At 35.8% G+C, this 144,179-nt stretch overlaps 1 protein-coding gene across 3 annotated transcripts; it reads right to left on the minus strand.

Annotated features, from left to right (window-relative positions):
• Positions 1–16,267: 16,267 nt before the first annotated feature.
• Tbc1d22 (TBC1 domain family member 22) lies at positions 16,268–116,634 on the minus strand. Of its 3 annotated transcripts, none has more exons than XM_089092933.1 (11): positions 116,604–116,634; positions 82,160–82,261; positions 79,148–79,281; positions 72,873–73,001; positions 71,148–71,249; positions 66,762–66,895; positions 53,446–53,574; positions 50,305–50,491; positions 41,814–41,996; positions 39,059–39,282; positions 16,268–18,915 (listed from the first exon to the last, which is right to left on the minus strand). In XM_089092933.1, exons 2-11 carry the CDS (start codon positions 82,204–82,206, stop codon positions 18,775–18,777), a joined length of 1,410 nt encoding a protein of 469 aa, XP_088949059.1. In that variant the 5' UTR covers positions 82,207–82,261; positions 116,604–116,634; the 3' UTR covers positions 16,268–18,774. The 3 variants fall into 3 exon arrangements, with proteins under 3 accessions (XP_088949059.1, XP_088949061.1, XP_088949060.1); XM_089092935.1 differs by lacking the exon at positions 116,604–116,634 and adding an exon at positions 116,507–116,525; XM_089092934.1 differs by lacking the exon at positions 116,604–116,634 and adding an exon at positions 103,693–103,803.
• Positions 116,635–144,179: the final 27,545 nt, after the last annotated feature.

Raw genomic sequence — 144,179 nt, forward strand, 5'->3', positions numbered from 1 at the left:
GTTAATTTGGATGATGTTTCTCCTAGCGCCTCCAAAGGAATTGGGGAACTGATTATTCCTAAGATCAGCATTGAAAAGAAGGAGGGCCTTCCCAAAGCACTGATGAAAATCATATTCCTGGGAAAGTTGGCAGAATACCAGGACTAGATCCAAGCTTACACAGATGGCTCAAAGACAGAAACAAAAGGCAGCTGTGCAGTAGTTATACCCTCCCAGGGCCTGTCTCTTTCCTACCGCTTACCCCCCTATCTAACAGTTTTCTCTGCAGAACTTATGGCAATTAAGTTTTCTCTTCAAGCCATAGCAAGCCAAACAGAGACCAAACATCAGAAATATATTGTCTGCACTGATTCACTGTCAGCTCTGGATTACCTTTCACACCAGCAACACCAAGCAAGAAATGTTGCCATGGAGATTGTAAATCTGAGTACACAACTTGCAAGAAAGGGTATATCAGTCCTATTTATATGGGTCCAGCACACTGTGGTATAAAAGGAAGTGAATTAGCAGACCAGGCTGCAAAACAAGCCTCCCATCTGGGTCTGATCACTCAAACCCCTAATACTGGTCCTGAATTCCTGTCTTTAGTCAGTTCAAAAATTTTGGAGGAAGAAGAGGCTTGGCTCCGTTCTTTCCATACCCAGCTACTGGATCTCTATAATTACAAGCAGCCGTCAAAAGAAATGTACCTCTCATCTCGCATCCTTTCAACTTGTCTCTTTCGGCTTAGATGTGGCCAGGCAAGGACTAAACCAACACTTTTCCATTGGAAAATAACCCCTTCCCCCAACTGCGACACATGTGGAGTGTACAAAGACATACGTCACATCATCTTCAACTGTGGAAAATATGAAAAGGAGAGGAAAATACTAAGGAAGTGCTGTGAGAGGGCATTTAAGGCATTCACAATGCGCTCTCTTCTGGGACATGACACGTCTCCTCCTTGGGCTAGACAACTAAGCACAAACCTTTTAGGTAGATTTGTTAAGACTCCTGGATTGGTTCATTCCCTTTAAGATTTTTTTTTTTTATACACCCTTATATTAGCTCATTTTAGAGTCATCACACTTGGCATATTTTTTCCTTTTTTATCTATGTTTTATCAGCTTTTTTTTTTTTTTTTTTTTTTTTTTTTTTTTTTTTTAATAGTTGGCGTATGTGACAGGAATGATGTATATTGGCATTATTTATTTAATTGTCTCGCAATTGTATTTTAATTGTTTTTTGACAAAGCAGTGCTGAATTACTCTGATTCTCGTTTTTCAACGGAGGCATTTGCTATAGGTGAATGACCCCCTACCAATAGCACAATAAGTGATACCTGATCTGGCTCAATGAATATTGACTAAAGTGACACCCAAGCAAGCTAGTGATTACAGAAGGCACAGAATAATCGAGTGATACGAACGCATATGACCAATTGGTCGAACGCGTCAAACCCCAAACAACAACAATAACAACAACTTTGTTTACAAACAGAGGGAGTGTTCCCGGTCCGACGAAAAGTTAATAATATTAAATAAAAATTTAATATTTCGTTCCAGGTGAGAACGAATAACAGCTTGAACGATCGAAAATTAAATTCATATTGAATTTTGTAGTATATTTTTGTACGGTTAACTAGCGTATTTACTGAATTAACTTCTGTACATTCATCATCAAAGTGGGAAAAATGTAGGCAAATGACTAATCTAATAGTAACTAATGAGTATTAAGGTATTAAAACTCATATTTTTCATATTTTACTCATTCCTCACTAAAATTACTCGTGTTTTAATAATAAATTACAATGTATATTAAGACATTAGTTAATAAACTGTTCCAGGTTGGCAGTTAATTCGAGTAGAATTTGAAGTAAATACGAATTAAATTGCAATTTCTACCTGGAACACACTCAGATACAGCTGTTTTTTATTTGTTTAAATTATATTTGAACACTAAGACTAATGTCCATGGGAATAGAAAATAAAATATCACCAGCTTCAAAGTCCAGGTAAGCCAAGTCCAACCAGCTTCAAGGATATATACGGTATATATGAGTAGAAAACGATATATATATATACAAGTAGAAAAAAATTTTTTGTCTCACAAAATTATCCAAAAATTCTGAATTGAAATTTTACACCACCAAGTTGCTGTTGTGGTAGCACTGATCCTTGATCCTTGTTGTGGTAGCACTTCCATCAAGGACAAGTCGTCAACATATTTCCATCTGTCCTCCAGCTCAGCAGCAATTTCATTTATCATGAGGAGAAAGCCCAGCGGTCCGGTCACAGTTCCTTGTGGAATTCCACAAAAAACTGGCAGAGAAGTGGAAAATTGGTCTTTATACTTTACAGTTTGCTCTCTATTTGTTAAAAAGCTCTTGATGATTTTAATAATAAAGCTGGGCATATTTTTTTCCGCCATTTTTTTCTAAAATGATTCTGTGATCAACAAGGTCAAATACTTTACTGAAATCAATTGCAATTAAATTTATTCATTTTCCAGGTTCATCCAGGTGTTTTAAAATAAAATCATTTAAATTAATGAGGTAATGAACTCTCGAATACTTGGGGATGTTACCAAATTGCTTTTGATTGGATACTTTCAAAAGATATTTTTTCAGCCATGCGGAAACAAAGCTTTCGTATATTCTGCTAAAAACTGGCGTAACTATGATCGGCCGGACACCAGAGAAATCATTAGCTGCTTCTTGTTTTGGCATGGGGTTAATAAACCCTTTCTTCCATTTCTTTGGAAAAAATTCTGTCTTTGTTATATTGTTGAAAAAGGGGAAATGATAGTTCTTTAGCAAATGCTGTAATGAGAGCAGCTAGAATGTTAAAAGGGGCAACGGAAGTTCTTTTTAACGAAGAGAGTTTACGGATTATTATTGCCGATTAAATATCAGCGAATAAATTATCATCTGAAAGACTAGTTAAATTTACTGGAGGATCCTCAGGTGGAAGAGGGGGGTAAGACTGCACAATTGAAGCAAAATGGGCATTTAAATCATTCACAGTTTTCTCTAGAGGCTCCTCCTTCATGAAGTCAACTGGTTGAGAACTTTTACTAGTCAGATTTTTTACTTTACTGAAGAACTGCGAAGGCTTGGACTCCAAAAGATGGTCAACTTCATTTTCATAGTAATTTGTTTGTGCCTCTTTGATTTTCCATTTTATTTGCCAGCTGTTTTGCTTGGTTCTCTTGACCTTTTTGTATTAGGTGCAGTTCGTGTTTTATCAATCGCTTTATTTTGCATTTACGCATGGTTTATCACTAGAACAGAATTTAGTCTTACGTTCGGGAAAGCACTCGAGAAATTTTGAATTTACCTTATCATGGAATTCATCTGCTTGAATATCCAAATCTTTAGCTGAAGAGACTGCGACCCAGTTTTCTCCCGTCATTCAGTCACCTAAGTGCAGCAGACCATGGTCAGTGATCGGCCTTGAATTAACTTTGGTTACTGAATATTTAATTTTTACTTTTTCCAAGGGGTTCCACTGTAACATATAATGATAACTTCCAGCAAGTGGTGCTAGTTTACTTGGATTTTGGTAATATTGGAAGTGTTTTAACTGAACTGGACTGAGTGTACTAAAATAAACTGAAAAGTACAATATTTGTGTCATAAAAAATCCAGGACACTAGAATTAGGTAGAACACAAGTGGAGAACCCATTTTTGAGAAGTTACTAAAATCTTAGTCTCTGCTTCAAGCCTTTACTTCTTATCAGGCAAATAATAATATCGGGTTAAAACAAGACTCATGTGGAGATGAGACAGGTGATAAAAATTATTGGCCTAAGCATAAAAATTATTAGCTTCATAACATCTGATGGCCAGTAGACTTTTACATGTCTACTTGTCATTTTTGTCACTATTGATTGTGACTCTTTTCATAAAAAAATTTTTCTCTTCTAAAGCTGAAAGGTTAATTAAGGCACTTTTAAACTTATTCCTTTAACCTTAAAAACAAGGTTTCAGGAGCAAAAAACTGTTAATTCAGATAAAAATGATCTTTGGGTCTTTTGAAGGGAGTTTGCAACAGAATCATTTTAGAAAACTCAGAATAACGCTTGGGTGCGCAAACTGCAAGGAGATTCAGGCTAAATCTTTTATTAAAAGTACTCCCAAATCCAGGTTCACAATTTTCAAGTTCAGACGTGTTGGCGCATGTAAGCCTGAAGAAGAAATTTTTGGACATCTACATTGCTGCCGCTAGACTAGTTTGCCTTGTGTTGTAAAAGAAAGGTCAAATGAAAAATTTAAATAGTTGACAAATAGCGATTGAAAAAGAAGTACAACGGTTGACATATGCTTTATTTCTGTCTAGATATCTTGAACAAAATAAAATAAATTGTTGCTAAACTCTGTGCCACATGTATCTTGCTCTGTTGAGATTGTTTCTTTTTTATTTTTTTATTTACTTACTTATTTTAACTAGTCAGTGATGAAACGTGGATTTGTATCCCGCAAAAAGAACATGTTTTTGATAAAGCCCAAACTTTGTTTTTACACCTGATTGAAAACATTTATAAAATAAACTGAACTGAAAATATTTGTTTACAATTTATTACTTTGTCAGGTTGGTGCAGGTGTCTGAAAATGTTTTATTTTCTAGCCTGTTCATCCATCACTGGCTTTTTTTTAAGTATAAGGATATCCAGGAGAGAAAAAAAAGAAAAAAAAGAAGAAAAAACGTATTTTCGCTGACACCCTTGGTTGTAATGAGTCAGAGCTGTCAGAGTCGAGAAAGGGTGTCGAGCCTCCGAGTCAACTTGTGGGTTGCAGCAGTTTGGATTCAAAAGCCATGACAGACCATCCTCCTAGAAAAACTCCGAGAAGAGATTTATTTGAGAAAAAGCCACGCAAACTTTCTCAGAGGGAAATTGCTGATCTCATAGTGGACCGCACAATTGAAGGAATGCGGCATCTTGTGACTATGGAAAGGAAAGCCTTCAAAAACTTTTTACAAGGCTTGGCTCCTTATAAGGCTTGGAAGAAGAAATTTTCTGATTTGGATTATCTTTTTAATACAGAAGATATATGGATAGCAAATCATAAAAGCTACGTTGGTGTTACGGCACACTGGCTAAAAGATGACCTTAGCCGAGGGTGAGCAGCAATCACTTGCCAAAGATTCAAAGGCACACGTGATTATTATTCTTGTGCCGATCATCTTAACAAGATTAATGAAACATGTGGTCTCCTGTATACAAAGATTTTGAAAAATTTGACAGAAATAATTGTAATTTTGAGAAAACTTTCAACGAATTTGCATACCTAGTCAGCCATGCCTGACAGTAATGATGATAATGGAGATTCTGAAAATGACCCCTCAGTCATCTTTTCTGTTAGTGATTTGCATGAATAGCAGACAGAAAAGTCAGATGAAACAGAAGAATCTTGAAGTGAATACTGCTTACCCCCTCACTTGCCTTGTGCGAATCACACCCTGAATCTTTTAGCTAGTAAAGATTGTAAAACAGCCATGTCAAATGTGTGTACAATTCTTCAATGGGGAAGTGTCAAGCATTGTGGAATGCCGCAAGGCAGAGCTCGAAAGCCTCTAATAAAGTCAAAGATTTAATGTTAAAGCAGCTGATTATATTCCAATGTAACCCGATGAAGTTCTTAACATGATCATGTGAAAAGGATTGTTGAAGGTCGGGACAAAATGTGACAGGTTTGCCCCGAAGTTGAAAGCAATTGAGCTTGAGTTTCTTGAGGAGTATGCCAAGGCGATTGAGCCTATCACCAGGGCATTTGACATACTATAGAGGGACATAAACTGTTTTCTGGGAACGCTATTGCCCACGTTGATCGTACTAAGAAAGAAAATGATTGATATTAAAGAAAAACATTCAATCAAGCACGCATAAACTCTCGTGGAAGGGATTTTGGATGGTTTAGAGAACCGGTTTGAACACACTTTTACAATATAGTCAAAAGTAAACCTAGTTTTAAGGAGCTAGCAATAGCAGATGAAAGCCACCCTGGTTTCAAGGGAAGATGGATACCAGGAGATATCCGCAATCCAAACATTTATGTGATTTTTGACGAAATGAAATATATTTTGCTATTCGATGCTGATGATCAGTTGACTGATTGTGATGCCGAGCACAGGAAAGTGTAATCAATCGATTCCAATGACCCATTTTTATTTTTGACAGCGATGGTGTTGAGACAAGTACGGATTCTTCTTTTGGCTGTAACATGAATGTTAAGTTATTGAGATTCACGGACGACAAAACCGTTTGATTGAGACTTTGAAAGAATATCCAGATGTTGTAAGAGTTTTCCGAAAGTCTAATACTGTCATAGCATCGTCTGCTCCAGTAGAACGCCTTCCTTTCTGTTTGGGGTTCCGTATTCACCGCAAAGTGGAATCAGCTGGGAGATAATAAGTTCGAGAAGCTTTTATTGTTAAAGCAAACACCCAACTATGATAATAAATTTTGTAAGAATTTTCATCATAAACTGTACGCTTTGAGAAAAAGGTGTTTTGTAGCAACAGTAATTTGTATTTTAAATACGTGTTTTGTAATTGAATACAAATTACTTCCCAGGCAATGTATTTGCAATTACTTCAATTACTTTATTGTATGAGTAATTTGTATTTGTAATTAACTACATTTTAAAAGTACCTCCCACACCACTTGGTGTTTGTTGGTTTTAACTAATAGATATTCCAAATCATTAATTTCTTTATACTAATTTGTTTCATATTCAATATATCAGTGTTCGATATTTGCTAGCTCAGTCATCACTTACAAAGATATAAACTTTTAAGGATGCATGGAGCTTTCATATCACGATCACTTTCATTGGTGGCGCTTCGCCAAACTAATGTTTAATCTGACGCCATCAGCTCAGCTCATTTAGCACTGAGGAAAAAAAAAAGAAGAACAAAACGAGATTTTGTTCCTTGAGGAAATAAAGACGGAAGAGAAATTGCTGCGGCCGAAAACCCTTAACTCATGGGTCACAGCACTACATCGAAAAAAACACTGAAAGCCCTATTTCAGCTTGGAATCACCCTTCCTGTCTTCACCTTGTTCTTCTTTTCTTTTTTTCACCATCGCTAGTGGGTTGCTGGATGATCATGAAGAGATGATTAAGGAAAAATTTAAAAGCTAATGTTTACATCTAGTCGCTTTATGTAAACTGGGACTTATAGCACAATCGAAAGCACCATGTGACACTTTTTTGTGCCATGTCCGGATGGGGAGGAGTTAAAAGACTGGTTAGACCCTCTTTAGAAAGGTCTTATTAAAAGGACTCTACGAAATGAGTAAATATGCGACTAAACAATTATAAGCACAATGCATTGGTGCCAGATGTCAGATGCATGATGTAAATGGTGCCATATGTAATGAAAAGTCGTTATGTTAAAATTTATAATATTAAACTTTTGTAGCAGTAAAAATATTTGATCCATTGTAGTTCAGTGCTAAAGTACTTGACTCTTTCCAAATAGTAACGAGATTCAAGCCCCAGTAAAATCTAGGGTTTTATTTTTTTCATTTTATCAAAGCTAAATTTTTTCGCATCCGTCCAAAATTTCGCATTCGTCTTTCCAAAGTTTCTCAAAATTTGGTTTGATGTCATAGGGGTTAGAGTAGGGCCAAATAGCAGAAAAAGAATGGCGAGGGAGGTTCATCACCCTCCAGTGTACTCTTCAGCCTTTAAAAAGGAAAAAGAAATTTTCAATTTTAAATCAAATGGTCCCCCTTCCAAGTTTTTAAAATCACATTTGAAGTGGGCGAGAAAAAAGTTTTTGGCACTTTTCTAGCCCTTTTTTGGAGCAGCATTTTCATGGAATATATATTTTTTTTAGGTTCTTTCTCCGTTGGGATGTCCTCAGCCCAAAGTTTTACATAAGTGTAGGGCTAATCAAAAAAATTTGCTGCTTTTTGAGCCCCCTTTGTTTGAGGAGGGATGAATTTCAAAGGGGCTACTCTTTTGAATAAATTTGTATATTAGTCCCCTTGGCCCAAGAAATTATCATTTACTGGCCCTTAACCCTCTTCCCAAAGCAAAACGTTGATGATCTTTTTGACCAAGAAAAAAAATTCCTGAAAGCTTCATGCCACTTGACTCCCATGATCAAACATACTACCCTTTTTTCCACTATAAAAAATTGGCAGTTCGCATATTTTACGGCCCTTTTCCCAAGGTCTCTGGGGGCTATGTCATTCTCGAAAGTAAATTCATTAATACTTTTTACTATTCTGACCAAACTATGACAGACTTTTGTTACTTTTAGATAGAGCTAGAGCGAACCCGATTAGTGTGTATCACAACCATCTATATCCGTGCTAAATTGACTGACTGAATGAGATGGGTTAAGGTTTGGTTCTCTGGAAAATTTCCCCATTGACAGATCCCCCCCCCCTCCCTAGAGAATCCCCCGGACAATTTTCCCCGGAAATATCTTCCCCAGAGGAAAATTGAGCAGCCAAAGAAACCAAGACAAATAAAAATAATGAAGAAAAGGGTATAATTGTACATTAGCTATGATGAGGAAAGGGTGGTGGCTCATTGTGTAGGGAGGGAGGGGATACCAAATGCCTAAGAAAGGGCATTTTGGTAAATTTATCTTAAACATTCGACTTGACCATAGTGCTATATTAGTCTTTTTTCTTTCTTTCTTGGTGTTTCAGTTCTAATGTTTTTTCCCTTTTAAGCCATTGATTGATTAAAAGCAGATCAAACACATTCGTTATATGATCGAGATTTTGTATAATATTTATTAAGAAAATATGAATAATTACAAAACAAGATTAATGACAAAATGCAATTAAAAAAAAAAGATAACCAGAAAACATGAAACAGATTGACAAAGAAATTTTAAATGTCACAAGAGGCCTTGGGGTTGATTAAGGCTAACTCTGCATTTTAAAAGCTTTTTGCTTTTTTACTTTCTTAGCTGGTTTTTATTCCGTCATATCTATATCTTTAAATTTCTTCTTCATTTTAGGATAATCCTATGACCTTCTTATTGACAACTCTTACATTTTAATCTATTAGGGAGAATTTTCTCGACATACCTTTTTACAAACAGAACAAGTGACAAACTTGAAAATTGTTCCTCTTGGGCACTGCATGTACTTGTCATCTCCTTTCCAATATTTGAAACGCGTTTCTTTATGTGTATTAGCACAGTAATCAATTAGTTTGTTTCCTTGCTTCCGACATTTCATACATGATCCTTTAACATCTTTAACATTCTTTCCAGCCTTTTTGTTTGCTGAGTTATTTCTGTTTCCCCATTTTACTAACACACTCCCTTTTTTTGGAGTTTTGCTTTCTAAGTTGGCTTAAAATCTTCCTTGAGACCGTTACGCTTGGCTTTAGTAGTTTTTGTTTGATTAATCGGAACAGCTTTGGGCATATTGCTCTAATCGGTAGGTGCTGGTTTCAAAATTAGCAATAGATTTTGGGATTTTAATTTCCTTTGCAGAGTTGATCTTAGGGCTTTTAGGCTGCTCAGTTGGGATCATGTCTATCCCTTCATTCTCATCAAAAGGTACCTTACAATATTTTGAAGGCATAAGCTTATGCGTCATACTTTTCAACGGGGGTGTAGTTTTGGGAGTTTTTACTCTTCAACAGGAGTTTCCGCCTTTCCAAGTTCCGATTTTGGAGGTTTACTTGCTTCATAAAAGTAGTTTTGGCATTTTAATCTGATCGGGAAATGTTAGTTTTGAAATCTCTACTTGCTCAACAACGGATTTTGGGGTTTTAAATTGCTTTGCCGTTTTTTTTCTTTTTTTTAAAGATTTTTTGGGCTGCTTAGTTGTTGTTACTTCCGCCTCTTCATCTTCCTCTGAAGAGATTTTAACTTGTTTTGAAGTGGTTGGCTTAGAATTTACGCCCTTGTTTACTGATGTAGGCCTGGGTGTTTTAAAATGTTTGGCAGAATTATCTGTTAGACTCAATTTTCAGAGTGTTTGCTTGCCTAGATAGAACTGTTCGGCAATAAATATAAATTTGCTGTTATAATTTTTATGGCCCTGTTACCAAAATGCATCTACTTCGACTAACACTACTTTACATAAATTAATGAAGCCTAGAATGAATCAATTGAGTCAAATGAATCTTGTAAAGATGTCTCTGTAATAAGTGTTTGATATTAAAACAAAAGCAGGCATTCGTAATTTTTTCTACATAACGTTGCACCTTAAAAGAACGTCCTTCCATGTGAATGATAGGTGTTATGATTTCAGCATAGTAAAATGAAGGTCATGTGTGAGTAGTAAGAGAGCAAATCTGTATATTTCATCAGCATCCTCGAATCATTAGCTCATTCTAATCATTAGGAAAGAAACAAAATATTAGAAAGGAGAATCCGTAAAGAACTTGATTTCTACACCCCTGCTGATAAAACAAAAAGCAAGCATTCATCATTTTGCTACATAACGTCGCACTTTAAAAGTAAGTTCTTCCTTGTGTACAGATAGATGTTGTGATTTCAGCATAGTAAAATGAAGGTTCTGTGTGAGTAGTAAGAGAGCAAATCCGTGTATTTCATCAGCATCCTCGAATCATTAGCCTCTTGGTATTAAAAAAAAAAAAAACTGGTTAAACAAAGACCAGTCTGTGTCGAAAGCAGGTTGAGTGTTTTCGAACTTGGTTAAATATGGAGGGTACAATTGTTCTTTTTATGCAGGAGCTGAAAAGTATGCTAAAATTGATGCAGCTAATTGGACTGACACCTGGTTGTGCCCTGACTGCTCCTCTAAGAAGACTTCCACCATACGCGTAATGTCATCCAGGAGCTTGAAATTAAATCACCATTGCCCCCCTCTCCGTCGCAGAAGATGACTCCAACCTCTACCCACCTCCGTAATGAAGAGACGTTCCCGCCTCTAGAAGTTGCTAGTCAGAATGACGGTAACGCCACTTTTTTTCGGTGACCCTTCTTCTACTCTTGGCACAACCAATGGAAAATTACACCTCTGCTCACGTGAAGTGCCCTTTAGACCGACCCGTACTCAAGTTTTACGAATGATAGCATAACGCATCCAGACCCCTTTGTAAAAGATTTTGCATGCCAGACAAAAATCTGCAGTAATCGAAAAATTGACTTTCCTAGTTTCCATTAGTGCACTAATGATGGTATTAAAGAACTGAAAAGCTGACTTATACGAACTGAATTCATCTCGCTGACAGTGGCGCCATCTATTTTGTAATTTGGAGTTTAATTGGAGATGGCGTTCCAGAGCGCTCAAATAGCAGCCTGAGCGTCGTACAAGTATAGCTTTATTTGTGAATTTTCTCATGGTTTCTTTTCTAATCGAAAATTTGACTGTCATAGTTTCCATTAGTGCAATAACGATGGCATTAAAGTACGGAAAAGCTGATTTATACGAACTGAATTCATCTCGTCTGACAGTGGCGCCATTTATTTTCATTAACTTAAGGCTCTTTCGACTGTTGAGAAAGCCGCCAGATGTCAATCCAAGTCAACAGCGATCCAAGCGTAGCCACAGAGGGAAAAGAGGAGGCCAAAGAAATAAAAATTGTGCTATCCCTGTTCTCGTTTCTAACAACAGAGCGAGGTCTCTCAGTACAGCAAGGGAACGTATTCTGACAGTAGTTAACTGCATCCCTCCTAGTGAAATCCCTCCTTCGCTTCGTCCGTGGTACGCTGACCCAGTATCGTCACTGTCAAGTACCCCACCCCCCCTAACTCCTGAGTATTTCTTGTCGAAGTGCAGACTTCCCAATCTCCTAGTATGTAATGCCCGATCACTAAACAATAAAACCGACGAACTTGAAGTAGTTCTCAAACAGACGAGTTCCCCCATTGCTGTTATCACAGAATGTTGGGATATTAACGATGAAACCGGGCATATCAAGGGGTACAAGTGTTTTTTTAATACGAGACGCGACCGAGGGATTAACCGACGAGGCGGTGGGGTCGGACTGTACTTTCGGGAAGACTTACCTTGTAAATTACTAAGTCAGCCCAGTGAATCATGCCATGAAGTAATTTGGGTCGAATGCAAACCAAAGCGCCTATCAAAGCGATATTCGTGCTTGGTTGTAGCTGCAGTTTACTACCCCGAAAGTGCAAAGAACAGAAAAGAACTGATCCAGTATATCCAAAACTGCACTGATGACCTACGCCGCAAACACGCAGCGCCTGCTTTTGTAATCGCTGGTGATTTCAATCAGACTAATAAGGCATGGGTCTCCAGCATGCTTGACCTCAAGCAAGTTGTCTCAATCCCTACTCACGTCAGTGGTAGTATATTAGATCTTATTTTCACGAACATTCCCGATTATTACGAAGTACCCTTCTCTCTCGGTCCGTTGCATAACTCTGACCATAACACACTTCTTTGGAAGGCCAAAGTTGGCCTTCCAGCACCACGTAAAGTAAAAATTACCACTCGACCTATGACTAAAGAGGCAATTCGTTCCTTTGGACAGTGGATTGGGACGTTTGACTTTGATGAGATTTGCTCTATGACAGATATCGACCAGAAAGTTGATACTTTCAACTCTTTGCTGTCATGTAAATATCACGAACATTTCCCTGAGAAAAAAATAACTGTTAGTGATACTGACAAACCTTGGGTAACACCCGATCTAAAGAAGCTTATCTTAACTCGCTGCCAGTTACATCGCAGTGGGGATATTGTTCAAGCAAACAAACTTCGTAACCGCATTGTTAAACTGTTACGAGCAGCGCAGAAAAGGTACGTTCATGACAAAGTCTCGCCTCTCCTTCAAGGTGAGCCCCGTAGGTGGCACTCTGAAGTCAAGCGTCTTACCGGTAAACGTACCACCAGTGAAATTAAGATACAGAAAGACGACAAAACGCTGATAAAATCAGCCGAAGTGAACGCCTTTTTCACTTCAATCTGTACTACTCACCCGTCCTTCACCGAAGCCGAAATTGAAGCCCTCATTGCTGACGTCTCTGAAGATACAATCGTTGAAGTATCCGAGTTCGCGGTGTATAAAGAACTTCAAAAGTTAAAAAGCAACTGTGCTTCTTACCCAGGAGAATTGCCAGTTAAACTTTTAAGAGAATATTCTATGTTTTTAGCAAAACCACTCTCATCAGTGATCAATCAGTCGTTCAAGGAGCACAAATTCCCGAGTGCTTGGAAAAAAGCCTACGTCCGCGTCTTACCTAAAGTTAAAGACCCGAAGTCCTGCAATCAGCTTCGTCCGATTTCTATTACGCCTAATATGGCTAAAGTGACTGAATCTTTTATTTATAGAGAGCTCCTAGCCCAAGTTCAGCCAGCCCTAGATCCGTTTCAGTACGGCTGCTTGAAAGGGAGTAGTACGACGCATTATCTAGTACGTCTCTACCACCTGATTACCGAGTGGTTGGACAAAGGCAGTAGCCTCGTTGACCTGCTTTTAGTCGACTATCGTAAGGCTTTTGACTTGATCCGCCACTATACAGCAGCAAATAACCTCAAAAAGATGGGCGCTAGGAAGCATATTTTGCTCTTAGTTGTTGACTTCCTGCGTAACCGCTGTCAGTGTGTCTATGCTCTCTTCCCTAGTGACTTAAACTCTGAGTGGGCTGAACTAACGTGTGGCGCACCACAAGGCACTAAGCTGGCAGCTCTTTTGTTTTTAGCGGTAATTAACTACATTATCCTCGAGTTTGAAGACAGATTCAAATACGTGGACGATCTCTCCCTACTTCTGAAATATCTTGCTGAAAAGTCAGACGTGTATCCCCAGTTCAGCAGTGAGATCAGGAACTCCTTTCTCGAGGCGTGTAGCATAAACGACCTCCAGCTTAATATGAATAAAACAAAAGCCATGAGGTTTAATCCGCTTAAGCGTGACCTCTCATGCCCGGTTCCTTGGTACCCTACTACCTCAACCTCAGTGATTCTCGGGGTTACTTTCAGTGACGACTGTTCATTTAGCGCGCACATCGCCGGTCTGGTAAAAAAAGGTAGTTGCGCATTACAGTCGCTAATTACCTTGCGCCGACTGGGTTTCTCAAAAAGTCAGCTGAAGACGGTTTACGTCACGTATGTGCGCCCAATCCTTGAATATTCGTGTCCTGTGTGGGGCCCTCAGGCTCATAATATTGAATACCTAAGTGAAGATCTGGAAGCCATTCAAAAACGGGCAGTGAAAGTGATACTAGGCCCGAAATACAACTCTTATGAGGCTGCCCTTAGTACCTTACGACTGCCAACGTTGCGTGATAGGCGCTTACAGTTAATGTGTAATTTTGGGCAGTCCCTTCTTTCGTCCGAGAAACACCGTTCGTTGCTTCCCCCACCTGCTCCTATCACCGCCAACACCCGCCATAAAAATCAACTAGTGCCGCCAAAGTGTCGAACTACCCGTCACAGCAATTCTTTCGTGCTTTTTTTGTCAGTTATTTAAACCGCCAGTGACCATTTTTATGCAATGTACTAAACAGCGCCATTTAGTCGGGGCTTCGGCCACGGCTACGATAGTTGTTTATAAATAAATGAGTCTATAGTCTATGAGTCTATATATGGAATTCAATATAAGCTAGCACTATGGAATTCAAGTATAAGCTAGAGGAGACTTTAAGCTACATCACAACTATTTTTATCCCCCCCCCCACCTATCTACAATAAAAAACAATGATATTCATCCCCAACTGGATATCCTTAATATTTCTGACATTCCCCCATCCTTTCAACTCAACAAAAAGAATCTAAGAAATAATGATGTCAATCAAGTGCAGGTAAAACAAAACCAGAAAATACTAATCTGGTTTTTCCAAATTCACTTAGGAGGTTCAATTAGTGTCAAATCAGTCAGCAGTGCATGTAGTAATGTAACTGCTTGGAACCGTAATATTAAAAATACTGAAGACAGATCAATTATTCAACCAACTAACCCTACAGTCCTAGCTTCAACTGTGCACAAGGAAGTCGTTATTAATTATAATGGTGATTTCCCCCTTACAGATACCCAAAACAGTATCGACCGTAGTGAGGTGAATAATCTGCCTGATGAGAATTACCCTTCTACTTATATATCTAAATGTGCTAATGCAATTTTGGTAGGTTTCTGAAAATTAGGAGAAAATTGTAATTTTAGTCACGATCGTGCTTTAAGTAAGCTTCAGCAAAAAAAGTATTCCTGACAGTAGTGTTAAGGATAATTACAAGTTTTCAAGCGTGGAAATTGCAAATTCTGTCCAGAGTTCCTTTATAATCACGCAATTATTACTCCTAACATTGGAAAATAAAATGAAGCAAGACATAAAGTTTGTTCTCATTTTCTTTATAACAAGTGTGATTAAAAAGAGTGTTCTTTATTGCATTTATGTCGTTTGCACCTTACAGTGTTTCAAAGCAAAGTGTAATTTTGACTATGTTCGTGTACGTAAGCTAGCACCAAGTGGCCGTTTTTTCGGGTGTGATAACCCCCATATCCGTCTTGCCTCATCCCTTTTGCCAAAACATTTAAGTTGCAAACACAAGCCAAATACCCAAACTTGGGCAGCCCCTGCTGTTACCGGTCACAAACCCCATGTTGGAAAGTCCCATTTTTGGGCAACATTACGGACCACATTACTCCTATATTAAATTCATTACCCCCTCCATCTAATCCTGAGCACCCTGTGTAAGGAATCTGCCCCTCGAAACGTCCCTCCACCCTAGGAATTTGCTGATGTCCAGTCAAATCACCCTTGCACATCACCTTACTTCACTCATACCCTCTCCCAGCCCTATAACTCATATTCCGTCTACACCCTAACCCTCTTATACATTCGATCCTCTCTATGCCTCCAAGAAGTTGCCTCCAGCTGGTTCGGGCCTCCATCCGTCATTTGCCAAAGTAAACCCGATCCCTGTCCTTTCAGACACTCTTTACCCGTCTTCGCTTTCCCAGCACCATCTTGCCTTCCCATCTTCTCTTTTCCCCCTATTAAGAACCCCCCCCCCCCCCAATTTCATTTATTTATCCCCCGTGGCTGCTCTATCAATGTGACTCGTTGCATGTAAAAAATGTCCTATAATAAATCCCAATTGTTCTTCCTTACTGTCGACAAGAAACCAGTTCCCCATCTCCAAATTCCTAGATAAGTTTGCCCCTTACCCTGATTTTCCGAGGTCCCATAGCTTTAAGTTAAAACCCAGCCCAGGAATCACTCAAACTCTTTGATTGTCGCTTTTCCCAATTCATTATAAATTTCCTAAATTTTTAGTTACTACTGCTGAAAGTCTTAATTTTGATAAGCTTACCGAGCTTGAGGTGCTATCAGAATCAAATCAAATTAATGTAATAGCTGTCACATAATGTAATAGCCATAGCCCGAGGGTCCTTCGTCTATCAAATTATGCAGAATTTATTTAAGCTTTATCAGAATACTAGCCCAATTCTCATAATTTGTAGCAGAACAGACCCATAAAAATAACTAGGCCGAGGCTCAGGCTTCAAAGGTCAATTGCCTCAAAATCCCTAAAATAATAGCAAATGAAGAAATAAGGAAAGAAACAGAATATTAGAAAGGAGAATCTGTAAAGAACTTGATTTCTACACCATTGCTGATAAAACAAAAAGCAAGCATTCATCATTTTGCTACATAACGTCGCACTTTAAAAGTAAGTTCTTCCTTGTGTATAGATAGATGTTGTGATTTCAGCATAGTAAAATGAAGTTCCTGAGTGAGCAGTATGAGAGCACATGCGTATATTCCATCAGCACACACAAATCATTAGCCTCCCAGAGCTGCTTTGAATTTCGGTCTTCATCTAGCATCCCGCCTGTGAACATCATGAAAACCATGAGATTTATCTTTTGGGCTGTCAGCCTCTTGGTATTAAAAAAATGATTAGACAAAGACCAGTCTGTACTGAATGCAGGTTGAGAATGTTTTCGAACTCGTTGATATATGGACGGTGCAATTGTTCGTTTCATACAGGAGCTGAAAAGTATGCTAAAATTGACGCAGCTAATTGGACTAACACCTGGGTGTGTCCTGACTGCTCCTCTAAGAAGACTTCAGCCATACGCGTAATGTCCCCGAGGAGCTTGATAGTAAAACAGCGTTAACCCTTCCGTTTGCAGAAGGTGATTCTAACTTCTGTCCACCTCCGTCATGAAGAGACGTTCCCGCCTCTGGAAGTTGCTTGTCAGAATACGGGTAGCTTCACTTTTTTTTGGCGACACTTCTTCAACTCTTGGCACCACCAATCACATGAGGTGTCGTTTAAACTGAACCTTACTCAAGGTTTACGAGTGGTAACATAACATATTCAAACCCCCTTGTAAAAGATTTTGCATGCCAGACAAAAATCTGCACTATGAAACTTGAAATCCTCAAACCAGAGTCGGCACTGACTCAGCTCACAGTATTGATGATCCTGATTGACGATTAAAAAAAAACGTTCAAAACAAAACACAGGTCTTAAAAACATCCGAAAGTATGTTTCCAGCTGGTAGCCGAGTTTCGGTTTTTCATATTTTCCTTCGTTTTTGACGTCTCCCTTGACTTTCTTATGCCAGACGAAGAGGCCCTTGGCAGTACTTGATTCTAAAACTGTACCATTACTTTTAATAAAATTTTGACTGGTGTTGCGTTCTCTCAGGCTAAGATTTTGGTAATATTCTGATTTGGCATTCAGGGATGCCCTTCCTTCTCGAAAAATAGCTCATTGGCACACCAACCACTCTCGCTACTCCTTACAGACCTTTCTAACATGTCTAGAAATGGCCATCCAATTCGTTTCGTTTTATGCTCTTTACAAGGAAAAAGTCTCTTTTATAACTGATGTATCGCCGTATAAAATCTGAGAAGGCTATGATTCTTGCCAAAGTCAAGGGTAAATACACAAAAATATTTAATTTATGCAGACTTAAAAAAAAAAAACAGAAAATATATCAACAACAGTTAACTACGAATTCGAGCAGGCTTTGATTCTTTCAAATAAAATCAATAAAACTGTTCAAATACAAAAAGAAACGAACATAATCAGCAAATTTCTTTTTTTAACAATAAAGAAACGAAAACAGAAAAAAATTAAAAGAAATTCAATTAAAAAATGACACTAGTTTCAAACAACTATATTATAAATGCATCAATATATACAAAACAGGACGGGCTTTAAAAAACACTAAAAAAAGAAAAAGAAAACTGCTTTAGACACCTTTTAGAATAGCCAGATATCCATCCTTACTGCTTCTTAGACTCCAAAGGAGCCTCATGTCGTTCTCTACTCCAATGTCGTTCTCATTACTCCAAAGGAGCCTCTCTAGCGCAGTAAAAGGCACCCTGAAGAGATATTTTTAAAAATCAGAACTCCTTTATATTTTTTTTGGGAGTGCTACTTGTCTGTATACTTTAATGTTGTTATGCCCAAAGAAAAAGGATGATCATTAGATTTTTCACAATTAGACAAGAGAGTGGAAAAATGCGTCTTAAGTTTGTTTTGCTTTACAGTTTTTGCTCAAAGATTTAAGTAAGAAGAACTCTATTGATTTTTAGCCAGGGCCTCTGATATATTTAGAAGCAAATAACGTACGTTTCAATGCATAACGGGAAGAACCGCTCCAAAAATCCTATTACAAAAAAAAGGTTGAGATGTTCCATCACAATGCAAAGGATCTGCTTTAATGGACGTATATCCTTCCAGGATTGTTAGTGGTTAGTGGCCATTATGGCCACTTATGGTTAATCAGCACATTGAACAAAAATGGCTAGATTCTGAAACAAGCTAAAACAGCTTGATTAGTAATAAAGGTAATACTGTTCACCTAGCACCAATTGAATTGAGGCACTAATAAATTTTCACTATATGTCTAGTCACGATGGCAAAAGGGGTCCCAAATGATTAGGTGCATCGGCAAACATGTATTTTAATTGATAAGCTTCCGCAACTAACAAGCTGATCTCTCTGTCATCCCAGAAATGTGTTGGGAGATTCTGCAGGAGCATCAAAAGACCCTAAAAAGTACATAAATTGATATATATATATATATATATATATATATATATATATATATATATATATATATATATATATATATATATATATATATACATAGCAATTGGTTTACTTATGATCGAACAAACTGAAATGTTCTCAACAGCAAAAACAAAATATATTACAACAAAACTATATTTCAAAGATTCGTGCCAAAACAATAGTAAGCTACTCTACAACTAAAATTCTACTAGGGTAAATTTCATATATACCCTAAAGCACGTTTAATCAAATAATACATTTCGTCCTTTTTTACGTTATATTCACGCTGATTCCAAATTTGGCCCACTATAACAATCACTAATATTATTATATTAGGGTCAAAACCTCCCCCCATCACAAAAAATCAGCCTTAAGTTATTTTTTGTCGAAAGTATGCGAGTCGCTTCATAGAAAAATCAAATAACACCATACTTTGTGACAACGAAGTGAATAAAGTCGTGGCTAACTACCAGGGTTGTCAAGGATCAATCCCGCAAATTGTAAGGAATTTCTTCTCTAAAATGTAAAATATTGGATTTTTTAAAATAATTTTCTTATATCTGTTTGTATCTAGCTCGAACCGATATTTTTTATGTAAATAGACAAAACAACATATATATCCACCAAAATTTTAAATTTCTATTTCATTTTCTTTACGCTTGGCCAAAGATGTAAGGCTTAAACGCACACGTGCCTTATTTTACGAAAACGGCAAGACAGGGATTTTCATGTATATTCCTAATTCATGATTTATGATTTATATGTATAATTTTCCACCAGCAACTACGAAGGAAGGCTGGTGGATTTTTGTGTAGGTGGGGGAATATGCCCAAGCCTCAAAAAGGTCAATTTTATGCCAAATTCTCTAACTCCGTATTTCTTAACAAACAAATATATAAGAAAGTTTTTTGCGGGGGGGGGGGGGTGAAAATTCCTCTCTAATGCCGTTTCATTCCCGTTTTTTTTTATATTATGCCTGTACTTCGGGTTCAGGGGGGTGATACCGCTTATTTTATTGCACACAATCTTTGTCTCTGTAACATAAACAATCCAATTGACATTTCGGCTGCCAAAAAATCTGGATTTGCTGGAGTTTGGTATTTTGAGCAACACAAGGAAATCTACCTGCGGGGGGGGGGATTGTGAATTCTCCTTGAAAACTGTAGAAATTTTGGTCTTGTCATTAATTGTTTTTTCAAACAGTTCGTGGTAACTATGTGTAAGTAAGGAGCGACACGGCTCAATAGTAACCAAAACTCTAAAAAACAAAATTTTGATACCAATAGATGCATCAAAAGAATCAGATTTTTATGCTAATTTAAAATATATAAGTTTCATCAAGTTTAGTACTACCCATCAAAAGTTACGCGCATGAGAACATTTGCCTTATTTTCGAAGAAGGGGGGAAACACCCCCTAAGTCATTGAACTTTAATGAAAATCACACCATCAGATTCAGCATACCAGAGAATCCTGCTATAGAAGTATCAAGCTCACATCTGCAAAAATGTGGAATTTTTCTATTTTTTTGCCAGAAGAAAGATCACGGATGAGTGTTTATTTGTTTATTTTTTTCCCAGGGGTGATCGTATCGAACCAGTGGTCCTAGAATATCGCGGGAGGGCTCATTCAAACGAAAATTAAAAGTTCTAGTACCCTTTTTAAGTGACCAAAAAAATGGAGGGCAACTAGGCCCCCTCCCATGCTCATTTTTTTCTTAAATTCAGTCGATCAAAATTTTTAGAAAGCCATTTTGTTCAGCATGGTCGAAAAATACAAAAACTATGTCTTTAAGGATGACTTAATCCCCCACAGTCCCGGGGGGAAGGTCTGCAAGTTATGAACTTTGCCCAATGTTTACATATAGTATTGGTTATTGGGAAGTATACAGAAGTTTTCAGGGGGGATTTTTTCTGGTAGCTGGAGGGGGGTTGGGGGGTTGGGGGTTACTTGGGAGGATCTTTCCATGGGGGAAGGGACATTGTTATGAAGGCGCCGGATTTCCCAGCATTATTTAAAAAAACGATCAGAAATTAAATGAAAAAAAGAAAAATTCAACTGAAAGTAAGGAGCAACATCAAAACTTAAAACGAACAGAAATTATTACGTATATGATTGAGTTCGCCCCCAAGTCATTACCTCACTCTTTACGCCAAAGTTTGACTTTGTCTCACAACTTGAGGAAGGGTCGAGGCGTTGAGGAGGGGACAGCCCCTTTTCTGTCAGCTGGATCTCAGACCAGTTCAGACGGATTGGGCTTATGTTGAAGGTTGATAAGTGCGAATATACTTCTTTTAATTCGAATGCGAGTCTCCCTCTTAACTGTGGTTTTTTATCTATTCCCAGTGTCTCTTCTTTTCGGTGGCTTGGTCTTCACATTACTAATAATCTTAAAACACTTCGGGCTCTGACAGTTTCTAATGCAAAAAAAAAACAAAAAATCAGATAGGATATTCAAAAATTGTTGCAAATATTCTTAATTTTTCTTCTTTATATTCTTCATTTTGCGACCATTCTATTCTTTTTTTATCTGGTTTTCTTCCAATTATGAAGCCTAAAGATCTGAATTCTATCCGGACTTATTATTTTAAATTTTCTCGGTACCTTTTGTGCCTCCCTCCGTGGTTCCGGAACCGGCATTTGATATCGCGATTCGACCTCCTTGATTTACGGGGAAAAGTGACTGTGCTTGCGGGAAAGCTGTCGCTATCTGCAGGTATTACTGCGCACCATAATTTACGTTGTTTTATGTAAATATTTGTTAAGTGTGCGTGTTTGCTTTTTTTTTTTTTTTTTTGTTCTTGACGTACTCCACTTCTTTTTTATAGTGGGTAATAAATACATTATTATTATTAATATATACGGAATATTTTCTGTTCGTTTTAAGTTTTAATATCGCTCCTTACTTTAAGTTAAGAAAACTAGTTTTTTTATATTTAATTATACAGAAGAATTGATTGTGTACTTGCATACTTTTTTGACAGAAAACTAATGATGGATTACATCGCTTTTTTTAACTGGCATTATAGTAGAAAGGGGTCAGGAGGTACAGAACGAACACATGTGCTGCCATCTATAATTTAGTCTAATTCTGACGGGACATAATTTATTCAAGGATTATCGATCGAGTCTAATGGAGGTCAAGGTCAATCGATCTGTTGTTGTTGTTTGGCCACGTGTAATGGCATGAGGGGTGATTTACATAATCGATGGGGGAATTATTGATTCACGTCTGGGTGGAATTATGAAACAATATGGTCATAGAGTCCCTAGGGAGAAAGATTACGTAATCGCTCAATGACCTCTTTTTCCAAGGTCGATTTATTTGATGTTTTTCTCGGATGTCAACATCAAATTATGGATGTTTAATGGTTTTTGTCAGTGAGAATTTGAAAAACAGGGACTTTGTCACATTTATGTATGTCAACAGCAATTCATGTCTGTTATATGGTTTTCTCAGTGAGAATGAAAAAACAGGAATTTTCTCACTTGGAAAACCATAAACCACGTGGTGCTGTCACGAGTAGCACCTGTGAACTTGATTTACATAATCGCTAGGGGACATTATTGATTCACGAAGGGGAGAATTAAGAAACAAACATGGCTTCATTAATCTTTAGGCCTGAGGGATTTACATAATCGGCGGGGAAATTGTTGATTCACGAAGAGGGAATTAAGAAACATTAAGGCTTCTTTAATCTTAGGTCTGAGGGATAAACGTTCTTTAGGACAGAGAGAAAAATTAATATTCTATTTTTAAATAGGGCTTCATTGATCTTTAGTGTCAGGAATCATAAATGACATCACTTGTTATCTTGGAATTATGCGGGAGTCTAAAGAGATAAAAATTCTATTTTTAAATACGGCTTCACGGAGCTTTAAGTCGGAGAGGTAAATTGATATTCTAACGAAACCATAATAGTTTAGCTAGGAACATTTATGAGATGAAGAGATTAACGTAGTAAAGGGTTTCCTAGAAATTTGAAATGTGAAAGCATAGAGATGCCAAAAAACAAAAGGAACACACAGAAATTACTTTTTGGGGATTATTTGGGCGAAACGGTTTTAGATAGGTTATGGAATTATTTCGGCGAAACCGTTAGAGACGTTTTAAAAGATGATTTTAGAAAGGGTTTTAGGAGAGGTTTTGAGTGTGGTCGTTATAGTAAACAAGTTCTATTTGAACAGTGTCGTGAGGTCCTCTACCCCAACCCCAAAGGGCCCCGAACGCCCTACCCCGATCCAAAGGGTTCCAATCCCCAAACCCCAATCCAGAAGGAACCCCCCGGTCCCCAAAGGTTCCCAGGGCTCCCACCGGCCCCCCCGCCCCACAAAGGCCCCCCCCCGGCCCCCCACAGGCACATCGAGCTCCCAAAAGACCACCGGGGTCCCAAAGGCCTTCACCCGGTCTCCAAATGTCCCCCAGGCTCTCAACCGGCCCCCAGGACCCCCAAAGGCCCTCCACCGGCACCCAAAGGTCCCCCAGGCTCCCAAAGGGCCCCCCACCCTCCCTCTCCCTCTCCTCACCGTCACCTCCCCCCAACCCCCCTCCCCCCAACCCCCTCCCATCCCCTCCCCTCCCCCTCCCCCTCCTCCCCTCCCCATTTTTTTAATATTTTTTGTGCATTGAGACACAGAAGGGACACCCTCCCCCAAGGGTCCCCCAAACACCCTCCCCGGGCCCCCCCAAGCGGCCCCGCTCCCTTTTTTTTAATACTTTTTTATGGCTTTATTTTATCTTATTAACAAGTTACCTTAATTATGTCATTCCTAAACCCATTTTCCAACCTCAAAGAGTCCCCTCCCCAATTTGTAAATACTTTCTTGAATTTTTTAACATGGTATTTTTTAACTTTTTACGTTCCGACCTTTCTCAAAGAGTCAAATTTAAAGTTCTATTCCAAATATTTTCCCGGAACAAGAAAAGTCCCAAGACATAAAAAATTTAGAGTTCACTTCTAAATTTTTCCGTAGAAGATAGGAAAAGTTATACTATGATTGTGATTATTTTCTATGAAGATAAAAAATTTCACTTTAATTCTAAATTTTCTTAAATTCAGTTCTGACCATTCTCAAAGAGATGAAAAAATTTAAAGTTCTGTCCCAAATATTTCCTCGGAAGAAGAAAAGTTCAACTTCGATTCTGAATTTTCTCAATGAAAATGAAATAAGTTATTGATCAATTCTATTTTCCCAAAATAATATAAAATTTTCCACTTCAATTCAGATTTTTCTCAAAGAGATGAAAAAATTTAAAATATTTTTTCAAATTTTTCTTAGAAGATAGAAAAGATCAAGTTCTAATCTGAATTTTACCAAAGAACACAATTCAATTCTAATTTCCCCAGAGAAAATAAAAAGCTTCCACTTCAGTTTTAAGTTTACCAAGACATATAAAATTTAAAGTTCAGCTCTAAATTTTTCATTAGAAGATAGGAAAAGTTATACTTTGATTTTGATTGTTTTCTATGAAGATAAAAAGTTTCACTTTAATTCTAAATTTTCTTAAATTCAGTTCCCACCTTTCTCAAAGATATGAAAAAATTTAAAGTTCTTTTCAATATATTTTCTCGGAAGAAGAAAAGTTCAACTTCGTTTCTGAATTTTCTCATTGAAAATTAAATATGTTATTGATCAATTCTATTTCTCCAAAATAATATAAAAATTTTCCACTTCAGTTCAGATTTTTCTCAAAGAGATGAAAAATTTAAAATACTATACCAAATTTTTCATAGAAGATAGAAAAATTCAAGTTCTCTTCTGAATTTTACCAACAAACACAATTCAATTCTAATTTCTCCAGAGAAAATAAAAAGCTTCCACTTCAGTTTTAAGTTCACCAAGACATAAAAATTTAAAGTTCTGTTCTAAATTTTTCTATAGAAGATAGTAAAAGTTATAGTATGTTAGTGATTATTTTCCATGAAGACAAAAAGTTTCACTTTAATTCTAAATTTTCTTAAATTCAGTTCCGACTTTTCACATAGAGATGAAAAAAATTTAAAGTTCTGTTCCAAATTTTTCATAGAATATTGGAAAAGTTATATTTTGATCGTGAATATTCAAGTTCTCTTCAGAATTTTATCAAAGAACACAATTCAATTCTAATTTCTCCAGAGAAAATGAAAAGCTGCCACTTCAGTTTTAAGTCCGCTATGACATAAAAAATTTAAAATTCAGTTCTAAATTTATACATAGAAAATAGGAAAAACTATACTATGATTGTGATTATTTTCTATGAATATTAAAAATTTTCATTTCAATTTTAAATTTTCACAAAAAAGTGAAGAAAAGTTCAAATTCAATTCTGAAGTTTCTCAATGAAAATGAAACAAGTTATTGATCATTTCTATTGTCCCAAAATAATATAAAAATTTTCCACTTCAGTTTAGATTTTTCTCAAATAGATGAAAAAATTTAAAATACTGTTCCAAAATTTTCATAGAAGATAGAAAATTTCTTGTTCTCTTCTGAATTTTACCAAAGAACATAATTCATTTCTAATTTCTCCAGAGAAAATAAAAAGTTTCCATATCACTTTTAAGTTTACCAAGACATACAAATTTAAAGTTCAATTCTAAATTTTTCCATAGAAGATAGGACAATTTATACTGTGATTGTGATTATTTTCCATGAAGATAAAAAGTTTCACTTTAATTCTAAATTTTCTTAAATTAAATTCATACCTTCCTCAAAGAGATGAAAAAAATTAAAGTTCTGTTCCAAATATTTTACCTGAAGAAGAAAAGTTCAACTTCGATTCTGAATTTTCTCAATGAAAATGAAAAATTTATCGATCAAATCTTTTTTCCCAAAAATAATATAAAAATTTCCACTTCAGTTCAGATTTTTTTCTCAAACAGATGAAGAAATTTAAAGTTCTGTTCCAAATTTTTCATAGAAGATAGGAAAAGTTATACTTTGATCGTGAATATTCGAGTTCTATTCTGAATTTTACCAAAGAACACAATTCAATTCTAATTTCCCCAATAAAAAATATAAAGTTCAATTCTAAATTTTTCGTTGGAAGATAGAAAAAGTAATACCATACGTGTGAATATTTTCCCGGGAGATAAAAAGTTCTAGTTCAATTTAAAATTTTCTCAATGAAGTGAAGAAGAATTCAAGTTCTCTTCTGAATTTTAACAAAGAACACAATTCATTTCTAATTTCACCATATAAAATAAAAATATTCCACTTCAGTTCTTTATTTCACAAAGACATAAAGAAATTTAAAGTTCAATTCTAAATTTTTCGGTGGAAGATAGAAAAAGTAATACCATACTTGTGAATATTTTCATGGAAGATAAAAAGTTCTAGTTCAATTTAAAATTTTCTCAACGAAGTGAAGGAAAATTCAAGTTCTCTTCTGAATTTTCTCAATGAAAAAGAAATTAGTCATTGATCATTTCTATTTTTCCAAATAATATAAAAATTTTTGACTTTAGTTCAGATCTGACTCGAAGAGATGAAAAATTTAAAATACTATTCCAAATTTTTCACTGAAGATAAAAACGTTAAATCTGGCTCGAGGAGATGAAAAATTTAAAATACTGTTCCAAATTTTTCACTGAAGATAAAAAAGTTCAAGTTCTCTTCGAAATTTTACCAAAGAAAACAATTCAATTCTAATTTCTCAAGAGAAAATAAAAATCTTCCACTTCAGTTCTTTATTTCACAAAGACAAAGAAATTTTTAGTTCTTTTCTAAATTTTTCTGTGGGAGATAGAAAAAGTAATACCATACTTGTGAATATTTTCATAGAGGATAACAAGTTGTAGTTCAATTTAAAATTTTCTCAACTAAGTAAAGAAAAGTTCAAGTTCGCTTCTGAACTTTACCAACGAACACACTTCAATTCTAATTTCTCCAGAGAAAACAAAAATCTTCCACTTCAGTTCTTTATTTCACAAAATCATAGAGAAATTTAAAGTTCAATTCTAATTTTTCGGTGGAAGATAGAAAAAGTAATACCATACTTGTGAATATTTTCACGGAAGATAAAAAGTTCTAGTTCAATTTAAAATTTTCTCAAAGATGTCAAGGACAGTTCAAGTTATCTTCAGAACTTTACCAAAGCACACACTTCAAATCTAATTTCTCCGGAGAAAACAAAAATCTTCCACTTCAGTTATTTATTTCACAAAGACATAAAGAAATTTAAAGTTCAATTCTAAATTTTTCGGTGGAAGATAGAAAAAGTAATACCATACTTGTAAATATTTTCATGGAAGATAAAAAGTTCTAGTTCAATTTAAAATTTTCTCAACGAAGTGAAGAAAAGTTCAAGTTCTCTTCTGAACTTTACCAAAGAACACACTTCAATTCTAATTTCTCCAGAGAAAACAAAAAGCTGCCACTTCAGTTCTTTATTTCACAAAGACATAAAGAAATTTAAAGTTCAATTCTAAATTTTTCGGTGGGAGATAGAAAAATTAATACCATACTTGTGAGACTAAAAATGAAGATATTTATGCAGAGTTTCAACTAGCAATGGCTAAGTTTACTAAAGACAAGCTATTTTCTAGTGAAAACCCAAACACTCAGAAAAAATGATCAATTTTGCATTATTACCAATATTTATAAGCAATACTGGAAGGAATTTATGCACAGTTTCAAAGCACGATGGCTATATTTGCTAAACACATACTATTTTCGTCAAAAAACACACAAAATCAGAAAAAATGTTCTATGGTCCTCTAGTACCGATACAATAAGGCTGAAATGAAGATATTTATGCAGAGTTTCAACTACCTATGGCTAAGTTTGCTAAAGACAAGCTATTTTCTTGCAAAAACACACAAAATCAGAAGTAAAATGTTCAGTGTTCCTCTAGTACCTACGTAATTAGGCTTAAATGAAGATATTTATGCATAGTTTCAACTATCTATGTCTAAGTTTGCTAAAGACAAGCTATTTTCGTGCGAAAACACACAAAATCAGAAAAAATATTCAATGTTCCTTTAGTACCTATGCAATAAGGCTTAAATGAAGATATTTATGCAGAGTTTAAACTAGCTATGGCTAAGTTTGCTAAAGACAATCTATTTTCTTACACAAACACACAAAATCAGAATTAAAATGTTCAATGTTCCTCTAGTACCTACGCAATTAGGCTTAAATTAAGATATTTATGCAGAGTTTCAACTATCTATGGCTAAGTTTGCTAAAGACAAGCTATTTTTTTGCTAAAACACACAAACTCAGAAAAAATGTTCAATGTTCCTTTAGTACCTACGCAATTAGGCTTAAATTAAGATATTTATGCAGAGTTTCAACTAGCTATGGCTAAGTTTGCTAAAGACAAGCTATTTTCTTGCGAAAACACAAACAAAATCAGAAAAAATGTTCAATGTTCCTTTAGTACCTACGCAATTAGACTAAAAATGAAGATATTTATGCAGAGTTTCAACTATCTATGGCTAAGTTTGCTAAAGACAAGCTATTTTCGTGCGAAAACACACAAAATCAGAAAAAATGTTCAGTGTTCCTTTAGTACATACACAATTAGGCTAAAAATGAAGATATTTATGCAGAGTTTCAACTAGCTATGGCTAAGTTTGCTAAAGACAAGCTATTTTCTTACAAAAACACACAAAATCAGAAGTAAAATGTTCAATGTTCCTCTAGTACCTACGCAATTAGGCTTAAATGAAGATATTTATGCAGAGTTTCAACTATCTATGGCTAAGTTTGCTAAAGACAAGCTATTTTCTTGCGAAAACACACAAAATCAGAAAAAATGTTCAATGTTCCTTTAGTACCTACTCAATTAGGCTTAAATGAAGATATTTATGCAGAGTTTCAACTAGCTATTGCTAAGTTTGCTAAAGACAAGCTATTTTCTTGCGAAAACACAAACAAAATCAGAGAAAATTTCCAATGTTCATTTAGTACCTACGCAATTAGACTAAAAATTAATATATTTATGCAGAGTTTCAACTAGCTATGGCTAAGTTTGCTAAAGACAAGCTATTTTCTTGCGAAAACAAACAAAATCAGAAAAAATGTTCAGTGTTCCTTTAGTACATTCACAATTAGGCTAAAAATGAAGATATTTATGCACAGTTTCAACTATCTATGGCTAAGTTTGCTAAAGACAAGCTATTTTCTTGCGAAAACACACAAACTCAGAAAAAATGTTCAATGTTCCTTTAGTACCTACGCAATTAGACTGAAATGAAGATATTTATGCAGAGTTTCAACTAAATATGGCTAAGTTTGCTAAAGACAAGCAATTTTCCTGCGAAAACACAAACAAAATCAGAAGTAAAATGTTCAATGTTCCTTTAGTACCTACGCAATTAGGCTGAAATGAAGATATTTATGCAGAGTTTCAACTATCTATGGCTAAGTTTGATAAAGACAAGCCATTTTCTTGAGAAAACACACAAAATCAGAAAAAATGTTCAATGTTCCTTTAGTACCTACACAATTAGGCTGAAATGAAGATATTTATGCAGAGTTTCAACTAGCTATGGCTAAGTTTGCTAAAGACAAGCTATTTTCTTGCGAAAACACAAACAAAATCAGAAAAACGTAGGTACTAAAGGAAAATTGAAAATTTTTTCTGATTTTATTTGTGTTTTCGCAATAAAATAGCTTGTCTTTAGCAAACTTAGCCATAGTTAGTTTAAACTCTGCATAAATATCTTCATTTCATAATAATTTAGTAGGTACTAGGGGACCATAGAAAATTTTTTCTGGTGTTGTGTGTTTTATCAAAAAAATATATTGTCTTTATAAAAATTAGACATAGTTAGATTTAAATCTTCATAAATATCTTAATTTTAGTCTAGTTGCGAAGGCACTAAAGGAGCATTGAACATTTTTTCTGAAGATTTGTGTTTTAGCAATAAAATAGATGTTATTAATAAAAATAATAAAAAGAAATTTTAAAATCTTAAAAAATAAATTAAATTTTAGTCTAATTGCTTATTTACTAAAGGACAATTTAACATTTTTTGTGATTTTTTGTGTGTTTTCGCAAGAAAATAGCTTGTCTTTAGCAAACTTAGCCATAACTAGTTGAAACTCTGCATAAATATCTTCATTTAAGCCTAATTGCGTAGGTACTAGAGGAACATTGAACATTTTACTTCTGATTTTGTGTGTTTTTGCAAGAAAATAGCTTGTCTTTAGCAAACTTAGCCATAGCTAGTTGAAACGCTGCATAAATATCTTCATTTAAGCCTAATTGCATAGGTACTATCGGAACATTGAACATTTTTTCTGATTTTGTGTGTTTTCGCACGAAAATAGCTTGTCTTTAGCAAACTTAGCCATAGCTAGTTGAAACTGTGCATAAATATCTTCATTTTTAGCCTAATTGTGTATGTACTAAAGGAACACTGAACATTTTTTCTGATTTTGTGTGTTTTCGCACTAAAATAGCTTGTCTTTATCAAACTTAGCCATAGATAGTTGAAACTCTGCATAAATATCTTCATTTTTAGTCTAATTGCGTAGGTACTAAAGGAACATTGAACATTTTTTCTGATTTTGTTTGTGTTTTCGCAAGAAAATAGCTTGTCTTTAGCAAACTTATCCATAGCTAGTTGAAACTCTGCATAAATATAATAATTTCAGACTACTTGCGTAGGTACTAAAGGAACATTGAACATTTTTTCTGATTTTGTGTGTTTTCGCAAGAAAATAGCTTGTCTTTAGCAAACTTAGCCATAGCTAGTTGAAACTCTGCATTAATATCTTCATTTAAGCCTAATTGCGTAGGTACTAGAGGAACATTGAACAATTTAATTCTGATTTTGTGTGTTTTTGTAAGAAAATAGCTTGTCCTTAGAATACTTAGTCATAGCTAATTGAAACTCTGCATAAATATCTTCATTTAAGCCTAATTGCATAGGTACTAAAGGAACATTGAACATTTTTTCTGATTTTGTGTGTTTTCGCACAAAAGTAGCTTGTCTTTAGCAAACTTAGCCTTAGATAGTTGAAACTCTTCATAAATATCTTCATTTAAGCCTAATTGGGTAGGTACTAGAGGAACATTGAACATTTTACTTCTGATTTTGTGTGTTTTTGCAAGAAAATAGCTTGTCTTTAGCAAACTTGGCCATAGCTAGTTGAAACTCTGCATAAATATCTTCATTTAAGCCTAATTGCGTTGGTACTAAAGGAACATTGAACATTTTACTTCTGATTTTGTGTGTTTTCGCAAGAAAATAGCTTGTCTTTAGCAAACTTAGCCATAGGTAGTTGAAACTCTGCATAAATATCTTCATTTTTAGTCTCACAAGTATGGTATTGATTTTTCTATCTCCCACCGAAAAATTTAGAATTGAACTTTAAATTTCTTTATGTCTTTGTGAAATAAAGAACTGAAGTGGCAGCTTTTTGTTTTCTCTGGAGAAATTAGAATTGAAGTGTGTTCTTTGGTAAAGTTCAGAAGAGAACTTGAACTCTCCTTGACATCGTTGAGAAAATTTTAAATTGAACTAGAAATTTTTATCTTCCGTGAAAATATTCACAAGTATGCTATTACTTTTTCTATCTTCCACCGAAAAATTTAGAATTGAACTTTAAATTTCTTTGTCTTTGTGAAATAAAGAATTGAAGTGGAAGATTTTTGTTTCCTCTGGAGAAATTAGGATTGAATTGTGTTCTTTGGTAAAATTCAGAAGAGAACTTGAACTTTACTTGACATCGTTGATAAAATTTTAAATTGAACTAGAACTTTTTATCTTCCGTGAAAATATTCACAAGTATGGTATTACTTTTTCTATCTTCCACCGAAAAATTAGAATTGAACTTTAAATTTCTCTATGTCTTTGTGAAATAAAGAGCTGAAGTGGAAGATTTTTGTTTTCTCTGGAGAAATTAGAATTGAAGTGTGTTCTTTGGTAAAGTTCAGAAGAGAACTTGAACTTTTCTTCACTTCGTTGATAAAATTTTAAATTGAACTAGAACTTTTTATCTTCCAAGAACATATTCACAAGTATGGTATTACTTTTTCTATCTCCCACCGAAAAACTTAGAAAAGAAATTTAAATTTCTTTGTCTTTGTGAAATAAAGAAATGAAGTGGAAGATTTTAATTTTTTATGGAGAAATTAGAATTGAATTGTGTTCTTTGGTAAAATTCCGAAGAGAACTTGAACTTTTTTATCTTCAGTGAAAAATTTGTAACAGTATTTTAAATTTTTCATCTCTTCGAGCCAGATTGAACTTTTTTATCTTCAGCGAAAAATTTGGAACAGTATTTTAAATTTTTCATCTGTTTGAGTCAGATCTGAACTAAAGTGAAAAATTTTTATATTATTTGGAAAAATAGAAATGATCAATGACTAATTTCTTTTTCATTGAGAAAATTCAGAAGAGAACTTGAACTTTCCTTCACTTCGTTGAGAAAATTTTAAATTGAACTAGAACTTTTTATCTTCCATGAAAATATTCACAAGTATGTTATTACTTTTTCTATCTTCCAACGAAAAATTTAGAATTGAACTTTAAATTTCTTTATGTCTTTGTGAAATAAAGAACTGAAGTGGAATATTTTTATTTTCTATGGTGAAATTAGAAATGAATTGTGTTCTTTGGTAAAATTCAGAAGAGAACTTGAATTCTTCTTCACTTCATTGAGAAAATTTTAAATTGAACTAGAACTTTTTATCTTCCGGGAAAATATTCACACGTATGGTATTACTTTTTCTATCTTCCACCGAAAAATTTTGATTTGAACTTTAAATTTTTTATTGTGGAAATTAGAATTGAATTGTGTTCTTTGGTAAAATTCAGACTAGAACCCAAATATTCACGTTCAAAGTATAACTTTTCATATCTTCTATGAAAAATTTGGAACAAAAATTTAAATTTCTTCATCTCTTTGAGAAAAAAATCTGAACTGAAGTGGAAATTTTTATATTATTTTTGGGGAAAAAGATTTGATCGATAACTTTTTCATTTTCATTGAGAAAATTCAGAATCGAAGTTGAACTTTTCTTCTTCCGGTAAAATATTTGTAACAGAACTTTAAATTTTTTCATATCTTTCAGAAAGGTCGGAATTGAATTTAAGAAACTTTATAATTAAATTGAAACTTTTTATCTTCATGGAAAATAATCACAATCATAGTATAAATTGTCCTATCTTCTATGGAAAAATTTAGAATTGAACTTTAAATTTTTATGTCTTGGTAAACTTAAGTGATATGGAAACTTTTTATTTTCTCTGGAGAAATTAGAAATGAATTGTGTTCTTTGATAAAATTCAGAAGAGAACAAGAAATTTTCTATCTTCTACGAAAAATTTGGAACAGTATTTTAAATTTTTTCATCTGTTTGAAAAAAATCTAAACTGAAGTGGAAAATTTCTATATTGTTTTTTGAAAATATAAATGATCAATAACTTGTTTCATTTTCATTTAGAAACTTCAGAATCGAATTTGAACTTTCCTTGACTTAGTTGTGAAAATTTTAAATTGAAATGAAAATTTTTAATCTTCATAGAAAATAATCACAATCATAGTATAGCTTTTCCTATCTTCTATGTAGAAATTTAGAACTGAACTTTAAATTTCTTTATGTCATGGCGAACTTAAAACTGAAGTGGCAGCTTTTTATGTTCTCTGGAGAAATTAGAATTGAATTGTGTTCTTTGATAAAATTCAGAAGAGAACTTGAATATTCACGATCAAAGTATAACTTTTCCAATATTCTATGAAAAATTTGGAACAGAACTTTAAATTTTTTTCATATCTATGTGAAAAGTCGGAACTGAATTTAAGAAAATTTAGAATTAAAGTGAAACTTTTTATCTTCATGGAAAATAATCACTATAATATTATAACTTTTCCTATCTTCTACAGAAAAATTTAGAACAGAACTTTAAATTTTTATGTCTTGGTGAACTTAAAACTGAAGTGGAAGCTTTTTATTTTCTCTGGAGAAATTAGAATTGAATTGTGTTTGTTGGTAAAATTCAGAAGAGAACTTGAATTTTTCTATCTTCTATGTAAAATTTGGAATAGTATTTTAAATTTTTCATCTCTGAGAAAAATCTGAACTGAAATGGAAAATTTTTATATTATTTTGGAGAAATAGAATTGATCAATAACATATTTCATTTTCAATGAGAAAATTCAGAAACGAAGTTGAACTTTTCTTCTTCCGAGAAAATATATTGAACAGAACTTTAAATTTTTTCATCTCTTTGAGAAAGGTGGGAACTGAATTTAAGAAAATTTAGAATTAAAGTGAAACTTTTTATCTTCATAGAAAATAATCACAATCGAAGTATAACTATTCCTATCTTCTAAGGAAAAATTTAGAACTGAACTTTAAATTTTTTATGTCTTGGTAAGCTTAAAACTGAAGTGGAAGCTTTTTATTTCCTCTGGAGAAATTAGAATTGAATTGTGTTCTTTGGTAAAATTCAGATTAGAACTTGATCTTTTCTATCTTCTAAGAAAAATTTGGAACAATATTTTAAATTTTTTCATCTCTTTGAGAAAAATCTGAATTGAAGTGGAAAATTCTATATTATTTTGGGAAAATAGAATTGATCAATAACTTATTTCATTTTCATTGAGAAAATTCAGAATCGAAGTTGAACTTTTCTTCTTCCGAGGAAATATTTGGGACAGAACTTTAAATTTTTTCATCTCTTTGAGAATGGTCAGAACTGAATTTAAGAAAATTTAGAATTAAAGTGAAATTTTTTATCTTCATAGAAAATAATCACAATCATAGTATAACTTTTCCTATCTTCTACGGAAAAATTTAGAAGTGAACTTTAAATTTTTTATGTCTTGGGACTTTTCTTGTTCCGGGAAAATATTTGGAATAGAACTTTAAATTTGACTCTTTGAGAAAGGTTGGAACGTAAAAAGTTAAAAAATACCATGTTAAAAAATTCAAGAAAGTATTTACAAATTGGGGAGGGGACTCTTTGAGGTTGGAAAATGGGTTTAGGAATGACATTATGAATGGAACTTGTTCATAAGATATAATAAAGCCATAAAAAAGTATTAAAAAAAAATGGCGCGGGGCCTCTTTGGGGGGGCCCGGGGTGGGTGTTTGGGGGGCCCTTGGGGGAGGGTGTCCCTTCTGTGTCTCAATGCACAAAAAATATTAAAAAAATGGGGAGGGGAGGATGGGGAGGGGGAGGGGAGGGGAGAAGGGGAGGGGAGGAGGAGGAGGGGAGCAGAGGGGGAGGAGGGGATGGGAGGGGGTTGGGGGGAGGGGGGTTGGGGGGGAGGTGACGGTGAGGAGTGGGGAGGAGAGGGAGAGGGAGGGTGGGGGGCCCTTTGGGAGCCTGGGGGACCTTTGGGTGCCGGTGGAGGGCCTTTGGGGGTCCTGGGGGCCGGTTGAGAGCCTGGGGGACATTTGGAGACCAGGTGAAGGCCTTTGGGACCCCGGTGGTCTTTTGGGCGCTCGATGTGCCTTGGGGGGGCCGGGGGGGGGCCTTGGCGGGTCGGGGGGGCGGGGGGGAGCCCTGGGAACCTTGGGGGACGGGGGGGTTCCTTCTGGATTGGGGTATGGGGATTGGAACCCTTTGGATCGGGGTAGGGCGATCGGGGCCCTTTGGGGTTGGGTAGAGGACCTCACGACACTGTTCAAATAGAACTTGTTTACTATAACGACCACACTCAAAACCTGTTCTAAAACCCTTTCTAAAATCATCTTTTAAAACGTCTCTAACGGTTTCACCGAAATAATTCCATAACCTATCTAAAACCGTTTCGCCCAAATAATCCCCAAAAAGTAATTTCTGTGTGTTCCTTTTGTTTTTTGGCATCTCTGTGCTTTCACATTTCATATTTCTAGGAAACCCTTTCCTACGTTAATCTCTTTATCTCATAAATGTTCCTAGCTAAACTATTATGGTTTCGTTAGAATATCAATTTACCTCTCCGACTTAAAGCTCCGTGAAGCCGTATTTAAAAATAGAATTTCTATCTCTTTAGACTCCCGCGTAATTCCAAGATAACAAGTGATGTCATTTATGATTCCTGACCCTAAAGATCAATGAAGCCCTATTTAAAAATAGAATATTAATTTTTCTCTCTGTCCTAAAGAACGTTTATCCCTCAGACCTAAGATTAAAGAAGCCTTAATGTTTCTTAATTCCCTCTTCGCGAATCAACAATTTCCCCGCCGATTATGTAAATCCCTCAGGCCTAAAGATTAATGAAGCCATGTTTGTTTCTTAATTCTCCCCTTTGTGAATCAATAATTTTCCCTAGCGATTATGTAAATCAAGTTCACAGGTGCTACTCGTGACAGGACCACGTGGTTTATGGTTTTCCAAGTGAGAAAATTCCTGTTTTTTCATTCTCAGTGAGAAAACCTTAAAACAGACATGAATTGCTGTTGACATCCATAAATATGACAAAGTTCCTGTTTTTCAAATTCTCACTGACAAAAACCATAAAACATCCATAATTTGATGTTGACATCCGAGAAAAACATCAAATAAATCGACCTTGGAAAAAGAGGTCATTGAGCGATTACGTAATCTTTCTCCCTAGGGACTCTATGACCATATTGTTTCATAATTCCACCCAGACGTGAATCAATAATTCCCCCATTGATTATGTAAATCACCCCTCATGCCATTACACGTGGCCAAACAACAACAACAGATCGATTGACCTTGACCTCCATTAGACTCGATCGATAATCCTTGAATAAATTATGTCCCGTCAGAATTAGACTAAATTATAGATGGCAGCACATGTGTTCGTTCTGTACCTCCTGACCCCTTTCTACTCATTATACGATTATTGATGAGAAATAAGTATAATAAGTGATAAAAAGCTCAAAGCTTATAGAACTTTGTGAACAACCAAGCACTATATCAAATAATGGGGGGGGGGAGGGAGGGGGAGTGACTTCAAAAAAGTGGCAACATTGGCGATTATTATATCTGGATAGATATATCACATTAAATAGATAAAACAACTAATATTTAAATATCTCGCTTTTGGACGAAATACAAGTCAATTTTAGGAACCTAAGCATCTTAGAAAAATTACTTTGTAATTCTTGACTTTGTGACATCAGTTTCTCGAGATAAGTGCAAAAATTAATACAAACAGCTGAAATTGACGATTTTTTTTTTTATTTTTTTTTTTTGTATAGCCTAGGGCTAAATCTGAGATCTTGGAAGGGGTGGGAGGGCAGGGACGATATTAAAATGGTAAAGGTCATTATACTTGGAAGGGTTGTTGGATTGAAAATCCTATTTTTCTTTTTCTTTTGTTAATATTTGATCTCTCTATCAGCCTGAAATTTCAATCCCGGAAAGGGTGCCATCAGAAAAACAAACAAGACAAACAAACAAAAAACAGAAACAGAAAAACAAACAAAGAAAACAAACAAAAAACAGAAACTGAAAAACAAACAAAACAAACAAACAAAAAACAGAAACAGAAAAACAAACAAAAAACAGAAACAGAAAAACAAACAAAACAAACAAACCCAAAAACGGTAAATTTCGTAGGGTTTTGTGGTTATCCTTAAGCGACAATAATTTGGTTTTGGCACTATTTAACATTATTCACTTTTGCACCTTTAATGCCTTCCAAAATACGGATGAAGTTTTTATCTTACACAGACAAAGATTATCAAAAAGATGGCCATGTCACCCCCGGACCCATATTACAGGCAGAGTATGAAAATTTTCCTAAGAATTAAGGCAGAAATACAATTAATTTTTACGTTCATTTAATTTTAGGTTATTAGACAAATTATAACAATATACCCCTATCTCAATGCTGTGAACAATACATATTGCCCCCCCTCCACCAAAAAAAAAAAAAAAAAATCAACGCCGCAGATGGCAGTGGCGTTATTTTATTAGACAAATTGGCTTATGAAAATATATGCGTAAAATCAATGAAAGAAGATAAGCCTCTGTCTGTAAAAAAATAAAAATAAAATTACAGTAATTTTAATAGAAATATCACCCAAGTCTGTCGGTAAAAATGACCAGACAGTCGGTAAAATCCATGCCCCCCCCCTTCCAGCTGTTTGGCTGATGACGCCTCTGGTAGTTATTTGGAAAGGGTGCTGGATGGAGAATGTAATGGTTATTTTTCTTTTCTTTCTATTTTATCTCTGTGTCAGCTTGAAATTTTGACCATGGAAAAATAACCCTTGCTTCAAACTGTGTGTTTTATTTCTCATAATACAGAAAAAAAAGAAACAAAAATCACCATCATAACCAAGATTACTGAAAAATAACAAGGAGTGTGGATTGATGATTTAATATGTATACTGATTTTCATATTTGAAAGTTTTGTAAATTGTGGACGTATTAAAGCTAAATAAGAGGGAAAACGTCAAAAGTTTGTTTTGTTTTCAGTAAAGTGCAAATACTGTTTCGGTCTTTAGAAGGCCTACATCTCATAGTTTATACTCGTTTTGTGTTTTACACGGTTATTTATTTTAATTTCTGTTGGTTTTATGTTTCATCTATTTATTGTGGTTCATTTATTGTTGTTTTACGCTTGAAAATTAGTTTAACTTTTTTCTGCTCTTATTTGGTTTAATGTAGCTCTTAAATTTCATTTGAAAAACTTCTTCTGTGGAAAAAGTTATTAAAAATTAATTTCTGTTCGTTTAAGTTGACATAGTTTACTGGTTAAGTTTAAATCTATTCAGGTTTTCTGTGTAAGAATCCAGATTTTGGCTAACTATTTATATATTGGACAAAATTTTTCACCAATTCTTAATAAAATACGCCTTTTGAAAATGAGTATCAAGCTAGCGTTCAAAGGAAAAGGTTTTTTTACGGAATGAACAAAATTATATATATATAGAAAATTTGAAAACGAACACAACTAACTTGCGTTCGAGAAGCACACTGAATTATCTAGGGGGGATGTAAACTTTTTACGTTCTGCAATTATGGTTTAAAAATTCTAATTTTTAACATTGAATTTAAAAGATTCCGTTTTAAGTTAAAGAATAATTACCATTAGGTTAAAAAAATTACGTTGTACTATAACAACAATTATTATTAAGGTTTCTACATGATCATTTGATCTTTATAGAACATTCCACCTCGGGTTACTCTTTTAAATCCGAGACTTGTACAAATGAAAAGAATACACAAATTATAAAAGCAAGTGTCGAAACAGTTAAGCCTCCACTCACCTGAAAATCCGCTTCCCTCATAATTTCTTTCCTCCAACGCAACAGAAAAGCTGCACAAACATATAAGTGAAATCTTGCAAAACCATATTCTTCACTCAAGCAGGTATCCCACAGGCGAATGGTGCAGCCAAGTGGAAGCTCTCTCATTAGCAAGTTGTTCATCCAGCGAAAAGAAAATTGTAAGTAATCCACTTCATTCTTCGTCAAATGAGTATGTAATTGAACTAAAGCCGAAAAAAAAAATCGTAAATGCACAAAAAACGAGGGTCAGGTATAGTGGTACTCGCCTGACCCACGAGTGGTACCCGTGGGTCATGTACAAAAACACATATCTTCCAGAAAATAAAAGGATTCCTCGTTTTGAGACAATTTCACGCTTTAAATGTATTTCGAAAAACATTAGCGTATGTCTTTCAAAATCAATGCCGATTTTTTAGAAGAGGCAGCCAATCTAAACAACCATAATCTGTTCTGAAACTGACATGATGTAAAGCACTTCAATTTTTCATTATGTCATTGCTGTTTGCACGCCGCATCAATTCTATTCTGCTATTTCATTTAAGGATATCATCAGGCAGACTTTGAACTATCAATACTTTAAAACAAACCTTCAATAAATATTTTTAACTAGTGTAATAAATATTTTAAAACGGTCTGTTTTGCTATTGTGCTTCCAACAGTCTATTTTAGTTCCATCCTAATTCCAGGAAAAGGGAAGATTTTTATGGTAGCACACCAAAAGCAAGGGACAAGGGGGACCAGACACCTCAGAACGTGCCTGGAAAAAGTATCCTTGCACATGGTATGAAAAAGCTTAGAGAACTACACATACTTGAGGATTACCTTTCATTGAATTAAACTTTTTATACATTTACACGAAACGGTGGCTTTCTGTCGCACTCAACATACCGAAAATCCGTTTATTGACTTAAAACTTTCATGGACCCTCCCCCCTCCTTATGCGGCTAAATACAAGATTCATTACTAGTTTTGCTTACGGGAACACACTTACGAACCTTTAGATTAAATAATCTTTTGAGAAACTAGGATTAAAATACATTTTTTTATAAATTAAATCAGCCTATGAGGTTTATCCCAAAATGAACTTAGGAAAGCTTATAAATTTATGTTGCCATAAACTAAAGGCATAAATTTAAATGTAAATTAATAAAATGGTTTTTGACTTTGTACGAAGATAAATAAATAAAAAAACACGTTTTTCTAACTAGAGTAAGGATCAACATTAAAAGTTAAAACGAATAGAAATTATTCTGCATATGAGGGGTGCTACCCTTCCTCAACCCTCGCTCTTTACGCTAGTCAATTTTTTTTATCCTTCTCGTTCAAAACCAACGTCTCGTTTTTTGAGTAGTCTTTCCTAAAGAATCAGAACAAAAAGTCAAATTTTAGCGTAAAGAGCGAGGGTTCAGGAAGGGACAATTTCTGTTCAATTTAAGTTTTAAATTTGCTCCTTACTTTCAGTAGAAAAAACTTGCTTTTTTATTTGATTTCTGATCATTTAAATCGTGCCAGGAAATCTCCTTCCCTCCCACCCCATGTAACATTTCTTATATAAAATTCCCCGGGAAACTTTCCTCCTGACGGTAAATTCTTCCTGTGAAAACTCCCCCTCCCTACCCACAGAAAATTACCCAAGATTTCGTGTATATTTCCCAATAACAAATACTATGTGAATAGTATTGGCAAATTGCGTAAATTACAGCCCTTTCCCCAGAGACTCTGGAGGGTCATATCATCACTAAGAGCAGAGTTTTAAATATGATGAATCAAATGGCTTAAAATTGTGATTAGATGCCTTTGAGGAAAAAACGGGCGTGGAAAGTGGGCTAGTAGCACTTCATTTTTTTTGTCACTAAAAAAGGGCACTAGAACTTTTAATCTCCGTTCAAATCTTTCTTCTGACAAAAAGTAAATTTTGCACATTTTTGTAGATAGGAGCTTGAAAACCTCTACGGTAGGGTTCTCCAATAAGTTGAATCCGACGGTGTGATTTTCATTAAAATCACTTGAACTTTTAGGATTGTTTCCCTTTTTTTTCGGAAATCAGGCAAATTTCCTCAGGCTCATAGCTTTTGATGGGTAACATTAAACTTAATGAAGTGCATATATTTGGGATCAGCATAAAGAACTAATTCTTTCGATATATCTATTTTCTTTTTTATCAAAATTCCGTTTTTTAGAGTTTCGGTTACAATCGGACTGAGTCGCTCCTTACTCAAAGTGGATACCCCGAACTGTTTAATTCTTTCGGTTTCGGTGAAATAAGGAGTAATAAACAAGGTTTTTACTATATATCCCTCCACCCCTCATCATCAATGCTCTTTACATAGAGTAAATATTTATACACAAGAAAAAAGAAAAAGTGCCAATTGCCGGGAGAAAGGAATTTCTCTACAAACTTCAATCGGTACTCGGTAGTGAGGGAAAGATTTTTTTGTTTTTCATCCAACCGAACATTTTTGTTAACTTCACAAAAATAAAACCACCAATTTTTTGGATCTATTCATATATTTTTATTTCATTTTCGTTAGAAATTTCCACATGTGTAAATCGATATAATAGATAGACTAATGGACATTAATTGCATTAGTGGAAAGGAGCATGTATTAGTATTTTTTTTTTTGTATTTTTTTTGTTCGCTATTGATCCTGACTAAGGCCATGGAAAAGAACATTGCAAATACACGCTAATACATTGATAATAACACTAAAAGTAATAGATAATTAAAAAGTACCATCAACTCGTTGGATGAGATCTTTGAGAAGTTTAATTTTTGACTGGATTCCCGGCTGGGCGAAGGTATAATTGTCTTGAATACCATCCAACAGCCAGGACAACAACCAAAATGCATCTGCCTCTATTATCTGTAATGAATCGCTCGAGAGGCTGCTCACATCAAAGTTTTCTATGTCAGACGCTAGAATTCAAATTTTTGGCTAGATAATTAACTTTAAAAAAGCTTTTCTCAAAAAAGTCAATACCGATATTAAAACCTAAGACGAGAAGAACTAAAGTCATATGATTTGAAACTAAATGTAAACTTCAAACGAACAGAAATGATCATAAGTCGGTTGTATGTTAGTAAAAATAATATTAATTCATATATTTTCCATTAAAATACATTATAACATTAAAATATTAATAACGCTAAATAAAATTTAGACTTCTAGGAATTCTTTTTTTATATGAGTATGTTTGAAACAATCCAATTACTTTCAATACACAATTAAGAACATGCGATATGAAATAAGTTTAAACTGAAACACATCTTCATCAAAATTACATTTCAAAATTGTATATATGCATTAACTTTTAGTACTTTTCAGCGAGATGAAGCTAAAAAAGAAAAAAGAAAAAATAAAGTGACAAAAAATGTCCATGTAAGGTAATAAAATTATATCGAAACTTACAAACATTATTATTGTAGAACTGTTTTTTCCTATCCTAAAACTTGATTTCTAGGCTCTATTTCTTTTTTAATGCTACGACGAATTAAGAAAAAATTCAAAATACATTTCAGCAAGGCACAGATGCCATTCTATCTTTTAATGACCTAGAGAGGGTGGCAGCCCCCCCCCCAGACATGCTTAGCTTCATCTATTCATCCATAGAACTATCTTAATTCCGTAATAATTTTCAAACCTTTATTTTTTCATTATATTTCTATTCATTTTTTAATCGGTACCGTTTTATATATGAAAATTAAGAAATGTCAAATCGAACCAAAAATCTCGATTATCCCTTATTTCCATGGCTATCTACCTTAGTTCTGCCCTAGGATGGATGGATGAATGATAGACTATCTATCAACAATTAAAAATGACATCATTTTTATACAATCCTGAAAAAGGCTTTTGCCAGCTTTCCCTCTCACTCAGACTATCTGTCTCAGATTTGTCTCCAATTGGCCATGGCTTGTTGGCAACTTGATTTTAATTCATTTAATTTATTGTTTGGATTAATCGGAAAACGCTTGAGATACGAGACAGTTCTCTGGCCTTATTCCCAAAATATTGTCTTAGAATAACAAATAGAAAAAATTAGAGACCCATAAAAGGAGCATTTTCCCAGGGGTTCAAGAGTGCTGCCATCCATTTTACAAGTCCTTCTTGGTTGTGATTCTATTTAGTTCGGGCTTTATTTTCTGAGTTTAAGATTGAGTCAGAGGAACGGCATCATATGTGCCTCCTAAACTTTAATAGTTCTCTCAATGCTTAAGAGATTGGAGGTTTCCCTTTACTCCTTCTTAGTAGTGATATTAGACAGTTGTACCACAGCAAAAAACAATTTTTTGAACTAAGAAAGATGGAATTTTTTTTGTTAAGGCTGACCGATACTTAATGAAGCGCTAAATAATACACATTGCATTAGTCTTTTTTTGTATTAATCGGTCCTGTATAGGTCCTTTATGTAATTAATTAAAAAAACTTTTCGAAAAGGAAGTTTTTCAAAGAAAAGTAAAGGCCATTTTAAACTTAAGATCCGCAGATACAAATACCTGATGAAATTCAAACTCAAAACGACCTGAAATTACTATTAAAGAATAAATGAAACCCAAAACGAACAGAAATTAAATAAACAATCATAGCAAAAAAACATAAAACAAGTAATAATATAAATGAATTAATAAATCTTAGAGCGATTAATGCTTAAATTGATTATGCAAATCAAGCTTAGAACAAAAAAAAAATTTTTCTATTGAAGTATAAATGAAACCCAAAACGAACAGAAATTAAATAAACAATCAATGCAAACAAACATACAATAGATACTAATGTAAATAAATAAATAAATATTAAAACGTGTGAAACATAAATTGAAAAGGTAAATCAAGCCTGAAACGAACCAAAATCCCTACAAACAAGAGTTTGGGTATCGCCTCCTTCTCTCATTATAAAAGTCTAAAACCTGCTGCTTCATTGGTGCTTTTCTGAAAACGAATTGTATTATAAATATTTTCTTTTGTACTTAATATTGAAAATAAACGTTAAAATTAGAGTAAAATTTTGAACTGATGATCCTTCAGCAATTAACATCATTATCATCAAATATTAAGTTTAATTTATTAGTTCTTTCTAAAATTGCTCAAGAGGAATATAGTTTCACTACAAACAAGAGTTTAACTTTTAACTTTTAATTTCCAATCAAATGAGCTCTTTCTGAAGTTTATACGAGCATCCCTTTCATAAGAACCATATACGGCCCCAGGACGTAACTTACAACGCCTGCCCCCCGGGCCCAGAGGGGTTGCGTCAACACCAAAGTTTTTGTTATTTGATCTTTGAACTAATTTAGAAAACGGCTATCTCAAAATGTGTATCGGATGGGTTTGAGGAAAAAGAACGTGGGGATGGGGCTAGTTGCCCTTCGCTCTCTTTTGACTCTTAAAGATTGAACTGAAAATATCAATTTCCATTCAAATGAGCCCTCCGAAGTTTTTACGAGCATCTCTTCCATAAGAACCATATATGCCCCCAGGGTATAACCTGCAACGCCTACCTATGGGCCCTGGGGGTTTGTTTCGACACGGGAGTTTTTGCTATCTGACCTTTGAACTATTTTTAACAAAATGGCTATCTCAAAATTTTATCGGATGCATTTGGGAGATAAGGGGCATGGGGGGATAGTCGCCCTTTGATCTCTTTTGACTCTTAAAAACCAAACTAGATCTTTCAATTTGGTATCAAATGAGCCCTCTCTGAAGTTTATACGAGAACCCTTCCATAGCAGCTATATCAGCTATACCCCCGCTATACCCCCATAGCAGCTATACCCCCGGGAATAAATTACAACGCCTACCCCGGGCCCTAAAGGATTGTGTCGACCCCGGAGTTTTCGTTACATGATCTTTGAACCATTTTGAAAAAAATGACTTTCTCAAAGTTCTTATCGGATGAATTTGAGGACAATAGAGCGTGGAGGGGGGGGGGCTAGTTACCCTCCGACCTCTTTTGACTGACAAGTCCTTCGATACGAAGTGCCCGGGTATGGAGAACCAAAAAAAACACATTGTGCCCCCATCGTTCTTTACTTAGGCAGCGCGCTAGTGCTGCCTATGAAAGGGGCAAAACACCCCCAAAAGGGCGAGTGACTTAATGAATATTCCAGCGATGATTACCATTCTCGCTGAATTGGCCTACCAATATTAAAAATGACTGTGAAAAGCAGGGTTAAAGGAGGGACTAGTAGCCTCCTTCACATTTAAAAGAGCATTGGATCAAACAGTTCATAGTAACAAATTTTAGATAAAGCAACCCTTGCCAATAGAAACCGAAACTCTAAAAAACGACGTTTTTATTCAAACATATATATATAAACAAAATGGGTATAGAATGGAGCGTGCAATACAAGTGAGGGGGCCAAAGCTCCCCCCTTATTGAGGACATGATAGTTTATTTTAGGTTATCACACTTTGCTCTAAAATGTGAACACTCTGAAAAAACTCTTTTTTCGTAGCATTGCAGTCCAAAAGTAAAACTTTGATTTAAACAGTTGGGTTTGAGAGGGCGGTAGCCATCCTCACATTTATGGTAGCCCCGGATATGCTTTTCAAAACAAACAGAAATTAAATAAAAAAAATAAGTTTTACTCAAAGAAAGTAAAGAGTGACACGAGAACTTAAAACCAACAGAGATTATTCCGTATACGAGGGGAGTCCTTCCGCCTCTTCAACACCCGCTCTTTAAGCTAAAGTTGGACTTTTTGTCTAAACTCTTTGAGTAGTTTCTTATACAACACTGCCGTTTAAAATTAAAACAAAAAGGAACTATAAAAAACAGATTTGAGTTTTCAGTATGGCAATATAAAAAATATCACTAATCATAGGCAGCGCAACATCGCTGCCTAATGAAAGAGCGATGTGGACACAATCTGTTATTCATTTATTGTTTTCCTTTTCACCAAGGCACTTTGTATAGAAGGAGTTGTCGCATAGACTTCGGAGGGAGCTTATTCGACTGAGAATTGATAATTCTAGTACCTTTTTCAAGAGTCAAAAGTGATTGTTGGGCAACCTAACCCCCCCCCCCCCCACTTCTATTAATTCTCCAAACATATCCACTCAAATTTCGATATAGCCATTTTGTTCAGCAAAGTTGAAAAGTAGAGAAACCATGTCTCTAGGGATGTCAACCCCCCCCCCCCCCAAGGCCCTCAGAGCAAAGGCTGTATGTTATTCAATTATTCAATTCACCAATTTAGTATTACATTTTATTACATTTAGTAGTACATTTAGAATTTGTAATTGGGAAAGAGGTCATGACTGATCTTTAGTGTTCAAAAGACCAAGCGCATTTAAGTGAAGCTTTTAGAGATTGTTGAGGGGAGTGTTGAACTAAATCAAAATACGCTACTTGCATACAGTTCACCAATAGGGCGTAGCACAGGAATGGCTTAGGCCTAGGGTATTAAGTTGGAACTTTCAGAGAATGAATAGGGGGATGATAAGTTGACCAACAAGGCAATATTTGCATGCTATTACTGCTACTACTACTACAACTACTACTCCTACTACTACTGCTAATACTACTACAGCTACTGCTTCTGTAGCAACTACTACTAGACCTGAGGATGTTGAGGCGGAAATTTTAGGAAATGTAGAGAGGAAAGTTGAACTAAATCAAAACATTCTATGTACATACAGATTGTCAAAAGGGGATATAAGCAAAATATTATGAATGGATTACCATATCAAGCTGGAGCTTCCAGGGCATGATGAAGGGGATGTTCAACTGACCAAAAGGCAATATGTACATGCTAATACTGCTTCTAATGCTAATGATATTACTGTTACTACCAGTGTTCTAGGCCTAGAAAGGGTGACAGCTGTTCCCCCTCCAGTTTTTCTGGCATCTAACATTGAATTCCTTTTATTTAGATTTTTACACTCCTATGGTATACCTTACTCCCGCCCCAGATTATGAGGCCTAAACCGCTACCGCTATGAGGCCTGAAAGTGGCTACTATAGGATAGTAATACTAAGGCTAGGAGTACAAAGGTGAATACCACCGTCCAAAAGTGGGGTAGCAAAGTAGCAATGCTACATGGCAGTTTTCAAATTTGTTGGCATATTTTGTCTGAAAATACCATTTTTACATATAAAAATAATTTTTGCTCAAAGAAAAGCTGTCAAAACACAAATTGTGCTCCGCCGTAAAAAAAAAGACGGGTAGCATAGTAGCAATACTACTTGGCAGTTTTCTGGCCTAGTAAAATTTGTTGGCAGATTTTGTCCAAAGATACGAGTTCTTCTATTATCCCCGAAATTTTGGGAATTTCCCCAAAAATATGTCGTCTCGAAAAAAAAAAAAACCAGTCCCCCGAAAATCCTCTTTCGTTCAGGGTTGCCAACCCTACTGACTTATCACTAGTGACAATCCACCCATAGTAACTATCACTTTCACTTGATATAATTTTTTTCAATACTTTCCAAAGTTTTTGTCTCGAGTATTCACTACACATCAAAAACCAGACATAGATCATTGAATTACTGATTTTTCTTCCTGTGTTAGTAAAAGCATAATGTTTACAAAACTGTACTATTTCATCAAAGATTCTCTTGTGACTCCTGGTAAAGAATTTCATTTGAACACGTTTACGTTCAGCGTAATTCTGAGCATCGCTACAAAGACGGTTATTTTAGAACGTCATCGCGAATAGTTTGCCAGGAACTGACAGGAGGGTGATTCCTCTGTAATTCGAGCAATCGCTATGGCTACCTTTGCGCTTCCATAGAGGAAGGATTATCCCATCCTTCCATTATTCAGGTATGAATTCGGTTAACCAGACGAGGGAGAACAGCATGTGCAGCCAAAGTAGCATTGCCGGTTCTCCATAACTTTAGCAGCTCGACGGTGATCCCACAGGTTCCTGGTGCCTTGTTGTTCTTCATTGTCCGCACGGCATTTTGTATCTCTTCTACTGAAGGAGAATCAGGCTATGGTAGATCTTCACATGTTATTTGCTGAGCGGACGCAGTTAGGTTGGGTTCAACGTTGATTTTTTCGGCGTTTAGTAGCTTATGGAGCTCGTGTGGAAGGATGCAAACTTTGCTTGCTGACTACGTGTTACTGGATATGGGGCTTAAACTTCTAACTAATCGCTCTGAACAGGGATGCCCCGACCTCATGGATGCAGATCGAGTCCACCCCAGGGTTTCTTAATCAGAACCCAGGCCCAGGGACGGTTGTACTTGCGCCCCTCCTCCTGAAAATAATTGCAAATAAAAGAAATGTTACCCGAACTTCGGATCTTATTGGTTTTAATTCAGCCAAAAAACATGATTCATACAAAATTGTATCTTATAGCCGAAAGTAAAAAGTCGGTTATTATTTCCAGATTGTTTTCTTGTAAAGCTTTATATTATTTTCATACTTTTTTTTTACAAACAGTTGGTCTTTATTTCTTACTCTGCTACCCGATGTCTGTGTTTGAAAATTGGTCAAACAGTTCGCGGTAAAGAACTGTAAATAGCTCGACCCAGCAGGAGCCAAAACTCTAAAAATTAGCAACTACACAACAAAAAAAGAGCTGTTTTCGTTTTTTATATTCTTTTTTTTTACTAGGTGATGTATCTCTTCTGAAAAAACTCTTCTCACGAGATGTATGTAGCTCTTCTCTTCTACAAGAAGGGATGTATCTCTCCTCACGCTGCTGTTTTTTAGAACTTGTTCAAACTAAAAGCTCATTGAGTATCAATGTCGCTATGTTAAAATTTACTTTTACGTCGTTGTTATCCTTCGTCCTTGTGCACAAGTTTTTACTTAATCCACTTCTCTTCAACTAAAAGAGAATATTTGTCCAAATCTCACACAAATAGTCAAATTCTCTCAAAACTGTTTAATCGTCAGCTGAAACAATCTTAAAAGGGCTGGTAACTATTAAGGTGTACATACAATTAAAGCAGGTAATGGGAAAGCTGGAACAGGGAAGATTAGCAGCCTGAAACAGCCACACTACAGTGTAGCAGCAATTATCTGTTTATTTTGGGGATTAAATTAGGGCAAAACTAATATTACAGCTTCATAATGCATGTGACTTCCAGGCTGCTAATCAATATTGTTCTCCCAGAACATCAAATGGTGCTTTTTATAATTGTAGTATAGTGATCAATGAGTATCGAGCATGCAGTTGGGTATGCATTATTTTTATAATACCAATAGCATTGGAGTGCACAACTCCATCCATAAAGTAACAGCAGTAAGTTATATACAGTATACTTCAGACTGAATACTATACACTATTAGTATCAGAGTAAACATTACACAGTACTTTAGGCTAAATGGGACATAGCCTATAAAGATGTAAATTATGATGTATCTTGCTAGCATATAGCTTGCCACTGAATTAGATTACATTGTTAATTGTGATTCAGAAAACTATTGACGTTTCTAACTGCAAGTTACATTTGTTACTTTTCTGCAAATTTTAAGTATAAAAACACTTTTTGCTCAAAGCGAAGCTGTCAAAACACAAGTTGTGCTGCTTAAAGTTTCGGCAGCTTTTTGAATTCTGCTACTAGCAGCTTTGGAACTTTTTGCGCACCTGGGTGAACATTTAAGAGACTACTGAGAGGAAAGTTGAACTACATCTGAACACGCTATGTGCATGCAGATTGTCAAAAGGGCGTTCTTTAGGAATGGCTTAGTGTATTAAGTTGGAAATTTTTGGGAATGCTTTAGGGGAGGATCAATTGACCAAAAGGCAATTTGTGCATGCTACTACTAAAACTACTACCACAACAACTATTACTACTACTGTTACTACAGCTACTATTTCTATTGCAACTAATACTAAGGCTAAGAGTATTAAGATAAAAATGTTAGGAAATGTTGAGGGGGAAATCGATCTAAACTAAAACACAATAGCAAGGGCTTATAGTATTAAGTTGAAACTTCCAGGGCTTAATGAGGGGAATGTTCAACTGACCAAAAGGCAAAATACTACAACTACTAGTAGTAATACTACTAATACTGATACTTTCACAACTGCTATAACTACGGCTAAGGGTATGAAAATGATATATCCAGAGCATATTGAGGGGGAAGTTGAAATGAACAGAATTTTTTTCAGCAGAAAAGAGGTCAAGGTGGTAACCACAGCGTGCCTTTAACCTATCTCCAAAAAAATTTGTGTACGCTGAGTTTTTTTTTTGATGTGTTATATCTTCTTTATGCATCTATAATCTTTATTGCAAATGACACCTGAAAATGTTTTAGATATTTACCTTTTGGGGCGAACTCTTGAAGGAATACAAGAAAAAAGGGTGTAACCAGATCATTGATCCCTTGAACGTAACCAGATGCAGGATGTCTTATTGCCCATATATAGAGAATCCTTTCAAACATTTCTTGTACCACAGCCTGTTGAAATAAACTTATCAAGGGACTCATTCGCGGAATGTCAATATGAATCTAGAAACAAAAGATAAAAATTAAAAAAAGAGATACAAGTTTTTTTCTAATTTTTAAACTAGGGACAACGCTAATATCACGTCAGCAGTGACGCGTTTCTGAACAGTGGACGTTTATCTGGAAAACCACTGGTGACCGTTTTAACAAGCTTCCTATGTTTGCAGTTATTTGTGATTAATTTTAGAAACTTTTACCGCAAAATAAGTTTTTCAAAGAAAAGTAAATAGCTCCATTAAATCAAAAATGAGCAGAAATAAAGTCAAATAATCCTCCAAGCGCAGAACTACCACAAGGCACCGACAATAGATAAATGAACTTTTGAACTTTGACTTGATTGAATATAAACACACAAATAAAACACAACTCCAGGGACTGATCAATGATCCCCTAGGGCCTAAATGCAACCCCTGGAGAACTCGAGCATCATATTAATATATCACTGATTAGTGAAAAACCCAAAACGAACTCAAATCACAATAAATAACCCAATCAAACTCAAAACAAGCAAAAATTAACATGAGTAGGGCTGACAACCACCATGGATTCTCAACACCAGAAGAAAATTTGCATTCAACTGAAAAAAAAAATGACAGTGGATTGTTATTTTGACATACATATACTGATATTTATTCCTTAAAGTTTCAATAATTTTTTTATTATTAAAGTAAAGAAAGTGAAAACATTTTAAATATATTTTGTTTTCAGAAAAGTAAAAATTATGGTCTAGTCTTGAAAAGGCATGGGGGTTGTCAGCCCTACTCGTGTTAATTTCTGCTCATTTGAGCTTGACTTGTTATTTATTTTAATTTCTGTTCATTTTGGGTTTCATTTATTTGTTGTCGGTGTTAATCCAGTCATTTTCAAATTTTCACGCACTAGTTTAAATTCAGTAAAAACACACTCCTACAAACAGACAGCAAAACAAGCAATGCAAAGGGTTGGAGCTTACGATTACTTCTTTTAACTTGGTACAAATTGAAGTAACCGGCATGAAGGATAGTGTTAATTGCTTGTAGCCATGGACCACATATTAAAAAAGATTTGTCGTTTTAATTTTCAAATAGTTTATAGTATATGATGATTCCTTGGAAAAGATATATTTGTTTAATATAATATTTTTTACAGCTATTGCTGAAAAGACTCAACTTGATTAATACACTAATGAATATTGAATTTTGATTTAAAAGAGATAAAATAAATGATACAACGAAAGATTTAAAGCCTGATTGGCAAGAACTAGTTCTGCCAGTGACAAGATATATTAGACAGAGGACTCAAGACAACTAGTTAGACGAATACTAAAGTTGGCCTCTGAGAGACAAGTCTCCTTGTCTACCAATCTTCTGTTCAGCAATCTCGACTGCGCCTTTTAGCTCCGTTAACCTTTTACTTATTTTTTAATTAAACTGACGATTCTAATATTGCTTATTGTCAGTAACACACATGGGGGAAGAAGCAACAGGTGAAGGGGCTACAGAAAACAAGACACTTTTCTAATAGCAAGTTTATTTCACTTTCTTGAAACAGAAGCCAACATAAACTAAAAGCTCGCCGTTTTAAAATGCGTATTTGAATAATTTTGTTGAGATACCACTTTTTGACGCTCCAGATTTATGAAAGAGTAAGTAACATTTATAAATTCAGCACAACCCTTGGCTTATGACACCAGGGCTTTTCTTCCGGTAGAACCGTATTATACTGCTATAGGAAATCAATTTAGTTCGTAATTTGTCAGAAAAGCGCTTTATAATGAAAACCTTTTTGAATATTTCTAAGTTTTACTTGACAGTTCAGAGATAAAGAAGCTCTTTAGGTGCTATCTAGTTCAGCAAGGGTTTCTATTATATTTTGTATGTGTGCGCCAGCTACTGAGCCCAATCTGTACTGAATATTTGCAGTAGTTGCCATTTATGAATCAATTCTAAAGAATATGTCAAAGAATATTCTAAAATTTGTTGCGGCATCTTGATATTTCTAGCCCCTTCGATTATGACCAGTTTTACATAAAATAAGCAACAAACGTTAAATGTCGTTCTATAAACAAAACGAGAATAGAAAATTCTAAGCTCCATCTGTTCCTCTATCAGCAAAATTCCGGTTTGAAGCTTATTTCCGTTTCTAAAATCAAATTCCAATCAAAATCAATCGGTTAGAAAAAACGCCCACTATATCATAAAATTCTACCCACTAATTAAAATCCAACAAGGACTAGGATACCCGGTTGCAGAACAAATCTCGAAGATTATCTCTTTACATCATTCAAACTTTTACCCTAAAAACAATTTTGGACTGAACTCCGTCTGATGGCTAGACAAATCCAATTAGTGGCACTTGATTAGCTACCCCATTGGTGCCAATTAAGAACAGCCCTTTTTCAGTAGTTTTTCTTACAACATATCCTTGTATATACTGTTTTGTCTGTTTGTATTTACTTTTTTTAAGCTCGATTCATTCTAATATTTTAGCCACGGGAACTATGTTTCTATTACTTAATCGGTCCTGACTCTACCATATTTAGGGAAATAAAATTCTCCAGCAAAACAAAACAATTGCAAAAATTTTTGCTATTTAAGATTCTTACTGTATGAAATTTACAAATATAAAATGAAAATTCCTCTATTTTTTTTTTAAACTAGCCTATTTCTTTCTTATCCAAATCATACACTGATAATTCTTCAGTATTTTTCTGTCGTTCTTTCATATCTGTCATTTCAGTTTTTAAGTTTTCAATATTTTACTTCTTTTACATTTTTAGAATAGAAAATCTTTCTTCCTTCAAAAAAGTTTTTTTGCCAATGACCTTTCTATTGCTAGAAAGAAATGAAGAAACAAAAAACACACAATAAACAAAGAAACGCCTCTTCAATATGTAAAAAATGGATATCACCTATTTTTGTCAGCAAACAAATTAAATAATATAGAAAAGGAGTAGCACTGTTTTAAATAAAATTTACTTGTCTAAATATATCTTGATGGGAGGCGTCCAGTCGTGTACTAAAATACTTGTCTACAAATGCCCAATACTCCTCACGCTTCCTCTTCATAGTAGGCTCTCGTCTGTCTGTGTTTGCTGGCAAATAACCCTAAAAAGGAAGAAAACAGAGTAAAATGTGGATCGAATTAGAACAGGAAAACTGTACAAGTATTAGACTTTTATTCTGCCACAGCAATTATATAGAAAACATTCTGGCAATTTACGTTGTGGGCTTTGATTTTGAGCATCTGAATATATGTCCAGTATTTTGTGTTAAGAAGTATGAAGTTCCAATGGTGTGTCAGATACACTGGAGCACAAAATTTGAATTGAAAAAGAAGAATCATATGTTATGTCTTAAAACGAGCAATAATTGTAGGTATATTTATCTATAAACTTTTTCTTGAAAATGGCTCCATATTCTTTGGGGAAAATTGGAATTCTGGGATTTTCTGGCCTGAAAAAAAAAAACGATCTAGATGGGTCTCGAATTTGAGAAAATTTGTTAAGAGCCTTGATTTCGGAAAAAAATTTATATGAGTGACGTCATATCTATAAGCACATTTCAAGAGCATAAATACCACATTTTTGCCTCAGGAGTGGTTGTATCGTTTTGGTGTCTATGACGCTTGCAACGTTACGCAAGAAACACAACTAAGTATAAAAAACCTAGTGTAATGAGTCTTTTTACAAAAGGCGTTTTCAGCAGTTTCATAATACCTAGAGGACAAAAACATGAATTAACAATTACTTAAAATTAACAAACTGACCCATCAAATGAGACAAGATCAAGAGGACGACCTGAGATATATACGCTCACAATGGATGAAAATGAAAAATGTCAGTTTGGAAATGCTGCCGCCCTAGCCACTTCTTCATTTCAGGAAAAAAATAAAGATCACTCATGGAAGTCCATTGTTGTAGATGATCAGATATGAGTTCAGTATGGAACATCCTCAACGAAATAACAAGCAGAACATTGGACGCAAACAAATTCCAAAACAAACCAAAAAACTCAAACATACGTTCATCAACCACAAGGTTATGATAACTTTTTTTTGGCATCAAAAGGTACCAAAAAGGAAAGAGGAAAGACAAAAAAGGAAAAACGGATATTACAAAAGACGAATAGCAACCTGATGCCAATTATCATCATTGACAACACTACCCTTTTATAACCAACTCAAAAATAAAAAAGAACTAATTTCAGAAAATTAATCAATAAACGTATTTAAACGAATTAGCCAGAATAGAAATATATGCAAACTATAAGAAATAATAATAATAACAAACAAATATAATTATCATTAACTATTTATAGGTTAAATAAACCTTTAAAATTAAGCAGGTATACAGTGGAATGTGCCAAAGGAGCGACAGCTCCGTACCACAAATAGATGTGTTTAAACATTATTGAAGATGCCACCAAAGGGTTAACATCAGAGCGAACTCAAGGCGGGGCAGGGACTCTTACGCTTTTAGAGCATCGTAGGTAATACGACAAGTTGTCGGATACAAAAATAGGACACTGGAAGACAATTTGAACTTTCCCATGCAGTCATACAAAAGTAAAAGAAGCACATACAAGGACGTAAACTAGCATGAGATTTAAGACGGTTTTAACAGCAGAAGCATTTTCAAACTTTAAAACTAGTCTACCCTTCTCACGAAGAGACACTCTACTTAGGTAAGACAAGGTGCTATTTCGTCACCGACAGCATTTAATAACAGTATTGTAATACCACATTCAAAGTCACTTATGACTTATATTATCTGTGGTATTGAGTTGTCTTTGATTGGTTATACAGATGACGTGCTAAACCTGAGTCGGTCTCTGCATGGGCTAGAAGCCAATTTTATCAAGTTGCAACAAGAGTATGCCCATGTTGGAATCCAGCTTAATGCTGGAAAGTCTGAGGTGCTGCTTTTAAACTCGAAATCAGATGCTGGTCGGAGTGTCATACTTGGTAATTCTATTGTTGAGCTCACGGATCATATTGTATATCTGGGCCTCCCTATTGGACGGTCCATACTAGAGACGCGGCGGTTACTGCTTTCTCATTTTCAGAAGCGGTCTTTTTTTTACGTATAGCTGTATAGTGGCAAATAAGCGGGAGTTTGATCTGTTGGCCCAGGTGTACAATGCTATGGTTTTGCCTCACTATCTGTACCTTAGCCCATTTTGGCGCATTTTTACCGTTGCAGAAAAACTTAAATAACGTTCACTGTACTACAAGTATGCAAAGTTTTGCTGCGTTTACCACCGGGGACAAGTAATAGGTATGTTACGTGCCAGTACAGTGTTACCAACCCTGAAGAAGCGGTTCTGTCACAAACTGATCGATATAATTCATCTGTCAAGACCCCCCCCCCCCCGTGGGCTTATGTTTTACAGCAGGAGTCGGCATCTGTTTCTGATTGTTTTGTACTTTGTTTTGTTTGTGTCAGATGAATTAGTGTCTTGTGCTTTTTCTTCTTTTTTGTGCTTCATCTGTTTTCCATTGATGTGTTTTAAATATATTCATTCATTATACTCCGTAAATTTGACTAAAAAGCCGACATTCACCTAGTAGAACAGCAGGAAATATATGACTCAGTCAAGGCGAATAAAATAATTCGTCAAATAGATCCGGGGAATGTGTACATCAGCATACGTAAGATGCTCAGATTCCTAGCAGTCCTGACTTTTATTCTAGCCGACATTCACCAGATAGAACAGCAGGAAATACATGACTCAGTCAAGGCGAAGAAAATAATTGGTCAAATAGATCCGGGGAATGTGTACATCAGCAAACGTAAGATGCTCAGATTCCTAGCAGTCCTAAATTTTATTCTATTAATGTGGAATTGGTGAAACAAAGTCTCTTCAAGAAGAATTCCAAGGAATCAGACATAGCCACTTTCATATCTAAAGGAAGTACCACATGACGCATGTGTCACACGAATACCCAGAAAAACTGCAAAAAGTCTAGAACAAAACTTAAGACTTGGAAACATTAAAAGTCAGATACTTCACATCAAACCATGAAAAGTACTTGTTAAATACAGCAAGAATATGTGTCTCCACCATCCAGAATATGCGGTCAGATAAGACAACGTAATGTCACAAGGAAATACAGCTAAGTTATCATCGGAATCTGACTAGAGTCTGGATTCAACAGCACGAGAGGGTTGACACAAACGGCAACACAACTTTAGAATGCACATATCTGAGGCCTTAAAAAGATTGTTAAAATAAATATGAAAAACTGTAAACCCAGGATAGACCCTTGTGGGACTCAAGTTTCAACTTCAAACTCAATTAGAAGGTTTGTGCCAATAAAAATGTTCCTTCTCGAAAGAAACAATTGGAACCAAGACCGAGTGCTTGCTCGCACTGCAAAGAGGCCAAGTTTTTCATGAAGAGTGTCGCTAAGAAGTCGAATGTTTTTTTTTTACATCCAAATATATACAGTACTTTGGATTAACCCGAGATCGAAGGCCGAATGAATGAAACTAAGGAGAAGCACATGCATACTCAGTCGAATCACCAGAACAAAACCCAAACTGGAATTCATAAAGGAATTGTTTAGCATTAAGAGAGCTTGTGAGTTTCGCTAGAATGTCCTTTCAAAAATCTTACTGACAAAAGACAGGAGAGAGTAATTTGAGTAATTGTAATTGTAGTAATTGTAATTTGAAGGGTTGCTTCTTAAGTCGCCTATCAAAAAGCCTCTTGCCCTTCCCCTTCCAAGTGCTTTTGAGAAAAAAAACCAGACCATAAGAAGCTCGAACAAGGTCAGTTAATGGTGAAAAAACTGCTGGTAAAATGAATTTGATGACGTCAGTAGGAATGTGATCTAAGCCAGACAAGTAAGTGTCATGAAGTGAAGTGACAATCTTACAGATTTCAGGCTTGGATACAAGGTCCGGTGCCATTGATTTTAGATAAAGCAGGGGTCTCAATAAGACTTGTAATCCCGATCAGTAGATGCTGGAGAAATAGCTGTTGCTGTGCTTTTCCCAAAAGTGGAGAAATAAGACACTAGCTGAATTGCAACAGCTTCTTTATTCGACAAAACTGGCCGTTGATTACTAGACATTCAGGTAAAATTGATTTTGAAAAGCCTGGTTTCAGAACCGAATTAATTATTTGCCAGGTCTTTCTTACATTTTTCTCACAGTAAAAGAACTTTCCAAAGAAATCGCGTTTTGATCAAAGAGAAACTGATTTAAATAGAATCCTGATTCTCTTATTTTCCTGATTCTTATTCATCCAGGTGACGGACATAGGAAGAAGTTTTCCATTTTTCAAGGATAACTCTTTCTTCTCCAGCTCTTGAGCATTTTTTTTTTCACCAAGCCTTCGCATAGGAGGTTTGTCGTAGAAACTTCGGAAGGAGCTCACTTGACTGGAAATTTAAATTCCTAGTGTCCCTTTTAAGAGTCAAAAGTGATTAGAGGGCAATCAACCCTCTCCCACGTTCATCATTCCCCAAACACATTCAATCCAAATTTCAAAATTTTGAAATAGCCATTTTCTTTAGCATAGTTGAAAGGTTCAGTGACTATGTCTTTGGAAACGTCAACCCCCCAGAACCCTTGGGACAGGGGCTGTTATGTATTTAATTCGCCCACTGTCTACACTTCCTGAAACATCCCGACATCACAAGGGGGATGTTCAACTGAACAAAAAGCAACATGCGTATACTACCTCTACTGTTAGTACTGCTGTTACTACTGTTACTACTAATACTAATACAACACTACTACTGCTTCTAGTGCTCCTAATACTGCCACTACTACTATGATACTAGTAAAATAAAGGTTAAGGGTATGAAGGTGAAAATTTTATAGAACATTGAGTGGAAATTTGAACTAAATCAGAACACGGTATTTGCATGCATGTTTTCAAAAGGGCGTATCTCAGGAATGGATTAGGGTATTAAAATGGAACTTTCGGGCAATGCTTAAAGGGGAAGATCAATTGACCAAAAGTAATATGTGCACGCTACTACAAATACTACAACCAGTCTTACTACTACTATTACTACTCTAACTGCTACTTTTATTTCAACTACTACTCACGTTAAGAATATCAATATGAAAATTTCAGGAAGTCTCGAGGAGGAAGTTGAACTAAATTAAAATACACTATGAGCATACAGGTTATCGAAAGGGCACATTGGCAATATCATAGCAAAGGCTAATGGTATTAAGTTGAAACTTTCAGAGCTTGCTGATGTTGAAATGAACAAAAGTCAATATGTTAATACTACTGCTGCTATTAGTACTACTGCTATTACTGTTAATAATACTACTAGTCCTACAGCGTGTACTACTGGTACTCACACTACTACTGTGACCTCTACTGTTTTTAAGCCAAGGGTATTGCGGTGAGAATTTTGGAGAATATCGTAATAGTGTTAGACAAATTCAAACTTATGCACACACAAATAATCAAGAGGACGTATCGGCAATGCCTCAGGAAGGATTTATGATATTAAGTTGAAATTTTCAACGTGTGTTGAGGGGCATGTTAAAAAACACCAAAGGTGCTATGTGCATACTGCAACTAACGCTACTACTACTACTACTACGACTATTGCTACTACTGAAGCTGAGGGTATTAAGGTGAACATTTCAAGGAATGTTTTTGTGGATGTTGAAGTAAATCAAAACGAACTATGAGCACGTAGATTGTCAAAAGGGTTTAACAACAATATCTCAGGAACGGTTTGCAATATGAAGTTCGAACTTTCAGGGTATGTTGTAGCAAATTTTGAACTAACCAAAGGGCACTATGTATATACTACTAATACTACTACTTTGATGGATGTAACTAATGACGCTAAAGGCATTAAGGTGAAACTTTTAGGGAGTGTTTAGGGTGGGGGGGGGGTTTCAACTAAATGAAAAAAAACATGCATGCCGGTGTTCAAGGGCACATAAGCAATATTAAAGGCAGTGCAGCGCTATCATAGAAACTTTTAAAGGAGCTCATGCAATTTGAAATGAAAAATTCTAATGGTCTTTTTAAGAGTCAAAGGTGATTGGAGTGCAAGCAGTCCCCCTCCCAAGCCCATTAATTCTTAAAAGACATCAATTAAATTCTATGACAGCCATATTATTCAGCATTGGTGAAAAGTCTAGTAACTATGTCACTGGAGATTGCGGATGTCCCCCCCCCCCAGTCCTTAGAGTAAGTTATGCAATATAAGTAAGGCTGTAAGTCCTGCAATTTGCCCATTGTTTATATATAGTATGTGGCGTTTACATATAGGAAAGACACCATGTTTGACCTTTAGTGTTCAAAAAGACCAAGGACATTCGGGCTAAGCTTTCAGAGTATTGTATTGGGAAAGAGAGTTATTGGAAAAAAAAAATTGTTATTTGTTATCTGGGTTGCAGCGGTAGCTAGCAACCTAGTAAGAGACGATCACGTCCAATGTTAAGAAAATAACCCATAACTCCTAAAAATAGAATAAGATCAGAATAAAAAGTACATGATTAGAACCGCCTTGTTTGAAACCCCTATATAGGAAACTTTCTGTCCCTTGGCTTGAACAACAAGGGAAATATTTTGGCTTGAAAATCAAGAAAAGTGGCAGCTACTACAGCATTCTGCGTAAACGGCATCTGTTTTTTTTTTCTTTTTTTCTACCACAGATAGCTTGGCACTGAAACATTGTAGGTAGTCCCAGTCCATTCGGGGTTAATTTCTTTTAGTTTGTAATTTAGCTATCAATCAAATCATGATACCGGTGATACTTACAAAATACCCATTTATAGTATCGATCCTTATTTTATAAGAATAATTATTTTTGTTAATTACAAAAGGTTTCTATATAGAGCAAATTCCTTTAAATGAGCCATTACGCAGCTCTATATTATGACCATGAACTGTTTGATTTAACACTTCAGTTACTATGGTTTACAGTTTGTTCATTAATGTAGCGAAAGATAAATGTGCATAAATATTGCATTCACTTATTGATTCATATAGGGTTATACGAGAAAAATCAATCCCTTCTGCATCTATGCAAAATATTTTAAACAGTAACCTTTTCAATTTGATTATAAAAACTTTATATTTGTTCTTTATTACAAAAAGATTAAAATTATTGCTCAGATACCATAAATATGTTTGCAGTTTATAACTTTAGCGATTCTGAACAGAAAACTAAAATAAAATAAGAATTGATTTTTTAAATTTTACGTCACGACACTCATTACGTCATATATGGTTAATAATACACAATCGGTGTTAGATATTCCGTCATGTCACTTATTACGTCATATATGGTTATGATTGCTTAAAACATCAAATATCTTTGAAAATATGAAAAGACATCTAAAATAAGATTTTTTTTTGTAAAAAGTGATTCTATTTAAAAATTATTTTTTTTTTTATTAAAAAAGGCACTAGAACTTTTAACTTCCGTTTTGAATAGGCCCTCTCGCTAAATTCTAGGACCTCTGGGTCGATACGATCACCACTGGGGAAAAGAAAAAAAAGGCAAACAAATAAACATGCATCAGTGATCTTTCTTCTGGCAAAAAATACCAAATTCCACATTCTTGCAGATAGGAGCTTGAAACATCTAGAGCAAGGTTCTTTGATACGCTGAATCTGATGGTGTGATTTTCATTAAGATTCCATGACTTTTAGGGTATGTTTTTTTTTTCGAAAATAGGGCAAATTTTCCCAGACTCGTAACTTTTGATGAGTAAGACTAAACTTGATGAAACTTATATAATAAAATCAGTATACACATCCGATTCTTTTGATGTATCTATTGATATTAAAATTCGGTTTTTTGGAGTTTCGGTTACTATTGAGACAAGTCGCTCTTACTATACAGTTCGTTGCCACGAACTGTTTGATCTTGAAAAATATCATATGCAAATGACACATTTATTTGTTCAAGTTAACTCTTAATCAAACTTTGCTCCAGTAATTGCTTCTACACAAAGTAAAGTATTTATTTATTTTTCTTAGCTTTAATTATGGTTTTATCCCAGTTTTATTTTCTATTTAAACATTAAACGTCGTGGCGCAAATGGCTAGCACGATAGGCCGTAAACCAAAAGGTAAGTGTTTCAAGTCCACATGGCGTCGATTTCTTTTAATTTGTAAATCAGCTATCATTAAAATCATGATACTGGTGATACTTACAAAATTCTCATTTATAGTATCGATCCTTCATGTAATTTTCAGCTGCTCTTTTAAAGTTTAAGCAAAATAAAACGAAAAAAATAATCATCATAGAAATTAATTATAAGAAATCATTAAAATTAATTATAAAAAGTCCTGTTTTTTCATAAAAATTAATCAGTAAGCATACATTTTATGGTTTCCTTATGACAGTAGGCGTTGAACCTGAGCCCCTTAAGTCAAGAGGCACGGCCGCATCCCTTGTGTCGTCACAAGGTACTGATGCGTAGGTTTTTTTGAGAAATTGACTCTTGAAATCAATTATAACAGCTGATGTCAGTTAAAATCACAATCCATGAACAGCGGTATGTTTTTTACAATTTATGTTATAAATTTATAATCATTGTTTTTGTGGAGAAGTCGCATTGTTTTTGTGGAGATTTTGTCCATGTTATTGGAATTATAAAAATATTCATGTGCTAATAGCCTTTAATGAGCAACTTCAAAATTGATAGATTTTTCCTATTTCGAAATAATCCTTAAAATAGAATCTGTTATGTCATTTCGAAAAAGAGCCCCTCAAACACCACAAAACAGTAAAACCAAGATATAAATTATATAATTGCAATCACCAGCGTCAAAACCCTTTGTCAAAGGACTCCAGTCAATAAGGGCTCGTGGCAATATTATTTATTAATAAGGTTTATGGGGAATTGCCCAATTCTCTTTAATTTAATTGATTCTTTGCTGCAACCTTGTTTATTTTAGGGAAAACCAGATAATAAATTTATAACATAAATTTTAAAACATACCACTGTTCATGGATTGTGATTTTAACTGACATCAGCTGTTATAATTGATTTTAAGAGTCAATTTCTCAAAAAAAACCTACGCATCAGTACCTTGTGACGGCAAAGCGGATGCGACCGTGCCTCTTGACTAAAAGGGCTCAGGTTCAACGTCTACTGTCATAAGGAAACCATAAAATGTATGCTTACTGATTAATTTTTTATGAAAAAATCTAACTTTTTATAATTAATTTTAATTGTTTCTAATAATTAATTTCATAATAAATGGTTTGATAATAAAGAGCTGTGTAATGGCTCATTTTAAAGGAAATTGCTATATATAGAAACCTTTTGTAATTAACAAAAGTAATTAGTGTCATAAAATAATTACATAAAGGATCGATACTATAAATGGGTATTTTGTAAGTATCACCGGTATTGAAAGCTGAACATCTTAGAACTTTCAATTTAATCTTACATACCACCCAACATTTTCTGTAAATGTCTGCTTAATACCTTTAGCTTTTATAGTAGTGTTAGTAGTAGTAGTAGTACTAGGTTTAAACTTTCGGTGCATATTATGGGTGATGCTGAACCGACCAAAAGGTACTATATGTATACTACCCCTACCACTAGTAATACTACTATCGAGGATAAGGGTATTAAGGAGACATTTTCAGAAAATGATGGGGGCATGCTAAATTAAATTGAAACACGCCGTATGCACGTGGGCTGTCAAAATGCCGCATCAGCAGCATGTCAAGAACAGCATAGAGTACTAGGTTGAAACTTTCACAGCATGCTGAAGGGTATGTTGAGCTAGATGTTGGGCTAAATGAAAACACATTATGTGCATGGAGGTCATCAACACGACGCGTTAGAAATATCTCAGAAACGGCACAAAGTATCAAAGTGAAACTATCAGGGCATGAGGAGGCGACGTTGTAATAGACAAAAAAGGCACAATATGAATACCATTACTGCTTACTGCTAATACTACTACTGCTACAGCTAATACTACTCCTATTGCTCCTACAAGTGTACAGAGTACAAAAAGTATAGGGTGCAACCACTACCCTAAAATAGGGTAAAACTTTCACTGAAAGTTTATATTGCTTTACAACTACCTCAAAAAGCACGTGTGTACGCTGGTTGTCAATAGTACGTCTCAGCAATATCTCTACTCTTATTCTTACAATTACTTCTACTTCTTACTTCTACTCTTACAATTGAACTAAATCAAAAGAGTGTAAGTGCATCCAGGTTATCAAAATAGCATAGATCCAATTTTTTGTGAATAGTACTAAATTTTGTTTTTTAGAATAAATTGAGGAGTTGTAAAACTAAATCAAACAATACTATGTGTGTCGCGATTTTCAAAACGGTAAATTTTCTCACACATATAAATGGTAGACCAACCTACGGGTTCTTATCATAGGCAGCGCAATCGCGCTGCCTAAGTAAAAAACGATGTTAACAAAATGTATTATTTTTTTTCATACCAGGGCAATTTGTATCGAAGGAGTTGTCATAGAAACTTCAAAAAAGGCTCATTCGATTGGAAATTCAAAGGGCTAGTGCCCTTTTTAATAGTCAAAAGTGATTGGAGGGCACCTAGCCCCCCCCCCCCACGTCCATCGTTTCCCCAAACACATCAAATCAAAATTTTTAGTTAGCCATTTTGTTCGGTGTAGTAGATTTCCAGATACAGAATCTGTTCTTGAGGAGGACATTTCCCACAACCCTCGGGGTAAGAGATGTAAGTTATGTCCTGAGGGCATATAAGAACGATGTTGGCACAACGTATCATTTATTATTTTTTTCCTTTAGAGCAGGGCATATCGTATCAAAGAAGTTGTCGTAAAAACTTTGAAAAGGGCTCCAATTGGAAATTGGAGTGGCTTGTGCCCTATTTAATACTCGAAAGTGATTGGAAGGCAACTAACACCCCTTCCACGCCCACTATTTCCCCAAAGACTTCCAATCAAAATTTTGAGATAGCCATTTTGTTCAGCGTAGTTGATTTCCAGATAGATATTATGTTTTTTAGAAGAACAATCCCCCACATTCCTCAGGGCAAGGGTTGTAAGTTATGCCCTGGGGGCATATATGGTTTTTTCAGAAGGCATTGTCGTAGAACCTTCAAAAAAAGCTCATTCGATTGGAAATTCAAAGGGCTAGTGCCCTTTTTAATAGTCAAAAGTGATTGGAGGGCAACTAAAGGAGGCTCTCACGCCCACCTTTTCCCCAAACACATCTAATCAAAATTTTAAGATAGCCATTGTATTCAACGTAGTTTTAATTCCTGGAAATTAGGTTTTTGAGGATGACAAACCCCCCCCCCCCCAATGGGACATATAAGGTTTTTATAGAACGTGTTTTCGTAAAAAGTTCAAAAAAGGCTCATTCGATTGGAAATTGACATGGCTAATGCCCTTTTTAATGGTCAAAAGGGATTGGAAGGCAACTAACACCACTTCTACTTCCACCATTTTCCCAAAAACATCCAATCAAAATTTCTATATAGCCATTTTGTTCCACGCAATTTAAAGTTCAGGAAATTATACCTTTGAGCAGAACACTCCTCCCGCAGTCATCAGGACAAGGTTTGTAAATTACGCCCGGGGGGCATATAAGATTCTTTTACAAGTCTCCCCCATCGTCGTAGAAATTTGAAGAGAGGCTCATTCGATTTGAAATTGAAAGGGCTAGTGCCCTTTTTAATAGTCAAAAGTGATCTGAGGGCAACTAACGCCCCTCTCACACCCACCTTTCCCCCAAACACATCCAATCAAAATTTTTAGATAGCCATTTTATTCAACGTAGTTGAAAGTTTTGGCAATTAGGTATTTTTGGATGACAACCCATCCCCCCCCCCAACCCTCAGGGCAAGGGTTGTAAGTTATGCCCTGGGAACATGTAAGGTTTTTATAGAAAGCGATGTTGCAAAAACATCAAAAAGGGCTCTTCAATTAAAAATTGAAAGTGCTAGTGCCCTTTTAATATTCGAAAGTGATTGAAGGGCAACTAACCCCTCTCTCACCCCCACCATTCCCCCAAACACATTCAATCAAAATTTTGAGATATCCATTTTGTTCAACGTAGTCGAAAGTTCTGGAAATTACGTCTTTTAGGATGATAACCCCATCAGAGCCCTCAGTGCAAGGGTTGTAAGTTATGCCGTGGGGGCATATAAGGTTTATATAGAAAGTTGCTGTAGAAATTTCAAAAGGGGCTCATTTGATTGGAAATTGGAATTTCCCTTTTTAATAGTCGAAAGTGAGTAGAGAGTAATTAACCCCCCTCTCACACCCACCATTTCCCCAGACACATCCAATCAAAATTTTGAGATAGCCATTTTGTTTAACGTAGTTGAAAGTTCTGGACCCTATGCCTTCCCAAGGCCAGAACATAATTTGCACTTTAATGATAAAAACACAAATGAATGTGCATTGTCAGTTTAATATACATATACTGATATTTAGTAGTCAAATTGTTAATATTATTTGGTTTATTAAATTTATAAAAGTAAAAACATTTATATTTTTTCAGTAAAGTGCAAATTATGTTCTGGCCTTGGGAAGGCATAGGGGTTTTGAGCCCAACTTATGTTAAGTTCTGCTCGTTTTGAGTTTGACTCGGTTATTTATTGTAATTTCTGTTCATTTTTTTTTTTATTAATTTTAAAAAGTACCTACTTAGTCGACACTACCAGGATTCATATCATGGACAATATTTTCAGTTGTATCATCTTTAATTAGTCGCAATACAAGTCCATAAATACTGTAATTTTTTCATTTAGCATTCTTCTTTGTTCTTAGCCAGACACTGATTCCAGACACTGGACCCCAAATCTGGTATCTGCAGCTTTAATAAAGAATCTGGTGGGGAACAGAGATCATTAACATTGATCATTATTCCTTTACGCTGTCTGGCAAGTAGCTTCGGAAGATTTGAGTTGATTCTCTTTCCCATTCCCTTAAGTTTGCTGCACTTAGTCATGATTAAGTCTTTGTCCATTAGGTTAACACTTTTGAATTGGAAAATGTCACTTCTCTTGGAAGTGATTTCTTCTCAACATTATTGTGGCTTCAAAGTTTCAAAGTTGTATAAAGATTGAATATTTCAAAATAAGAAAACAAATCCTGTCGTCAACTCTCAAAGGTTTTTAATCCATGTTCATTCAGAAATAGTCATAGAGTAGTTTTCTTTTCCTTGAAATTGTTTCTAAGGGTCAATTTTCGAACTGAACCCCCCCCCCCTTCGTACACGGGTTGAATGATTACCCTTACCCCTTTTTGCGTGTGTGAATGTTTCGAAAGAAGATAGGTTAAAAAATTATACCTTGTGATAACAGGGCATGCAACTTACCGACAAAAGTCGCCAAGTATCCGGCCGGACAATAGATGGCACGCCAGACCAGCTTAGAGCTCTCAATTCTTCAAGATTGGTATTTGGTCCGTTTATCAGGGCTTGTAGTTTTTCTACTTTTGCAATGGTATTATCTATAAGAAAAGCTGTTATCATAGCTCAAACCAAGCCGACAGGCTTTTTTATTGTTGCGCTTTGTTTTTTTCTATATTTCTTTTAACATAAAGAAGTAATTAGTCAAATTCAAAAAATTATACGCGCATAGAATTTAAAAGATCTTGTAAAGTAATATGGCCTATCACATGGCGAAGAAAACTTATTTGTGATTAAACTTAACTCTAAGCAATAACCCATTAAAAACATATAAAAAAGATAAAGTTGAAGAAAAAGAAAGGGAAACAGAATCAAAAAAGAGATGAGAATAAAGAAACTCTACATCTACCCATCATTTAAGATAACATTAAGTCAAAAGAGGATGTAACCACAAGGTGTATCCCCAAGGTTTGGTACAAACGGGCCCAACTATGCGAATGCCTTTTTGTAGGCAACGGTTGACTTATTCGCTCTTCCTGAGCATAAATCGACACGTTCCTCGTATTGACAACAATTTTAAGTTTTCAAACAAGCTTAAACAACATTTTGAGGCAGTGTGGATAAATTCCAGCTAAACAATAATTACAAATTCGTTGAGCATTGGTTTTGTCATTTGTGTGGCAGTGCTGCTAGAGCCTTTTATTGGTCACGTCGCTTCAACAGATGCAGTTAGGTTAGCCTTTCAGACAAAACATAAAATACCATCATTTATACTTGAACAAAAGACAGGCGACCATTTTCTGAGAATAGGACCTTGATTTAGACTATAGTTTTTTTTTTTCTGGAACCTATCAAACAGCAAATTACAATCCGGAATCTTGGTATTTTGGTGGTCGTGCTTACCAGACGAATAGTCAGAACTAAAGACAATTAATTAGTCCGGATATGGTCTAAATATAACTTAAGCTTGCAGTGATTTGTAAAAGAAGTCAGATAATCAGTTGATGTTTTTGCTTATAAATAAATTCTGCATTTTCAACAATTTTTCATTTCTCTTTATGGATAGTGTCGGAATTAACGTTCTTTTGATCTAACACCACACTTTAAATCTACTTTTCCGGCTTCTATGATATCACCAATCCTCATATTCTTGGGTATCGGTTCAAAAGAAGTAATTCGTAAAATTTCGGAAATGGCTAAGGCTAATAAGTTGAAAATTTCGAGGAATATTGAGGGGGATTTTTAACTAAATTAAAAGACTATCTGCACCCAGGTGCTCAAAAGACCGTATCTGTAACATCTCAGTAACTGCTAAGGGTATTAAGTTGAAACTTTTAGAGAAGGTCGAGGGGGATGTTGAACTTAAAAGCGCTATAGAAAACCCGGTTGTAAAAAGAACGTATCTACAAATTAAAGCACACCGTTAAAAATATATATAGTTTTCAGTAAAACTTGAATGGCACAACAGACTTTCGAAGACGTAAGGTCAGGGGGGGGGGCATTAACAAAACCCCTATTAGTAGTAATTTCTGTTCATTTTAAGTTTGACTTGAGTATCTATTTACTCGTTTCAAGATTTTATTATTCTTCTATATCAGTACCTGTTACCTTTATGGTTAATGTGATTGTTTATTCTAATTTTAGTATGTTTTGGATTTGAATTATTCTTTGACGATAATTTCTGGTCTTTTTAAGTCTCAGTTCTTATAGTACTTTATTTTCGTCCATCTTAAGCCTTAATATGGCTCTGAACTTTTCTTTGAAAAAGTTCTTTTTTCAGAAAGTTGTTTTATAAATATATTAAAAAACGATAAGCATTTTTCGCTGTGTTTGAAGGAGGATCATACAATAATTTTCCGTCTCTACAATCAGAGGAAAAAAGTCAACCCTCAGACCCCCAAGGCTACCTCCTACGAACAGCTTTTCAGCAGAAAGGTAGGCAGGCCTTTTTTCACTGATCGGCTTGAATTTTACGGAGCAAGTAAACTGGGCATTTGGGACATCAAAATTATGTCTTTTAGAAGTCCATCCCACCTCTCTGACCTCAAATCAACTTGGAACACACGGGAGAAGTAGCTTTAGACCAAGGAAATAGAGTGGATAGATTTTCAGAGGTGCTCACCATTTTAGAGCCTCATTTACCGTCCACATTAAAGTGTCTACGTTTACTCGACGTCTGGAGATAATCAATTTTTTTTTAGACAGTTGAGTTCAAGTTCAATATACATATATGGGTTTTAATTTTTAAAAAACATAAAAATACACTTAACACAATTCCTTGCGCATTGATGCACGTTTGGGCCCGTAATAATTGCACTTTAAAAACAGCGTGGCCTCCTCTCCAATTTCCAACCCGGACCTCCGTTAATAACCAATAAATTTAACACAAATTCTCCCCGCTCACACCCCTTGAAGTATCAAACTAAAATATAATAAATAATAATAATATACAAAAAACTCTAAACTTAAAAATAAAATAGATAAATACAATAAATAATTTTTCAATCTTTTAGATTTTTTTTACATTCTTTTTGAAGGAGCCGAGAGACCTATATGATTTGTTGAACTTTACCACGCAGGCACTAGGAGGCTTCACGTTTCATTATTCTGGGATTTCTCCTCTATTACAAAGAGTGTCTTAAAAGCAATAATTTCAAAGCTTGTTCATCTTCAAGAAAGTGCTTATATACTTGTGCTAACTGGTCTACCTCTTATTCGTTTCCAATGCATTTTAAGGCAAGAGTGCTTGTCTTCATGCAACTGGTTATTCAACAATTATAAACATTTATGCAACACAATGACGTAATTCTACAATTATTGGTAAAATATTTCAGTGAGAGTCACTGGGTGATAGACGCAGAATGATATTGTTTTTCCCTCAAGTGCATAGTAGATATTACATTTTGAGGCAAAGATACTTGGTCTTAGCTTATACTTGTTAATATTTTAAAATGAAAACAGAGATTGTGTTAGATTTTGGAGTAAAATAATACAGCATTGCTAGCATACATGGTGCATTTTAAATCTAACAACTTTAATTATAGAGGGTAAAGTCGTTCTTAAGAACAGAGCATATTTTGAGATCGGTTTTAGTGAAAATGTAATTGATATATTTTTTTTAAGAAAGAATTTTTTATCAGCTTTGTTTTTATTTTTAAGTGTTGAGGGGATGACATATACGGAACTCAATCGGTGACCAAAAACAGAATCACAGTGTATTCCTCGCAACACTTCGGTCAGCAAAGCCAACCAAAGTTGATGCAATGCTTCACACCACCCTAGCAGCTTAAATTAGGTTAGGATTTTTGCAATTTCCTTGTAATGGTTCTTTGTTTATATTTGGCGTATGGGCTTTTAGCGCAAAATAAATTCTATTCTATTCTATATCTAGTGTCTGTTTGTGTTTAGCTATCGATCGTTATTCTTTGTTGAAAAAGTTTGTGCTTTAACTTTATTGGTCACAAGAAATTACGTGTTAAGGCTGATATGAGCATCAGATTATAGATGCACTTCTATCACCGGGGGGGGGGCAGAATTCACATAAAATAGGAGAGGGACAAATACAAGAATATGAGCTTCGGTGTTACATAGTACGTAAAAATGTAAGTTATCTACTCATTCATTTGACCACTGTGTAGACGTTCTTCCAAATGAACTCCCTGACAGAATCTATTCACAACATACCATAGAAATCAAACAGAAAAATCTAAAAAAAAACCTGGCCAAATAAAAAGTCCTTCGGAGCCCATTAAAAGAAAGAAGCGTAGGTCTTTGTCTTCATTTAAAAACTCTACTTCTGCCAATTTCCACAGAAAAGAAATTATTTCTGCTCAAACCCCCGGTCTCCTCGCATAGTTTACCATTTTTTTAATATATGTTCCCCCATTAGCAAAAACAGGGACTGGTACTGAAAAATGAGCCCATCTTTCCTAATGAGCTGGTCAATTAATGGGTTCTTACCCCTTCTATTCTATTGATTTTGACAATCTTCTTACCTATGGCATACTTACTCCGTTAATGTTTTATTTCGATTGACCCTTTTGGCTTTTCTTATTTCATACGGCTTGGTATTTAATCTTTCTTTTTATTTTTTTTATTTTTTTGATTATTGGACAAGTTTCCTTGACTTTATTTTGTTGCTCCTATATTAGTTGGTATCCTTATTTAGTCGTGACATAAAATAGGGATTTCTGCGGTACTATATACTGGTAGCATTCTTTTTTAACCTTATTTTACCTGAATGCATCGAATTATCTAAAAAAAAAAAAATTACATTTTTTGATACGAGGATTATAGGCAATATTTGGGACAGAACTATTAAGATGTTAATAAAGAAAAGAAAGGCTCTCGTACCTAGAGCTAAGATTCTACTTCCTGGCTGGCTTCTTCTCTTGTTCAAGTGGGGTCTTCCAGGGACAGACCTCGACACATCAGGCACTTTATTCAAGCCATTATCTATAAAAGAAAAATCTACAATTATCCGGGGAAATACAAATCTTAGTTATATTCCATTCGTTTTGCAGTGCACAGTTCAAATAATGAAATAATATGAGGTGGCTCGCTGCGTTATTTAGGAGGCTCATAACTTTACTCTGCAAAACAGTGTTGCCTTTCTGATGATATTTCTATCTGAAGATATAAGTACTCTTCTGTTTTACACTCCAATTATTTTCGCAGCAAGAAAAAACGGTTACCCCCTGAATGTCCATACATACAAGCGTACTCTCAAGCTTAGACTACGGGATGAAAATTTGAGAGAGACTTTGCAAGAACAATTGAATATTAAACTAAAGCGTCTAAAATTAGACAAAATAGAAAAGGAATGGTAAAATTTAAAGAAAATAATTTCTGAAGTAGCAGATGCTGTCTTAGGGAGAAAAACAGGAAAGGCAGCTAGGAATAAGAGTGAAAATGCTTTAGGTTTAGTAGAGGAGAGGAGGGGCTGGTACAAGAAATACTTGAGTGATTGGAGTATTTGAAAATAAGAGGAATCTAAGGAAAGTAGGGAATATATTAAAGTATGAATTGAGGAGATGGGAAGTCGAGGCCATAGATAAAATTACTGAAGGTCTAGAAGATGCAGCCAGACGGTATAATAGTATATTGTATTGACAAGTTAAAAAGCTGAGAGGGAATGGTCAATCTGGACTTATCCCAGTTAAGGTTAGTTATGATGCTACGATCAGTATAAGAAAAGAGTTAAAAAGAGAGGGGCAGAACACTGAGTATATGCTAAACTGTGAAAAGTTCCAAGAAATGATATATAAGAGAATGAAAAAGTTTTGTGACACTTTGGAAGTGAAGAAAGATTTATTTCGCGAGGAAGAATTAGAGACAGTACTAAAAGGATTAAAAAAATAATAAGGCTCAAGGAGCTGATAGTGCAGTAAATGAATTTTTTAAATATAGTGAAGTGAAGCTGTGAAGTTAGAGATAAATTACTGATGATTATGGATATGATTTTTGAAAAAGCGGGAGTACCTAGTGTTTAGTAGGGTTACAGACCTGAGCGTCATTTGCACCTCACTCAAAATTATTTGTATTTCAACCACTGTGTTTTATTTGTCATCGTATCAGCAAAAACACAACAACAGAAAATATTATCTCAAGCCTAATCAAGGTTTAAAAACAAGAGTAGTGCTACCTGTGCCCTTCCCTGCCCCTCAAAACTTCTAAGCGGATTGAAATACAATGTCATTTGCATTACATTTAAAACGATATGTATTTTGAGCAGCATGGTTTATATTTACAAAAACATCAATAACAGCAACAAAAAACAAAGGAAATCACAATAATAACCTAGGTTGCTCAGAAAGAACTAATAAAAGTAGACTGATTGCTTATTAAATAATGATATGTGATGGAGGTGGTTTGAGGGAGAACGATTTTGCCAAAAATCCTTTTTTCAATAAACAAATTTATGGGTATTTCAAAAAATAGCCTGACACCCCACAAAAACAGCGTCCAATTGAAATGAACTGGATTAAAGAATAAATCTTTTATCTGTTTAGTTTTTTGTAGGAGACTTGACCAAGTTAGTAATACTTCTAGCCTAATTAATATAGGATTAAAACCTACCAATGGCAGTATTCTCCTTCTTACTGTGTTCCAAGGCAACTGGATTCTTTTTCTCATATGTTCCATCTTTATGTTCATTGATGACAGATCGAGCGGTGTTTTGAATTTCTTCCTTAGATATTTTAAAATCTAAAAATGATACAAAATAGTTATTAAAAATAGATTCCCACAGGCAAAAATTAGAAAAGATCAAAGAATTTTTCATGGGGGATTCGTTCAGGTGTTCAAAAAACCATTTTGAAGTCAAAGCACCATGACTGGGTACGTATTAAACCATAATATGTTTATATGTTTACAAACATACATGTTTATTATTACATAATATGTATATAACATATAAACATAATATGTATATAAACATATTATGTTTATAAACATAATATGTTTATTAAAGCATAATATGTCTTGGTGCGTATCTAAAACATAAGATATCATCTTATGTTTTTCCAGTGAAAGGGACCCTTGGCAGTCCCATATTAGGAAGAATTTCCCCAACCGACTCTTGCAAGAAGGGCCGGTTATTACAAAATGAGGTTGAAATACCTTTTATAAAAAACATTTCAATGAAAAGTATAGAGCAACATTTTTTTAACCCCACTTCCTCTCCTCTCATTGGCACAAATAATTTAAAACAAAAACTATTTTTAAACAATAAAAAAAGATTAATACCACCTATTCTTGACTATACTTCCCCATTGAAAAAAAAAATTCAAACTCTCTCCTCAGCTATATTTCTTACCCATTTTTTTCGTACATATATTTACAAATACAATTCAAAACCATAAAAACATTTTTTCTTATCTTCGTTTATTTTCAATGCATCAATTTTCTTTTAAAACTTCCGAAAACAACGCTTTTTTTCTTTTTCTTCTGTCCCAAACATAATGGCACATTTTTTCCAATTATATAACACAGGAATTTTTCTTTTCATCTCCATTTTCAAATTTATAACAAATTCTACTATCTTTTTCTTAGTAGGATTGTTTAATAGGAGGAACAGCCACTTTCTGGTCATTCCAAAGTGTTCTTGTTGTCCGTTTAAAAATTCAATTAACATTCGGGAGAGTATATTTTGGCATTATTTTTTCAAAATTAAAAACACACAGACCTCCCGTTTCCTTTGGACGAAAGGGCATCTTCTTCAACAGTTTTTCTAGCTTACCGTCCCATATAAAATGCCATATGTAGCTTTCAATTTTTCTGCTATAGGTTCCGGGAGAGGCGTTATTGGGGCTAAATAAAGCATTTTTGATATTCTATACATGTTGGTGAATGTGACCTCTGAAACATTGAGAGAATTTTGCCTCTATCGTCGCCATATAGCAGAGAGAGAGAGATATTTATTTCGAGAAATTACTATCACAAGCCCTGAAGGGCCGAATTCGAATTTCGAAGTCCATAAAAAAAAACAAGCAAGAAAATCATAACAAAAGTACAACAACTAAAAAAGTGGCAACCAATGCAAAAAAAAAAAAATAAATAAATAATTAAATATCGGAATGCTATATGATTCCTTTGTCACTTATATTAAAAACTGCAAAATGGCAACTAGTTAAAAAGATAAAAACTTATAAAACCGAAAAAATAAATTATATACACATTAACAAATGTTTAAGAAACAACATAAAAAGGAGATAGGGAACAAAAAAAAGAGCATAAAGAAAAACGAGCTGTTTGTTTTATTATATAAGAGAAAAGACAAAATTTATGTACAAATTAACCACTATTTATTATATCAGTAAAAAAAGGGATAAAAATTTCTTATACGGCGAGGTAGTACAGAGAATGGGAAATAATGTGGGAATAGGCTGTGACACACTTTGTGGAGGACGATTTGTATCAGGTACATGGTATTCAGGGAAAGGGTTCGCATTACGGGGGTTCAAAAGTGCCAACTTACCAAAATGGAGGCACAAATTAACTTTTCGTCTCTTGAGGGTCTCTAGGTTTCAAATATTTAACAGATGCAAATATGGTATCTTGCCCTCTTTAAAAATAATTCTTAGAGCTCTCTTTTGGACATTTTCAATTTTTTGTTTTGCTTCATTTGAGAGGCCAGGGTGCCTCACAGGACAAGCATACTCTAATATGGGACGCACAAGAGAAATGTATACTTGTAGTAAATGTGATTGGGGGCAACTGAATTTATTTAAAATTATAAGGAGGGAAAGCGAGGAGTTTGCTTGTCGTAGGATATTATTTATATGGGCATCCCATTTCAAATTGGAAGAAATTTGTAACGCCAAGGAGTTCAAGAGATGTGACAGAGGTTTCAGGAGGAATACGAGCAAGAAAAAGGGGAGGGAATTTAAGGAAACTTACTGAGACTATTGCGGATTTAGAAGGGTTAACTGCCATGTCAAGGGACGAGGCCTCACAGACAATATCTTGGAGTATGCCCATTGGGTTGCTAAAGATGTTTTTGTGACAGATCTCTATAACTGTCAAGTCATCAACAAATTTCCACCTATTGTCGTAAAGGATTGAACGAGTGTTAATCATAAGAGAAAAAAGTAGAGGGCCTAGAATAGTCCCCTGAGGAATGCCATTAAACATGGGGAGATGATTTGAGAAACAATTTAAATATTTAACTGCTTGAGATCTATTAGAGAGAAAAGAGGCAACGAGCTTAACAAGGAAAGTTTCAATGTGGAATTCATTTATAAGTTTATCTATGAGTAAATTGTGGTTAATCAAATCGAAAGCTTTTTGAAGATCAATAGAAATCAGATTAAGCCAAGTGTTAGGTTTTTCAAGTAAGTTACCCATGGTATCAACAAGATGGATCAGGCAATGAGAGGTTGACCTGTATTTGAGATTACCAAACTGTCTAAGATTCATGAGGGGAAGGACTTACGTCTTAAGCCAGTCTGCGAGAAAACTTTCATACAATTTTTAAAAAATTGAGGTGAGGGTAATAGGACGAATGCTATCAAAACCATGCTTCCCATTTTTCTTTTTGATTGGGGTAATAAAGCCTTGTTTCCAATATTGAGGGAACTGTCCAGATTCGGTAATTTCATTAAACAGGGTCGATAGGGGTTTTGAGAGGTAATCGCTGAAAGCTTTAATCAGAGGTACAGGAACATCTAAAGGGCAAATGCTTGATCGTTTTAGTTTTTCAATTTTTTTTTACAACATCAACTGGAGAAAAATGGGGGAGTGAAAAAGGATCAGGAATATCTGGAAATGCGTAAGATAGTGGTGGGAGACTCTGAACAATAGAAGCCAGAAACTTATTTAGGTCATTAGCTGTGGTCTTTGGAGGTTCATTTATATTAAAAATTTAGTTGTTCTTGACTCTTGCCGGTAAGTTTTTTAATTTCAGAGTACCAGTTCTTTGGTTTATCATGGCGCAAGTATTTATTTTTTTTTTATAATAGGCTCGGGCAGCTTTTCTAATTTGACTTTTTAATTCCTTTCTTAACTTATTTGCTTCAGCTAAATTACCCCTGTTAAATAAGCTTATTTTCGTGCGGATTAATATTTTTATGTGATTATTTATGTAAGATTTATCACTGGAGCATTTTCAGATTTTTTTTCTGGTAAACATAATGAGTAGGAATCATTTAGTTTTTTTGTGCGAAAAATCACAATTTTGTCATCAAAGTTATTAGAATAATAAGGGTCTGGCAAAATTTCACTGGTCAGCCATGATCAAAAAGAAAAAAGGCTTGTGTCAATAAGGGGATGGCAAGCCACAATGGAGGTATACGGTGGGGTGTCTGAGAGGGGAGGGGTTGGGTTTGTTTCGGCAAATAACGGGTGGAGTCCAGAGCCGGTCGGTAACTTCTTGGACGCACGGAGGTGAACGGAGTCGAAAGGAAGTGGATTTTTGGGAGGAAAATGAGTGAGGGGGGGGGGGATAGTCCGAACTGAGTAAAGGGATTGTGGGGGTTGGACTGACTGGGCAGGCGTAAGTACTTGGGGCGGAGGATTGTGTCGAGGGATGTATTCCCGAGGTATACTGCTCTGTATCGGGTATGCAGGGGGATAAGACTGAAAGTCGAATAGAACACGAACTAGGGGAGGGGGGTCGTGAATACTTTCGGCGTCGCCCTAAAAAACGTTGGGTTTTAAACTTACGCTCCAACCCTGAAGATGTATGAGCAAATGTACACGACCCATCAATACAAGATAAAACAGAGCACAGATCAACATGGTCAAAAATACACATATCAGACACACAAACTCCAGAAATAAAATGACGACAAATATGTAGAAACTTGCATTGTTTGCGAAACTGGCAGAAACCACTATCAAAATGCTTGCAGATCACATTTTCCTTTGTGCTTATTTTTAACTTTGTTTCCCTTTTATCCATCACTTTCGTAATTTTTTCAAAAATAATAACAATGTCATCGTCTGGTAATGACTTCTCCATAACCTTTGTAATCCTTTTGTTTAGTTCATTATCACCTGATAATTTATGTAAAAATCCGGAAGTCACTGGACTATTCCCAAACTCAAGAACGTCATCAGTAGTCATACTACACGTAGGTATTTGTTTGCTCTCATGGGATACTTCGCAATTAATGCTGGATTTGCTGAACTCTGATAATTGATCCCCAAGTGTTGTTATAAGTGCTTCATTGTTTTTTCAGTCCTCTCGTAATTTGGGGGTTTTCGATTTAAGAGTCACTTGTTTGTTTTCTAGATGGCAGAGTTCATCTTCATAAGAAGGCGGTGGGAATTATGGGAGTTAATATTTCCACTTAATTTTTTAATTTTCAGATCGTCTTTATGGAGTATATCGTTACCAATTTTTTCGTAATTGAGAAACATATCAACTTGTTTTTTCAAATTTTCTATGACTACTTCATGGTCTGAATTCTTCTCTAAATAGGAATTGTATTTAGCTCGGAGATCAGCCAGCTGTTTGATGTGTTTAACACAGTCAATACAAGGGGGGACTTGGGAAGCTTGATTTTTTTAAACTGATTTTGGGGTTGTAGGTTTTGTGACAGACTTGGGTGTAGAGCGTGGTTTACAGCCAGGGGGTAGAGAAAGTGGTGTTAAAGGTGGTTCAGGGTCATCACTCAAAGAACGGGAGGACTGGCAGTTTAAACATAACCACTCACCACATTGTTTTCTCTCCTCAATAGAAATACCTGCACACTTTGGATGAAACCACTGTTGACACCGACTGCACTGCACTGTTCCACTAGCGGCACAAAGTCTGCACTCTGGCATGTGAATTTCATGGGCCTTGACATAATAGTGAAACAATAAATCCAGTTAATATAGCTCGAAACTGGTCAATGACTGAAATTTGGATTATAATAACTTCCAAACGGGTTTCAAAAATTTAACCCAGCATAGGTGTTAACAGGTCAAATGCCAGAAAGAGACTGAATCAAATGCCAGAAAGAGACTGCAGCTTCTTTTTCCATACCTTTTACCAGCGATTCCCACTGACTGGCATTTCCACAGAAGCTATCTTTACTGTAGAACTGACTAATTTCTAGATCTTTCAGTTCCTCAGTTTTTTTCTGGAACTAAGCTGAAAGTATTTGACAACAACAACATCAAACGGGAGGAAATACAACGTCAAATTCATAGATACGTGGATTGGGCACGCACCTAGGGTAGGGACTAAAGCGTTGCCATCCTCTGAGAGCAAAAATAGACTCTATGGCACTGCAGACATGCTGCTTCTTTCTCAACAAAAAAAAAAACAAAACAGAAGACGCTTGGGTAAAAGATGGAATTAGACTACTTGATTAGACTAGTCAATACGATCATTAGACTACTGGATAAGATCTACGTTATTAAACTCTATGGTGTCCTCAGAATCATTAAAGTAAAGGACCTGGGTGATGCAACTCACTGCAGCTCTTTTCAAGCGAACATACCAAATTCTATTGGGCAAATTAGTCGTTTAAATACTTCTTATGGTAAAATAATACAAGAACCAATTCTTATCCAGTTGACAAGGTAAGAATAAATTGAGCATTAAGTTAATTATTGGTTAAATAAAAGTAGCCAACATTTGCCCACCCCAAATCCCACCAACTTTTTGATATGGGATTCTTAAAGAGAAGAAGGGATAAAGCACTACTTAATCAAACACTAGGGTTATGGGACTCGATCTCTGGATGCTGGCACTCCATAATTAGGCACCCGTTTTGAAGTTATAGTAGAGAAAAACATAACGAATGGTGATGCTTGTGTTGACAGTTAAGTGACTTAGCGTAGGCAGATGAGGCCCCTGCATTAAGTAATCTAGATCTCTTGATATACATGAATAGACGAAAATACACACAAAAATATACCTGAAACTATACAGAAATCATCATCTCCCGTATTCCACACATCCACCACACTGTCTTGATAGTTCTTAAAAGACGAATCTTCCGGGTTTCCACTGTTTCGTTTATTGACTGTACTTTGTTTCTTTGGACTTGCTCTAAAGAAAAACTAATGACAATATTAATGGTGAAATATACAATAAATAACATTTTTATATCACATATTCGTCTAAAAGTAATTGTTTTGAAGCTAGTTTAACTTCTATAAAGTTTGACTAACAAAAACCTGCAAAACTGAAATACCAGTCCCTTGCTTTTTAGGCCCAAACATCACCATAGATACAACATATCAATATATAAAATTACTATTAATAAAATGTGAAGTCACCTCTCTAATTGAGGTAAGTCTTAGTGATCTTTATAATAAACCTGGATCTATAGACTCAAGACGTTTCAAAATTCTCTTAAACTGTTTTACAGATTTTAAAACATATGCCTTATCTCTTGGAGGTTATTCACTCACCAGTGTTTTTTTTTAGCACACATTGATTGGAAGCGATTAACTTTAAAATATTTGACTTTTGTGACTTTACGTCGCAGAACAAACTAGCTTTATTGCGTGTTTCGACCCATAAACTCCTTAACAATCTCTGTTTTCAATAGAATTGAAAGATCTTTATTCTGAAATTTAACTTTCAGAAGGAAACTTATTTCAGCAACAAAAAGTTTAGACGTTCCCCGTTTCAATGTACTACTTTTCCGTACATCAGATATTAAATCATAGCATATACAGAGGAATGTTCCCTATATTTTAGGTAATTCGCTGATTTCGGCACTATTAAAATTTTATTATTGTTCCCTAGACTCAAAATAGTTTTTATTTTACAATAAGTTAAGGGTTAACGCACACACAAAGTAGTAATGAAACCGAAATAAAATTTATGGAGTTCCAATTCTGGAACGATTCGCGGATTCAGTTTTTAGCCAAATTGAGCAAGTTACAGTATGTTTGCATTTCATAAACACTCATTACAGAGTCTAAGGTTTGTGATAAACTCATTCAATAAATTTTGGTTGTTTTAGATTAAATCACTCTTAAAATCCATTTAATAAGTCTATTTTTATTTAGTTTTTATTGCTTTTTTGTTCTTTCCATCAGATAAAGTAACCTAATTTCTTTATCAGAAAAATGAATGTACCCATATTATTGCATTTTCTGTTCACATTTGGTCACAATTTCAGTTTCCCTTTTTTATCTACTTTAATACTCATATGCTTATTAGATTTTAAAAACACTATCAATTATCCTTCGACGCAATGGGAGACAAAATTAGAATAAGAGAGATAAGCGAGAGGGGGGGGGAGAAGTTACAGTGAAGAAGAGAGAGGATAGAAAAAGATACTTAAAAGCAAGCAGAAAAGAAGTGGGATTGAAAACAGGATAACTTTCTCATTTAGCAAGTGAATCACAATCGCTGCTCACATTCAAAATGAACTTAAGGAATATGATTCCTTCAGCTTACAGTAGCGAGCTATTCTACTATTTTGTATTGTTTCAGGGTAATTAACAACCCTATCTCCAGTTACCTTTTTTTTCTTCAGTCAGCCCCTCTCCCTTTTTTCTCCTCTTCTTCTTTCTTTTTTTTCAATTGTAATTATTTTTGTCGGTTTATTTTATGTGTTAAAGGAGAAAAATCGATTTTTAGCTCTACGTCTGCCTTGTTATGAGTAGACGTGTATAAGTTGTATTAGGTTATTTCAAATAAACAGAAGGGTGTTTCTTAGAACGTGTATCAAATGTGCTTGGAAACACAAGAGGACACATATGCGGAGGTGAGCAGAATTTATTTACAAAAGAAAAAACATTTTTGTTTAACCATTTTAAATGAGCAACTAGCTTGAATGGCAAAAGCGAGAAAACGTAATAGGATAGCCTGACACAGGATATGACACGCAATGCTGCATGATCTTAGACTGTTAAATTTTACAATCCCCATTAAGATCACTTAATCCTTAAATCAATGAAAAGTCAACGGGATCAACACTGAAAATGGGCGGTAATTTATACAGCAATTTCAAAGCAAGAGCTGGCTTTTGTTTATTCTTATGATTCTCTTTTTTAATGAATACAGAATTAGACACAGGGATTAATTTATATACCTAAATGTTGGATCAGTCTGGATTCAGGCTGTCTGTATTTTCTGTTTTTAAGATTTTAGCAGCTGTGATATCAGGATACGCCAGATATGACTAAAGCTTTACACGAAAAAACAACACTACCTGGCCCAAATTTTACGTTGTGGCAAACACTGAAATGCTTCAATAAGCAGACATTAAAAGTACTTTTTACCCATAAATATATAGATATTTCACTTTGGTATGGTAATTATAAAAAAACAAAAAAATAGTAGGACAAAATGGGACGAGCCTTGCTCTCAGGAGTCTGGGTGTTACTGGTGCGAATGACAGAAGAGTCTTGCGTGCGGCACTGCTCAGCAATAGGCCAACTTCTCCTCGTTTCTGGTGACCACCAGACTAGAGCTTCACCAATGTGCTCCTCACCATCACCAGATATATGTGATTCAGTGATTCCAGCAATTGTAATTTTATATTTCTTTAATTCTTTGACTAATAGAAGCTTTGAACCATGTTGGTTCAGTGTCTATACATTCAAGGTGGCCACATCGATGCCACCTTGATCAACGATATTCAGATTTCTCCAAAAACAACATAAAAATGATAAACTGGTTTCGAAGTAAAAGAAATATGCCTTACTAGCCTTTAGAAGGGAGAAATAGAAATTTTTTAAGCAGAAGTTACATTTGTGGTAATTTGAAAAGGCATTTTTTTTATGTTAAATAGCCAAACTTTATACAGTTTAGTCGTTTTTCTCTCAAAAGCTCCTGGAAAAGAGCATTTTCTGAAGTTCTTATAAAATCAAGTGCATTCATCTATTTTGCATGTGCACAAAATTAGATTATTCAAAACTTATCACTACATTATTCCGTCCTAAATTTTCAAGCTGGAGGTACACACCTTCCAGGGAGAGGCTGCTCTGTTTTTCGCCAAAAGCTGTGATCCATACTTTTCAGATTAAAAAAAAAATTCTTCTTTAGTGTAATGGCATGGCAAGATGATCTGGAAGAAACAAAAAGGTGTAAATCCCATTTATCTTGCAATAAGGATTTAAAGAAACAAACAGTGCTAATTAACATATGGTTTATAAATCAGATTTAAACAATAAAACTTGAACATACGAAAGTTTTTCAAGGCATTAAAATTTCAAAATGAATATTGGCAAAATATTGCATCATTGACTTGCTAAACATGTGTTTCCAGATAAAGATAGAAATGAGAGAGAGCGAGTAAGAAAGAGATGGGGAGAAAGAAAAAGAAAGAAAGAGATAGAAAGAGAAAAAAGAAAAGAACTAATCTTTTTTACGTATGAACTGAAAAACCCCTCATATACAGGAAAATTCCTGTTCGTTTTATGTTTTAATATAGTTTTAATATATAATTAAAAAAAAACCTTGCCTTCTATACCTTCTCAAGGCCAGAGCATAATTTGCACTTTACTGAAAAAACTACAAATCAATCAATCAATCAATCATTTATTACCCACAACTAACAAAAAGTAGTACAAGTGGAGTACATAATAATAAAAAAGAAAAAAAAACTCAACAAACACTAGCAATTAAATTAAACTACGAAAAGAACTGTAAAAGACCGTGGTCAGGGCCAAATTGTCAGTGCATTGTCAGTTTAACATACATAGAGTCACATTTATTCCTTAAAATCTGAACAATAGTTCATTTTTAAAGTTATAAAAGAGAAAACGTTAATTTTTTGTTCAGTAAAGTTCAAATTATGTTCCAGCCTTGAGAAGGCATAGGGGCTGTGAGCCCTAATCATGTTAATTTCTGCTTGTTTTGAGTGTGACTCAGTTATTTATTGTAATTTCTGTTCGTTTTGGATTTCATTTATTTACTCATGCTGACTTGTGGTAGTGTTACGCTTGGTAGATTGTTTGATTTTATTTCTGCCCTTTTTAGGTTTAATGGATGTCTTTATTTTTCCATAAACAACTTAGTTTGTGGAAAGTTTTTTTAAATTAATTTCTGTTCCTTTTATATTGACATAGTGTTTTTCAGGGAAAAAGGATTGGAAGGCTGATTGTCCTCCAATAACTTTTGACTCTTAAAAAGAGCACTAGAACTTTTAATTTCCAATCAAATTAGCTCCTTTAAAATATCAATGTTACTAGTTATAAATATGTTACTAGTTACTAGTTACAATGTTACTAGTTATAACTAGTTTAAAATATAAATATTACTAGTTATGATAGAGCAGCACCGCCTATGATATTGTTTATATACCATTTTAATACCTGCATTTTTTCGTTTAATTGAAACTCCCCTTAAACTTTCCCTAAAAGTTTCAACTTATTGCCCTTAGTGTCATTAGTAACAGTAACCGTAGAAGTAGTAGCAGAAGAATACACATAATGACTTCAGTCTAGTTCAATATCCGCCACAATTTACTCTGAAAGGTCTAACTTGATAATGTAAGCCGTTATTGTGATATTGCTTTGTCACACTTTCGACAATCTCTATGATCATAGTTCGTTTTGATTTAGTTCAGCATCTACCTAATTTATCTCTGAAACCTCCATCTTAATATTCTTAGCTTGTGTAGTAGCAATAGTTGTAGTAACAGCATTAGCAGCAGTATGCACATATCACATTTGATTGTTTTTTCAACACTCCCTTCAACACACGAAGTTCCAGCTTAATACACAGATCAATCCTTAAGATACGCTCTTTTGACAATCTAATTGCACATAGTGTCTTTTGTTAGTTCGAATTTGCCATCAATATTCTCTCAAATTTTACCTACATAGACCTAGCCTTAATAATACTAGTAACACAGTAGTTACGGTAGTGGTAGGAGACATTGCTGCAGTGTTAGTGTTGTATTAGTAGTTGTAGCAGTAACAGTAGTAGCAGCAGTATTAATAGCGGAAGTAGCATGAACATCTTGCCTTTTGAACACCCATTTCATGATGCCCAAGAAGTTTCACCTTGGCATGGTAAGCCGTTCCAAAAACATAGCTGATGTGCGCTTTTGACCCCTTTTTGACGCCTTTTTCATCTTAATACTCTAAATCTTACAAGCTGTTGCAATTGAAGTAGGGTGAACTTCGGTAAGTCCGACACCGGGGTAACTCCGTCACCCCCGTCTTATCTGATTCAGTGAAGACAGACATCTGTGGTTCTGTACTTCATTTTCTTCCTTTGGCTTGGTACTTGACAACAGTGTTCAGTATTGCCGCCATTTTTAACCCCTCTTGTGGTGACGAAATTTTGAAATTTCGAGGAGCGGCATCTTTGCTGGCCACGAGGTGGGTAGTAATTTTTTAACTGATAGTGCGGAAAACTAAAGAGAGGATGGAATGATTGTAAATAGCTGATGAGTTAATAGGATAGTTGAAGTATTTACTGTAATTTATTAGTATTTTATCCTCAAGCCAGTCAGGAGATACAAGGGGTGTCGGACTTACCCCAGAAAAACCCCCGTTCGGGGTAACTCCGGCATGTCGGACTTGCCCTGTACAGGGTAAATTCCGACACGGGGGGCCGAACTTACCCCGTGTATACGATTGGCTAGTCTTTTGCAGTTCTAGCCTAGATCTCAGTGAATTGTATTTGTCAACTATTCCTTGATCCCAAGATCTTGACGAAAAGGAGTGATATCAACTGAAAAATGGAACTGGAAAAGAAAGATTATGCCAAAAATATACTTAACGTTATGAAAAAACCTTGAATAAATTCCTTTTTTGATTTTAATTTGATCAAAGATACTTTTTTCAGATTTGAGTGTCTAAATTTTTTGCTTAAGATTTTGCTTTCATATTTTTCCCTTTTTATGTAATTTTCTTGCATCTTCCAGTTGTTTATTATGTTTTTTTTTCCAATAATAAAGGTTTCAAGACATGAAAATGATATATACGAGTCTTTTTTAGTTTAGTTTATTCACTGTCTCGACCCAAGTCGATAGTGTGATGGAGTTTTATCAACTGCTTTTTCCGAACCATATGCTTTTTCAGCCATATCTAATGTAAATTTGAAGGTCTAGAGGGGGGAGGGCAGCTGCCCCCCTCGCTACACCCATGAAAATCAATACTATCATTAACAGCTAAATCTGTCAAAGCTGAAAGTAATTAGACATTGGAGAATCGCATTGTGCCAAGTGAATATTAAACCTAGTATCGTCGGATTGCTTTCCAATGAAACACTAGATAACATCGGATTTTTGGTTCTAACAGAAAAACAAATGCATGGTAGACACGTTTAGGGGAATATATTTGAGTGCGAAGGGGGTTGGGGTCGAAAAAACCAAAATACTGCCTGTGATTGATATGAATTTTTTCGAAACTTTGTCAATCAGTAACAATATAGCTGAATTCACGAGCACCCATAGGGAATAAACACAATTTCTGATGGGTTTTTTTTCAGGATGCAAACGCCAACAATTTTCTCATGAGAGAAAATTTGTTGCTCCCCATCTTCAAGAGATTTCCCCTCCCCAACGAGGCCAGGTGATAAGTGGAAAATAAAAATTGTTTTTTTTAATGTGGTTTAGAACAAAAAAAAAGGTAAATTCTCTAACTGAGGCTCTAAAATTGTTTTCTGTAGATTTTGGCTAATAAAAAACCTTGATGAGGATATCTGATAAACTTGTATAGATATTTAAAAAAAACGTCAAGTCTGGACAGCTTTTCCCGCTTCCAATTTTCCATCCCATTTTTCTAGAAAACGGATAGTCTGGACGCGCTATAAGCTTGAATTTGTCAATATGGCTTGTCGTTTCTGATACACTAGCTAAGCTTTACTATTGTTACTATAAACCTGCATTTTTTCCAGATGCCATACAAGTACAACCGAAAAACCAAAAAGGGGGCAGGAGGGCAATATACAGCTGAACAGCTTAAACAAGCCAAAGATGAAGTTCTATCATGTCGAATGTCTTTAAAAAAAGCTGCGAAATTTTACAACATACCGAGGACAACACTAATGGATCAGACGAAGAAGCAAAGGACTTTCCGCGAATCGCCCGCTGTTACTCTCAGAAGAGCTCCGGACCTACCTCCTGATGTTGAGCAGAGTATGGCAAATACACTGAAGGTCATGGAAAAGTGGGGCATGGGGCTTACCAAACAACAGTTCCTAGACGAAGTGCAAAAATATGTCAGCATGAACAAAATCAGTACTCGTTTCACGAACAACCGGCCAGGTGAGGACTGGTGGCTTGGGTTTAAGAAAAGAAACAACATATTGCTTAAGAAACCTGAGCGTCTTGAAAACCTGAGTGCTGTGCAACAAGCATAACCTTTTATCCTTCTAGGATTTGATGACATGCTGCAAAATATAGCGGACGAACTTGAAGTCTTAGACCAACCAGAATTTTCTTTCAACTTAGGCAAAAATTTTTTTTGTCGCAATCCCGGTACCCTTAAAATTTCTGGCAAGAAAAGATTACCAGCACCGTGGTAAACTGGTGGCACGAGACATGATAAGACACCTTTTCTTGCAGATGATAATGCATGAGGCGAGAAGTTGCCACCACTGGTAGTCTTCTCGGGAAAAAACACTTGGAGTTCATGGCTACCCGATCAGGACCATCCAGATGCATGTTATTCAGCTACTAGGAAAGGATGGATGACTGCAGACCTTTTCTATAACTGGTTTACAGATGTTTTCCTGCCTCAGATGAAACAAAAAGCACTTCTTATTCTTGATGGCCATGGCTCCCATTTATCCTTGGCTCTTGCGAAGCTCGCTTCAGAAAAGAACGTTACCATCCTCAAGTTGCCAGCCCATACATCCTATGTTCTGCAGCCCCTTGACAGGGTTATTTTCAAAGGGCTGAAATCATCCTATGAGCAGAAGCTTGTGAACTGGCAACGAGCACACCCAGGTGACGTCTTGTCACGACCAGGCCTCGTGAAAATTTTATGTCAGATCTGGGAGACTTACTTAACCCCTTCACTGATTCAAAAATCATTTCAAGCGACAGGAATTTACGATTACGCTATTCCAGCGCGTATGAACATCGACGTGGTCGACAACGCGAAGTTTGATCCAGCCAGGTTCAAACGATATGTTGAGAGTAAGAAATTGGAGACTCAGAATTTAGCAAGAGTGACTACCAGGGTGAATACTGCAACTGAACAGATTACCATTTCGGTGTTGGTTAGTCCGAAGAAGAATCATACGCATGACAAATCCTTTGAAGAACTTCTCTTGGACTCAGTACGTTGCCCTTCTCTTGATGCATCCGGGACATCTGGTAGGCAGAGAGTTGCCCGGGAAGCTGAAGTAATCATATCTGCAGAGGCTTTGAGAGTGCTTGAACAAAGAGAGAAAGAGAAAAAAGAAAAGCTAGAGAACAAAAAAGGGAAAGTAAATAAGAACACGCTCAAGCCAAAACTGAAAAAGAAAAAGAAAGATGATCTTTCCAGTGAAGACTCTGATGTTGATGTCTCATCGGGTTCCTCAACTGACGAAATGGATATCCGTGATACTGTTGGCAGTGAGCATGAAGAGGAAGAGGAAAAGAAGCTAAACAGACGGCTAAATGAGTACTATGTTGTAGCATACGATACCAAATAAGATCAAAAAAGCTGGTATATCAGGAGGGTGCTTGAATTTCCCAATGAAAATCTTGTTCGTATAAAATATCTTTAATGCCTGAGCTTAGCCGACTATTCATACGATTGGTCAAAAAAGGATGACATTGACGAAGTCGAAGAAAACTACATCTTTGCCGGACCATTGAGGCTCTCTGGAGCTGGTCCCTTCACTCTACCACCATTCCAAATTCGGCACATCATCAGCCTGTACAAGAAGCACATTAGTGCCTGCAAGTGATCAAAAGTTTGCTTTCTCAAATCTCTGATACTAATTGAAACTGCTTTTTTTTATCCTATTATTTGAAGTATGTCATTACCTTTTTCATATTTACAATAAACAATTTGAAAAAATACCTTTCTCAGAGACTTCTCCTATGTACGGGGTAAAACCAGCACTGTCGGAGTTACCCCATGATAAGCAGAAAGCTGATGTTCCGCTGTGGCACATACAAACCATTAACGAGAGTTTTTGGTTTGTATGGTTTTTCCGTACATAGAGGGACCCTCTATCATGTCTTAGTGTGAAATAATTTTTATCTCTACGTACATAAGATTTACCTGGGAGGTGCCGGATTTACCCCCAGACTCGGGGTAAGTTCGGCCTCCCTGAGATGGGTTACTTTGGTGTAGCAGCTCATGGAAACAACAAAACTTGGGGACTTTCTGGATTGTGCAGAATATTATTAGTATGATCAACAGCAACATCAAATAGTTTTTATTGTGGCAGAAACTCCAAAACAATCTTGGGACCAGATTAAGCTGAAAAAAACTCGATAAAGGGCCGGACTTACCCAAGTTCACCCTAGTAGTTTGAGTAATTTAATAGCTTCCAATTTCAAATCAAAAGAGCCCCATCTGAAGTTCAAATGACAAACCATTCCATAAAAACCTTACATTAGACCCCGAAGCCGCGCCGAAAATCGGCGGCGCGCCGCCGAAAAAAAAACGACGGCGCGCCGCCGACCTTGCATCAGCGCGCTGACGCCGCTGCTGATTCTATCGGCGGCAGCGTCACTAATACGCCGCCTTTTTTTTTTCTCTTTTTTGGTTATCGAGCGCTACCACTGATCTTCAACCGTTATCATAGATAATATGTTTATTAAAGATAAATACTGTCATGTTGGGGTTGCCACGGATATCGATTCATGGGAAGGAGAAGAAAAAATTTTTATGGAAACAAAAATTCTACCTTCCACTATAAAATTCTGTTCATTTTTTTTTCTGATTTTTCGGATGAAAAGAGGTAGGTAAAAGAGCATTAGGCAATTCAGGATGTTGTCATAGGCAGCGCAATCGAGATGTCTAAGTAAAGAACAATGTTGGCACAATGTACTATTTATTTATTTTTTTTTTTTTTCCAAACCAGGGCACTTCGTATCGAAGGAGTTGTCGTAGAAACTTCAAAAAGGGCTCATTCGATTGGAAATTGGAATAACTAGTGCCCTTTTTAATAGTCGAAAGTGATTGGAAGGCAGCTAACACCCCTTCCACGCCCACCCTTTCCCCAAACACATCCAATCAAAATTTTAAGATAGCCATTTTGTTCAGAGTAACTTATTTCCAAAGAGAAAATATGTTTTTTGAGGCGGTTACTCCCCATCAAACCCTTTGGGCAAGGGTTTCGTAGTTATGCCCTGGAGGTATATAAGAACGATGTTGGCACAATGTATTATTTATTATTTTTTCCTTTAGACCAGGGCACTTCATATCGAAGAAGTTGTCGTAGAAACTTCGAAAAGGGCTCATTCAATTAGAGATTGGAGTGGCTTGTGCCCTTTTTAATAGTCAAAAATGATTGGAAGGCAACTAACACCCCTTCCACGCCCACCATTTCCCGAAACACATACAATCAAAATTTTGAGATAGCCATTTTGTTTAACGTAGTTGAAAGTTCTGGAAATTAGGTCTTAGAGGATGACAACCACCCTTACAGCGCTTATGGTAAGGGTTGTAATTTATGCCCTTGGGGCATATACGGTGTTTATAGAAAGCGTTGTCGTAGAAACTCAAAAAGGGATCATTAGTTTGGAAATCGAAAAGCCTAATGCCCTTTTTAATAATCGAATGTAATTGGAAGGCTTTAAAGTTTTATGGTAAAGATAAATGTTGGTACAATGTATTATTTTTGTTGTTGTTGTTGTTGTTTAGATCAGGGGACTTTATATCGAAGGAGTTGTCTTAGGAACTTCAAAAAGGGCTCATTCGATTAGAAATAGAAAGGGCTGATGCCCTTTTTAATAGTCGAAAGTGATTGGAGGGAAAATAATCCTCCTACCACACCCACCCTCCCATTTGCATTTATGTTTAAAAAGTAAATGTTGCCTTAAGATTAAATAAAAATGCCCTGTGTTTTTGCTAATTCCCAATAAGGCATCTCAGCAGTGTCCCAAGAACAACTTAGGTAATTTTATTCAAACTTTCATAGCTTCTTCTTCTCTTAAAGTTTGACCAAATCAAAATAGATCAAGCGTATCCTAGCTGTCTAAGAAATTAAACAAATTTTTTGCAAATTTTATCCTATTTTATAATTAAGGTCCACTCGAAAAGGTATGAAACAAAATTAAACTCTATTATATAGGTTCAGATTTTTATGAGGGTCTATGTTGTTAAATTTTACTGAAAATTGTTTTCCAGTATACAAATAGCAGGCCAAACTATAAATTCTTAAAAAAAACGAAAAGATTTAAAGTATGATTTTCTTTTTCCCTGAAAAGACTATGTCAATACAAAACGAACAGAAATTAATTAAAAAAACTGTTTCCAAAAATAAGTTTTTTCAAAGAAAAGTACAGAACTCCATTAAACCAAAAATGAGCAAAATTAAAATCAAATAATCTACCAAGCGTGAAACTACCACGAATGAGCATCGATAAATAAATGAAACCCAAAATGAACAGAAATTACAATAAATAACCGAGTCAAACTCAAAACGAGTAGATATTAACATGATTTGGACTCAAAACCCCCTATGCCTTCCCAAGGCCATAACATTATTTGCACTTTACTGGAAAAATACAAATGAATTTGCGTTGTCAGCTTAATATAAATATACGGCTATTTAGTAATCAAAATCTTAATCCAATTTGATTTATTAAAGTTATAAAAGTAAAAGCATTTATATTTTTTCAGTAAAGTGCAAATTATGTTCTGGCCTTGGGAAGGCATAGGGGTTTTGGGCCCAACTGATGTTAATTTCTGCTTGTTTTGAGTTTGACTCAGTTATTTATTGTTGTTTTTGTTCGTTTTTGGTTTCATTTATTTATTGATGCTGATTTGTGGTATTTTCCCGATTGGTAAATTATCTAGAGCTAGTATAGAAATATATCTATAGAAATGAATTACATTTTTTGGCACAGTTAGCAGAGCACACTGAAGTTGAAGTAGCCTTAAACTTTGACTTGAAACGTTATATATTGACCACTTCTTTCAGAAAAGAATTTCGGAGGGTTATTCCGTGTTGATAAGAAAAGAGGGTATAGGTGCAGTTTAGTTCCTCCTGTAGTGTAGTGCGCAGGAGCCCTATGGTGAAGGTGCAGGTTTGTTCTCCCTTATAAAACGACTTATTTCAGCAGATACAAAGAAGAAGCCCATTTGCGGCATTCTGTGGGACCCCAAGGTCCAGTACTAGTATCAGATCCCGCGAGTGGTAGTTTACGCTCGTCAAATTCTGGCTGTACCGGCCACATGTGCCCCAGCTAAACAGCTTTTTAGCACGACAGGACTGATAGTGACTGCAAAAAGATCAATGGCTCCAGGCAGAGTGAACAAACTGACTTTTGTTACATCAATTGTAACTGATGTGATGTAACTGCTGATTTAAAATTGTTGGTGTTGTTAAGCCATGGTATCTGATTTGTATACAGTGTTTTTTCGATGTGGTTGTTTGTTTTGTTTTTTTTTAACTTCCTTTTATTATGTATTTGATGAACAGGAGATATTTGAACATCAAACTTTGAAATTTACACACACATTAGCCCAATCATTAACAAGAAGGAAATGACTAAGCACGGGATTTAATGGGAACAATGCGATGTTAAACATAAACACAACATAGGTTTCCCTGGGTCTAATGACTAAAAATGAGAATTTTATTTGGTCTGATCGACGGTGAACATAAACACTTTCCGCACGCCCCAAAAAATTCCTGTTTTGTCATATTGCTCTTGTATGTTCTTAGCCAACCATTTAAAAATCCATAGTAAAATCGAGGTTGAACGTGCTTGGTGAAGTGGATTTTTTTTTATTATTTTGAATTAGAATATTGAGCATGCGGGTGCGCCCTCCCAGGCGAAAAAAGGCGGCGCGCCACCAAAAAAATTTTGGCGCGCCGAACTGAATCACACATTCGCCGCCGTCATTTCGGCGTGGCGCGGCTTCGGGGACTACCTTACATTCCACCAAGGCAAAACTGACAGCCCTTTCCCAAGGTCTCTGGGGAGTTGTGTCAACCCTGGAGGCATTGTTATATGTTCTTTGGACTATTTTGTTATAAAATGGATATCTCATAGCTTCAATCAGATGCGTTCCATGAAAAAAGGGGTAGTTAGGGGGGCTAGTTGACCTCGATCACTTTTGACTCTTAAAATGGAACAAAAACTTCCAAGTTTCAACCAAATGAACCACCTCTAAAGTTTATACAACCATCCCTTCCATAGAAACCTTAAATGCCCCAGGGGCTTAGCTTACAACCTTTGGCCCCAGGCTATGGTGGTTTGTAATAACCCCAAAAGCCTTGGTAGATGATTTTTGGACTATTTTGAATAAAGTGGCATTCTAAAAATTTCTATTGGATGCTTTTCGGCAAAACCCGACACGGGGGGCAAGGGGGGGGGGCAGCTGCCCTCTGATCACTTTGACTCTTAAAAAGGTCATTAGAACTTCTGATTAAAAAGAGAATTAAAAAGAGCATCAGAACATCTGATTACCAATCCGAAGGAGATCCCTCCGTAGTATATATCACCACCTTTTCTGTAAAAACTATGCCCCCCACGGCATAACTTACAACCCATGCCCTGAGGCTGTGTGGTGTTTGTCATCCTCAAAGTCATAATTTTCGGACCCTTCAACTACGCTGAGTAAAATAGCTGTCTCAAAATTTTGATTGGATTTGTTTGGGGAAATTATGAGCGTGGAGGGAGGGACTGGTTGCTCTCACATCACTTTTGACTCTTAAATGGGCACTATAACTTCAAATTTCAAATAAAATGAGCCCCATCTCAAGTTTATAGTCCCACGACCAGCCATTCATAAAAACCTTATATGCCCCCAGGGCATAATTTACAGCCCTTGGACCAGGGCTCTGGGGGGTTGTGCTAACCCTAGAGGCATTTTATATGTTTTTGGACTGTTTTGAACAAAATGGCTATATTATAACTTTAATCAGATGCATTTGGTGAAAATAGGGGTAGTCGCGGGTGGGGGGGCTAGTTGTCCTCCATCAGTTTTAACTCTTAAAAGGGAACTAGAACTTCCATTTTCAACCAAATGAGATTCCTCTAAAGTTTATACAACCATCCCTTACATAAAAACCTTCAATGCCCCCAGGCATAACTTACAACCCTTACCCCCCGGATCTTTTTTCAACCCAAAAGCCTTGTTATATGATCTTTGGAATATTTTGAATAAAAGGGCTATCTCAAAATTTCAATTGGATGCATTTTGGGGAAAATAAGACGTGTGTGTGCATGTGGGGGGAAGAGGGGTAACTGCCCTTCGATTGCTTTGACCCTTAAAAAGGACACTAGAACTTCTGATTACCAATCCAATAACCCTTCGAAGCATATACGACTATTCTTTCTATTAAAAACCTTCTATGGCCCCAAGGGCATAACTTACAAAGCTTACCCTGAGGGCTTTGGGAGGGTTGTCATCCTCAAAGGTGTTATTTCCGGACCTTTCAACTGCGCTGAACAAAATCTTAAAATTTTGACTAGATGTGCTTGGGGAAATGATGGGCGTGGGAGGAGGGTCGGTTGCCCTCCAATCACTTTCGACTATTAAGAAGGGCACTGTTTCCTTCAATTTCCAATCGAATGAGCCCTTTTTGAAGTTTTTAAGAAAACTCCTTCTATAAGAAGCGCCCTGGTCTAAAAAAAAAAATAATAAATAATAATACAGTATTCCAACATCGTTCTTTACTTAGGCAGCGCCCACCGTACAAAAAGTGGTGTAGCAAAGTAGCAATGCTACATGGCAGTTTTGAAATTTTTTGGCAGATTTTGTCTGAAATAACATTTTTACATATAGAAATAATTTTTGCTCAAAGAAAAGCTGTCAATACACAAGTTGTGCTCCACCGTGCAAAAAGAGGGGTAGCATAGTAGCAAAAATACTTGGCAGTTCTCACGGCCTAGTAAAATTTGTTGGCAGATTCTGTCTGAAGATTCCAGCGCTTCCACTATCCCCGAATTTATGGGGATTTCCCCAAAAATCTGTCTTCTCGACAAAAAATCGGTTCCCCAAAAATCCACTTTCGTTCAGGGTTGCCACCCCTACTCACTTATCCCTAGTGACAATCCACCCCTATTAACTATCACTGTCACTTGATATTTCACTACTTTCCAAAGTTTTATCTCAATTATTCACTACACATCTAAACCAGACATATATCATTGAATTACTGATTTTTCTTCCTATGTTAGTAAAAGCATAATGTTTATAAGACTATACCATTTCATCAAAGATTATCCTGTGACTCTTGATAAAGGATTTCATTTGAACACGTTTACGTTCAGTGTTATTCTGAGCATCAATACAAAGACGGTTATTTTAGAACGTCATCGCGAATAGTTTGCCAGGAACTGACAAGAGGGTGATTCCTCTGTAATTCGAGCAATCGCTACGGCTACCATTGCACTTCCATAGAGGAGGGATTATCCCTTCCTTCTATTCTTCAGGTATCTATTCGGTTAACCAGACAAGGGAGAACAGCATATACAGCCAAAGTAGCATTGCCGGTTCTCTGAACTTTAGCAGTTCCCTTAGCAGTGCCTTGTTGTCCTTAATTCTCCGCAAGGCATTTTGTATCTCTTTTGCCGAAGGAGGATCAGGGTCTGGTAAATTTTCACATGTTGTTTGCTGAGCGGACGCAGTTAGGTTGGGATCAACGTTGACTTTTTAGGCGTTTAGTAGCTTATGGAGCTCGTGCGGAAGGATGCAAACTTTGTTTGCTGATTACGTGCCACTGGATATGGGGCTTAAACTTCTAACTAATCGCTCCGAACAGAAATGCCCCAACCTCATGAGCGCGGGTGGAGCCCACCCCAGGGTTTCTTAATCAGAACCCAAGCCCAGTAATGTTTGTACTTGCGACCCTCCTCCTGAAAATAATGGAAAAGAAAAGAAATGTTACCCAAAACCTCGGATCTTATTGGTTTTAATTCAACCAAAAAAACATAATTCATAAACAATTGTATCCTATAGCCGAAAATTAAAATTCGGTTATTATTTCGAAATTGTTTTCTTGTAAAGTTTTATATTATTTTCAGACTTTTTCTTTTTTTTTACAAACGATAGGTCATTATTTCTTACTCTGCTACCTTATATCTGTGTTTGAAGATTGATCAAACAGTTCACGGTAATGAACTGTAAGTAACTCGACCCAAGAAGAACCAAAACTCTAAAAATGAGCAACTACAAAACAAAAAAGAGCTGTTTTCATTTTTGATGTTTATTTTTTTTTTTTTACCAGGTGATGTATCTCTTCTGAAATATCTCTTCTCTTCTCAAACAGTTCGTGGTAACGAACTGTAAGTAAGGAGCGACCCGGCTCAATAGTAACCGAAACTCTAAAAAACGGGATTTTGATATTAATAGATACATCAGAAGAATCAGATTTTTGTTCTGATTTAAATATATAAGTTTTATTAAGGTTAGTTATACCCTTGAGAAGTTACTCTCCCGAGAAAATTTGCCTTATTTTTGAAAAAAGGGGGAAACAACACCGAAAAGTCATGGAACGCCAATGAAAATCAAACCATCATATTCAGCGTATCAGAAAACCCTACTGTAAAGGTTTCAAGCTCCTATCTGCAAAAATGTGGAATTTTGTATTTTTTGCCAGAAGAAAGATCATGGATGCGTGTTTATTTGTTTGTTTTTTTTTTCCCAGGGATGATAGTATCGATCCAGTAGTCCTAAAATATCGTGAGAGGGATCATTCGAACGGAAATTTCAAGTTCTAGGGCCCTTTTTCAGTGACCAAAAAATTGGAGGGCAACTTGGCCCCCTCCCACGCTCAGTTTTTCCTCGAAGTCACCCAATCAAAATTTTGAGATAGCCATTTTGTTCAGCATAGTCGAAAATCTAATTAATATGTCTTTGAGGAGGACTTAAACCCCCCACTGTTCCCGGGGGAAGGGCTGCAAGTTATAAACTTTGCCCATTGTTTACATATATTATTGTTTATTGGGAAGTATACAGGCGTTTTCAGGTTTTTTTTCTAGTGGGGGGTCAGAGTAGGGGTTACGGGGGAGGATCTTTCCATGGAGGAAATTTCCTTGGGGGAAGGGACATTTCTATGAAGGAGGCGCCAGATTTCCCAGCATTTTTTAAAAAAACGATCAGAAATCACATAAAAAAATAAGTTTTTTTCAACTGAAAGTAAGAAGTAACATTAAAACTTAAAACGAATAGAAATTATTATGTATATGAGGGGGTTCGCCCCCTAGTCAATACCTCGCTCTTTACGCTAAAGTTTGTTTTAGTACTTTCAAAAGAGCTCTCTATTCTAATTAACCGGCCTTTGGGATTTAGGGGTTTGTGATTCGAGCAAAATTCGAACTTTAGCGTAAAGAGCAAGGTATTGACTAGGGAGCGAACTCCCTAATATACGTAATAAAAGCATACGAAGATAGAAATTCGTTACGTAAGTTAATTCGTAAGTTACGTTAGAACAAAATTTCGAGAAAGCCAATTAGCCAAAAAAAGGAAAATTAATATGCGAATTTCGTTTTAATTATTCATGTGAGGTGAGCCAAAATCAAAGCTGCATTAATTCAAAAACGTTCAGAAATTAACTAAAAAAAAAACAAGTTTTTCTTACTAAAAGTAAGGAGCGACATTAAAACTTAAAACGGACAGAAATTATTCCGTATACGAAAGGGGCTGTCCCCTCCTCAACGTCTCGCTCTTTACGCTAAACATTGACTTTTTCTCACAACTCTATATTTTAAAACAATAAAAAACTTTTGCCTAAAGAGCGGGGCGTTGAGGAGGGGACAGCCCCTCTCATATTCGGAATACTTTTCTGTTCGTTTTAAGTTTGAATGTCGCTCCTTAATTTCAGTTAAAAAAAAAACTTGTTTTTTTTAGTTAATCTGCAAGAAGAGATGTATCTGTTCTCAGGTGCTGCTTCTTAAAACTTGTTCAAACTAAAAGCTCATTGAGTTTCAATGTCGCTATGTTAAAATTTACTTTGTTGTTATCCTTTGTCCCTGTGGACAAGTTTGTAATTGTTCCCCTTCTCTTCAACTAAAAGTTAATGTTTGCCCAAATCTCGCACAAATAGTCAAATTCTCTAAAAACTGTTTATTCGTCAGTTAAAAGAATCTTAAAAGGGCTGGTAACTATTAAGGTGTACATACAGTTAAAGCAGGTAATGGGAAAGCTGGAACAGGGAAGATTAGCAGCCTGAAACAGCGACACAACAATGTAGCAGCAATTATCTGTCTATTTTGGGGATTAAATAAGGGCAACACTAATATCACAGCTTCATAATGCATGTGACTGCCAATCAATATTGTTCTCCCCGAAAATCAAATGGTGCTTTTTATAGTTGAAGTATTGTGATCAATGAGTATCAAGCATGCAGTTGGGTATGCATTATTTTTATAATAACAATAGTATTGGAGTGTACGACTCCATCCATAAAGTAACAGCAGTAAGTTATATACAGTATACTTCAGACTTTGAAAACTATACTACACTATCAGTATTAGAGTACACATGAGACAGTACTTTTGATAAAATGGTACAATAAAACTATGGAGTATGATATTTATGGCTAGTGTATTGCTTGCCACTGAATTAGATTATATTGTTAATTTTTATTCAGAAAACTATAGATATTTCTAACTGCAAGTTAAATCTGTTACTTTTGCCATTTTTATGTATAAAAATACTTTTCGCTCAAATCAAAAACAATCCAACACAAGTTGTGCTGCTAAAGAGTCGGCAGCTTTTGGAATTCTGCTACTGCAAGCGGCAATGTTTCAATTTTGGATGTTGGGACCCCCAGGGAGGCAGGATTAAGAGGTTGAATATCCAGGTTTTTGAGAGGTGTGGGGAAAGGACAAGGATACAGAAAAGGAGCAATCAGGAGGGTGATAATGGTTTCCAGTTGACAACAAAAGAGAACGCGTGGTGTTTATTATATAATATTTTGCACATGCAAGATCTTTCCAAGCAGCAGGAAAAGCGAAGAAATTTCAAAAAGAAAAAGTGGAAATTTGTTAGACTTTTAAGTGAAGTATCAATCAGTTATTTCATAGGACTGATACTTCACTTCACTGGTTTAAGAGCGCTAAATTACTTAAACCAGAAAGAATTGAAACGAATAAGAAATTTTCGTTTTCTTTTAAATTTCCCATTTCCAGTTCCAAGGTGTAAGAGACAAAACTGAACTATATGAAAAGAAATTAAAAAAACTATTGGGCAGATCTCAAGAATCAAGAAAATATTTTACTGCAGCTTTGCTACAGGTTATTTTCAAAAGGGTCAATTAGCCCAAGTATATATGGCTTGCCATAATCAGAGGCAACGCAATAGCGCTGCCTATAGTAAAGGCCATTAGACTATTTATTCCCCCCCCCCCCCAAGAGGCACTTCTTATGGAAGGGGTGGTCGTATAAACTTTGGAGAGGGTTCATTGAACTGGAAATCAGAAGTTCTAGTGCTCTTTTAACAGTCAAAAGTGATCAGATGGCAACTAGCCACCACCACTCCTTTTTTCCTCAAATGTTTCTGATAAAAATTTTAAGATAGCCATTTTGTTAAAAAATCGTTCAAAGAGCAGATAGCAAAACTCCAGGTCAACATAACCCCCAGAGCCTGGGGCGTAAATAGCGACGAAGACCACACTGCCTTTCCATCATAAACAATAAGTAGAACAACAGGGAAATTTTTATGGAAGACAGTGGAACGCAACTTTAAATGATTATTTTAACCCTATGATCAAGGGCCGTCCTCAGCAAAACAAACGAAGAGAATAAAAAACAATATAAAAGAAACTTATTTTAAAATTCAATCATTAAAACTGAAAAGAGTTTTTAAATTTTATTTTTTAAACAGCCCTAACATCATTGCTTCAAGGAAGTTCAACCAGGACTTCCTGGTTGTTCCTGGTTGAACTTCCTTGAAGTAATGATATTAGGGCTGTTTAAAAAAAAAAATTCATATAATGAAAAGTTTGGTTTTTGAATGTTATCAAGGCTAAATTAGCCAATCAGACAGGGCGAACTTTCTCAGTCTGAAAGATTCTGTCAAGGAAAAGGAGCTATCTGTCACAGATAAATTAGGATAAGCTAATCTAGCTTAATAGAGATAAGAGATAACCTTATGAAAATTGCTGCTGAGAGGGGGATCAAGGAAAAGATTGTTGCTGTAGTAACTGATAATGGAGCAAATGTAGTTTGGGTTGTAAAGGATGCTGCATCCCAAGTAGGTACAGGATGGACAGATGATTTTTGCTTTGCACATATTCTAAATTAGATGTGGGGGGTGCTATTAAAGATACTGCTGAATTGTTGCCTCTTGTCCAAATGGCTAGAAATATTGTCAGTTTTTCCAGACGTAGTGTTGTAGCTACCGACAAGTTGCCCTGGCTTCAAATCTCTATTGACAGTGTTATATCAGTGTAATGAATAAAATCCATGTATGTTTGTAAGCCTTGGTCAAGTCACAAATGTCACATTTGCCACATATCTTGATCAACGTTTCAAGAAAATGTATATTTTACCTATATAGGTTATATAGGTTATCGATAATCTTCTACAGGTGGAGAGCAAAATTGCAAACGAGAAAGATTTGACCTTGCTGGCTTCTGAATCTCAATCAGAAGATACAAGTACCAATGTAGTCCCTGCAATGCAGTCATATCAGAATCAAGCCAGTTTGTGGGGTTCACATGATGAAGTCCTTATAGTCAATGCAGGACATGCTTTAACAGCAGCCAAATGTATCATGGCTCTGCAAACTTTCAATAGAGAGCCAACAGTTTCAAGAGAAACTTGTCCATTCAAGTGGTGGAAGTCTCATGCTAATGGGTCCCAAAAACATCTGTAAAAAATTGCAATAAAATTCATGTCTGTGCCTGCTATCAGTGTCCTTTCTGAAAGAGTATTTTCCAAGGCAGGTCATATAATCACTGAATGGCAGAAACAACTCTAAGAGAAAAACACTGACATGCTGATGTTTTTGAATAGCCAGTAGTTTATTTTTCTCTTTTCCTGAGCTTAAATAATTCCAAATCTAGGTTTTTATTATATTCATTTGCGTAATCAAAGTTTATTTTTATTGTTTGATTTTATATTATTTGAATTTCGAAAAAAAAGGTGTAAAAAATGCCCTTTATTTACCATTTCCGTTTCTGAACTTCAGCAAATCCAGAAGAAAGCAAAAAACTGATACGAGATATTGATATTGTTATATTGAATATCAAAAGTAAAAATATCAATATATTTATTAATCTAAATATCACCCAAGACTAATTTCAACCATATAAAAAACTGAACACTTTCCCTGGAATCATAGGCAGCGCAATAGTGCTGCCTAAGTAAAGAACAATGTTGGCACAATGTATTATTTTTTTTTTTTTTGGTTTCCATACCAGGACACTTCGTATCAAAGGAGTTGTCATAGAAACTTGAAAGACGGTCATTTGATTGGAAATTGTAACGGCTAGTACCCTTTTTAATTGTCGAAAGCGATTGGAAGGCAACTAACACCCCTTCCATGCCCACCATTTCCCCAAACACATCCAATCAAAATTTTGAGATAGCCATTTTGTTCAGCATAGTTGATTTCCAGACATAAATTATATTTTTGAGGAGGACAATCCCCCACAGCCCTCAAGGAAAGGGTTTTAAGTTATGCCCTGGGGGCATATAAGAAAAATGTTGGCACAATGTACTATTTTTTTTCCTTTAGACCAGGGTGCTTTGTATTGAAGAAGTTGTCTTAGAAACTTCGAAAAGGGCTCATTCAATTGGAAATCGGAGTGGCTAGTGCCCTTTTTAATAGTCAAAAGTGATTGGAAGGCAACTAACACCACTTCCATGCCCACCATTTCCCAAAAAAAAACCCAATCAAAATTCTGAGATAGCCATTTTGTTCAGCATAGTTGATTTCCAGATAGAAATTATGTTTTTGAGGAGGACAATCCCCCACAGCCCTCAGGGCAAGGGTTGTAAGGAAGGTTTTTATAGAAAGCGTTGTCACAGGAACTTCAAAAAGGGCTCATTCGATTGGAAATTCGAATGGCTAGTGCCCTTTTTAATTGTCAAAAGGTATTGGAGGGCAGCTAACCCCCTCTCATGTCCACCATTTCTCAAAGCATTCCCACTACAAATTTTTAGAGAGCTATTTTTTTCAACATAATTGAAAGCTCTGGAAATTTGGTCTTTGCGAATCACAACCCCCCCCCCCCATATTCCTCAGGGCAAGGGTTGTAAGTTATACCCTGGGGGCATATGAGGCTTTTATAGAAAGAGTTGTCATAGAAAGTTCAAAAAGGTCTCATTCGATTTGAAATTGAAATGGGTAAAGCCCTTTTTAATAGTCAAAAGTGATTGAAGATCAACTAACCCCCCTTTCATGCCCCCCATTCTCCCAAACACATCTAATCAAAATTTTGAGATATTCATTTTGTTCAACGTAGTTGAAAGTTCTGGAAATTAGGTCTTTGAGGCTCTCCCCCAACATCCCTCAGGGCAAAGGTTGTAGGTTATCCCCCGGGGGCATATAAGTCTTATATAGAAAGTTTTGTAGTAGAAACTTCAAAAGGGCTCATTTAATTGAATATTGAAAGCGTTAGTGGCCTTTTTAATAGTCGAAAGTGGTTGGAGGGGAATTATCCCCCCTCTCATGCCTAGCCTTTTCCCAAAAATATTCTACCAAAATTATGATATATCCGTTTTGTTTAATGTAGTTGAAAGTTCTGGAAATTAGGTCTTTGAGGATGAAAACCCTCTCACAGCCCTCAGGGCAAGGGTTGTAAGTTACCCCCTGGGGGCATATAAAGTGGTTATAGAAAGCGTTGTCATAGAAACTCAAAAAGGGCTCATTCGATTGGAAATTGAAAGGGCTAGTGCCCTTTTTAATAGTCGAAAGTGATTGGAAGGCTTGACATTTTTATAGTAAAGATCGATGTGGGTACAATGTATTATTATTACTTTTATTTTTTTTTTTTTTTTTTTTTTTTTTTAGACCAGGGCACTTTGTATTAAAGGAGCTGTTATAGGAACTTCAAAAAGGGCCCATTCAATTGAAAATAGAAAGGACTAATGCCCTTTTTAATAAGTCGAAAGTGATTGGAGGGCAACTGGTCCCCCTCCCATTTGTCCATTATGTTTAAAAACTAAATGTTGTCTTAAGATTAAATCAAAATGCACTGTGTTAATGTTAATTCCCAATAAAGCATCTCAGCAGTATCCCAAGAACAACTGAGAGTATTATGTTCAAACTTTTGGGGCTACTTCTGCTCTTAAAATTTAATAAAATCCAAATAGCATAAGTGTATCCAAGCTATCAAAGAAAGTAAACAGATTTTTTTTTTGCAAATGGTATCAAGTTTTCTATTTCAGGTCAACTAGAGGAGGTATGAAACTAAATTAAACACTACTATTTGTGTCCAGATTTTTAAAAGGGTGTATGCTGTTAAAAAGTGCTCAAAATTTTTCTCCAGCATACAAATAGCAGGCCAAACTATAATTCTTAAAAAAAAGAAAAGATTTAAAGTATTATTTTCTTTTTCCCTGAAAAGAGTATGTCAATATAAAACAAAAAAAATTAATTTAAATTTTTTTTTTCACAAAATAAGTTTTTCCAGAAAAGTAAAGAACTCCATTAAACCAAAAGTGAGCAAAAAATAAAATCAAAAAATCAACCAAGCGTGAAACTACCATAAATCAGCATCAATAAATAAATGAAACCCAAAACAAACAAAAATTACAATAAATAACCGAGTCAAACTCAAAACAAGCAGAAATTAACATGATTAGGGCTCAAAACCCCTATGCCTTCCCAAGGCCAGAACATAATTTGCACTTTACTGAAAAAAATACAAATGAATGTGAGTTGTCAGTTTAATATACATATACTGATATTTAGTAATCAAAATTTGAATATTATTTGATTTATTAAAGTTATGAAAGTAAAACAAATTATATTTTTTCAGTAAAGAGTAAATTATATTCTGACCTTGGGAAGGCATAGGGGTTTTGAGTCCTACTCATGTTAAATACAAATGAAAAAATACAAATGAATGCGAATTGTCAGTTTAATATACACATACTGACATTTAGTAATCAAAATGTTAATATTATTTGATTTATTAACGTTATGAAAGTAAAAACATTTTTATTTTTCAGTAAAATGCAAATTATATTCTGGCCTTGGGAAGGCATAGGGATTTTGAGCCCTACTGATGTTAGTTTTTGGTCGTTTTGAGCTTGTTTCGGTTATTTATTGTAATTTCTGTTCGTTTGGGGTTTCATTTATTTTTTGATGGTGATTTGTGGTAGTTTCATGCTTGGTAGATTATTTGATTTTATTTTTTTTCTCATTTTTGGTTTAATGGAGTTCTTTTCTTTTCTTTGAAAAACTTATTTTGTGTAAAAAGTTTTTTTTAATTAATTACTAATAGAGTCTAATCCCATACATGCACTTTAAGCTTTGGCCTCAACTTCAAAAATGCTGCCCAGTCTTTGACATGGGGTGTTGCCCAGTACTTGGGCAATGTCTAATCTTGGACAAATATTTTGGTTAAAAACATATTTCATAAACATAAACAGCAGGCCCCTAAGCTTGCATATGATGTAGGTATAAGATGATTTGGAATTTCCTGATGGTTGGGACTAGTTTAGTTAGGATAGCTTGACTACAATATAGCAAAAAATAATTTTAACATTTAAACTTAAACAAAAATACACTTATATCCAAGCCTATTTAAATACAACTTTTTTGCTTCCCTTCAGTTGCCTTAAACTGATTATATCCCTTATAAGAGTCTGTCTATAATTTAGATACTATGTCCTAACTATGAGATCCTATGTTAAAGACTGGGCTGAATTTTCCAAATTTGTTGTCAGTGTTGCATATGTAAACAGCTTTTCCAAATTTTTAGTGTTGTATAGATAGATAGATAGATATTTATTGCAACAAAAGCCTTTTCGGGCCATGGCAAAATAACAAAAAAAAAAAAAAAAAAAAAAAAAAAAACAAATTAAATTACTCACAATTAATCAAAAAAGTTTCTCTATGTGCCATACCCTTAAAAATTTACCCAACTCTTACAAATTTACCCAACCTTCTAAAATCATCAAAATTTCTACTTTTTAGAATTTTTTCAAACCAATCCACCCCTCCAAAATCTGTTGAAAACACTTCCCTCCTCAAATTTCTTAACTCTTGGCATGTACCCATAAAATGGATAAGATCTTCCTCATCACCACACATAGGACACCGGTAAGGACCATTTTTAATCCTATAATTCCCAATGTATTTCGTCCTTTCTTCAATACCCAAAAACTTACCACGAACCGAAATTACCCATCTTAAATCATCACTACTTATCCCCGCTTTAAAATAAACTTCCTCCCCCTAAACCTCCTTTGCCAGCCCATACAGCCCCAGGGACCCCGAGGATGATTTCTGATTCTGCCACCTTTGAATTTCCTGCTCTATTAGTCTATCCTTTACCTTTTTTGCAACTAGCCCCACTTCCACACCTAGCCCCTTCCCCTCATTCCAATACTCACTAAAACCATATCTATCAATAGTCTCTTTAACCCGGTTTGGCCAAGAACTTTTCCTGCCATCTACTAGCATCTCATCATATGCATTCTTTACTAGCCTCCTAATGGGCAGATTTATAATCCTTTCCCAATAATTTACTATCCGCACTAACCTTCCCACCCTTAATGATAACAAACCTAAATCACCTTTTAATACTACATGATTAAACTTATCACTAACCCCCATTAACCGCTTAAAATACATCAACTGTAACCGGTCTACCTTATCAGCCTTCTCTGTACCCCACACCTCTGCTGCAAAAGACATTACGGAAGCTAGCTTAGTCTGGAATATCCTTTTCTGAAGCCTAAGGTCTGTCAGGCCTACTTTCAAAACACTACTCTTTAAAACTAGCCATATAGCCCTAAGACCTTTACTGGCTACATAATCAATTTGCCCTTTCCACCTACCATTTGAAGTAAACTTGCATCCTAAATAAACAAAATCTTCAACTACTTTAAACACTTCTTCTCCTACACTAAACCTTTCCTCTATATTTCCATGTTGTCGAAATACCATAACTACTGACTTTGTGGCATTTAGGACCAAACGCTTCTCATCTAGGTATGAGGACACCATTCCTAGCAGTTTTTGAAGGTCAGGCCCATCTGTAGCCACCAATACTATATCATCTGCAAATAACAGAGCGAACAGCTGCATTGCAGACAGATTTAGAGTTGGGGCTCCCTGCCCTACCATATATTCTTCTATAGCATTAAGATACAGGGAAAACAACCTAGGTGAAATTGTAAAACCTTGTCTAACCCCTAACCTACTGACAGTTGCCCTAGAGTAAAACTTTCCTACCTTAAATACCATTCTAACAACCAAATACATTTTAACAACCAATCCTACAAAACGTCTCGGCAGCCCTAACTTTATAAGTCCTTCTACTAACAAATCTCGTGAAACTTCATTGAACGCACCTCGCAGGTCCAAAAAAGCTGCGTATAGCCTACCATCCCTTTTCCTCATATACTTCCTAACAAACTCATACAAAATAAATATCTGATCGACTCCACTATAATCCCCTCGAAACCCTGCCTGAATTTCTATTAACTTATTTGATTCTTTAAGCCAACTATCTAATCTAGCCACTAACACTTTACAAAATAATTTACTAAGGCTATTTCCTAAATGAATCCCTCTATAATTCTTATGCAATGCTCGGTCTCCCTTTTTAAAAAGTGGTAAAACTATTGAAATATTCCACTGTTGAGGCCAAACCAACTTGCTAAGGACACTTGAAAATAACGTTGATAACAAAGGCAACAAATATACCCTAGACCACTTCCAGAGCCTTGTTGGGATGCCATCAACTCCTGGTGCTGAGGTCCCTCTCATCTTCTTTAGCGAATTCCATATTTCCTCACCTGTGAAAGGCTGCAGTAGTTTGTAATCTTCTTCCTTTAGAGGGAATTCCGCAAGGTTTTCGCCGACCACCCACTGACTCAGGCTATCCGTTTCCTCTCTTTCTGTCATCTTGCTTTCGATGAATTCTAGCCAACGTTCCGCTGGCGGGATACTTGTCTTGTCAGAATCGCTTGTAACTGATTTTTTTTATTATTTTCCAGAACTAATTCTTGTTACTATTCCTAAATTCTCTTTTCATTCTCTCTGCTTCTTCCTCTTTAAATTTATACTTCTTCACTTTTAACAGTTTCTTACACTCTTTTCTTCGGCTTTTATACATATTATAAAGATATTCCCTCCCCTCATATGAACATTGTCTCAGTAGCTCCAATGTTTGCACCAACTCTGATTTTTTCTCTATGCATTCACCATAAAAAAAACCATTTAACTTCCGTGGTAGTTTCTGAGCTGTAGTAACACCTACTTCATACAAACTATCAATTAATACATTTAATAACTCTTCTATTTTTCCTACATTTTTCAATATTTCTCCCTTCTCTAGTCCTGCCTAAAATTCATCTCCCAACAGCTGAACCTTATCCTTCTCTTTTTCCTGTGATTCTAGCCTCAATGGATCTCTAACTTCTAATCCTTCTTCTAATACCTTGCTCCTAAAACCCCCCAATGACCTTTTTAATGCCCTCTTTTTTAACACTTTCAAAGACAACCTAATTGGCAGGTGATCAGAACCCAAAACCGGGACCACCCCTAAACAAGCACAATCCAGCCAAAGAGACTTATTTACAACTATATAATCTACTACACTTGGATACTTCCCAAAAAAGGTTATAATATAATATTTAAAAAGGTTATATGGTTATAACGTTCAAGCTAATCCAATACATAGGGTAAGATACCCAATAGTTGGACAGCTATAGACTCATATATAGACTCACTTATTGTATAAACAACTATCATAACCATGGCCAAAGCCATGACTAAATGGTGCTGTTCAGTACATTGCATAAAACTGGTCACTGGTAGTTTAAATAACTGACAAAAAAAGGCACAAACGAATTGCTGTGACAGGTTGTTTGACACTTTGGCAGCACTAGTTGGTTACATCATCATAGCTAATCATCACTTTAAAATCTGTATCATACCACCTAGACAGTGGATTGTTTCACCATTGGATGTGTCAATTTTCTTAATGAGTTTGTGATCAGCTTGAATATTTTAACCATATGAATATTCAACAATTTTAGATGTACTGATAGTCAATAGTGGAGCCTAATCTTGGGCACACACTTTAACCTTGTGCCTTAACTTGCAAAATTTCACCCAATTTTGGGCATAATAATGATCTTAAGGTTAGAGCAAAGTATCTAAATCATTGACAGATTCTATCATGGATACATCTAATCCAAAGCAAGGGTGAAATTCTAGATGAGGGACTAATGTACATCATGGAAAGTAGGTGAATAAAACTCTTAAGAGTGAATGCTGAGCCTTGATGATTACCTGGAAATTTATAAGTACCCATCTTCACCCTTTGCCCTTCCATACAGCCCTGATCTTTGATGATCTTTTAATATCTTTGAGTCATAAGACTGAAAACTTAAGGAATAGAAATATAGCTCAAATGAGATGCAGTGAAAATTTTCTGAGCCTCATCCCTTTATTTCATCATATTTTATGAAGTTTTAGTGACTTGAAAATAATTATCCAAACTTAGAAAAACTAAATATTGATATGGATTAAAATCCTGCTGAAATAATATGGATTGCATTTTTCTGTTCTAAACTAGTCATTGAAAAAAGAAACTGAAAACCCAAAAATAAGATAAAATATTTTTTTTTTTTTTAGTTTAGATAGTTATGGACTTGTCATCTATGCAATCTTCTAAGCCCTAAAAACAAAGGAAGCATTGAGATTATAGCTTTATGCCATATTTTCAGGGTGTGTTTTAGGCCCCAAATTCATTCCTGAAAGTTTCATTCACCAATTTCAGCTGTTTTCCAAGTTACCAGGAAACCCCTCAAATAGAATAATGCCAAGGCATGTGTTGAAAAACAGAATATATGTTTTCAAATAAGCTAAGACAGACATGTCCAACCTGCCACCCCGGGGCTGCTTGTAGCCCTTGGTCCCATTGGATGCAGCCTGCAGTAATATTTGCTCTATCATATCACAGTTGGCCCACTGTCATATGTGAGATTACAATCTTATCTGTAAAACAAGTAATTCTATTTTGAATATAATAAAGCTGAAAGAGCAAGACTTTTTCCATTTTCAGCACATCATGTTTATCAAAAATCTGCCCTGCCCATTCTCTTATGCAGTATAACTGTTTTGGTACTTATGCCTTATATCTTACACACCACTATATACTGTATCAGGAAACCAGTCAAATGAGTATATACAATAGAGAAATGGATCTCAAAGCATGGTTTCTCATTGTGTTTACAATATTTAAACTATTGTTTTATGGGGTTTAAGGGGGAAGAGGTAACTAGGTCAGGTTATGTATTTAATATATGCTTTTCTTTAACCCCCCCCCCCCCTAATGTGCAAATATATACCCCAAATTTGTTTCTAAACTATTATATTTTCATCCTACTTTATTTTATTTCATTAGCGCTAACCGAACTTGACTTCTTTTGTGTGTAAGATATAATGCAAAAGTACCACTGTTTCTTTTTACCACAAGTACAGTTTGGATAGATCCCTTTGAAACCCTGATATGCATTTTACAGTAACTGAACACACAAAATTAATGTCTTAAAAGCAAAGACCAATGAATCATAACTATTCTGATCATTGAAGATATTTGAAACAAAGCAGCAACTTAGGAGTGACAAATAAACAAGAATAACTTTATAGATTTTGTAGCACCATCAGAGTGTAGCAATAAAAATCCCCAAAAGTACACAGAAGTTATATCAGAATTAAGATAAGGGTTCAATGTTAGATTACAAGGCTTTAAGGAACTTGTTGTAAGTTTCGGTCTGTTTTCTTCCCATTTCTCTATGAACATTGACAAGATCCCTAAAGATCAGCAAATAAAGTACATTGATTTGCAATGTATGTTAAATATAAAGAACAATTTTAATAGTGTCCCCTTACTACAATTCTACTGCAACTACTTTCCCAGAGAAAAATACCTGGGCATTAATAGGCAAGTACTTTGTTTTGTATCACTTTTTGGTAGCACATACATACATATGTGAACAAGTGTTCTCTATGATGAAACATGTGAAGTATGCCAAAAGAAAGCAAATCATCACGTTACATTATCCTATCCTTGATGAACAACTATATGGGCAAAATTATATATTTTCTACAGATTTTCCTATTGCTTGATGCAGTCAATGTTGTGTGTTTGCTGTTAAAATTAATATGATATAAAGTGTCACCTATGGGAAAATCACTGAACATGTACAACTTGGGGTATATATTTCACCAAAGGGGGGAGGATAAAGTAAAATACTGGCCTTTTAGTAATTTAGTAAGTATTTGGGTAAAATTCTGCTTTAGCTACTTTTGGCTATCTTGGAAATGGGTTAGGTTAGAAAAATGAAACTTCCAGGGGTAGGTCTACACGCTAAAGTATGTCCCAGGAAGGAATTTTGCAAGTACCTACCTCCACATATTTTCCCTCTAGAGGGTCCTGAAATTTGCCTACATGACAGGTCTATACCTATTGAAATTTTGACAAAACAACATTTTACCTTTATTTTCATTTATCAGTTTCTTTTTCTCTGGCTTTAGTTCTGATGACATAATTCCTGTTATTTGAGTAGAATTTTAAGCCATATCAATGTTGTTTTGTTTTTAATTTAGGAAATGTGTTAGCATATTTTTAAAACCTTATAAATTGGGATGGATCAAAGTTGTGAAGCTGAAAAAAAAATTATTGTACTTCATTTAAGCAGGAGATCTATTTTGCAAGGTTTCACTTTTATACCACAAAGATTTTTAGAGCTCATCTAAAGCCAGGACCCTCTAGGGGGAGAAGGCATGGAGGTAGGTACTTCAAGTACCTTCTGGAGAGATAAATTAGCCTGTAGAATCATCCCTGAAAGTTTCATTTTCCTAACCTAACCCCTTCCCAAGATAGCCAAACATAGCTAAAGTAGAATTTTACCATATTTTGGAACCTTTAAAAGTAGTCCTCAGAATCTTATAGGATAAAATTCTACTTTAGTTACTTTTGGCTATCTTGGAAAGGGGTTGGGTTGGGAAAATGAAATTTTCAGGGATAGATCTACAGGCTAAGGTATGTCCCGGGAAGGTACTTTGAAGTACCTACCTCCACTCATCCCCCCCCCTATATACTGGTAAATTACTGCATATTACTAGTTGTTTTCGCTCACATTTCATCCTATATTACTATCATAATTATAAATCACTGATTACCTTACACAACTTCAGCTTTTAACCTTGTTCATTAAAATATATTCCAAAATCCTATTTCCATTATAAGCCATTTAATTTTCTACCCATGCTGACTTTGGTTATGGTATAATGAAAGCGGGTCTGTGATGTCACAACTTTGTTTATCATAACCCCTTAAGGGTAGCATGCAGGTGGCAAGTGTAGATAACCCATTTAAACTTTATTAATTAGGGAAAGGATTTGACAAGAGATAGACCAGTAAAAATAACCAAATCGTTTTTAAAGGATAAATTATATCATGTGAAGATGTTTTTGAAATCCCCCTTCCCCCCAAACTCAAAATTTTCCAAAGTATTACTTTAGAAGCTTTTTTAAATATTTCTAAAGTGCTAAGACATAGAGCATTACAAACATCAGAATCAACTTTAGAGGACAATTTATGTCATGGGAAGATGTTTTTGAAACCCCCCTTCCCCCCAAACTCAAAATTTTCCAAAATTCTACTTCAGAAGCTTTTTTAAATATTTGCAAAGCGCTAAGACATTGAGCACTACAAACATCAGAATCGACTTTAGAGGACAATTTATGTCATGGGAAGATGTTTTTGAAATCCCCATTCCCCCCAAACTCAAAATTTTCCCAAATATTACTTTAGAAGCTTCTTTAAATATTTCTAAAGTGCTAAGACATAGAGCATTACAAACATCAGAATCAACTTTAGAGGACAAATTATGTTATGAGAAGATGTTCTTTAAATCCCCCTTCCCCCCAAACTCAAAATTTTCCAAAATTCTACTTCAGAAGCTTTTTTAAATATTTGTAAAGCACTAAGACATAGTGTACTACATCAGAATCAACTTTAGAGGACAATTTATATCATGGGAAGATGTTTTTGAAATCCCCCTTCCCCCCAAACTCAAAATTTTACTTTAGAAGCTTTTTTAAATATTTCTAAAGCGCTAAGACATAGAGCGTCAAAAACATCAGAATCAACTTTAGAGGACAAATTATGTTATGGGAAGATGTTCTTGAAATCCCCCTTCCCCCCAAACTCAAGCAATTCAAATGTTTTTTTCAAATAGTTTAGTGTAGCAATCTTCATTCTTGAAGCTACAAGACATTATTGAAGTGTAAATAGGGAGGGGAGAGAGGGGGCAGAAGTACATATTTAACTATAGAATAATTGGTACTTTTGCATTATTAATAACCCAATACAATACACCAAATAATTTAAGTTTGGTTACTTTTAATTAAATAAAATAAAATAGTATTAAAATATAATAGTTTAGAAGCAAATTTGGGCTATATATTTGCACATTAGGGGGTGGGGGGTAAATCATAGCATATATTAAATATGTAACCTAACCTAGGTACGTTTTTTCCTCCTTAAACCCCAAAAAACAACAGTTTAAATATTATAAATGCAATAAGAAATCACACTTTGTGATTTGTTTGTCTGGTTTCCTTGTACAGTCTATAGGGGCGGGTTATTTATAATGCACAAGTACCAAATAATCTATATTCATTTTGATAATTTTTGTTTTTGGAAACCCCTTAACATTTTGAGTTGGGTAACCACATAAAACATATTCAAATAGCTTAATCCTATAATGTTGAAAAATTTTGCTTTTCTTTTTTACATCTGCAATTTAAAATATGTAAAAAATGATGGAACTTATATAAAAATTTTCTTTTAAGGGTGGAAAGGTTAGCTTCAAGGGGATTTAATAGCAGGAGGAGAGGGAGGGCGGGGCGGTGGTCAGCAACCTGCTCACGGTGCCCCTGCTTATACTAATCTAAGCTGACCATTTTGTTGCAACGTGTTGCACTGGAATCATATTCTAAAATCTGGTTGATAATTTGCCTGTCTAAAAAATTTGTCTGAGTTTCATAAAAGGGGGAAACAACCCCTAAAAGTCAAAGATTTTAATAAAACTCATACCATCAAATTTGTGGTTCTTGGAGAATACCCGCTGGAACCCCCCCCCCCCCAGAAAATCCCCCCCAGATTTTCCGTGAGGGTATTTCCTGTGGGGGAGGGGGGGGGGGGTATTTTCTGTGGGGAAGTATTTTCTGGGGGGGGGGGGTTCCAGCGGGTATTCTCCAAGAACCACAAATTTGATGGTATGAGTTTTATTAAAATCTTTGACTTTTAGGGGTTGTTTCCCCCTTTTATGAAACTCAGACAAATTTTTTAGACAGGCAAATTATCAACCAGATTTTAGAGTATGATTCCAGTGCAACACGTTGCAACAAAATGGTCAGCTTAGATTAGTATAAGCAGGGGCACCGTGAGCAGGTTGCTGACCACCGCCCCGCCCTCCCTCTCCTCCTGCTATCAAATCCCCTTGCAGCTAACCTTTCCACCCTTAAAAGAAAATTTTTATATAAGTTCCAGCATTTTTTACATATTTTAAATTGCAGATGTAAAAAAGAAAAGCAAAATTTTTCAACATTATAGGATTAAGCTATTTGAATATGTTTTATGTGGTTACCCAACTCAAAATGTTAAGGGGTTTCCAAAAACAAAAATTATCAAAATGAATATAGATTATTTGGTACTTGTGCATTATAAATAACCCGCCCCTATAGACTGTACAAGGAAACCAGACAAACAAATCACAAAGCGTGATTTCTTATTGCGTTTACAATATCTAAACTGTTGTTTTTTGGGGTTTAAGGGGGGAAAAAGGTACCTAGGTTAGGTTACATATTTAATATTTGCTATGATTTACCCCCCCCCCCCTAATTTGCAAAAATATATCCCAAATTTGTTTCTAAACTATTATATTTTCATCCAATTTTTTTTTACTTTATTAGCAGTAATCAAACTTAACTTCTTTTGTGTATAGTGGTGGGTTATTTATAATGCAAAAGTACCAATTATTCTATAGTTAAATATGTACTTCTGCCCCCTCTCTCCCCTCCCTCTTTACACGTCAATAACGTCTTGTAGCTTCAAGAATGTAGATTGCTACACTAAACTATTTGGAAAAAACATTTGAATTGCTTGAGTTTGGGGGAAGGGGGATTTCAAGAACATCTTCCCATACCATAATTTGTCCTCTAAAGTTGATTCTGATGTTTTTGACGCTCTATGTCTTAGCGCTTTAGAAATATTTAAAAAAGCTTCTAAAGTAAAATTTTGAGTTTGGGGGGAAGGGGGATTTCAAAAACATCTTCCCATGATATAAATTGTCCTCTAAAGTTGATTCTGATGTAGTACACTATGTCTTAGTGCTTTACAAATATTTAAAAAGCTTCTAAAGTAGAATTTTGGAAAATTTTGAGTTTGGAGGGAAGGGGGATTTCAAGAACATCTTCCCATACCATAATTTGTCCTCTAGAGTTGATTCTGATGTTTGTATTACTCTATGTCTTAGCACATTAGAAATATTTAAAAAAAGCTTCTAAAGTAAAATTTTGGAAAATTTTGAGTTTGGGGGGAATGGGGATTTCAAAAACATCTTCCCATGACATAAATTGTCCTCTAAAGTTGATTCTGATGTTTGTAGTGCTCACAATACAAATGTAGTGTTTGTAGTGCAAACACTTTACAAATATTTAAAAAAGCTTCTGAAGTAGAATTTTAGAAAATTTTGAGTTTGGGGGGAAGGGGGATTTCAAAAACCTCTTCCCATGATATAACGTGTCCTCTGAAGTTGATTCTGATGTTTTTAGCACTCTATCTTTTAGTGCTTTAGAAATATTTTAAAAGCTTCTAAAGAAGAATTTTAGAAAATTTTAAGTTTGGATGGAAGGGGGATTTCAAAAACATCTTCCCATGACATAATTTGTCCTCTAAAAACAATTTGGTTATTTTTACTGGTCTATTTCTTGTCAAATCCTTTCCCTAAATAATAAAGTTTAAATGGCTTATCTACACTTGCCACCTGCATGCTACCCTTAAGGGGTTATGATAAACAAAGCTGTGACATCATAGACCAGCTTTCATTATACCATAACCAAAGTTAGCATGGGTAGAAAATTAAATGGCTTATAATGGAAATAGGATCTTGGAATATATTTTAATGAACAAGGTTAAAAGCTGAAGTAGTGTAAGGTAAGCAGTGATTTATAATTATGATAGTAATATAGGATGAAATATGAGCTAAAACAACTAGTAGTGTGCAGTAATTTACCATTATATAGAGGGGGGATGAGTGGAGGTAGGTACTCCAAAGTACCTACCTCTACTCATCCCCCATGGTTGACTTCAAAGTCAACCACCAGTAAATTTTTACCAAATCATATTACTGAGTTAGGAATAAAGTGAATACACTATTTGATGCCTTTTTTTATGCTAATTATGAATATAATAATCATTTCTATCAGAAAGGAATTTCAGCCCCCCCCCCTATATATGCCAATTCAGGGTTAGGTTGTAGAAATATATACCCTGAATTGGCATATATAGGGGGGCTGAAATTCATTTCCAATAGAAATGAATACTATATTTGTAATCAGCATAAAAAAAGGCAGTAAAGTTCTACCAAATCCTATTATTGAGTTAGGACTAAAGTGAATACACCATTCAATGTCTTTTTTTATGCTGATTATGAATATAATAATTATTTCAATTGGAAATGAATTTCAGCCCCCCTATATATGCCAATTCAGGGTTCAGTTATGTTGGGTATATATAGGGGGGGGGGGCTGAAATTCATTTCCAATAGAAATGATTATTATATTTGTAATCAGCATAAAAAAAGGCATCAAGGGGTGTATTCACTATTCCTAACTCAATAATATGATTTGGTAGAACTTTACCAAAAAGGCATCAAGTGGTATATTCACTTTATTTGTAATTCAATAATATGATTTGGAAGAAATTTACCCAACCACCAAACTAGAACTGCTCAATCTTAACTGTCAGTTTATTCTATATATATATAAAACTATCTATGCCATACCCAGGAAAAGCAACTAGGGTAGGGGTGGCCTATGTGAACATGCATAGGAATCAAATTTCTGTTCATAATATTTACCTAAGATTTGGCAGTGTCAAACTGCTGGGAGTATTAGGTAAAATTCTACTTTAGCTACTTTTGGCTATCTTGGAAAGGAGTTTGATTAGGAAAATGAAACTTTCAGGGATAGATATACAGGCTAAAGTATGTCCTGGGAAAGTATTTTGAAGTACCTACCTCCACTCCTTCTCCCTCGAGAGGGTCCTGACCTTTGATGACCTTTAAAAATATGTGAGCTATAGAAGTGAAACCTTGCAAAATAGATCTTCTGCTTAAATAAAGTACAACAAAATTGTTTTCAGCTTCACAACTTTGCTCAATCCCAATTTATAAGGTTTTAAATATATGAAAATACATTTCCTAAATTTTTGAAATAAACTATTTATATGGCTTAAAATTCTGCTCAAATAACTGAAACTGCATTTTCAGAGCTAAAGCCAGAGAAAAAGAAACTGATAACTGAAAATTAATGTAAAATGTTGTTTTGTCAAAATTTCAATGGGTATAGACCTGTCATGTAGCAAAATTTCAGGACCCTCTAGAGGGAGAAGCAGTGGAGGTAGGTACTTCAAAATACCTTCCTGGGACATACTTTAGCCTGTAGACCTATCCCTGAAAGTTTCATTTTTCTAACCTAACCCCATTCCAAGATAGCCAAAAGTAGCTAAAGTAGAATTTTACCGTATTACCCTATTAAGAAAAAATAGACAACCTTAACAGTGAAACAATCTAGGGGTAGCCTACTTCCTATGGAATAGGCTAATAGAAATTTAAAGTTAGAACAAAAGAATTTAAATCACAGTCATGATTCCATCATGGGTATATTTTAAGGATGACTTCTGTGTTTTCTTAGATTAGACTGTAGTCATCTAATCTTGAGTAGAAGAGTCCCAACAATCAGCCAATGCCAACTGTTTAAAAGTAGCCTATTTACATCATATTCTATTAGGAACCTACTGCCTAAGCTTATGGAGGATATACTTTAATCAATTTATTCGTCCAGAATTAGACACTGTCCAAATACTGGGGCGATTAGCTTGATTAACAATCCTACCTATGCTATGCTGTGATCTCGTCGATTCTTTTTCAATATTGTTGCTGATTTCTGGGGCCATCTATTATCTCTGTAGTCGGGGAGCCAAAGTTGAAAAAGTCGTCAAATAACGATTTGTAAAAAACATTTTGGTAAATGAGTTCTGACTTTTGGAAACGATATTTTCGAACATGCTGATTCCATTTATTTCGGGAATTGCGACCACCAAAGTGCGCTTCATAGTTTAATATGAGGTCAAAGTTTCGACTCGATCATCTATGGTGAAAAATTTTAAACTTAACTTGTTCATTACTAAGTAGATGACACTGCATCTTTCTCGTGGCTTTGTTATGGTTATGTTGACTGCCATGTGCCATGCTACTGTGTAAATAAATTGATGGTTCAAAAGCTTAAAAAGCTAATTAACTCTATTATTTGATCCTCAAAGGTTTGTCTTTACCAGTATTTCACTTTTTATTGTTTCGCCTCGTCTTTTAGGAATATAAATTTAAAATGGATAGGCTAAAAGTAAAAGTCTTACCAGTTTTGGGGTCAAAGGATAGTTAGAGGCTCACTTAAGTGGTTTAAAAGTAGGGTAAAGGTGCAGATTAGTTCCCCCTGATAAAAGCAACTTGTTTATTAATATTATTCAGTAAATTGAAGTGGTGTCCACGTGAGGGGTTTTACGAGGAGCTTGGCTCTTTTGTGAGCTAGCCTAGGTGGTACGGTACTGGTTTTTTTCTATCATAGTAAAGCAAAGGTGGTACACTCTGACAATACTTGGCTGTCTTCTCTTTCCTTTTTTGTTTGTCAAGAGTCTCACTATTTACCATTGCTCCTCAAGTCACTAACTTTATAGTGCATCCAAACTATCCGGTTTCTGGAAAAATGGGATGGAAATCCAGAAAAAGAAATAGCCATCCAGGCTTGGCGGATTTTTAAAATAATATCGGTACAAGTTTATCAGCCATCCTTATCAAATCTGTTTTTCTGAGCCAAAACCTATAGAAAACAATTATAGAGCCTCAGTTTGACAATTTACCTTTTTTGTATTTTAAACCACATCAGACAGCTATTTTTATTTATCACTCATCATGTTGAATCGTCTCCTTCTGCTGGCATTTTTTCCAGAAACGCTGTCCACACTACAGTCTTCCGTCCCATTTTTCCATTTTTGGACCCTCTGATCCTTCCTGCCCAGAAAACGGAAAAATGGGATGGAAGACCTGTCTGCATTTCCGGATTTCCATCCCATTTTTCCAGAAAGCGGATAGTCTGGATGTGCTATTAGGTGGCACAACAAAATTTTAGGCTAGGTGGAAGAAGGTTTGGTGGTACCTTCTTTTTGGCCAACACGATGCCGCAATGCCCAATACCATGCCACAAAGTTGTAAAATTGTTCAATGGAGCATTATTATTATTATTTAGGGCGGACTCAAATGGGTTGAGACTCAGACCTCCAAGGCCCATTGCCTCCACAATGGAGCATTAAGAATTGTCATTTTCCATCTTTTGAGGGACCAAGACTGAATATGAGTATGCTTTACAGAGGCAAAAAAATTGAAATTTAGCACTAAGAAGTGTCTTTTTTCTTCCATTTTGGACTTTTTATCACTGCTGGAGGGGGGGGCCTTTAAGTACTTTATGGTTTGTAGATTTTTTTAACCAGGTCTTTACACTGCTTATAGGATCCTATTATAGACTATAATAGTCTGTAGATACTGGAAATGGATCGTTTATATATCATGAAGAAATTCTAGAATTTTTTTTCTAAGGTTACCATTAGTACCATACTAAATTTCTTCTCTATTTTGCAGAATAGCATGGAATCATTTTCCAGAAAAAAATTGGAGGCTCTATATAGCCCATGGCGAAACTGACATGGCGAAACAGGGTGACATGGCGAAACTGACGAGAAAAGTCAAGATTGACCTCGTCAACATATCAAATTATATTGAGGAAGTGACGGAGGTGGCAAGAAAAGTAACAATCGCAGCCTATGGAAAGAATCTTACTGACTTTAACTCCTTGAATGACTTGCGAGTGCACTTATTCTATAGGAAAAAATCATTAAAAAATCTTCCGCCCACTGAAAACAGCTTCAAATATCACATCCTTAGAGTTGTATATCAGTGGGGAATCGTTTTACAGGCTATGGAGTCTGAACCAATAGTTTTAGACCCCCTAAATTTTGGATGGGTATACAGTGACGCTTTCGGGGTTATTCCTCTGACAAATTCATTGTCGCAGTGGCCAATTTCTATAAACCGTATTGCAGTTCATTGCAAGTGTAGAAATATGTGTATTGGAAAGTGCTCCTGTGCTGGAATCCGCAAGTGCGACTTGCTTTGTGCTTGTGCTGGGTCATGCGATCTTTCTGAAAGTGACGACGAGTTTGACTAAATAATAACTTAAAAAACATTGCTAAACATATTTAAATTATGTATATTCGACCAATCGTATGTTAATAAAATTGTAAAAAGCAAAAGCTTGTAAAAGCAGTTTGAAGCATATTGAAGCTGTTGTGCTTGAAGCAGGATTTTTTTTTTTTTTTTTTTTTTTTTTTACTGATGTGGTAAATTAACGATCGCCTAATGTTTTGGCTAGGTATAAAAAAGACAACTACAATATTCTAGCAGAAAGCTGGACTTAGTCTGAGTGAAATAGAAAAATCAACGAACTTAGTTGCAAAAAAACACCAAGCGCACCTTTGGCGCTTATATTCCCGAGATATTCGTAATCAGCATGGTCGATTTAGTCTAAAACCTCTCTCAAATCACTTGTCCCCCTCAGATTGCTATTTTGTCAGATTTTCAACTTTGGCTCCCCGACTACTGCCTAAAGATGAAGGATCTTCTTTGAAAATCGAAGCCGATTGGTAAACTGGAGCCGAAAAAAGCAACATGTGTCTAGCCTTTTAGAAGTAAGAAAAGAAACGTAAGATAAGAAAAGAAAATATTTTTTTAGTGCAAAAAAAGAATTTTTATTTTGCAGCTCCACCATTTATTTTTTTTTCATTTCCAGCGAAAAAGGACGCCAAAAGCCGTTCATACTAAACATGACCGCCTTTTCTACAACAGCTAATCGATGAACTATGGACAATTTCCACATTTTAGGGTTATTGACCCTGGGGAGGTGACGGTGATACAAAGACAGTAGACATTCTTATTAGACCTTTAGATTTGCATCTTAAAATTAATGTTCCATCGTCATGGGCATGAAAGGGGACCGGGTACCAAAAAAAAATATTGAGAAAAAGTCTTGCTTTTGTACCGTGAGTAAAATGAGATATATTTAAAAATAAAAAAAAAATTTCCTTTTTCTAAAAATAATTCCGACAGAAATTAAACGTCCCCTAATTGAGTTGAAATACCGTTTTCAAGAGTCCAAATTCTTGATCAGCAAAACGAGAAATTGCATTTTAGCTTCAGTCAAACAATGACGCTAGACGGTTTTGAATTTCGTTAAGATATTTGGTAATAAAAAAATGATAGATACAATGTTTCGCAGGAAGTCTAAGTTATAAGAGAGTGTGAACGTTAGAATCATCAGAAATATTTAAAACAAATTATTGGACGAACAGTCCGCATAATGTAGTGAGTTTACGAACATAATTACAAAGTAGCGGCCCCCTCCACAGGACTTGAGCCAATTGTGAGACAGCTCTTAGAGCGCAGGACAAAAACTATGTTTTATAGTGTGGTAAAAGTGCTTTTTGGAGGATTATTATGATCAGAATTATTGCGGCGTTCAGGCATTGCAATTCAGTAATTATGGATTGTCTCTATTGCCATCAACATTATCTTTGAGAGCCAATTTATCCTTGCCTTTGTCGTTGTCATTTGAAGTGAACCACTGCTGTACACCTAAATATATAAGTCATAATAAAACTATTGCTTTTCTACTTGTGTTTATTTTATATGTCTATATCTAATCGCACAGCAGGTAATTAGTTCGTATGTATCTAACGGTACCGCTCCCAGGGATCTGATTTCTACATAACATTAGAGGTAATTGACGAGAAGATAACTCGAGGAAGCGAGGTCACGCTCCCGGATTGATAGTTGGAGGATTCCTAACCTACCACAATTCTGCATTTTATTTTCTCGCTTTCAGCGAGTGGCGCGATCGGTATACCGCTTTAAATCATAATATTACATATGGCACAGTCCTTAGCGCTATAAGTGGCGCTATCGTGAAATTATAAGGTGCAAGTCCACAGCCCTTAAAGAATACCATTAAATTTGACTCGGTCAATCTTTATTACCACAATCTAAAATTTTTATCGCTACAAATGGCACGGTCGGAAATTGGAGAAAATCATGCAAACTAATTAGGCTATAAACTTTGTAATTTAAATTTAATTATTGGAGAGATACAGACTTATAAAAAAAAGTGATTAGGCCTATAACCGCTAAGCTATTATAGGAAAACCCTTTAAAATATCTCATAGGAGATAATAGCCTCCCCCAAAATAGGTTAAGTAAAATGATATATTTATTTTGAGCTATTCAAACGCAAAAAAATGTCAGAAGAACTAAGCGATTTATTAATGGCGCAAAAGTTGGTCGTAAAAAATATAGAAATAGCAAAGTCTATCCCGCAGGACAATGGACAATTAGATATCAACGAATTTAATATCCAATTTGCCTAGTTTGTAGAATTAACAAAAACAGAGCTAGAAACGTTAGTCGACATGCTTCTATTACGATTAAAAGGCCAGGCCTTAACCTTTCTAATGCGAATTGAAAATACTATAGGTGATGACGCCAGCTTGCCAATAAATACAGTGAACAAATTATTAACGGCATTTAAAGATAGATTTATCGAAACCAGTTCTACAAATAAACTAAAATACAGAACGGTGTGCTCTTACAACTCACAAAATATAAGAGAACATCTTGATAATATAGGCATTTCAGTAGAAGCAAGAGACGGAAAAGGTTCAGAAGAACTGCATGAAAAAGTCATACTAAATACATTTTTGCAAGGGCTATCCCCAAAACTATATAGAATGATAATATCCAAAAATATTCAGATGCTGGATCTTGCAGTTCAGGAGGTTAATCGAGTGATCGAAGTTGATACGATAGTGGCTAATCACAGTAAAGCAAAAATAAATAGCCTAGGCGAAACCAACGCAAACCTGACCTTCAAGGGCGATCAGACGTCTCTCAATTTCTTTTCAAGGGATAACTCCCCAGTGCCACAAAAAAATAAAACGCAAGAACCCGCTAGGCAGAAAACAGTACGTTTTCAGCCTGTCAAACAATTTAGTTATGAAAATAACCCTACAATAATAAGATGCTATATTTGTAATCGACCTAGGCACATCACGAGGGAGAGCCGTTATGTCCTCAATCATACAGCCAGAATTGCTGTCGGTAGCACGAAAAATTATGGCAATCATTTGTTCTGAAGAACAAATTTTAGCGCCAGTGGCGCACTAGGCTACAGCCAGGGAAGATTGCGGCAATCAGTACCTTATAACATATACCAACAAAATTTGGGCAATCCTCCCCCCAATAGACAAATTAATTACCGATTTGAAAACCCAAACACTCGCCAAAGCCAATATAATGCAAGAATGCTATATAGAAATCACGAAAATTTGCCGACGGGAAATGAAAATTTTTCAGGCCCACGGCAAATAGTTAATTGGCCGACGGGAAATGAAAATCTTGCAAGCCAACGGCATTGGCAGTCAGCGCCAGCAAGCGACACTGACGCAAGACATCCAAGTTACCGCAATAATACATGGCGAAGGCAGACACATGTAAATCAATTAGATATGCCTATGGAATCTCATATGTCTGAATATCTATTGCAGGCACCGACGCATGAAATAAATCCTCAGGGAAACGTTTCAGGCCCCTCAGAAATATAAATTGGACCCAGAGGGCGCCTAAAATGTCTTATAGGTCCAAACTGATAGTAGTACCGTCTTGTACTGATAGTAATAACAAGTTACCTATATTTAATGATTTTTTTGTGGCAAATATTTACTTTAAGGCTTTAATTGACTCTGGTGCTACTGCGAACATCATATACTCATGTGTATTTGATATGTTGCCTCCGCATATTAGACAACAAAGAAATTTTGATAATCCCAATTTAACTAGAGTGACAGGGCATACATTGGATGCAAGAGGTTCAATTCGCCTAAACGTAAAAAGGGATAATAGAATCTTTCCGACAAATTTTATAATATGCGATAACCTTCCGTATGAAGCCCTTATCGGCGCAAATTTTTTAAGGTCTAATAGAGTATTATTAGACGTAGCGAACGAAAGGCTTGTCTACCCGGCTAAGGTAGGGGAAGGAATTTCTACCTTAAGAAATTGTAACAGAGGTTACGAAGACAACGTAACAGTAAATAAAATATCTAGCGGTATAATGTCACAATCTTTTGAACCTCATGTCTCGCAAGGAGGACATGGCATAACCAGAAATTTGTTCAATTATTCTGAGAGACATCGCAGAGATAAAGAAAATTTAAATAATAAGTGGATTGAATCTGCGAAAATAAAAATAGGAGATATGCGACAGTATAGATCAAACGAAATTAAGAAAATAGCGGAATTATGGACAAACATAGTAAAACCCAACGTGACGCCGCAAGATGCCGCAATGGCGCAACATAGCGCCAGTATGAATCTAATAGACAATGAAATTAAAGAGAAATATTACGGATTCGCGATAAGGAAAACAAAAGTCCCTCCCAAAATGATGCAAAGAATTCAAATATCACAGATGATGGAACCAGTGGATAACAAATCTGAAATATGGTTTGCAACCCCATCAAATAAAATTCCTGAAAATCTGCTATGCGAAGAACAGGTAATATCTTACGACAAAGGAGAAAGTTTTATTTAGGTAACTAATAACCACGAAAATGATACAATTACAATAAAAAAGTGGACGTGTTTAGTTCAAATCCAAGTTTTATCGGAGAATGATTTAAATAAATGGGAAAACTCTAAAAGAAAACTAGTTAACGGCATTAAAACCTCTAATAACAAATACCCTCTAACAAAATCGCAATTTTTAAACAAATTTAATATGGACCATATTACAGACTTAGAACTTAAGAAAAAATTATGCGAATTATTATGGACTTTTAAAGATGTATTTTCCTCATATTAAGATAACATCGGAATTATACCATTTTTTGTACATTCAATTTTAACGACTGGTGGTCCTGTCGCGAAACAGCCATATCGTGTGCCGTATAAGCACAAAGAATGGTTAAAAAATAAAATTCTTAAATTAGAAAAAAATGAAATTATACGCCCAAGTATAAGTTCGTATAGTGCACCAGTGATTTTGGTACCAAAAAAGAATGGCGACCTTAAACTTGTAGTATATTATAGAGCCCTTAACAAACAAGTAGTTAGCGATAAATTTCCTTTACCAAGAATAGATGAAATTCCTGACTCTATTTCAAGCAAAAACAAAATTTTTACTTCTTTGGATCTTACCCAAGGCTACCACCAAGTGAAAATAGCCGAAAAAGATGTCCATAAAACTGCGTTTTCAACAGCTGAATGTGGTTCATATGAATATTTAAGAGTGCCTTTTGGACTTAACACAAGTTCAAGCGCATTATATAGACCCTTATTGCACTTAGCAACACTTAGCAACATTAGCTAAGGTGTTCGAGAAGTTCAGACAGGGCAACTTAAAATGCCGGCCTGAAAAAGTAAATTTATTTCAACCTAAAATCAAATTTTTGGGAGTAGTAGTGACCCAAGGAGAGATATCTCCAGACCCCGACAAAATAAAATGTGCTGAAAACCTCAAACCCCCAAGAACTATGAAAGAATTAAGAGGAATTTTAGGTCATATTGGCTACTTGAGAAAATTCGTGCGCAATTACGCCCAAATTGCGAAACCCCTCACGGAATTAACTAAAGGGAATTCCCAAAATGTTACCTGGTCCCAGGAAGCTCAAACTTACTTAGACCGTCTCAAAAAGGCACTCACTTCTGAACCAATATTATCACTTCCTGATTTCGAAAACAGACAATTTGTGGTCACAACCGATGCTAGTTCAAAGGGCGTTGGCGCCATTCTTTCGCAAATAATCCCGGTAGAAAACCCTAATCCTCTAGAGGGAACGCCCAAAAAAAAAAAAAAATAAAAAGTTATATGCTATTCGAGTAGAACCTTATCAAAAGGCGAAAGTAGTTATCCCGCCACAAACTTAGAATTATTATCTATAATCCACCACTTGAACAAATTTAGACATTAATTAGTTGGTAGGAAATTTATCCTACGATAAGACCATATAAGCATGCAGTAGCTGGTAACAATTAGAAATCCCACGGGCCTTCTAGATAGAATGATTATTAAAATCCAAGACCTAGATTACAAATTTGAATATTTAAAAGGTAAACAAAATGAAACTTGTGATTTTTTGAGTAGATTCCCAGAAATTGTGCCGTCGGATGCTGAGGAAAATGAAGTTAACGCCTTCAATGCTAAGAGCAAACATAAATGTAAGAAAAACAAAGACAAAGACACAGTAAAAGAAAATAAGGATAACTATTGTCCTTTGTCTTTAGAAAATATAATAAGAAATAAAAAAAAGGACGAAATGTGTGTAGCACTTACTAATTATTTTGTGAATGATGATACGTTACCAGATAAATTCAAAACTCTTAGAAAATAGATAGATAATTTTTATTGTGATCTTGATGAAGAAATACTATGTAGAATCGTGACCGCTGAGACAAATAGAAACCAAACATCAATACTACCTGTATTACCTCAAAACTTAATAACACCTGCATTTGAATATTTTCATTCAAATATAGGTGGACACTTAGGAGTAACGAAAACTTTCCATAAATTAAAACAATATTTTTACGTGCCGTCGGGAATAACAAAACTCAAGGAATTTGTAAGTACATGCGAAGCGTGTAACTTAAGAAAAAAACCCCAAGCTTATCCTAATCCTCCAATGGGAAGAGTCCCGGTTGCTAGATTCCCCTTCGATATTGTCTCATTTGACTTATATGGAACAAGTGGAGGCTTGCCTGTTTCCAACAGAGGCCATACTTGCATTCTTTCAGTTATAGATCACTTATCCGGATTTACTTTTGCAAAAACATTAAAAAATCAAGGTGCGTACGCCACACGTACAGTATTAGCTACGTTGATTTTACAAATTGGCGTTCAAAATAAAGTCTTAAGCGACAACAGAAGCAATTTTGTTTCAAAAGTAACAAAATACTTAATGAGTCTTATCAACATAGACAAATTGGTGACATCACCATATCACCCACAAGCTAATGGTAAAATAGAAAATAGGCATAAAATATTTTCGAATGTATCAAGCATTTATACAAAAGACAGCAGGAACGATTGGGATCAATTCTTACCTTATTTAACTAACGTAATCAATACTGGTTATTCAGAAACAACTAAAGACAATCCATTTTATTTACTTTTTGGTAATGATTTTAGAATCCCGTATGATGAGATTATTGAATCTTGGCAGTATTACAATAACTCGGAGAATTACAAACAAGAATTCATAAATAGAATGAGGAAAACTTATAAGATAGTTAGGCAAGAGTTGGAAAAATGTAAAATAAACCAAGAGCTAAGAAACCAATCCAAAGTCAAGGGGAGCATTGACTTCAAGATAGGAGATTGCGTCTACCTAAAGAACGAGGCAAAGACGGAAGGCAAAAAACTTTCCAACAAATATTCTGGACCGTAGAGAATAGTCAAAAAGTACGATAACGATTATAATTTTAAAATGGAGAACCCCAATAGTGGAAGAACTTAAGAGGCGCATTTTAGCCACATAAAAAGAGCCATATTTCCAGAGAGATGGGTATCACGTCCCTCCTCTACAAATTCGTCAGATGCAGAAAATGAGCCCCCTAAATCAAGATTGGCAGAGCTAAAACCCTTTAATTTCAAGCAAGACTATTTCGAGGATGAGAGTGATGAGGAAAACCTTGAAGAATTTTTAGCAATGAAAAATCTAGTGATTCCCAAGAAAAAATCCCTAATACCAGAGAGAATAAAAACGCCAAAAGATCCAAAAAGTTCATCATCGGAGAGTGCAGGAGAACTAGATTATAGGATATCTCCGAAAAACCAATTTCTCTCTGATAGAATTCCGACCTCTTGTCCCTCCAAAAGATTTCCAGACGACGTGGTTTCCCCTGCAACACCAATAGAAAGGCCCCTGTCATTAAAGGAAGAATCAAACAGAGCTGTAGAAACTCCGGGTATTACTGTAAAGAAAACTCCTCCCAAAGATTAAACTAAAACAAATCTGCGAAAAGCTATGGACTTCATAAATTTCCCAATAAAAACGAGTCAAAGTACATTGTCTAAGAATAAAACTCCCAATGATGACCAACAAGGACAATATCATGATATAACTGTGTCCAAGGTCAAACCTAATCAATGGACTTCCTGGAGGGAAACACTAGTACAAAGAATGCCCCATCCTCCTGAAGACATGGCATTTAAACAGTGGAGGAACTCCACAAGAAATTTGGATTCCTCTCAAAGCTTTCAAGAATCCTTCAAATCTACCGAGTTGAAAACTCAAAGCGAGGACTTAGAGAATAAACCTTCTACTTCCAGAGGAGTAGAAAATTACGAAGGAAAGGGAGATGATACCTCGAAAATGAGAGGTGCAACCTCTAAAACTTATAATACAGAATCATCGGGAACCAGTTCAGAAGAATCTGACGGTGAATCAGACCATATAGTAGTTAAAGAAATAGGGAAATAAAAACCGACTTCAGCAGCCGCACACGCGAAGTAGAAAGAATTAAAAGGGCAAGAATTTTTGAAAAAACAATAAAAAATGTTTTATCTTATGTCGATAGAAAAACCGAAAAGGAAAAAACCGAAAGAAATCGAGGAGAAAGTAACGACACAATCAGGTAGAACGGTTAAAAAACCCGATAGATGGAATTACACTTAATTAGTATAGGATTAAAAGATTTTAATGGATAGGCGTCATACAGGAATAATAATTTAAAAACTTTTAGCTCACAAGTAAAAATCATAAAACTATAAAAATGCTGTAGAAAAATTTCGTTCAACATAAATCAAGGCTTCGCATGAATCAAAACCGTCTGATACCGTCCGTTCAACATATATCAGTTCCCAAAAATAAATTCTAATTAAAAAGTAACATTGCATATAATTAATTCAAATAATTTTCTTTGATACAAAAAGCTACACGTACCATTCCAGTATGATATATCCGGTCCAATTGAAAGAAGTCGTGACAGGAAGTACTAAGCGAGAAATATTCATACACCTTAGAAATGATCTTTGGTTATTTTCTGTTCCAAGAGAAACTGTTGGAACTTTGTCTTGTTATAATAATACAGAAAGAATAAATCCAAGTTACAGGACGGAATTACTGTTACAAGATGTGGATACGATGACCATAAAACAATGATGTCGACTTGTAACTAAAGAATCAACTGTTCGAACGCCATTAATTACCACGAGCGCAAATGTAATAAGTCCTAAAATAATCAATTTTAAGGCAATTAACCTGTCATACACTATTCCCAATATAGAGAGTGAGGAAATTAAAACCTCAATATGGTCCAAAATAGAAAATAATAAAGGGACATTACCTCTTACAAAAATGAGAGAAGCATTAGACTCCCAGATTCCCCTATTTACAAACGAGGACCAGAGATTAAAGTATGTGGATAATAGATACGGATTATTCTCAACCAATTTTTGGTGGAACATACTACTGACCGTATGTTTAGTGTTCGCGATTTCCCGGCCTATGAGATCCTTATTGACTTATAATTATGGAAAAATCCTGAGACTAAGAAGGCGAAAACCAAGAGAAGAACACGGGGAAACGGCTGAAATGCAGAAGTTAAACCCGGAACCCCATGGGAACGTCTAAGCCAAGAAAAATGGAAGACATTAGAAAACGAGTGGATATAGAGGTCTCCACTCGTTTTTGATATGTCTTTTTCCCTCAATGTAAGGTTGTTTACGTAAAACCGTGTGGCTATGACGCTCCAACATGCGTTTCTTAAACAGCACGGACGTGCGTGAACAATGAAGGCATGAAAAAATGTTGTAAATCGAGACCTCAAACTAAACGATGTAGCGTAAATTATGTTAAATGGTTATTTTAAATCTAACGTAGTATTAAATAAGTGCCGAAGGAAATTAAAGAGAAATGTTCGCATTAAAGTATACTAACGAAAATAATAATGGACCTTATTTACAGCAACAATGTAATTTTTTGTTTATTATGTATTAAGACTACTTGATTTTAAAGAACGTGTGATTCTGCCTCGTTGTTTTTATTACAGGAAGTGGATTGACATATTGGATATCGATTATTACAATGAGTTGTCCAGCGCAGGTACAACCAAGTAGCATCTTTTTTCATCATACCTCAACCAACGAAGAGTACTTACCATAGACTCCAGCCAATTTTCATTCCAGCTTTTTCTACGAAAATTACAGTTACCTTTTGATCGTTGTTTCCTCGACCATGAACCATATTATGTATCAGGTAACATTATGTTTGAATCTCGGTATCCAGTGCATAATTGAACTATATAATCAAATAAATCCTGAGAGCCTCATCGACCAGTACAAGATATAAGTACATAAATATCGCCTTTGATAATCATTATGAGCCCATATACCATATGACCGTATAGTTGTGATATTTGATGACCCCAAAAATTATTTATGTGTCACAGACTCATGCTTCGAATCCCTTTCGACCAACTCTTTGAATCCATCCTAGCCCCTCTATGTGAAAAGTTCATATTTCTGTTATCCTATAAATGTTAAGAGATAATTTCTGATAAATGGACCTGGAAACCAGCCACTGAATTAAGGAAACTCAAATTAACGCCAATGATTAACCCCTTAGAGATAATATACTCCTCCCGCAAGTTAAAGACAATATGTTGAAGGAGTCACTAAAGTTTGATGTCAACCCATTCTAAATCCAAAGATCAATTCCCCTGTGATTAACTAAGGAATCACCACAAAGGTTAATAGATGCAAGCTATGCACTAACGGTATTATAAGGGAACTGTGATCCTTAACTGTTTACACAATAATTAATGAGCAATTTTATACGAGAATTACATCCTCTATGGGCCTTAAAATATCCCAAAAATGATATGCTGAGAAAAAAATGAACGCAATCCCAGTGTTCAACCCCTTAATGATAAGGCACCATATGAACTATCAAAAAGCAGGTGAGAATAAACTCTGATAGCATATTCCCACACCTGTAGTTGGAAGTATCATTTCCCATTTGACAATTAAAGAAAGCTTGTCGTTTGAACACAACCATGCTCGAACCGTTCCATGAAGAAACTATATTGTAAGTGCGTTAAAAATTTTGCAAAGATGAAAGGAGTGAAGTACCATAGTATTTGTTTCAGTAAAGTGCAAATAATCTTCTGGTCTTGGAAAGGCATAGGGGTTTTGAGCCCTACTCATGTTAATTTCTGCTCGCTTTGAGTTTGACCCGGTTATTTATTGTAATTTCTGTTCGTTTTAGGCTTCATTCATTCATCGATGCTGATTTGTGGTAGTTACACGCCTGGTAGATTATTTTATTTTATTTTTGCTCATTTTTGGCTTAATAGAGCTCTTTACTTTTCTTTGAAAAACTTATTTTGTGGAAGAAGTTTTTTAATTAATTTCTGTTCGTTTTATATTGACTTAGTCTTTTCAGGGAAAAAATAATATAATACTTTAAACCTTTTCCTTTTTCAAGACTTTATAGTTTGGCCTGCTATTTTTATGCTGGAGAAACATTTTCAGCAATTTTTAACAATACACACTCTTTTAAAAATCTGGACACAAATATTAGTGTTGAATTTAGTTTCCTACCTTCTCTAGTTGACCTGAAATAGAAAACTTGATACCATTCGCAACAAAATATGTTTACTTTCTTTAATAGCTTGGATATACTTACGCTATTTTGATTTGGTTAAATTTTAAGAGCAGAAATAGCCCCGAAAGTTTGAACATAATACCCTCAGTCGTTCTTGGGATACTGCTAAGATGCCTTATTGGGATTTAACATTAACACAGTGCATTTCGATATAATATTAAGGCAAAATCTAGTTTTTAAAAATAATGGACAAAGGGGAGGGTGGGCATGGGAGGGAACGAGTTGCCTTCCAATCACTTTTGACTATTAAAAAAGGGCAATAGCCCTTTCTCTTTTTAATCGAATGAGTCCCATTCATAGTTCCTAAGACAACTCCTTCGATACGAAGTGCCCTGGTCTAAAAAAAAAAAAATGAAAAAATAATAACACATTGTACCCAGATCGATCTTTACTATAAAAATGTCAAGCCTTCCAATCACTTTCGACTATTAAAAAGCGAACTAGCCCTTTCAATTTCGAATCGAAAGAGCCCCGAGGGCTGTGAGGGGGTTGTCATCCTCAAAGATCTAATTTCCAGAACTTTCAACTTCCTTAAACAAAATGGCTATCTCAAAATTTTGATTGGATTTGTTTGGGGAAATGGTGGGCGTGAGAGAGGCGTTAGTTACTCTCCAATCACTTTCAACTATTAAAAAAGGCAGCAGCCCTTTCAATTTCCAATCGAATGAGGCCTTTTGAAGTTTTTACGACAACATTTTCAATAAAAACCTTATAAGCCCTCAGGGCATAACTTACAACCCTTTCCCTGATTGCTGGGGGGGGGTCATCCTCAAAGACCTAATTTCCAGAACTTTCAACAACGTTGAAGAAAATTGCAATCTCAAAATTTGTATTGGATGTGGTCGGGGAAATGGTTAGCGTGAGAGGGGGGTTAGTTGCCCTCCAATCTCTTAACTACGTTGAACAAAATGGCTAATTCCAATCAAAATCTAAAAATTTTGATTGGATGTGTTTGGGGAAAAGGTGGGCGTGAGAGGGGATTTAGTTGCCCTAAAATCACTTTCGACTATTAAAAAGGCCCTTTGAATTATCGAATGAGCCCTTTTTCAAATTTTTGCGATAAAGCTTTCAATAAAAGACCTTTTATGCCTAAAGGGCATAACTTACAACCCCTACCCTGAGGGCTGTGGGGGGAATGTCTTCCTCATAAATATAATTTCCGGACCTTCCAACTACTTTTAACAAAATGGCTATCTGATAATTTTGATTGGATGTGTTTGTATAAATGGAGGGCGTGGAACTTTCCAATCACTTTCGACTATTAAAAAGGGCATTAGCCCTTTCAATTTCCAATCAAATGAACCCTTTTTGAAGTTCTTATGACGCTTTCTATAAGAAACCTTACATGCCCCCAGGACATAACATACAACCCTTGCCCTGAGGGCTGGGGGGGGGGGTTGTCATTTTCAAAGACCTAATTTCCCGAAATTTCAACTATGTAGAACAAAATGGTCATCTCAAAATTTTGATTGGATGTGTTTGGGGAAAAGGTTGGGGTGAAAGGGGGTAGTTGCCCTCCAATCACTTTCGACTATTAAAAAGGCCCTTTGAATTATCGAATGAGCCCTTTTTCAAATTTTTGCGATAAAGCTTTCAATAAAAGACCTTTTATGCCTAAAGGGCATAACTTACAACCCCTACCCTGAGGGCTGTGGGGGGAATGTCTTCCTCATAAATATAATTTCCGGACCTTCCAACTACTTATAACAAAATGGCTATCTGATAATTTTGATTGGATGTGTTTGTATAAATGGAGGGCGTGGAACTTTCCAATCACTTTCGACTATTAAAAAGGGCATTAGCCCTTTCAATTTCCAATCAAATGAACCCTTTTTGAAGTTCTTATGACGCTTTCTATAAGAAACCTTACATGCCCCCAGGACATAACATACAACCCTTGCCCTGAGGGCTGGGGGGGGTTGTCATTTTCAAAGACCTAATTTCCCGAAATTTCAACTATGTAGAACAAAATGGTCATCTCAAAATTTTGATTGGATGTGTTTGGGGAAAAGGTTGGCGTGAGAGGGGGGTTAGTTGCCCTCCAATCACTTCCGACTATTAAAAAGGCCACTAACCCTTCCAATTTCCAATCGAATGAGCCCTTTTTGAAGTCTCTATGACAACGCTTTCTATAGAAACCTTATATGTCCCAGGGCATAACTTGCAACCTTTGATCTGATGGCTATGAGGGGGTCGTCATCTTCAAAGACATAATTTCCGGACCTTTCAACTACGTTGAACAAAATGACTATCTCAAAACATTGATTGGATTTGTTTGGGGAAATGCTGGGCGTGAGAGGGGGCTACTTGCCATCCAATCACGTTAGACTATTCAAAAGGGCATTAGCCGTTTAAATTTCCAATCGAATGATTCTTTTTTGAAGTTTATACGACAAGGCTTTCTATAAAATAAAACCTTATATGCCCCAGGGCATAAATTACAACCCTGTCACTGAGTTATGGCCTTTGCAAAACAAAAGTGATCTGTTTATCTGGCCTCCCCCAGGCCATTCAGCGTGTCCCCAGGTGGCGATAGGGGAACGCTCTACAGATGTAGGGTACCTCCATAGGAGGCACGGACCAAGGGGGGACCTTGGCCCTGGGGGTCCATAATAGAATCTGGGGCATCCTCGCCCAGGGTCATAAATACAGGCGGAGGAGGAAGAAGGCCCCTGAAATGTACACTCAAAAGGGCCCACTGGTTTGTCCACAAGTCCCAGGAGATGCAAACCGTCTCCCAGTAATGGGTTAAATTGCATGGTGATGCAGAACACCAACGTAGGAGGATCCTCTATAGGAGGACAACTGTGGCAGGGCGTAAGATTCAGATCTATGGACAACGGCCTCTGTAAAGGGCTGCCTCGACCCTTTCGGGGTACCTGCAAGACTGGGGACCTTGCGGTCAACTCTATTCTCACTTGAGGAGAGGCGCCCCTCGAGGAAATTATAGCCTAGTAAACGACGCAGCATTTGCACGGGATTCTGACTAATGGACAATTCTTCTGGGATTGGTATGTTTTGATGGGCGTCTTTGGGCTGAAAAACCTCTTCCTAGCTAATTTATCTATTACGGGTTGCCTCCCCGTAGTAGCATAATATTTGTAGGCATGAATATATAATGAGTCGGAGGTAATAGGCTTTAGACTGTGTGTGTAGGATTTAAAACTCTTGTTAATAGGAGAGCATCGCCAAATGCTGAAAACCATGTTGTGACCAAGATGGGCCCAGGATTGCACAAAGCCTCCATTCATGGAGGTCCCAGGGACTTCTTGCTGTCCGGTTCTTAAGCACTTCGGTGTAGATTTGAGAAGATATGTGATCCCTGTCCTGCACTGGTATCCGGGATCATTGCTTTTCCTGAGGCGAAAATAATTTCAATGATTTAAAGAACATGAAAATTGGAACTTGGAATGTTACGACATTAAAAGATGACTATTGTATCGATATTTTGACTGACGATTCGAACTAGATTTATTAGGAGTTCCAGAAACTCATATCCCAGGTGTAGGAGGCATGAAATGAGGTGATATAGAATTTGTTTACTCAGGAAGGAAGGATGGGTTACATAGACAGGGAGTAGGGCTCATGATGAATAAGGAAGCTGCTAAGTCTTGTTTAGGCTGGGAAGGTATTAATAATCGAATACTAATTGCTCATTTTATGACTAGAAAGTTCAGGGTATCAGTTATAGTAGTATACGCCACTGTAGAACTGACTGACGGAGATACTAGTGACTCAGATGAATTTTACTTACAGTTTCAGGAGCAAATAGACAGGGTCCCAGGTAGAAATCTTATGTTATTATTGGGATATTTTAACGTCCAGGTTGGTAGAAATAAGGATAGATGGTATCCCAGCTTAGGTAAATTTGGTGTAGGAAAAGAAAACAGTAATGGATACAGACTTTTGCAATTTTGTAGGTATAACAATCTAATAGCCAATACGGTGTTTGGTCATAAAATGGCTCATAAGCTAACATGGTATTCACGTGATGGTAAGACAGCAAACCTTATTGATTATGTCATAGTAAACCGAAGACTGGCAGGATCAATACAAGATACTAGGGTATATAGGAGTGCTGTTATGGATGTTAAAAGTAAAGATCACCATCTAGTAGTGTCAAGGGTTAATTTAAAACTGAAATATCGTAAGGGTAATTACCTCCCAGGAAGTTATGATGTTGGTAGACTCCAGGATAAGAATTTAAGATAAAATTTCAAGGAACAGTTGAATACTAATCTAAAGAGTTTAAAATTTGATAAAGTAGAGCAAGGAATATTTTTAGAAAAATTATTAGTGAAGTTGCTGAAGGTGTCGAAAGAAATAAAGCCAGAACTGTAATTAATAATAGTAGCGAAAAGGTTTTAGGCTTAATAGAAAGGAGAAAGGACTTGTACAAGAATTATCTGAGTGATAGATTGTATGAAAACAAAAGAAATGTAAAGAAAGTGGAAAAAGCATTGAAATATGAGCTAAGGAGGTGTGAAGTGGAGGCCATTGATAAAATTGCCGAGGATTTAGAAGATGCAGCTAGACGGCATAATAGTAAAATATTGTATTGGCACGTTAACAAATTGAGAGGTAGTAGTCAATCCGGACCTGTCCCAGTTAAAGATAGGAATGGGGTGGCAATTAGCGATAAGGAAAAACCTAAAGCGAGATGGGCCGAACATTTTGAGAACTTGCTTAACCGAGATAGAATTGCAGGAAAAAATATAGAGGAAAATGAAAAAGTTTGTGATACCTTGGATGTGAAGGAAGATTTGTTTTGTGAGGAGGAATTAGCAACAGTGCTAAAAGGATTAAAGAATAATTACGCTCCAGGTGCTGATAGGGTGGTAAATGAGTTTCTTAAATATGGTGGCTCTGAGGTTAGAAATAAGTTATTGAAGATTATGAATATGATATTTGAAAAAGGGGAAGTACCTAACGACTTTAGGAAAACCTTAATTAAGCCACTTTATAAGAAAGGTAATAAGAGTGAGTGTGGTAATTATCGACGCATTAGTCTGGTCTCTGTACGTAGCAAATTACTTAGCAATATGATACTTTTTAGACAGAGAGATGCTGTAGACAAAGTTTTAAGAGAAAAGCAGTGCGGTTTTAAAAAAGGTAGAGGATGTGTTGACCAAATTTTCACTCTTAGGCTAATAATTGAGAAGTGCCTAAGTTTTCAAACACCTTTGGTCCTCAGTTTTATAGATTATAAGCAAGCGTTAAATTCTGTTGATAGAAGAGCTTTGGTAAAGGTTTTATCCTTGTATGGTATACTAGATAAATACATTAAAGTGATCAGTGCTATATACAAAAATAACACCACAGTAGTTAAGGTAGGAAATGAGGTTAGCAGCTGGTTTCGTATTAAATCAGGAGTTAAGCAGGATTGTGTTCTATCCCCCTTTATATGGATCAGTTTGATGGACTTTGTTTAAGGAGCACAGGAAAGGCAATGGGAGACCACGGAATCAAATGGGGAGGAAAAAGTCTCCTGGACTTGGATTATGCTGATGATTTAAGCATCCTAGATGAAAGTGTGAGCAAAATGAATGAAGTTTTAGAGGTTTTGCGAGTTCAGGTTAGGTTAGGTTAGGTTAGGTTAGCTAACCTAACCTAACCTAACCTAACCTAACCTAAACTCGCAAAACCTCTAAAACTTCATTCATTTCGCTCACACTTTCATCTAGGATGCTTAAATCATCAGCATAATCCAAGTCCTGGAGACTTTTTCCTCCCCATTTGATTCCGTTGTCTCCCATTGCCTTTCCTGTGCTCCTTAAAACAAAGTCCATCAAAATAATCTATATAAAGGGAGATAGAACACAACCCTGCTTAACTCCTGATTTAATACAAAACCAGCTGCTAAACTCATTTCCTACCTTAACTGCTGCAGTGTTATTCTTGTACATAGCACTGATCACTTTAATGTATTTGTCTGGTACACCATACAAGGATAAAACCTTTACCAAAGCTCTTCTATCAACATAATCGAACGCTTGCATATAATCTATAAAACTGAGGACCAAAGGTATTTGAAAACTTAGGCACTTCTCAATTATTAGCCTAAGAGTGAAAATTTGGTCAACACATCCTCGACCTTTTCTAAAACCGCACTGCTTTTCTCTTAAAACTTTGTCTACAGCATCTCTCAGTCTAAAAAGTATCATATTGCTAAGTAATTTGCTACCTACAGAGACCAGACTAATGCCTCGATAATTACCACACTCACTTTTATCACCTTTCTTATAAAGTGGCTTAATTAAGGTTTTCCTAAAGTCGTTAGGTACTTCCCCTTTTTCAAAAATCATATTCATAATCTTCAGTAACTTATTTCTAACCTCAGAGCCACCATATTTAAGAAACTCGTTTACCACCCTATCAGCACCTGGAGCCTTATTATTTTTTAATCCTTTTAGTACTGTCGCTAATTCTTCCTCACAAAACAAATCTTCCTTCACATCCAAGGTATCATAAACTATTTCATTTTCCTCTATATTTTTTCCTGCAATTCTATCTCGGTTAAGCAAGTTCTCAAAATGTTCGGCCCATCTCGCTTTAGCTTTTTCCTTATCGCTAATTGCCACCCCATTCCTATCTTTAACTGGGACAGGTCCGGATTGACTACTACCTCTCAATTTGTTAACGTGCCAATACAATATTTTACTATTATACCGTCTAGCTGCATCTTCTAAATCCTCGGCAATTTTATCAATGGCCTCCACTTCACACCTCCTTAGTTCATATTTCAATGCTTTTTCCACTTTCTTTACATTTCTTTTGTTTTCATACGATCTATCACTCAGATAATTCTTGTACAAGTCCTTTCTCCTTTCTATTAAATATAAAGCTTTTTCACAAATATTTTTAGCTGCAGCTCTTGCTTTATTCCCTTAGACACCTTCCGCAACTTCAAAAATTATTTTTCTAAAATGATTACAACCATCTTCCACATTATAAAATTTTAAACTCTCAAGATTAGTATTCAACTGCTCCTGGAAATTTTCTCTTAAATTCTTATCATGGAGTCTACCAACATCATAACGTCCCGGGAGGTAATTACCCTTACGATATTTCAGTTTTAAATTAACCCTTGACACTACTAGATGGTGATCTTTACTTTTAACATCCATAACAGCACTCCTATATACCCTAGTATCTTGTATTGATCCTGCCAGTCTTCGGTTTACTATGACATAATCAATAAGGTTTGCTGTCTTACCATCACGTGAATACCATGTTAGCTTATGAGCCATTTTATGACCAAACACCGTATTGGTTATTAGATTGTTATACCTACAAAATTGCAAAAGTCTGTATCCATTACTGTTTTCTTTTCCTACACCAAATTTACCTAAGCTAGGATACCATCTATCCTTATTGCTACCAGCCTGGGCGTTAAAATCTTTGAATAATAGCACGGTATTTCGAACTGGAACCTTCTCTTTTTGGTACTGTAAATAAGTAGAGTTCTCTCGAGTCACCAGCGTCCCCGTTAGTTGGCTCCAAAGGGCTATCTACAACTGTAACTGATGCTCAGAACTTTCTAGTCATAAAATTAGCAATTAGTTTTCTATTATTAATACTTTCTCAGCCTAAACAAGACTCAGCAGCTTCCTTATTCATCATGAGCCCTACTCCCTGTCTATGTACCCCATCCTTCCTGCCTGAGTAAACAAATTCTATATCACCTAATTTCATGCTTCTTACCCCTGGGATATGAGTTTCTGAAACTCCTAATAAGTCCAGTTCAAATCGTCTGAATTCGCCGGCCAAAATCTCGACACGATAGTCATTTTTCAGTTTCATAACGTTCCAAGTTCCAATTTTCATATTCTTTAAATCAGTAAAATTATTTGAGCCTCAGGAAAAGCAATGATCCCGGATACCAGTGCAGGATAGGAACCACATATCTTCTCAAGTCTACACCGAAGTGCTTAAGAACCGGACAGCAAGAAGTACCTGGGACCTCCATGAATGGAGGCTTTGTGCAATCCTGGGCTCGTCCTGGTCATAACATGACTTTCAGCATTTGGCAATGCTCTTCTATCAACAAGAGTTGAAATCTAGAACAAGCAATTTCAAGCCTATTACCATTGGTTAATAACATATTTATGCATACATATGTTATGCTACAATGGGGAGGCAACCCATAATAGATAAATCAGCTAGGAAGAGGTTTTTCAGCCCAAAGACGCCCATCAAAACATACCAATCCCAGAAGAATTGTCCATTAGTCAGAATCCCGTGCGAAATGCTTTGTCGTTTACTCGGCGCTAATTTCCTCGAGGGGCGCCACTCCTTAAGTGGGAATAGAGTTGACCGCAAGGTCCCCAGTTATGCTGGTACCCCGAAAAGGTCGAGGCAGCCCTTAGCAGAGGCCGTTGTCCATAGATCTGAATCTTACGCCCTGCCACAGTTGTCCTCCTATAGAGGATCCTCCTACGATGGTGTTCTGCATCACCATACAATTTAATCCATTACAGGGAGAAGGCTTGTAACTCGTGGGACTTTTGGACAAACCAGTTGGCCCTTTTGAGTGTACATTTGAGAGTCCTTTTTCCTACTCAGCCTATATTTATGGCCCCGGGTGAGAATGTCCCATTTTCTATTATGGACCCCCAGGGACAAGGTCCCCTCTTGGTCCGTGCCTCCTATGGAGGTATCCTACATCTGTAGAGCGGTCCCCTATCGCCACCTGGGGACACGCTGAATGGCCTGGGGGAGGCCAGATAAACAGATCACTTTTGTTTTGCAAAGGCCATAACTCAGTGACAGGGTTGTAATTTATGCCCTGGGGCATATAAGGTTTTATTTTATAGAAAGCCTTGTCGTAGAAACTTCAAAAAAGAATCATTCGATTGGAAATTTAAACGGCTAATGCCCTTTTGAATAGTCTAACGTGATTGGATGGCAAGTAGCCCCCCTCTGACGCCCAGCATTTCCCCAAACAAATCCAATCAATGTTTTGAGATAGTCATTTTGTTCAACGTAGTTGAAAGGTCCGGAAATTATGTCTTTGAAGATGACGACCCCCTCATAGCCATCAGATCAAAGGTTGCAAGTTATGCCCTGGGACATATAAGGTTTCTATAGAAAGCGTTGTCATAGAGACTTCAAAAAGGGCTCATTCGATTGGAAATTGGAAGGGTTAGTGGCCTTTTTAATAGTCGGAAGTGATTGGAGGGCAACTAACCCCCCTCTCACGCCAACCTTTTCCCCAAACACATCCAATCAAAATTTTGAGATGACCATTTTGTTCTACATAGTTGAAATTTCGGGAAATTAGGTCTTTGAAAATGACAACCCCCCCCCCCAGCCCTCAGGGCAAGGGTTGTATGTTATGTCCTGGGGGCATGTAAGGTTTCTTATAGAAAGCGTCATAAGAACTTCAAAAAGGGTTCATTTGATTGGAAATTGAAAGGGCTAATGCCCTTTTTAATAGTCGAAAGTGATTGGAAAGTTCCACGCCCTCCATTTATACAAACACATCCAATCAAAATTATCAGATAGCCATTTTGTTAAAAGTAGTTGGAAGGTCCGGAAATTATATTTATGAGGAAGACATTCCCCCCACAGCCCTCAGGGTAGGGGTTGTAAGTTATGCCCTTTAGGCATAAAAGGTCTTTTATTGAAAGCTTTATCGCAAAAATTTGAAAAAGGGCTCATTCGATAATTCAAAGGGCCTTTTTAATAGTCGAAAGTGATTTTAGGGCAACTAAATCCCCTCTCACGCCCACCTTTTCCCCAAACACATCCAATCAAAATTTTTAGATTTTGATTGGAATTAGCCATTTTGTTCAACGTAGTTAAGAGATTGGAGGGCAACTAACCCCCCTCTCACGCTAACCATTTCCCCGAACACATCCAATACAAATTTTGAGATTGCCATTTTCTTCAACGGTTTTGAAAGTTCTGTAAATTAGGTCTTTGAGGATGACCCCCCCCCCCAGCAATCAGGGAAAGGGTTGTAAGTTATGCCCTGAGGGCTTATAAGGTTTTTATTGAAAATGTTGTCGTAAAAACTTCAAAAGGCCTCATTCGATTGGAAATTGAAAGGGCTGCTTCCTTTTTTAATAGTTGAAAGTGATTGGAGAGTAACTAACGCCTCTCTCACGCCCACCATTTCCCCAAACAAATCCAATCAAAATTTTGAGATAGCCATTTTGTTTAAGGTAGTTGAAAGTTCTGGAAATTAGATCTTTGAGGATGACAACCCCCTCACAGCCCTCGGGGCTCTTTCGATTGGAAATTGAAAGGGCTAGTTCGCTTTTTAATAGTCGAAAGTGATTGGAAGGCTTGACATTTCTATAGTAAAGATCGATGTGGGTACAATGTATTATTATTTTTTTTTCATTCTTTTTTTTTAGACCAGGGCACTTCGTATCGAAGGAGTTGTCTTAGGAACTATGAATGGGACTCATTCGATTAAAAAGAGAAAGGGCTATTGCCCTTTTTTAATAGTCAAAAGTGATTGGAAGGCAACTCGTTCCCTCCCACCCCGACACTCCCATTTGCCCATGTTTAAAAACTAAATGTTGCCTTAAGATTAAATTAATATGCACTCTGTTAATGCTAATTCCCAAAAAGGTATCTCAGCAGTATCCCAAGAAAGACTGAGGGTATTATGTTCAAACTTTCGGGGCTATTTCTGCTCTTAAAATTTAACCAAATCAAAATAGCTTCAGTGTATCCAAGCTATCAAAAAAGTAAACATATTTTGTTGCGAATGGTATCAAGTTTTCTATTTCAGGTCAACTAGAGAAGGTAGGAAACTAAATTCAACACTAATATTTGTGTCCAGATTTTTAAAAGAGTGTGTATTGTTAAAAATTGCTGAAAATGTTTCTCCAGCATAAAAATAGCAGGCCAAACTATAAAGTCTTGAAAAAGGAAAAGGTTTAAAGTATTATATTATTTTTTCCATGAAAAGACTAAGTCAATATAAAACGAACAGAAATTAATTAAAAAAACTTGTTCCTCAAAATAAGTTTTTCAAAGAAAAGTAAAGAGCTCTATTAAGCCAAAAATGAGCAAAAATAAAATAAAATAATCTACCAGGCGTGTAACTACCACAAATCAGCATCGATGAATGAATGAAGCCTAAAACGAACAGAAATTACAATAAATAACCGGGTCAAACTCAAAGCGAGCAGAAATTAACATGAGTAGGGCTCAAAACCCCTATGCCTTTCCAAGACCAGAAGATTATTTGCACTTTACTGAAACAAATACAAATGAATGCGCATTGTCAGTTTAATATGCATCTGATATTTAGTAATCAAAAAGGTAATATTATTTGATTTATTACAGTTATAAAAATTAAAGCATTTACATTTTTTCAGTAAAGTCCAAATTATGTTCTGGCCTTCGGAAGGCATAGGGGGTTTTGAGCCCTACTCATGTTAATTTCTGCTCGTTTTGAGTTTGACTCGGTTATTTATTGTAATTTCTGTTCGTTTCAATATTACGGTAGCAATCAACAGATCGTCCTATTATTTGTTTGGCGTTCGAATTACTTTGGATTAGCTGATTAAGGATTAATCAGCTAAGGATGCGTAGCTGTGTTGGCCTCAGGCGGCTTGGTGCTGTGATGAGTTGTTAGTAGTAGTAGTTAGTAGTAATCACTTTCGACTATGAAGAAGGGCACTAGTCCTTTCAATTTACAATCAAATGAGCCCTTTTTGAAGTTTCTACGACAACATTTTCTATAAAAAACCTAATATACCCCCAGGACGTAACTTACAACCCTTGTCCTGAGGGCTGTGGGGGGGGGGGGTTATCATCCTCAATACCTAATTTCCAGAACTTTCAATTAGATTGAACAAAATGGCTATCTCAAAATTTTGATTGGATGTGTTTGGGGAAAAGGTGGACGTGAGAGGGGATGAGTTGCCTTCCACTCAATTTCAATTATTAAAAAGGGCAATAGCCCTTTGAATTTCCAATCGAACGAGCCTTTTTTGAAATTTATACGACAACGCTTTCTATACAAACCTTATATGCCCCCCAGGGAATAACTTACAACCCTTGCCTTGAGGGCTTTGGGGGAGTGTCATCATCAAAAACATAAATTCCAGACTTTTTAACTACGTAAAAAAAATGGCTATCTCAAAATCTTGATTGGATGTGTTTGGGGAAATGGTGGGTGTGAAAGGGATGTTAGTTATCCTCCAATCACTTTCAACTATTAAAAATGGCACAAGCCCTTCTAATTTCCAGTCAAATGAGACTTTTTTTAAGTTTATAAAATATCACTTTCTATAAAAGCCTTATTTTCCCCCAGGGCATAACATACCACCATTACCCCGAGGGCTTTGAGGGGGTCTCATCCTCAAACACCTGATTTCTAAAACTTTTAACTACGTTGACCAAAATGGCTAATTCCAATCAAAATCTAAAAATTTTGATTGGATGTGTTTGGGGAAAAGGTGGGCGTGAGAGGGGATTTAGTTCCCCTAAAATCACTTTCGACTATTAAAAAGGCCCTTTGAATTATCGAATGAGCCCTTTTTCAAATTTTTGCGATAAAGCTTTCAATAAAAGACCTTATATGCCTAAAGGGCATAACTTACAACCCCTACCCTGCGAGCTGTGGGGGGAATGTTCCTCATAAATATAATTTCCGGACCTTCCAACTACTTTTAACAAAATGGCTATCTGATAATTTTGATTGGATGTGTTTGTATAAATGGTGGGCGTGGAACCTTCCAATCACTTTCGACTATTAAAAAGGGCATCAGCCCTTTCTATTTCCAATCAAATGAACCCTTTTTGAAGTTCCTACGACGCTTTCTATAAAAAACCTTACATGCCCCCAGGACATAACATACAACCCTTGCCCTGAGGGCCGGGGGGGTTGTCATCTTCAAAGACCTAATTTCCAGAAATTTCAACTATGTAGAACAAAATGGCCATCTCAAAATTTTGATTGGATGTGTATGGGGAAAAGGTTGGCGTGAGAGGGGAGTTAGTTGCCCCCCAATCACTTTCGACTATTAAAAAGGGCACTAACCCTTTGAATTTCCAATCGAACGAGCCGTTTTTGAAATTTCTACGACAACGCTTTCTATTAAAACCTTATATGCCCCCAGGGTATAACTTACAACCCTTTCCCTGAGGGCTGTGGGGGAGTCTCCTCCTCAAAAACATAATTTCTATATCAAAATCAACTACGCTGAACAAAATGGCTATCTCAAAATTTTGATTGGATGTGTTTGGGAAAATTGTGGGCATGGAATGGGGTTACTTGCCATTCAATCACTTTCGACTATTAAAAAGGGCACTAGCCATTTCAATTACCAATCGAATGATTCCTTTTTGAAGTTTCTATGACAACGCTTTCTATAAAATAAAACCTTATATGCCCCCAGGGCATAATTTACAACCCTTGCCCCGAGGGCTCTGAGGGGGTTATCATCCTCAAAGACCTATATTCTATAACTTTTAACTACGTTGAAAAAAATGGCTATCTAAAAATTTTGATTGGATGTGTTTGGGGAAAAGGTGGGCATGAGAGGGGGGTTAGTTGCCCTCTAATCACTTTCGACTATTAAAACGGGCATTATCCTTTTGAATTTTCAATCGAATGAGCCCTTTTTCAAGTTTCTACGACAAAGCTTTCAATAAAAAAAACCTTATATACCCCCAGG

The sequence above is a fragment of the Artemia sp. Qi Xiang Cuo genome, chromosome 8, assembly GCF_049724085.1.
Source record: "Artemia sp. Qi Xiang Cuo chromosome 8, ASM4972408v1, whole genome shotgun sequence".
In the NCBI taxonomy this organism is placed as follows: Eukaryota; Metazoa; Arthropoda; class Branchiopoda; order Anostraca; family Artemiidae; genus Artemia; species Artemia sp. Qi Xiang Cuo.

Excerpts from the sequence above, each read along its gene's own strand:
- Tbc1d22 (XM_089092933.1), bottom strand. The coding sequence starts at position 82,206 with ATGGATCACAGCTTTTGGCGAAAAACAGAGCAGCCTCTCCCTGGAAG. Across the intron at positions 53,575-66,761 it reads ATACTTGGCGACTTTTGTCG|GGTTATTTGCCAGCAAACAC; the intron begins GTAAGTTGCATG and ends CTTCCTTTTTAG. Across the intron at positions 50,492-53,445 it reads ATCAAGATATATTTAGACAA|ATTCATATTGACATTCCGCG; the intron begins GTAAATTTTATT and ends TTTTGTTTCTAG.